Source organism: Pristiophorus japonicus, unplaced genomic scaffold (genome assembly GCF_044704955.1).
Source record: "Pristiophorus japonicus isolate sPriJap1 unplaced genomic scaffold, sPriJap1.hap1 HAP1_SCAFFOLD_310, whole genome shotgun sequence".
Lineage (NCBI taxonomy): Eukaryota > Metazoa > Chordata > Chondrichthyes > Pristiophoridae > Pristiophorus > Pristiophorus japonicus.
The window spans coordinates 675,380-807,917 of NW_027252889.1; the positions used below are offsets into that span (position 1 = coordinate 675,380).

Genomic DNA, 132,538 nt, shown 5'->3' on the forward strand with positions numbered 1-132,538 from the left:
ATTGAAAGTCTACGGGCCATGTTTGCCACGCCCGGCCTGCCTGACGTCCTTGTGTGTGACAATTTGCCATGCTTTACCAGTGCCGAATTCAAGGAGTTCATGACCCACAATGGGATCAAACATGTCACATCTGCCCCTTTAAACCAGCGTCCTACGGTCAGGCAGAACGAGCAGTTCAAACAATCAAGCAGAGCTTGAAAAGGGTAACTGAAGGCTCACTGCAGACCGAGTCCTGCTTAGTTACCGCACAAGACCCAATTTGCTCACTGGGGTTCCTCCCGCTGAACTGCTCATGAAAAGGGCACTTAAGACAAGACTCTCATTAGTCCACCCTGATCTGCAGAAACAGGTAGAGAGCAGGAGGCTTCAACAGAATACATACCATGATCGCGCAAATGTGTCACGCAAAATTGAAATAAATGATCCTGTATTTGAGTTGAACTATGGACAAGGTCGCAAGTGGCTTGCTGGCATTGTTTTGGCTAAAGAGGGGAGTAGGGTGTTTGTGGTCAAACTCGCAAATGCAATCACCTGCAGAAAACACTTGGACCAAACCAAACTCAGATTTACGGACTATTCGGAACAACACATAATAGACTCTACTTTTTTCGCCTCTCCAACACACAAGTGGCAACCAACCCAGCGGTTGACCACGAAGCAGAACCCATCACCCGCAGTAGCCCAGCAGGACTCACCATCCCCAGTGGCCCAGCAAGACCAGCTGTGCAACAGCCCAGCGATGGCCCAGCAAATGACCTACCAACACCAGCATTTGCACCGAAACAATCAACCAGGGAAAGGAGGGCCCCAGATCAACTCACATTGTAAATAGTTACACTATTGACTTTGGCGGGGGGTGGGGGGAGTGTTGCTATGTATGTAAACCTGTAAATACCATGTCTAACCACCAGAGGGCTTATCCCCTGGAGTCCCAAGGGAACCCACAATATAAGGAGACCTCCCAGGCTGGAGAGGCACTCTGAGATCTGTAGTAAAGGACTATGGTCACACCTTACTTTGAGTTTGCAGTATCTAGTCTGACTCTTAATTCAAGACATAACAGCAAACGCTTCTATAGATAGGTGAAGAGAAAAAGATTAGTGAAGACAAATGTAGATCCCTTGAAGTCAGAATCAGGTGAATTTATAATGGGGAACAAAGAAATGGCAGACCAATTGAACAAATACTTTGGTTCTGTCTTCACTAAGGAAGATACAAATAACCTTCCGGAAATACTGGGGGACCGAGGGTCTTGCGAGATGGAGGAACTGAAGGAAATCTTTATTAGTCAGGAAATTGTGTTACGGAAATTGATGGGATTGCAGGCCGATAAATCCCTAGGGCCTGATAGTCTGCATGCGAGAGTACTTAAGAAGTGGCCCTAGAAATAGTGGATGCATTGGTGGTCATTTTCCAACACTCTATAGACTCTGGATCAGTTCCTATGGATTGGAGGGTAGCTAATGTAACCCCACTTTTTAAAAAAGGAGGGAGAGAGAAAACAGGGAATTATAGACCGGTTAGCCTGACATCAGTAGTGGGGAAAATGTTGGAATTAATTATTAAAGATGGTTTAGGACCTGGACCAACCTGCCAAAGGTGAACTGCTAGACGGGATGTTGCAACCTATCCATTGCAAAGACGAAAGGCCCATCCCAATGTTGCAAAGTAAGGCAGGGAGGCTACACACAGTCGGTGGTATGGGGCCCCCATACTACGGCCCAGGATCCATGGGGACCATTAGGCCTCCCGCCACTACCGAAAGTCTCAAGGCCATTGCGGCCATCCTGGGCTTGCTAGACCTCGGGGTCAGCGACAATAGCCCGGAGCAGGCAGCCCAAGTCACTAAACCAAGCACCACGCGTGTCACGGTAGACTCCCAACAGACCCGGCTATCCTGGGTGCTATGCGGTCACCAGACAGAATCACTCAGAACCGAGCCTTCCGTATGCAATCGGCATAGGATACACCATGATTGCACGGCCCTCCACACGATATCAGAATAAGTGATGTAGACCATGTTCAGGGCCCCAGTTGGGCCACTAGCACTGCATTAGCCAAGGGTGGGGGTGGGAATGGAGTGTATGTGATAAAAACGGAGTGTCTGATTGTGAAACTATGTACCGGGCTAACGTGTAAAGCATTTGGACAAGACCAATCTGCAAACTACAGATAACCAGGAACCACGGTGAAAGGACCAGGCCCCCAGCGATCCACTAACACAATCGACCTCACCGTCAACCACGAGGATGAACCCACCATGTCAGGACTTCAACCCAGACGATCGGCCCGGGGACGCAGGTCACCAGATCGCCTCAACTTGTACATAACTTGTACATAAGACTTTGGGGGGGCGGGGGGGGGGGGGCCGAGTGTTATGTATGTATGTAAACCTCACCAAAATGTAAGACTTGCCACTAGGGGGCACACCTGTGGGAGACCCAAGGGTCACCTGTGCACCCTGGGCAAGCAGGTATAAAAGGTGATTTACCATGCTGCTTCCCCACTCTGGAGTCTGAATAAAGAGACCAAGGTCACAACAGTTTGAGCTTACAATACAGTCCTGTGGATTTATTCTGAACATAACAGTTTACATCATATACGCTACCCTCATCGACCTTCCTTATTACCTCCTCAAAAAAATTCAATCAATTAATCAGACATGACCTTTCCTTAACAAATCCATGCTGACAGTTCTTGATTGATCTGTGCCTTTCTAAATGGTGATTAGTATTGTCTCAATATTTTTTCCAACAATTTGCCCGTCACCAAGGTTAGGCTGACTGGTCTCTCCCTTCCTACCTTTTTAAACAATGGTACAACCACACTTGTAGCCAGAGAGGATTGGAAAATGAGGGTCAGTGCCTCCGCTATTTCCTTCCTTGCTTCTCTTAACAGCCTGGGATACATTTAATCCGGGCCTGGTGATTTATCTACTTTCAAAAATGCTAAAGCCCTGAATGTTTCCTCGCTTAATATGCTCAGCTCATCTAATATTTCATACTCCCGCTTCTTAACTACATTGCCTGCATCGTGCCCCTCTCTTTTGTGAAGATAGACACAAAGTATTCATAAAGAATCCTACCCATGTCTTTCGCCTCCCCACACAAGCTTCCTCTGATAGACCCTATTCTTTATTTAGTTATGCTCTTGCTCTTTATGTATTTATAAAACATTTTGGGGTTTTCTTTGATTTTACTTGCCAATATTTTTTCATTCCCTCTCTTTGCTTTCCGAATTTCCTTTTAAATTTCACCCCTGCACTTCCTGTACTCCTCTCGGCTTTCTGCAGTATTGAGCCCTCGGTATCTGACATAAGCTTCCTTTTTTGACCCTGTTTGCCCCTTGACATCCAGGCAGCTGTAGATTTGGGAGTCGCTTTGTGGGAACATACGTGCTGTAAAAAGGTGATGGGAGCTGATTTAAGGGAGTTGGACAGATACTTGAGGATGAGGAACTTGTAGGGTTATGGACAAAAAGTGGGAATTGGGAGAAAGCACGGTTGCTCTTTCAAAGAGCCAGCACAGGCACAATGGGCTGATTGACCTCCTCCTGTGCTGCAAGTTTCTATTATGCTAACTGGTATTTATAGCATCTTTAATCCAGTAAAATGTCCAAAGAATTTTAACACGAGCAGTCAGATAAAATTTGACCCGTGAGTGCCCCTAATAAAAGGAGTAACAGATGACTCTCATTTAACACACGTTAGGTACAATAACACACTGTATTGAAAGGAATTCAATCCCAAGTGAGCAATTCAATTTTAAGTTTATTTTTGATTATGATTTAAAGAGCCAACATTTATTCTCATTTCTATTCAGTGACCTGCAGTCACTCCTTAGATCAGGTTAGATATAACAGCACAGTTGGACAGAGAAGTTAGGGTTATTAGCCCCTATTTAAAAAAGGAGGCAGACAAAAAAAGCAGGAAACTATAGACCAATTAGCCTAACATCTGTGGTTGGGAAAATGTTGGAGTCCATTATTAAAGAAGCAGTAGCAGGACATTTGGAAAAGCAAAATTCGGTCAGGCAGAGTCAGCATGGATTTATGAAGGGGAAGTCATGTTTGACAAATTTACTGGAGTTCTTTGAGGATGTAACATTCAGGGTGCATAAAAGGGAACCAATGGATATGGTATGTTTGGATTTCCAGAAGGCATTTGACAAAGTGCCACATAAAAGGTTACTATACAAGATAAAAATTCACGGGGTTGGGGGTAATATATTAGCATGGATAGAGGATTGGCTAACAGAAAACAGATTTTGGATAAATGGTTCATTCTCCAGTTGGCAAGTGGGGTGCCGTAGGGATCAGTGCTGAGACCCCAATTATTTACAATCTATATTAACGACTTGGAAGAAGGGACTGAGTGTAACGTAGCCAAGTTTGCTGACGATATACAAAGATGGGAGGAAAAGCAATATGTGAGGAGGACACAAAAAATCTGCAAAAGGACATAGACAGGCTAAGTGAGTGGGCAAAAATTTGGCAGATGGAGTATAATGTTGGAAAGTGTGAGGTCATGCACTTTGGCAGAAAAAAATCAAAGAGCAAGTTATTATTTAAATAGAGAAAGATTGCAGGACCTGGGGGTATTTGTGCATGAAACACAAAACGATAGGTACAGCAAGTGATCAGGAAGGCCAATGGTATCTTGGCCTTTATTGCAAAGGGGATGGAGTATAAAAGCAGGGAAGTCTTGCTACAGGTATACAGGGTATTGGTGAGGCCACACCTGGAAGACTGCGTGCAGTTTTGGTTTCCATATTTACGAAAGGATATACTTGCTTTGGAGGCAGTTCAGAGAAGGTTCACTCGGTTGATTCCGGGGATGAGGGGGTTGACTTATGAGGAAAGGTTGAGTAGGTTGGGCCTCTACTCATTGGAATTAAGAATGAGAGGTGATCTTCTCGAAACGTATAGGATTATGAGGGGGCTTGACAAGGTGGATGCAGAGAGAATGTTTCCACTGATGGGGGGGACTGGAACTAGAGGGCATGATCTTAGAATAAGGTGCCACCCATTTAAAACAGAGATGAGGAGAAATTTCTTCTCTGAGGGTTGTTAATCTGTGGAATTCGCTGCCTGAGATCTGTGGAAGCTGCGACATTGAATAAATTTAAGACAGAAATAGACAGTTTCTTGAACGATAAGGGGATAAGGGGTTATGGGAAGCGGGCGGGAAATGGAGCTGAGTCCATGACCAGATCAGCCATGATCTTATTGAATGGCGGAGCAGGCTCGAGGGGCCGTATGGCCTACACCTGTTCCTATTTCTTAAGAACATAAGAACATATTATTAATGAATGTCGCGGTGGACAAGAATTCCTCCATCATCTTGTTTGAGAAAGTAGTTTACTTTCCCTGAGCTTCCCTGAGTCGTGTGTTCAGTAGCTGTTGGTTTCCTCCAATTTCTGACTCAGTGTTCGTTTTTCTTGTTCACTGAAAGCAAGAAGTTGCTTCAGAGCTGTACAAAATCAAATAAAAGTTATTGATGGCAGAGTATCCAATATAAAAATGAAGAAATTGGGTTGAATTCCCACGTGCATTGCATTGATTGACTGTGGTAATTTGTGCAAAGAGCCACAGAAATGTTTTCCGGGGATTCTGTGGCTCAGCCCAAGGAAATGGAGCAGATCTGGTGACGTCATTCATGATGCGTTTTCAGCTGGGATCTTTAAAAGGGACCATAGTCACATTATATTTGAAGTTTTATCTTGCATAATGCTGTCAGTGCACTACAGCATTGGAGTACTGCAACCACTGACAGTGACAGCACAGAAGCAGGTTCTCTGATGACTCCCTCCATATGCTTATGGAGGAAGACACAATTCCCAGGAAGGCCCTCTTCCCTCCAATGGGCGGAAGGGACTTCCCCAGGAGACCAAGACAGCCTGGTTGCAGATTGCAGAGGAGAACACAAGCAGTGATGTGGTCAGGAGGACCTGGGTACAGTGTTTCAATTATCTCATTAGATCAGAAAACGTTAGTACAAAGCCACACTCAACTTCATCCTGCTGTGCCTCTCATCACATCCCATCACACTCTGCCTTCCCTATCCTACTCCTGCACATCCTTACACCAACAGACCTTGCACCTCCACCCATCCCTCTCTTATCTACATCATCACATCCCCATCTCACTAACCACCCCTCACACTCACCCTCATCCTGGTGCAATCATACCAACTGACAACACACAAGAGTAGCCACTTGAGTGTTTTATCAAACTTTTATTTAAAGTTTCTGTTAATGTGGTGTCAAACATAAAACTCTTTATTTGCAACACTTGAACAGATTTGTGTGCACCTTTGGAAGTGGTGAGTTGCAGTGAATGGTGAGACATAACGGTAGCCCCTGCAATGGTGATGGGTGTGAAAAGAATGGCTTGGGCATTGTGGGGATGATTTACAGTGTTGGTGTGGGTTGTGCCAACCTGCCTCATCATGTGACAACCATATGGTGCACAGTGTAAAGTTAACTAAATCTGGCTATGATGAGGCCATCCCTGGCCTCCCAGTTGGCAATGTGCTCGGGTGCTGATGCCCTGTGTCCTGTGCAGCATCAGGTGATTGCGGAGAAGGTTGGTGGTGTGCCTGGTGCTGCTGGTGTTGGGGCTCTTTGTGGTCGGATTCTGAGGACCAAGGTGAGACAGTATAAATGCTACCCATATTGATGAAATAGATGGCAGGCGAAGTACAGATGACAGAAGCATTCTGTCAATGGTGAGAGAGTTCTTCCAATGAGGTGAGACTGGATGGAGACTTTGCTGGAAAGACTTGCGGCCTGTAGAAGCTGTGCTGGAAATGGACTGAGCAACAGCTTCTGCCTGAGGAAAGTGATCATCTGTCAGCTGGGAGCTTTTACTGTACCTCATGCTGTCAAGTAATCAGCTGGAGCAATGACCACAAAACTCCCACCTCAGTTTTATAGACGTGCGTCCCGAGCTGTGTGAATCCCATGGCCGTGCAGGGAAATTTACAAAGTAAGTGAAAAAAGGCTCTTAAGAGCCTGTAAACTTCACCCGATAATCACTTCAATTGGGTCTCCCACTGCAGCCAGTCGAGTTGGCTCCACAATAACAGAGGTGCCTGGGGGAAAGGCACATGGGAGTGAGATGACAGCGGGTTATTGACATGCTGTCAAAAATAATTTTCCCACTCGACCTGTCACCGATCACGCCCACTACCACCCTGGAAAATTCTCTGTGTGTCTGTTACTGTCTGTTCACCTCGAGTGTTTGACAAAACTAGTTCTGAGTTGTGATTGGCTTCCTATGACCAAATACCACGAGAAAGTCTGAAGGATTTCCTTGGTAGAAGCCTTCTTAATTCTGTTGTGAGATATAAGTGGGAGTGTTTAGTGTCTGGACCCCTGTTGAGTGTTGGTTTTAACCAGATAGTTACTGATCCTGGGCCCAAGGTGACTGCTTCAGTGTTGAGATCTGTGCTGGAGGGACAATGAAAAATCCTACAAGTCTTGGAGTGGCAACAATTATAGGCCTGTTGGTCATGCTGGACTAAAAAAAATAATAAAGAGAGGGAAGATAGATTATGAGAGTAAATTTGCAAGAAATATAAAAACGGACAGCAAGAGTTTCTACAGTAAAAAGGAAGAGAGTAGCTAAAGTAAATGTTAGTCCCTTGGAGGATGTGAGCCCTAGAAGCCGTAATGTGGCCCAAAATCCTGATCAGGCCCTGGATGGAACTGGGGCAGGACCTGGTTGTATTAGATTCCTGAATTTTCCTTGCAGCCATTTTCAGGTGGGAGCCCCGGATTGTATTTTCCACCCGTCACACTACATCAAAAGTGTAAAGTGGTAGAGACAGAAACACTCATCACGTTTAAAAAGTACTTGGATGTGCATTTGAAGAGCCGTAACCTACAGGGCTACGGACTTAGTGCTGGAAGGTGGGATTTGGCTGGGTAGCTCTTTTTCGACTGGCATGGACACGATGGGCCGAATGGCCTCCTTCTGTCATAATTTTTCTATGATTCTATGAGCACGTCTGGGGAGTTCCCAGGCTCCTCCTGAAATTCCACCCTTTGCAGCCTTAAAAGGCCTTGGTAGAACTCATGGCAGCTGGGAGCTGGTCTGCATCCCAATATAGCCCAGGAGAGGTCCCAAAACCTTTCCTGCCAAAAGTAAATAAAATGCCCTAAAATTCCCTGAAGATTTGAAATATCTTTCCATTCTGTTGGGCCCTTCCTGGACCTTCTCGGGGTTGGGGCAACATGGCACGACTCTTGTATTTGGGACTTCCATCAGGGTCCACGCAGCTGCAGTGTTCACCCGAAGCTTGCAAATAACTCCATCCCCGTCACTGGGCACTGGATCAGTCGCAGGCTTGTGCATCGTGCTGGAGGATCCTGAGTGAGGCTCAGAAGACCTGAACATCAACATTGCCCCAACTCAGCTAATGGGCACAAATATCTTTCAGTTGGTGTCTCTTTCAAGAACATTCCTGACAGCACTTGCAACTGAAACTTAATTCCTCGGGCCAGCTGAAGATGGAGATGTGCTTTATAGCAGTGCCATGTCTCCCTGTACGTACACATGTCAAGCTCGCACATCCTTCCAGACAGTGACCCTGAGCCTTCCAGTGAAGAAGACACTTGCCGTCCTCTTTTACTGAATTTGTACCAGGATTCAGGCTTCTAAAGGTCGAGCGGTGTCACCAGACCGTGTAAGTATATGTCATGAGTGTTGATCTGGATATAAACTTTGAAACTGACAACTGAGATTGACATATTAGGAACCAAGCAATTGGAAAAAACAACCAACTTACTGGGCCAATTGTCAGTTGACACAAGTATTACTTGGGGCAAAATGGTGTCAATGAATAAGCAAACCTAAACCATCATGACATGTAGAGAAGTGAAAACTACTACAGAACTCTTCCTGGACTATAGAAAACTAGACCACATTGAGACTGAAAAATATCAACACTAAATAAGAAAACCGAAGCTTTTGGGTTTACAGACCACCCAGGGCTTGCTGTTCAATGAGGGCATGATTCAGATTGAAACCTCATGTACAGCTGAATGGGGAAGATCAGCTGGCCAAGGTGGCAGTGTAGTGACATGAAGCATTTCAAGCTGCAATGTTCCCAGAGGAATTTCCTCGGTCAGAGGGTGAAAATTCCTATTTGTATGGCGAAATGAAATGAATTAAAGACACTCAAATGATAAAAATAATAATGCCACCAAGTTTAAACAAATTCTAATTTACTGAATAGGAGGTATAAGTATTCAGAAGCACTGTGGGGGTCATTTTCATTTTGAACAGGGGAGGAAACCAGGCGACTGTAGACGGTCTACCCATTATACATCTGCCTGAAACTCCTTGCCACTGACTTCAATGGCAATGAAGATCGGGCCGGGTGTACGACAGGTGGCCGGGTGTACACCCCGCCTAAGGAAAGTGCCCCCCACATATAAGTCTTATACTCTTTCAAACAAAAAACGTGACTAATTATTGCCAATGTTGCATGTCAGACAGCACCTTTCACCAAATTGCCAACAGAACCATAAACATAATCCTACAGAAGTGAGAACATTCACTGCTGTATGTTAGAAATAAGAGACACTCAGTAAATAGGAGGCAGTAAATCCGAATAGTATGCTTATAAGCTGCTTGAGCCTTTGACTCATGATGTACAAGTACATGAACCCTTTGCTCGTGAATTCATTCAGAGGCATCGGTTATTGTGTACCCATCAACAGTCAGTCAGTCACCATCGTTTCAATATTAGGGTGAAACACAATCAGCAAGAGAAAAATACAACTTGCCTGTTATCTCCCTCTCTTTATCTGCAATGAATTTATCCATCAGTTGAACCATTTCTGATTCAATCATTTTTTCTTTCAAATATTTTTCTAAAACTTCATTTGCCTGTTTTGAAAATAAAACATGTTAGTGAAAGATACCTAGATGTGCACTGTGAATACTATCATGGTGATTAGTATAGGCAGGGTAACACCTTCCTGAAATACAAGAGTTTTGTCATTCCTAACGGTCTTGCAAATGAAGAGACAGGAGCCAGTTTTCAAATGGTTGGTGAACTTCCAGATCCACTTGTACAAAGGAACAACTGAACATTAACATCATGATATTTGTTTCTCAGTACCTAGAGGGATTAATATTTCTACATACAACCAAAAAAATCATGATCATTAACTCTGCATCATCTGTGACAGATGTATTGATCCTGCCCATCACAGCAATTCCACTCTATCTGTACCCTACCTGCTCATTGAGGGTACCAGGTTAATTTGAAGGATGAATCGGCAAGTTGAGTCCCTCATCCAGCCTTTGAATTCAGTTCAGACAGACTCTTACAACTACTCAATCTGAGTTATTGCATTTTTCTATGTTAACTAAACTGGAAAGTGGTCAGTCCATCTGGCACCAGTACTAACCCCAACTGGAAGATTATATCGGAAGCTGAATGGATCAAAACCAGACGTAACAGATCGACAACACTGTGTTTATACCTGGTAATCAGGTGTAACCAATCTGAAAATCTGTCTCAGGACATGCCAGTTTTAAATGGTTCCCCTCTTGGATAAAATCTGGGTACGAAGGTTGATTTTGTAGTCAATCGAGACTCAGGGATTTCAAAGATTGACCTGGGAGACTACAGCTTTCCCACATCACTGTCCTGGGGCACAAAAGTAATGGAGGTGTCTCCATTGCTGATTATTAGTATACACATTGCTATATGTTTGGGAGCCTTATAATCATATCCTCAATTAGAAGTCCAGGGGGCTGAGATTCTGGACATCGATAATATTTCAAGATTAGATTGGACAGGGCGGTGAAGGAAAAGGGTTTGAAGGGATATAGGAAGAGGGTGGGTTAATGTGGTTCGGACTATTTACTTGCGTGGAGGGTAACATGGATTGATTGGGCTGATCGGCCTGTCTCCATGTTGTTATGTAACTCTGTTTAAAGGCATTTAATCTGCCACAATCTGCAATGCTGTGCATTGTGAAGCAGTTGCTCGGAGTGGATTGTAAATGGAGACGCAGTTTGCTGCCTCTGCATTTATTCTGCCAGCCACTGGGTTTGTCGGACATTTTGTTGCTCAAACAACCCTTGCATTATAAATACTAGCTGCTTTTGTAACCTCCCCCATATGCGATCACCTATCTTTAAATGCCTACCTCTCTTTAAAATGTACCCATCGCGCACACAATGTGTTGATGTGGCCCATGTGCTCACCTACACTTGAAATGAAAACGCTACAATTCAGTGGGGTCGGCAGCACACTCGTGGTTGGGTGGCCACTATCCATGTACCACTGGCTAACGCCCAATTCAGAAAACTACTGTTTCTCTGTGGCCAGTGTGAAGTACATACCCTGAAGGGACCAAGGCAGAGACACTGACTAGATCTTGGGGCTGAAATTGCCCCTTTTTATAGCTCCGTTAGTGCCTCCGGGGGGTGGTAGTGTGGGGGACACTAACGGGGCGTAATGCCATTTTAGCCCGGGGAAGGGTGGGGCGGTGGTGTCTCCGGGGAAATTGCCCCAGAGGTTTGCAAGTCATTGCCGTGCACGCCGACCCCTTACTGCCCCCCACACTGAACCCTTTGCGCCCGGCGGGGGAAATTGCTGCACGGGCTGCGATGCTGGCGGATATCTACCACCGGGGTGCCCCTGAAAGGGCAGGCCTTTAATGCCCCAGGCCGCTATTTTATTTTGTCGCCCGGCTCTTGCGAGGGCCACCATTGTCGGGCCGACTCATCGACTGGGCCGCCATCATTCTTTTTGACAGATTTCATGCATCCCCGGGAGAAGGACATCCATGGGGCAGAGATTGGGCTATTTGCCCAACTCTTGCTCAGCGAATGTCCTTCAAACTCTTAAGCCTGGTAAAAGCAGGTGTAGAGACTATTTTTTACCAACGTAAGAGTTTTAAAACATAGAAAAATTAAATTTAATCACTAATTTTTATATTAAAAACCTGTCTATTAAGGCAAGTTTATTTTTAATCCTATTACAACATATAAAAATAAAATCCCCAAAATATAATTTCTACATTGAATTAATTTTAAATGTGAGGTTTTTTTATTTATTGTGTTGTGTTTCAGTGTTTTGGGGGGTATTCTCATTGATAGTAATGGAGCTCATACAAATGGAGTTCCCATTATTATCCATGAGAATACTCGATGCTCATTGGTGGTCCAGGCCCACGTGATCTCAGGATACACATCCGTAAGTGAAGTACATGTTCCCGTACGTTGCACAGTGAATGGAGGCCTCCAACCACAATCGTACGTTCCTCCGCAACCACCAGGTACTTTCGTCCTGCTGCAACTGTACAGGGTATTGGTGAGGCCGCACCTGGAGTACTGCGTGCAGTTTTGGTCACCTTACTTAAGGAAGGATATACTGGCTTTGGAGTGGGTACAGAGACGATTCACTAGGCTGATTCCGGAGATGAGGGGGTTACCTTATGATGATAGATTGAGTAGACTGGGTCTTTACTCGTTGGAGTTCGGAAGGATGAGGGGTAATCTTATAGAAACATTTAAAATAATGAAAGGGACAACAAGATAGAGGCAGAGAGGTTGTTTCCACTGGTCGGGGAGACTAGAACTAGGGGACACAGCCTCAAAATACGGGGGGAGCCAATTTAAAACCGAGTTGAGAAGGAATTTCTTCTCCCAGAGGGTTGTGAATCTGTGGAATTCTCTGCCCAAGGAAGCAGTTGAGGCTAGCTCATTGAATGTATTCAAATCACAGATAGATAGATTTTTAACCAATAAGGGAATTAAGGGTTATGGGGAGCGGGCGGGTAAGTGGAGCTGAGACCACGGCCAGATCAGCCATGATCTTGTTGAATGGCGGAGCAGGCTCGAGGGGCTAGATGGCCTACTCCTGTTCCTAATTCTTATGTTCTTATGTACCACCCGGCTCGCAATATTGGTGTTACCTCCACCCTGAGAGCAAGTGGAGCACAAAATAACACACTCCACTTGCTCTGTGGGGCACAAGTGGGCGGAAGCGAAATGAGAGGGGAGCAGCGCTACACGCTGGGAGGCATAGCACTGCTGCGTGGAAAGGGCCCTCCCCTTCATTAAAGGGGAGGACCATGCTGCTGACTCTGCGGGCTCCTACCTGGGTCACCGGGGAGAGAGCAGCCATGGTATCGGCCCAGCACGCCAGCGGAGTGCCATGCTGCACGGACCCAGCGTTCCACCATTCAACGGGCCATGATGGGCAAGTCGGCCGATTGTTTTTAGTGCGAACGCCACGTCCCCTTTAAGTAGTGCCCTGCGAATGGCATCGCCCGGAGCAGCTTCAGGGGGCACACCTGAACTTTTGCTCCGTGGCGAAAACAGGTCATCACACACGGTGATGGTGTTGTCATCGTCGGCACAGCGGAACAGGGCTCTACCTGTTACTGCTGCTGTTAAACTCCCGTGGAATTTAGCGGGAGGCGTTAGTGGCACCGCGCCTGGCATAAAGTCACTTGTGCCCCATTACCCCCTCCGTGGGTGCCCACGGAAGGTGCAAGCCACTCGATTTCCCCCCCCCTCTGTTTTTCTATTCTTCCTACCAAAGTGAATAACCTCGCAGGTTATTCTCAGAAAGAAAGCAGAGCACACCCAGTGCTGGAGGGACCTGGACCATCTCTGTACCCCAGGCCTGACATAAAGAGCAATGGACAGTGTGAAAACTAGAGGCACACCTACCATCTTAAGGATACTTTACAGCTCCTGAGACTGGAGCACAGGTACAGACCGCCAAGGCCTGGTCACTTGGTACACTACCTTTGCCCAGAGTTAGCTGAGCACATTCACTGAAACGAAACCAAAGAGTAAGTTTGGTGGGGCTGTGTTGTTGGCTCAGAGCCTTGTTTCACCAAATGCCGGGGTAGGAAATCAAGCAGGGAAGTCAGCATTGCTGATTTGCCGGTGATATCTGGAACACCGTGAGTTGGAAACGCTGCTATCTGTGCCCAGATCTCTACCTGCACTCCCCTCGAGTGAGGCTCCACAATGGGAGCACAGCCTGGGGAAGTTTACCCTCAATTGAGAAAGGGTGCGCACAGGCATTAAATGCTGTACAGCCGTATGAAGTTATTTTGAATGTTTCAGAACTAATTCCAAGCTGTAAGGGGAGGAGGGAGGAGAAAGTCATTGTATTGGCCACCACGTTTCCTACATTACAGCAGTGACTTCAAATATAGTTCATTGGCTGTAAAGTGTTTTGGTATCCTGAGGTCGTGAAAGGTACTGTAGAAATGTGACTTTCTATTAATTCCTGGGCAAATCACTTCTAAAATCAGAAACATTCAGAACATTACTCCAACCAAAATCACCAGCTCACACTAAATATTCAATACTTAGTTATCTTTGTAAAACTTTATCAGTAAGTTCACTTCTGTTAAATATTAATAAATACCTGAATTTCATTGCCTGAGTCAGTGCGATATCTTCCCAGAATTTCATTTCGATCGTGCACATATCTCTGATACCCACCACTCACTGCGTAGTCACCTGCCTTCAATTTGTCGTCCACGGATTTAGACAGAGATTTTAAGAGATTTTTGCATCTGTCTGTCGATTCTTTATTTTGTTCAGAATGTTTAGGGTCACGACCCTGGAGACTGTCCTGAATCAGAATTGGAGACACAAGCTGGATGTGTAATTACTGACTAAATATGTTTACGGTACATTAGAACTCTACCAACAGTTCGCTTTTTTATATTATTCATTCTCAGGCAACACCACATTTATTGTGGGTTTTTAGGTCAATTCACTGTGCAGTTAATAGTCAACCACGTTGGTGTGGGACTGGAGTCACATAATGGCCCTCAGTTGGGTTTTTACAACAATCCGTAGCTTCGTGATAACTTTCACTGATACCAGCATTTTATTTCCAGGTTGTTGAAAATGGAATTAAAATTCTCAAGCGACCATGGTGGGATTTGAACTTACTTTCTCCAGGATCACTGATCCTGCAACATAACCACTACATGTACCCCTACATGTAGGCCCAGACCTACACGAGAACACCAGTGGCAGGTCAGGGCTATATAAGGAGCGGAGGTGCGGCGGCCCGCGAGCAGTGTGGAGGCCCCGACCTACGTGAGAACACCAGCGGCAGGTCAGGGCCATGGGAGGAGCGGAGGTGCGGCGGCCCGCGAGCAGTGTGGAGGCCCCGACCTATGTGAGAACACCAGCGGCAGGTCAGGGCCATGGGAGAGGCGGAGATACGGCGGCCCGCGAGCAGTGTGGAGGCCCCGACCTATGTGAGAACACCAGCGGCAGGTCAGGGCCATGGGAGAGGCGGAGATACGGCGGCCCGCGAGCAGTGTGGAGGCCCCGACCTATGTGAGAACACCAGCGGCAGGTCAGGGCCATGGGAGAGGCGGAGATACGGCGGCCCGCGAGCAGTGTGGAGGCCCCGACCTATGTGAGAACACCAGCGGCAGGTCAGGGCCATGGGAGGAGCGGAGGTGCGGCGGCCCGCGAGCAGTGTGGACGTTTGCCACTCGAGCTGGTGCAGGAGGTCGACGGCAGCAAAGAGTGACGTCATCAAGGTCCAGGTTGGTGGTTGGAACGTGGGCAGATACAGCAGGAGCGGTGAGAGACTGTGGAGGTATGTGATCGGGGCCCAGGAGAAGTGTGAGTTTGGGGTCAGGAGCCCAGGGGCAGCATGGGCCAGCCCACACTGCGATATGTGTGTGTACTAGGTCTGTGCAATCCCTGCCACTGGACCAAGACCTAGCTCTGTCAAGCCCGTATGGTGGCTGTGCAACGGCCACCACACGTTAAAAAACTCCACGCACAGGCATCTTCCACACATCAACATGTAGTTCAGGATCCACAATATTAGGCCCTTCATTGAAACACCTGTGAACTCATCCTTTTTTAGCGTGGAAGCAAGTCATCCTCGTTTTGAGGGACTGCCTATGATGATGATGATGTACCCCTACAGTGCATTGGACAATTCATTGAATGACAGTCATGCTTGTATTTCCCAAATATCTCCCACTCAGGTTTTGTTCAGCTGCACGTATCGGCAGTCATCAGACCCGACAGTGAGGCTGCACCCAGACCATAATATTCTTGGCCGACTCTCAAGACGTGTGCAGCCGGAGCTGGACCTCACCTGATTTTGGCCCTTGGTATCGTATGGCCGAGGATTGTTGACCTTGGCAGTGTAGGAGTTTCCAGTCCGTAGCTCTGAGTACTGGGGCTCCCTCAGGAACCGTTCCTTACTTTCTTCCCTCTAAAATTGGAAATGTTGAGTTCAGTGAAGCAGGAAAGGTGAAGGGAACTGTGGAGGAGCCACTGCAAACGTGCCTCCCCTTTGTCTTCCTACATTACAATAGTCACGACACTTCAAAACTATTTCATTGGCTTTAAAAATATTTCCTCCATCGTCGCTGGGTCAAAATCCTGGAACTTCCTCCCTAACAGCACTGTGGGAGAACATTCACCACACGGACTGTAGTGGTTTAAGAAGACCCATCACACCTTAGAATCGTACAGCACAGAAGGAGGCCATTTGGCCCATCGTGCTCGTGCCAGCTTTTTGAACGAGCGATCCATCTAATCCCACTCCCTTGCTCTTTCCCCATAGCCCTGCAAATTTTTCCTTTTCAAGTTTTTATCCAATTCCCTTTTGAAAGTTACTATTGATTCTGATACACCACCCTTTCATGCCCAGGGCAATTGGGATGGCCAATATACGCTGTCCTTGTCAGCGACACCCGCATCCGGAAGAATGCTTCAAACAAATAAAACACAAGGGAAGCTGTAACTTGGCATCTTATAAATCTGTGACATATGGCTTTTATTGCAAAGGGGATGGAATATAAAAGCAGGGAAGTCTTACTACAGCTATATAAAGGTATTGATGAGGCCACACCTGGAATACTGCGTGCAGTTTTGGTTTCCATATTTACAAAAGGATATACTTGCTTTGGTTGCAGTTCAGAGAATGTTCACTAGGTTGATTGTGAGGGGGCTTGATAAGGTGGATGCAGAGAGGATGTTTCCACTGATGGGGAGAGACTAGAACTAGAGGGCACGATCTTAGAATAAGGGGCTGCCATTTAAAACAGAGAAATTTCCTCTCAGGGTTGTAAATCTGTGGAATTTGCTGCCTCAGAGAAGCTGGGACATTGAATAAATTTAAGACAGAAATAGAGAGTTTCTTAAACGATAAGGGGATAAGGGGTTATGCGGAACGGGCGGGAAATGGAGCCGAGTCCATGATCAGATCAGCCATGATCTATTGAATGGCGGAGCAGGCTCAAGGAGCCGTATGGCCTACTCCTGTTCCTATTTCTTATGTTCTTATACTAGAAGTCCTGCCTAGTTTGTATCTAGGAGAGGAGAAAGGACAAAGATTGGTCCAATATTTTAATGCAATTAAACTGAATATTGGCAGTTCTGAGAGTACATTCTGTACACATCTACATTTATCTTGCATTCTAACATGGGAGCACATACCTCCATCCCTCTCTTGTACTCTTCTGTACTGTAGGTCTCATTACATGCAGACATGTCTGTCCGGGGTACTTTGTCATGTCTGTCCAGGGTGCTTTGATACTGCCCACCTGTTCCATGGTGAAGACCCTGCATTTTGTTGACGTTTCTGTCGGACTGGGAGTCACTTGATGTTGCTCTAGGCGGCTCAGCTGCTTTTAAATTCTTGTCTTGGTTCCATGGTGGAACACTTTTGTTGGGGGAGATCAATCCACGGTTCCACAGACGGACACAATATTCCACTAATGTACTGAGTGCTACAGGGAACAGAATGAGGGATGAATAGTAACTCTTACAACAGAAGCATTTTTAAGAGCAGACAAAGGCCAAAGAGGCACAATAAGCATGTCCTTTCTCAAGGATCGACCTCACTTGACCTCCTTGCCCACCAAGCCCCTCAATCCCTTCTCTCCAGAAGTGCAAGAAATCATTTCTCATTCCCACTGTTGCTGCCTCTTCCAATGGACACCATCTCCACATTATTCCTCATCTCTGTTAGCCTTTAGAGATAACATTAAGCCTGATTTTGTTATGTATGTAAATATTACCAATTTGTAAGACTTGCCACTAGGGAGCACACCAGTGGAAGACCCAAGGGTCACCTGCACACCCTGGGCAAGCAGGTCTAAAAGGCTGCCTCCTCACTCTGGAGTTACAATAAAGAGACCAAGGTCACAGCAGTTGAGCTGAAGATATACAGTCTTGGAGTTATTCTGAATGTAACAGATTTTCCTGCTTATTCCCTGCTATTTCAATTCTACTCCAGCACCATCAATTAAGAACACAAGAACATAAGAAATAGGAGCAGGAGTAGGCCATTTGGCCCCTCGATCCTGCTGCACCATTTAATAAGATCCTGGCTGATCTGATCTTGGATGCACCGCCATTTCAGAAGGCCACAGCCTTGCTGCACCATCTGAAAAAAGCAGGTTTTGGCTCCACCTGGCAGAAGGCAGATTTTCTCGGTGGAATTTTGCTGTCGGGACGGAACATCGGCGGTGCGACACAAAGATTAGTGGGAAAGCGGGTTGTGTAGAGGACACAGAGAGGCTGCAAAGAGATTTAGATAGGTTAAGCGAATGGGCTAAGGTTTGGCAGATGGAATACAATGTAGGAAAGTGTGAGGTCATCCACCTTGGGAAAAAAAAAAAGCAAAAGGGAATATTATTTGAATGGGGAGAAATTACAACATGCTGCAGTGCAGAGGGACCTGGGGGTCCTTGCGCATGAATCCCAAAAAGTTAGTTTGCAGGTGCAGCAGGTAATCAGGAAGGCGAATGGAATGTTGGCCTTCATTGCGAGAGGGATGGAGTACAAAAGCAGGGAGGTCCTGCTGCAACTGTACAGGGTATTGGTGAGGCCGCACCTGGAGTACTGCGTGCAGTTTTGGTCACCTTACTTAAGGAAGGATATACTAGCTTTGGAGGGGCTACAGAGACGATTCACTAGACTGATTCCGGAGATGAGGGGGTTACCTTATAATGATAGATTGAGTAGACGGGGTCTTTACTCGTTGGAGTTCAGAAGGATGAGGGGTGATGTTATAGAAACATTTAAAATAATGAAAGGGACAGACAAGAGAGAGGTTGTTTCCACTAGTCGGGGAGACTAGAATTAGGGGGCACAGCCTCAAAATACGGTGGAGCCAATTTAAAACCGAGTTGAGAAGGAATTTCTTCTCTCAGAGGGTTGTGAATCTGTGGAATTCTCTGCCCAAGGAAGCAGTTGAGGCTAGCTCATTGAATGTATTCAAATCACAGATAGATAGATTTTTAACCAATAAGGGAATTAAGGGTTACGGGGAGCGGGCGGGTAAGTGGAGCTGAGTCCACGGCCAGATCAGCCATGATCTTGTTGAATGGCGGAGCAGGCTCGAGGGGCTAGATGGCCTATCCTGTTCCTAATTCTTATGTTCTTATGTTCTAATGATGACACACTTAGGACGGGTGGGCAGCAGTGGAGCGGCAGTGGGGGGAGCGAGTCACCGCTGGGATAGCGCAGGAGCAGAATTTTGATAATGGCGGTCATTACACAAAAAGTCAGCAGCCATTGCACTCCGCCGCGTGGTCGCTGATTTCCGGTGTGAACAGGCCTTAAGGAAAGGGGATGTTTCCAGCACAACAAGGAAGGAGGCATTGCTGGATCTGGTTCTGGGGAATGAGATAGGTCAAGTGGAGCAAGTATCGTTAGGGGAACATTTAGAGAGCTGTGACCACAGTATCATTAGGTTAAGACCAGTTATGGAATAGGACAGGGAGCAATCTGGAATAAAATTTCTTAATTGGAGGAAGCCCAATTTCAGTGGGTTGAGAATGGAGCTGGCTTGGGTAAATTGGAATCAAAGATTGGTGGGCAAAATTGTCACCGAAAAATGGGCTGCCTTTAAAGAGGAGATGGTTCGGGTCCAGTCGAGGTACATTCCCACGAGGGGAAAGGGAGGGCAACCAAAGCCAGAGCTCTCTGGATGATGAAAGTGATAAAGAGGAAGTTGAATCAGAAAAAGGGACATATGACAGATGTCAGTGTGAGAATACAAGGGAGAACCAGGCTGAATACAGAAAGTTCAGAGGGGAAATGAAACATAAAATAAGAGGGGCAAAGAGAGAGTATGAGAATAGATTGGCAGCTAACATAAAAAGGACATTCAAAAGTCTTCTACAGGCATATAAATAGTAAACGGATAGCAAGAGGAGGGGTGGGGCCGATTAAGGACCTAAATGGAGACCTACACATGGAGGCAGAGGGCATGGCTGAGGTACTGAATGAGGACTTTACATCTCATTCACCAAGGAAGAAGATGCTGCCAAAGTCATAGTGAAAGAGGAGGTGGTTGAGATAGTGGATGGGATAAAAATTGATAAGGACGAGATACTAGAAAGGCTGGTTGTACTTGAAGTAGATAAGTCACCAGGACCGGATGGGATGCATCCTAGCATGCGGAGGGAAGTAAAAGTGGAAATTGTGGAGGTACTGACCATAATCCTCCTTGGATACAGCCTGGTGCCAGAGGACTGGAGAATTGCAAATGCCACTCCCTTGATCAAAAAGGGTGTAAGGATAAACCCTGCAACTATAGACCAGTCAGTTTAACCATGGCAGTGCAGAAGCTTTTAGAAGCGATAATCCAGAAAGAATGAGAAGAGGCAATATAAACTGAAGGGTACAATTCTAATTAACAGTCACTTGGACAAGTGTGGATTAATTAAGGAAAGTGAGCATGGATTTGTTAAAGGCAAATTGTGTTTCACCAACTTGATTGAGTTTTTTGATGAGGTAAGAGAGAGGGTTGATGAGGGCATTGCTGTTGATGTGGTGTACATGGCCTTCCAAAAAGTGTTTGATAAAGTGCCACATAATAGGCTTGCCAGCAAAGTTCAAGCCCATGGAATAAAAGGGACGGGGCAGCATGGTACGAAATTGGCTGAGTGACAGGAAACAGAGAGTAGTGGTGAACGGTTGTTGTTGTTTTTCGGACTGGAGGAAGGTTTACAGTGGTGCTCCCCAGGGGTCAGTACTGGGATTACTGCTTTTCTTGATATATTAATGAATTAAACTTGAGTGTACAGGGCACAATTTCAAAATTTGCAGATGACATAAAACTTGGGAGTATAGTGAACAGTGAGGAGGTTAGTGATAGACTTCAAGAGGACGTAGACAGGCTGGTGGAATTTGCGGGCATGTGGCAGATGAAATCTAATGCAGAAAAGTGCGAAGTGATATATTTTTGTAGGAAAAATGAGAAGAGGAAATATAAACTAAAGGGTACAATTCTAAAGGAGGTGCATGAACAGAGAGAGCTGGGGGTATATGTGCACAAATCATTGAAGGTGGCAGGGCAGGCTGAGAGAGCGGTTAAAAAAGCATATGGCATCCTGGGCTTCATAAATAGAGGTATAGAGTACAAAAGCAAAGAAGTTATGATGAACCTTTATAAATCACTGGTTTGGCTTCAACTGGAGTATTGTGTCCAATTCTGGGCACCACACTTTAAGAAGGATATGAAGGCCTTAAAGGGTGTTACAGAAAAGATTTACAAGAATGGTTCCAGCGATGAGGGATTTCAGTTGCGTGGACAAACTGGAGAAGCTGGGGTTGTTTTCCTTAGAGCAGAGAAGGTTGAAAAGATATTTAATAGTGGTGTTCAAAATTACAAGGGGTCTAGACAGAGTATATAGAGAGAAATGGTTCCCATTGGTGGAAAGGTTGCAAACCAGAGGACACAGAGGATTTAAGGTGATTGTCAGAAGAACCAAGGGTGACATTAGAGGAAAATCTTTTTTATACAGCAAGTGGTTAAGATCTGGAATGTGCTGTCTGAAAGGGTGGTGGATGCAGATTCTATCATGGCTTTCAGTAGGGAATTGGATAAGTAGCTGAAGGGAAAAAAATGGGGTAGGGCTACAGGGAAAGGGTGTGTTAGTGGGTCTAGCTGAAGCGCTCTCACCGAGCGACAGCATGGGCTCATTGGGCCAAATGGCCTCCTTCTGTGCAGTAACCATTCTATCATTCTGTCATTCTATAAACAAAGTAAAGGCAACTTTTATGTTCATCAGAAGGATATTCAGTCCAAGTGGCTTCTTGTAAATGCAGTTAGAGCAAAAAGAACCCCGATTTCCCGAAAGTCACTTTCAGTTTTAGCTCACGGATAAACAGCCCGAGTTTCACCACAATCGGGGAACTGGGCGGACCCAGATGTCACGTCTGTTATTGTTATCTCTCTTCCTGTCTACTTCACTGCCAATCTCAAAAGCAATTTGCTTTCTGCAGAAAAGGTGCAAAAGCAGCTTGCTTTCTCAGTTGCTGTTCCACCAGCGAGTGCAATTCATTTGCAGCTTTTCTCTGCTCTGCGCTCATGTTGTCCATTTTCATTTGCTGTGTATTCATTTGTAAATTGGCTGAATGTTACTTTACTGAATAAAAGGCATTTTTATTTTATTATAATAGTGGAGCCAATATTATTACAGATGCTTCGTGATTGCTTTTATGTCATTATTGAACTTAAGTTCCACAAACATGTTGGGAACAAAATAGCAATCGTTTTAACTGACCACTTTAAAATTTGGGGAATAATGTTTCTCTGTTAAAATGTTTTTAATAATTTCATCAGCTGGGTTTAAGCTGTCAGAAATTGGAAAAAGAGCGGTATTGCTAATCAGGGAGAGATTGAAATATAACAAAATTGCTGATTGAATTTTGGGGGAAATGAGATATCTGAGTCAGTTTGGGCAGAGATCTATGATATCGAATGTGGAAAATAATGGAGAATAGCTATAGATTACAAGGAAGGGAAATACTTGTGGGATTATCTGAGGAAAGGAAAGGTGCATCACGGGAGAGAATGTTAATACACTTGAGGATTATATTACCCGAATTACCATTGAATTGTACAATTCAGGTACAAAAAATAATTGAAAAGGCCAATATAATGCTGGCATTTATCTCAAGGACTGGAATATAAAGGGGTGGAAGTTATGTTACAGTTCTATAAAACTCTGGTGAAACCACATCCGAAGTATTGCATTCAGTTCATAAGAAAAAGATAAGAAATAGGAGCAGGAGTAGGTCATTTGGTCCCTCGAGGCTGCTCCGCCATTCAATAAAATCATGGCTGATCTGATCATGGACTCAGCTCCACTTCCCTGCCCGCTCCCCATAACCCTTTATTCCCTCAGCGCTAAAATTCTGTCTATCTCTGCCTTAAATATATTCAATGACCCAGCTTCCACATCTCTATGAGGCAGAGAATTGCACAGATTTACAACACTCTGAGAGAAGAAATTCCTCCTCATCTCAGTTTTAAATGGGTGACCCCTTATACTGAAACTATGCCCCCTAGTTCTATATTCGCCCGTGAGGGGAAACATCCTCTCTGCATCCAGCTTGTCGAGCCCCCCTCAGTATCTTATATGCTTCAATAAGGTCACCTCAATCTTCTAAACTCCAATGAGTATAGGCCCAACCTGTTCAACCTTTCTTCATAAGTCAAGCCCTTCATCTCTGGAATCAACCCAGTGAACGTTCTCTGAACTGCCTCCATTGCAAGTATATCCCTCCTTAAATATGGAGATCAAAACTGTGTGGCCCCACCATTACCCTTTTCTGTTGTAGCAGGACTTCCCTGCTTTTATACTCCTATCCCCCTTGCAATAAAGGCCAACATTCCATTTGCTACTTGCTGTACCTGCATACTAACTTTTTGTGTTTCATGCACAAGGACCCCTCGGTCTCTGTACTGCAGCATTTTGTAATCTCTCTCTATTTAAATAATAATTTGTTTTTTTTTAATTCTCCTGCCAAAGTAGATAATTTCACATTTTCCCACATTATATTTCATCTGCCATATGTTTGCCTATTCACTTAGCCTGTCTATATTACATGGCAGATTTTTTTGTGTCCTCCTAACGACTTGCTTTCCCATCCACCTTTGTATCATCAGCAAACGTGGCTACAATACACTTGGTCCCTTCATCCAAGTTATTAATATAGATTGTAAATAGTTGAGGCCCCAGCACCGATCCCTGTGGCACCCCACTAGTTACCGTTTGCCAACTGGAAAATGACCCATTTATCCTGACTCTCTCTTTCCTGTTAGTTAACCAATTCACTATCCAAGCTAATAGATTACCCCCAACCCCATGAGCTCTTATCTTGTGTTTAGGGAGCTGAATTTAGGGAGCTAGGAGTTAAGTTAAAAAGTAGGACCTCAAAAGGTAGTAATCTCAGGATTGCTACCAGTGCCACATGCTAGTCAGAGTAGAAATAGCAGGATAGTTAAGAAGAAGCTTGCAGAAGAAAGTCAGGTAGAGAGAGATGGCTGTCGGCATTCTAGTCGGGGGCGGGGGGGAGGCAGAGATGGTAATTGAGGGGGTAGAACGTGGTCAGGGGAGCAGGTGGCGGTGGTGGGAGGGTACGAAGGGAGAGCGAGATTGTGGTGGAGGGTATGAGGGGAGCGAGATTGTGGCGGGATTGTGGTGGGGAGGTGCGAGGGGAGCGAGATTGTGGTGGGGACGTTACGAGGGGAGCGAGATTGTGGTTTGGGGAGTACGAGGGGAGTGAGATTGTGGTTTGGGGAGTGAGGTGGTGGAGCGAGATCTAAAGAGAGTCTTAAACTAATTAGTTGGGGGCGGGGGTGGGGGGAGGTGAGCAGAAACCTAAAAGCTCAAAGAACAAGGTGAAGGCAATAGAGCAGGGTAGCATTGGGGAAACGAAAACCAGAGCGTGACAAGAAAGGACAGAATCTATAAAGATCAGAGTGTATCAGAAACTGGGGCCGTAGCAGGAGAAAATGGGAAGAACACACATTTAAATCTCTTTATCGGAATGCACACAGCATTTGGAACAAATTAGATGAGCTGTCAGCACAAATAGTTACAAATAGATATGATCTGGTATCCATAACAGAGGCATGGTTGCAAGGTGACCAAGACTGGGAACTAAACATTCAGGGGTACTTTACAATTCGGAAGGAAGAACAGAAAGGAAAAGGAGGTGGTGTAGCTCTGATGATAAAGGATGGAATCGCTGCAATAGTGAGAAACGATATTGCCTCAAATGATCAGGATGTTGAAACAGTTTGGGTGGAGATAAGGAATAATAAGGGGAAAAAGGTCACTGATGGGCGTAGTCTATAGGCCCCCTAACAGTAGGAACTCTGTTGGTTGGAGTATAAACCAAGAAATGGTGGGGGCTTGTAAAAAGGGAACAGCAATAATCATGAGTGATTTTAACCTACATATTGATTGGACAAATCAAATTGGTCAGGGAGCCTTGAGGAAGAATTCATAGAGTGCATAAGGGACGGGTTCCTTGAGCAGTCTGTAACGGAACCAACCAGGGGACAGGCTATCTTAGATCTGGTCCTGTGTAATGAGACAGGATTAATAAACAATCTCCTAGTAAAGGATCCCCTTGGAATGAGTGATCATAGCATGGTTAAATTTCAAATTCAGGTAGAGGGTGAGAAAGTTGGATCACAAACCAGTACTAAGTTTAAATAAAGGAGACTACAAAGGTATGAGCGCAGAGTTGGTTAAATTGGACTGGGAACATAGATTAAAGTGTAGGGGGGTTGATGAGTGAGTGGCGTACATTTAAGGAGTTATTTCATAATAAAGGATGGTATCCATTAAAAACAAGGGTATACAAAGTGGACAAAAATAGTGGGACGGCACTAGTTTAAGCTTTTAAAAGCTGGCAAAGAATGACTAAAAAAATGATTAAGAAAGGGAAGATAGACTATGACGGGGAGTCGGGAGGCGGAGCAGCAGTTCGTGCTGCCTACAAAAGGCCCAACCGGAGCGTCGGCAGATTGGAGAGGCCAGCGGATTGTCGGGAGGCGGAGAGGCAGTTCGTGAGGCCTACAAAAGGCACAACAGGAGCGTCGGCAGATCAGAGAGGCCAGCTGGTGTGGCTGCTGTGGCAAAAAAGAAGTAGAAAAAAATCTAAAGGTGACGTCACAGCCAAGGGGATTGGCGAGTAATTTATTATTTTTCTTTTCTTTTTAAGTAAGTAAGCTTTAGCATTGTTGTTGCCCAATTAAGTTAATCTAGGGGTTAAGTCATGGCAGGAGAGCTCGGACACATGTTCTGCTCATCCTGTGTTATGTGGGAATTCAGGGACGCTTCCATTGTCCCGGACGACTACATGTGCGGGAAGTGTATCCGCCTGCAGCTCCTGACAGACCGCATTATGGCACTGGAGCTGTGGGTGGATTCACCCTGGAGCATCCACGATGCTAAGAATGACGTGAATAGCATGTTTAGCGAGTTGGCCACACTGCAGGTAAAGGGTACACAGCCAGATAGGGGATGGGTGACCAACAGGAAAAGCAGTGGAAGGAAGGTAGTGCAGGGGTCCTCTGCGGTCATCCCCCTGCAAAACAGATACACCGCTTTGTGTATTGTTCAGGGGGATGACTCATCAGGGGAGAGCAGCAATAGCCAAGTTCATGGCAACGTGGATGGCTCTGCTGCACAGGAGGGCAGGAAAAAGAGTGGGAGAGCTATAGTGGTAGGGGATTCTATTGTAAGGGGAATAGATAGACGTTTCTGCGGCTGCAACCGAGATTTCAGGATGGTATGTTGCCTCCCTGGTGCAAGGGTCAAGGATGTCTCGGAGCGGGTGCAGGACATTTTGAAGGGGGTGGGTGAACAGCCAGTTGTCGTGGTGCATATAGGTAAAAAACATGATGAGGTCCTACAAGACGAATTTAGGGAGCTAGGAGCTAAATTTAAAAAGTAGGACATCTCAGGATTGCCACCAGTGCCATGTGCTAGTCAGAGTAGGAATCGCAGGATAGCTCAGATGAATATGTGGCTTGAGGAGTGGTGCAGAAGGGAGGGATTCAAATTCCTGGGACATTGGAACCGGTTCTGGGGGAGGTGGGACCAGTACAAACCGGACAGTCTGCACCTGGGCAGGACCGGAACCAATGTCCCAAGGGGAGTGTTTGCTAGTGCTGTTGGGGAGAATATGGCAGGGGGATGGAAACCAATGCAGGGAGACAGAGTGAAGTAGAATGGGGACAGAAGCAAAAGATAGAAAGAAGAAAAGTAAAAGTGGAGGGCAGAGAAACCAACCGCAAAAAGCAAAAAGGGCCAAATTATAGCAAAATTCTAAAAGGGGCAAAGTGTGTTAAAAAAAGACAAGCCTGAAGGCTCTGTGCCTCAATGCGAGGAGTATTCGGAATAAGGTGGATGAATTAACTACGCAGACAGCAGTTAACGGATACAATGTAATTGGCATCACAGAGACATGGCTCCAGGGTGACCAAGGCTGGGAACTCAACATCCAGGGGTATTCAACATTTAGGAAGGATAGACAGAAAGGAAAAGGAGGTGGGTGGCATTGCTGGTTAAAGAGGAAATTAATGCAATAGTAAGGAAGGACATTAGCTTGGATGATGTGGAATCTGTATGGGTGGAGCTGTGGAATACCAAAGGGCAGAAAACGCTAGTGGGAGTTGTGTACAGACCACCAAACAGTAGTAATGAGGTTGGGGACAGCATCAAACAAGAAATTAGGGATGCGTGCAATAAAGGTATAGCAGTTATCATGGGCAATTTTAATCTACATATTGATTGGGCTAACCAAACTGGTACCAATGCGGTGGAGGAGGATTTCCTGGAGTGTATTGGGGATGGTTTTCTCGACCAATATGTCGAGGAACCAACGAGAGGGCTGGCCATCCTAGACTGGGTGATGTGTAATGAGCAAGGACTAATTTGCAATCTTGTTATGCGAGGACCCTTGGGGAAGAGTGACCATAATATGGCAGAATTCTTTTATTTTATGATGAAGAGTGACACAGTTAATTCAGAGACTAGGGTCCTGAACTGAAGGAAAGGTAACTTTGATGGTATGTGACGTGAATTGGCTAGAATAGACTGGCGAGTGATACTTAAAGGGTTGACGGTGGATAGGCAATGGCAAACATTTAAAGATCACATGGATGAACTTCAACAATTGTACATCCCTGTCTGGAGTAAAAATAAAACAGGGAAGGTGGCTCAACCGTGGCAAACAAGGGAAATTAAGGATAGTGTTAAATCCAAGGAAGAGGCATATAAATTGGCCAGAAAAAGCAGCAAACCTGAGGACTGGGAGAATTTTGTAATACAGCAGAGGAGGACAAAGGGTTTAATTAGGAGGGAGAAAAGAAGAGTATGAGAGGAAGCTTGCTGGGAAAATAAAAACTGACTGCAAATGCTGCTGTAGATATGTGAAAAGAAAAAGATTAGTGAAAACAATCAGATTCAGGTGAATTTATAATGGGGAACAAAGAAATGGCGGACCAGTTAAACAAATACTTGAGTTCTGTCTTCACGAATGAAGACACAAATAACTTTCCAGAAATACTAGGGGACCGAAGGTCTAGTGAGAAGGAGGAACTGAAGGAAATCCTTATTAGGCGGGAAATTGTGTTAGGGAAATTGATGGGATTCAAGGCCGATAAATCCCCAGGGCCTGATAGTCTGCATCTCAGAGTACTTAAGAAAGTGGCCCGAGAAATAGTGGAAGCATTGGTGATCATTTTCTAACAGTCTATCGACTCTTATCGATTCCTATGGACTGGAGGGTAGTTAATGTAACGCCACTTTTTAAGAAAGGAGGGAGAGAGAAAACAGGTAATTAAAGGCCGGTTAGCCTGACATCAGCAGTGGGGAAAATGTTGGAATCAATTATTAAAGATGAAATAGCAGCACATTTGGAAAGCAGTGACTGGATCGGCCCAAGTCAGCATGAATTTATGAAAGGGAAATCATGCTTGACAAATCTTCTACAATTTTTTGAGGATGTAACTAGTAAAGTGGACCAGGGAGAACCAGTGGATGTGGTGTATTTGGACTTTCAAAAGGCTTTTGACAAGGTCCCACACAAGAGATTGGTGTGCAAAATTAAAGCACATGGTATTGGGGGTACTGTACTGACGTGGATAGAGAACTGGTTGGCAGACAGGAAACAGAGAGTCGGGATAAACGGGTCCTTTTCAAAATGGCAGGCAGTGACTAGTGCAGTACTGCAAGGCTCAGTGCTGGGACCCCAGCTATTTACAATATACATCAATGATTTGGATGAGGGAATTGAGTGTAATATCTCCAAGTTTGCAGATTACACTAAACTGGGTGGCAGTGTGAACTGTGAAGAGGACGCTAAAAGGCTGCAGGGTGACTTGGATAGGTGAGGTGAGTGGGCAAATGCATGACAGATGCAGTATAATGTGGATAAATGTAAGGTTATCGACTTTGGGGGCAAAAACACGAAGGCAGAATATTATCTGAATGGCGGCAGATTAGGAAAAGGGGAGGTGCAGCGAGACCTGGGTGTCATGGTTCATCAGTCATTGAAAGTTGGCATGCAGGTTCAGCAGGCGGTGAAGAAGGCAAATGGTATGTTGGCCTTCATAGCTAGGGGATTTGGGTATAGGAACAGGGAGGTCTTACTGCAGTTGTACAAGGCCTGAGTGAGGCCTCACCTGGAACTGTGTTCAGTTTTGGTCTCCTAATCTGAGGAAGGATGTTCTTGCTATTGAGGGAGTGCAGCAAAGGTTCACCAGACTGATTCCTGGGATGGCAGGACTGACATATGAGGAGAGACTGGATCGACTGGGCCTGTATTCACTGGAGTTTAGAAGGATGAGAGGGGATCTCACAGAAACATATAAAATTCTGACGGGACTGGACAGGTTAGATGCAGGAAGAATGTTCCCAATGGGAAACCAGAACCAGGGGACACAGTCTAAGGATAAGTGGTAAGCCATTTAGGACTGAGATGAGGAGAAACTTCTTCACTCAGAGTTGTTAACCTGTGGAATTCCCTACTGCAGAGAGTTGTTGATGCTAGTTCACTGGATATATTCAAGAGGGAGTTAGATACGGCCCTTACAGCTAAAGGAATGTTCCAGTGCTGGAGAGAGAGGATGTCCTGGAGGGGTCAAGGACAGAATCTATATGGCTAGAGTTAATAAGTAATAGAGCTAACATTACACTGCTAGGTGCATTCTATAGACCACCAAATAGTGAGTAAGATATGGAGGAGCAAATTTTCAGCGAAACTACAGAGAGGTGCAAGAAATATAGAATAGTAATAATGGGGGACTTCAACTATCCTAATATAGAGTGGGATCATAATAGGGTAAAGAGCAGCGAAGGGGAAGAATTTTTGAAGTGAGTTCAGGAGCACTTTCTTGAACAGTATGTTTCTGGCCCAATGAAGGAGGAGGCATTGCTGGATCTGGTTCTGGATCTGGAGCAAGTGTGAACATTTAGGGAACAGTGATAATAGTATCATAAGGTTTAGATTAGCTATGGAAAAGGACAGGGAGAAATCAAGAGTAAAAATGTTTAACTGGGGAAAGGCCAATTTCAGTGGGATGAGAACAAATCTGGCCTGGGTAAACTGGAATCAAAGATTGGCAGACAAAACTGTAGTGGAACAATGGGCTTTCTTTGAAGAGGAAATAGTTTGGGTACAGTCAAGGTACATTCACACAAGGGGGAAAGGCAGGGCAATTAAAGTCAGAGCTCCCTGAATGACAAAACAGATAGAGAATATGATGAAGCAGAAAAAAAGTGTGTATGACAGATGTCAGGTTGCAAATACATCAGAGATTCAGGCTACATATAGAAAGGTCAGAGGAGAAGTGAAAAAGAAAGTAAGAGGGACAAAAAGATGGTATGAGAATAGAATTGCAGCAACATAAGAGGTAATCCAAAAGTCTTCCATAGTCATATAAATAGTGAACGGGCAGTAAGAGGAGGGGTGGGGCCGATTAGGGAGCAAAAAGGAGACACTAAATGAGTACTTTGCATCTGGCTTCACTCAAGAGGAAGATGCTGCCTTAGACAGTGAAGGAGGAGGTACTGGAGACACTTGAAAGGGTAAAAATTGATAGAGGTATTAGAAAGGCTGGCTGTACTTAAATAGATAAATCATTAGGAGTGGATGGGATGCATCCTAGGATACTGAGGAAATTGAGGGCGGAAATCTCAGAGGTACTGGCCATAATATTCCAATCCTCCATAGATACAGGGGTGGTGCCAGAGGACTGGAGAATTGCAATTGTCACACCAAAAAAGGGAGTAAAGAAAAACCCAGCAACTACAGACCAGTCAGTTTAACCTTGAAAGTGGGGAAGCTTTTAGAAACAGTAATCAGACACATTAACAGTCACTTGGATAGGGGTAGAGTCATTAAGGAAAGCCAACACGGATTCGTTAAAGGCAAATAATGTTTAAGCAACTTAGAGACATAGAAACAGAGATTTACAGCACAGAAGGAGCCCATTTCAGCCCAGCGTGTCCGCACCGGCTGACAAAGAGCTGCACGGCCCTTGGTCAGCAGCCCTGAAGGTTACATATAAACCTATAAACAATGGCGGAAAGGTAAAGAGCACCCAGCCCAACCAGTCCGTCCCACACAACTGCCACACCCCTTACACTGAAACATTCTACACTCCGCCCCAACCAGAGCCATGTGATCTCCTGGGAGAGGTAAAAACCAGATACAAACCCAGGCCAATTTGAGGGAAAAAAATCTGGGAAAATTCCTCTCCGACCCATCCAGGCAATCGAAACTAGTCCAGGAGATCATCCTGGCCTTGATCGAGTTTTTTGATGAGATAAGAGAGGGTTGATGAGGGTAATACGGTTGCTGTAGTGTACATGGATTTTCAAAAGGCATTTGACAAAGTGCCACATAATAGGCTTGCCAGCAAAGTTGAAGCCCATGGAATAAAAGGGAGAGTGGCAGCCTGAATACGAAGTTGGCTGAGTGACAGGAAACAGAGTAGTGATGAATGGTTATTTTTCGGGCTGGAGGTAGGTTTACAGTGCTGTTCCCCCGAGATCAGTTCTAGGACCACTGCTTTTCATGATATATATTAATGACTTGGATGTTGGTGTACAGTGCACAATTTCAAAATTTGCAGATGACGCAAATCTTGATAGTGTAGTAAAAGGAGGAGGAAGAAAGTGATAGACCTCAGGAAGATAGAGACAGACTGGTGAAATGGACAGACACGTGGCAGTTGAAGTTTAACGCAGAAAAGTGTGAAGTGATGCTTTTTGGTAGAAAGAATGAGGAGAGGGCATATAAACTAAATGGTACAATCCTAAAGGGGGTGCACAAACAGAGAGACCTGTGGGTATATGTGCATAAATTGTTGAAGATGGCAGGGCAGGTTGAGAAAATAGCTAAAAAGGCTTATGGGTTCCTGGGCTTCATAAATAGAGGTATTGGGGCCAATTTTCGGCCTGAGTTGCTCCTGTTTTTTTGGAGCAACTGGTTTAGAATGAAGTATCTTAGAACTGTAAATTCTCGGCATTTAGTTTGCTCCAGTTCTAGTCAGTTAGAACAGTTTCACTTTGGAACAGAATTTTTTTTTCAAAAGGGGGCGTGTCCGGCCACTTACGCCTGTTTTCAAAGTTTAGGCAGTGAAAACTTACTCCAAACTAACTCAGAATGGAGTAAGTGAAGATTTTTGTACGCTCGAAAAAACCTTGTCTACACTTTAGAAAATCAGGCGTAGGTTACAAATCAGGCGTAGGGAATGGTGGAGGGGGGGGCGGTTTAAGAGGGAAGTTTACAAACATTAAACACTTCAGCTTTACAAATAAAGAGCCATCATCAATAATAAATGATAAATACATCAATAAATCAACCAATAAATCAATCCAAAAATTTTTTTCAAAATCAATAAAACATTTTCTACTTACCAACTGCAGCACCGGGAGTCCTCCAACAGCGTGCTGGGACGCCCCCCGCCCCCAGTCTGTCTGTGTGTCTCTATCTCTGTCTGTCGGGAGGGTGGGGGGGGGGTGGAGAAGGGGAGAAGGGTGGAGAAGGGGAGAAGGGTGAGAAGGGAGGGAGGGAAGGAGGGAGGGGAGGGAGAGAAGGAGGCTGAATGGCCGGGCCCAAGACTTCGGGCTGGATTTACAGGTAGGTGGCATCGGGTCTCGGAGGTCGCAGAAGTCCGGGGGGGGGGGGGGGGGCGGGGGTTTGGGTGGAGTCACGGAGGTCGGGTCGCCGGCGGGGGGGGGGGGGGGGAAGAGCGGGGGTCGGGTCGGGTGCGAGGTGAGCCTTATGCACGCAGCCCCAGTGAGGCCATTCGGCCAGGGCTCGGGACTGCGTGCTTCGGGCCCCTCCCACAGTTTTGGGCGCCTGGAGCTACTGCACATGCGCGCCCACTGTAGTGCGCATGTGCAGAGGTCCCGGCACTATTTTCAGCGCAGGGACCTGGCTCCACCCCCCACAGCTCATGCTGCGCCGCGCCCAGCTCCAGAGGACCTGCAGGGAGCCGGAGAATAGGTGAGTTTTTTTTTAGGCGCACTTTGTGGTGCGAAAAACGGGCGTCCGGGTCTGGGCTGCGCCGTTTTAGGCATGGCCCGAAACTTGGGCCCATCGATTTCAAAAGTGTGGAAATTATGATTAACATGTATAAAACACTGGTTCGGCTCCAATTCTGGGCACCACACTTTAGGAAGGATGTGAAGGCCTTGGATAAGATGCAGAAAAGATTTCCGAGAATGATTCCAGGAATGAGGGACTTCAGTTACATTGATACACTGGAGAAGCTGGAGCTCGTTGGTGCAGAGAAGATTGAGAGAATATTTGATAGAGATGCTCAAAATCATGAGCAGTCTGGACAAAGTGGACAGAGAGAAACTGTTCCCATTAACAGAAGGGTCGAGAACCAGAGGACACAGATTTAAGGTGATTGGCAAAAGAACCAAAGGCGATGTTAAAAACGTTTCTACGCAGCGAGTGGTTATGATCTGGAATGCACTGCCTGAAAGGATGGTGGAGGCAGTCTCAGTTTTACTTTCAAAAGGGAAGTGGATAAGTATCTGAAGGGAAAAAAATTGCAAGGCTATGGGGAGAGGGCAGGGAAGTGGGACCAGCTGAGAGTTGGCACGGGCTCGATGGGCCGAATGGCCTCCTTCCATGTTGGAACTATTCTATGATTCTATGTATCAACAGCTGCCGTCTGGAAAAAATAGGGGCAGAGGTTATGGTCTGAAATTGTTGAACTCGATGATGAGTCCAGAAGGCTGCAATGCGCCTAATCGAAAGATGAGGTGCTGTTCCTCAAGCTTACTTTGAGCTTCATCGGAACTGGACAGGTTAGATGCAGGAAGAATGTTCCCGATGTTGGGGAAGTCCAGGACCAGGGGTCACAGTCTTAGGATAAGGGGTAGGCCATTTAGGACCGAGATGAGTTGTTAACCTGTGGAATTCTCTACCGCATAAATGCCAGTTCATTGGATATATTCAAGAGGGAGTTAGATATGGCCCTTATGGCTAAAGGGATCAAGGGGTATGGAGAGAAAGCAGGAAAGGAGTACTGAGGGAATGATCTGCCATGATCTTCTTGAATGGCGGTGCAGGCTCGAAGGGCCGAATGGCCTACTCCTGCACCTATTTTCTATGTTTCTATAGGTATATGAAAAGAAAAAAAAAAAAAGTGTGGCTAAAGTCAATGTCGGTCCTTTGGAGGACGAGTCCAGGGAATTAGTGATGGGGAACATGGAGATGGCAGAGTACAAATATTTTATATCAGTTTTACTTTAGAGGACACTAAAAATATCCCAATAGTGGAGAGTCAAGAGGCTATGGGGTGGGGGTAGGAACTTAACACAATCACAATCACTAAGAACATCATACTCAGTCAGATAATGGGACTAAAGTTGGATAAATCCCCTGGACCTGATGCCTTACATCCTAGTGTCTTAAGAGAAGTGACTGCAGAGATAGTGGATGCATTGGTTGTAATCTACCAAAATTCCCTGGATTTTGGGGCAGTCCCAGTAGATTGGAAAACCGCAAATGTAACGCCCCTATTTAAAAAAGGAGGCAGACAAAGCAGGAAACTATACACCAGTTAGCCTAACATCTGTCATTGGGAAAATGCTGGAATTCATTATTAAGGAAGCAGTAGCAGGACATTTGGAAAAGCATAAGTCAATCAAGCAGAGGCAGCATGGTTTTATGAAAGGTTTTAACCACCTTATCCACTTGGCCTGCTGCTTTCAGGGATCTGTGGACCAATGGTGGAGCTTTGGAGGCATGGCCTATTTAGTTGGAGCTCGGCTGTAGTGAGAAGGAACTCCCTGCTTTTGCTCCTGTCTGGAAGGCCTGGAGTGAACCCTGAGACCAGCCCAGGAAGAGGAGGAAGGGGCTGGCTTACTACAATTCAACGTCCAGAGGGAGAGGAGGAGAGCAGAAAAATTAACTTATTACTACCAGAGAGTTGGAGAGAGGGGGAAAAGAACAACCTGAGAAAACACCATCCAGTGTGGAAGGAGGGAGAGCCATTTCTACAATCTTCGACAGGTGGGTGTGTTTTGGTGCATTCCCCGAAAGACTTTGTTGTATCGGTGGGGGGAGGAAAGAAGACCATCTCGAGGGCCGGAACATCGCGGGGGGTGTGTGTGTGTGGGGAAGTGTGTGTGGGGGTCTTACTTACAGCTAGGCCCCACACACCACTGAAGCACCCCTCCCCCATTGCCTAGCCTGGGATAGCTGGAGCTACCTGGCTGAAGTAGTACTAATCACCCTATTTTACATCGTTGGGAGTGTGTGCCTGGGTGGCTCCAGCTACCCCAGGTGAAGACATATTCTCCCCCCACCCGAAGACCATCTACAAAGACTGTGTTTTTTGCCATCTGGGGAGTGCACCCCAAGAAACACCCACCCATCGCTGTGAGGGGAGACCTGCCCTCGCAGCGTCCCTCTTTCCCACCCCCACTCTCTCTCTCTCTCTCTCTCTCTCTCTCTCACTTTCTCTGTCTCTCCCCTCTCTCTCGGAGAGCCCTTTCCTCCTAATTTAGAAATAAGACAATTAAGACAACTGAGCAGAGGGAGCAAGGCCCCTCCCCAATTGTCAACTAGGGAAGAGGTGTGCCTCTTTTAGAGCTGCCTCTGTTCAAACACCAACGAGGCCATTAAAGACCATTAAGGCCTGTGACTTTGGGGTGGGTGTGGCCCTTAAAGGGACCCCGTGATGGCGAACCCATCCACGCCGGTGGCAGGGCCAGCAAGGACGTATGCGCAGGTGGCAACCGCTTCCACAGCACCTCCTGCGCCACCCGCTGCCCTGCCACCATTTAGACTTATAACAAAAAAAGAGCTACACTCACCCCACAATGAGCATCGAGGAGTGCGTGCGGGCGATGGCTGGGGTAGTCGGCCCCTCGGCCATTGTCGCAGCCTCCAAGATGTCTGGGAAGGCCGTGTTCTTCCTGGGGTCGGAGCAGGCGGTGTCCCTGGCCCTCGAAAAGGGGCTCACGGTGGGCGGGACGTTCCTGCCGGTGGACCCTCTCGAGGCCACCACGCAGAGGGTCATTATTTCAAACGTCCCGCCCTTTGTTCCCGCTGAGCTCCTCCTCCCTCACCTACACCAACTGGGGGAGGTAAGGTCGGGGATCAACCCCATACCGCTCGGCCTCAGGGAATACAGCCTGCGCCACGTGTTCTCCTTCTGCCGCCAGCTCTTTGTCCGGCTGGCGCGGGAGGAGACGACGGAGGGGAACTTCAATGTGGTGCACGAGGGGACTGCCTACCGCGTCTTCTGGACGTCGGACGGCGTGCGGTGCCATGCCTGCAGGGAGGTGGGGCACGTTCGCAAGAACTGCCCCGCCTCCAAGGCCGCCAAACCACCGAAGGCGGCCAAGGCTGGCGCCGCCGCCACCCCTAGTAGCGTCCGCGTGCCGGGAGCCGTAGGTGCACGGGCATCGTCGGGGACCTTTGTTTTCACGGCCTCCGGCGGGGGGGAGGGAGAGCGTCCGAGCGGAAGGAAGGCGCGGAAGAAGGCAAAACATCTCGAGGCGGGTCCCCTCAGTGCGCCAGACAATTTGTTTACCGTGCTCAGCCTAACCCTGACATCGGCGAGCGCGGGGTGCCCTGAGCCCGTGCCCGAGCCCTTGACCAATACCGCAGAGGGGTTCGGGCGCGGGCAAGATAAGAAAAAGGGGGGAGTGGAACAGGAGGCCTCGGCAGACGTGGGGGTCTCCCTGCCTCCGCGCCCCCCTAGGAACAAAAGGAGGCACCGCTCCAATGAGGCGGAGGGGGAACAACATCCCTCCGCGGAGGAGTCGGTGCCCGCCGCGTGTCCCGCGTCCCCCACCTGCGCCGTAGGCGAGAGGAGTCTGTCCCCGGGGAGGGTGAGGCAGTCGAGGCTGCCCAGCCTCTGCCTCCTGGGGATGGCGTGGAAGATCTGCCTGTCGTGGGGGGCGTGGGGCCAGCGGAGGAATGCATTGCCGCCGGGTCGAGCGTCCCGGGGACTGAGGCGGGCGGGGCCGAACCTGAGCCCGCCCAGCTATTAACCAACTTCCCCCGGGTGTCGCTCGGCCCGGCAGAAACGGAAATTATGAATAATTTTAAAGATTCTGTACACGCTGGGCCGGGGGGTGGCGGCGGGGAGGGGGAAGAACAACAACCCTCGCCCCCGACTTTGGAACTGAAGTACTTGGAGGACCTGGAACATTACTTTGGCCAGGTCTCTCCGTGTTCCCCGGTTCCTGGGGCGGAGGGGGAACCCCTTCCGCTGTCGATTCCCGACCCAGCACCACTTTTAAAAGAGCCCAGTGGGGACTCCTCTGCCGACGATCCTGGGGGTGGGATCGGGGCAGAGCCAGGGCCGGATGGAGCGGCCGGGCCATTTGCCGTGCCTCGTGCGGTCGACGGGCCGGCTGCTGGCGGCGACCTCCCGGAGGGGGACGGGGACTCGGTGGGGGACGCGGGTGAAGATCTCGAGTCCATCGCCAGTGAGGCGGTGGATCTGCTCGCGGCCGCCACTGAGACCCTCCTCATTCCCGCAGAGGAACTCCGGGACTTTTTGGTCCAGTGCCGGGATCGCCGCGACCAAGCCCATCTGGCCCTGGAAAAATGGTCCGAGCCGGGGCTGCTCATCGCGTCCGTCCGCGCCGCCGCTAAAACCATGGCCGCGGACGGGCCCTTATCAAAGGCGCAAGGCCTTGAGCTGCGCGAGCTCGAGGGACTCCTCGCTGGGCTGCTGAAGGAGCGGAGGTCAACAAACGACTCCGCTCCCTCCCCCCACAATAGGTTAAGGTAGAGGTTGCACTATGCTTTTGCCATGAAGATAACCATAGCCAGCCTCAACATCAACGGCGGCAGAGAGCCACGCCGTAGATTTGACAATTTTTCGCTCCTGCGGGAGGGGAAATATGCGGTGTGCTTCCTGCAAGAAACCCACACCGTTCCGGGAGACGAAGCCACGTGGCTCCTGGAATGGCAAGGAGAGGTCCGCATGAGCCACCTCACCGCCATTTCTAGTGGGGTGGCCATCTTGCTGGGCCCGCATTTTCAGCCGGAGATCTTGGGGGTCGAGGAGCCCGTGCCAGGCCGCTTGCTGCACGTAACGGTTCGCCTGGGGGACGTGCCGCTCCATCTCGTGAACGTGTACGCCCCTCAGCCCGGCCCGCAGCAAACGCGCTTCTTCGAAGAGGTGTCCGCTCTTCTTGGCCCCGTCGACGTCGGCGACTGCATTGTCCTCGGGGGGGATTTTAACTGCACCCTCGAGGCGAGGGACCGCTCCGGTGCCCCGCAGTGCATGACGGCGATGGAGAAGTTGAGGGACCTGGTCGGGTCCTTCGACTTGGTGGACGTCTGCCGAAATCTCCACCCCGACTCCAGCGCCTTTACTTGGGTGAGGCCTGGAGTAGGATGGTCCAGAATCGATCGCCTTTACGTGTCTCGGGCGTACGTTTCCTGCGTCCCGGCGGCCTCCATGCGGCCGGTGCCGTGTTCGGACCACCACCTGGTGTGGGCGGAGCTCGCTTCGCTCCACGCGAGGACGGGGTCCGCGTACTGGCACTTTAACAACCGGCTGCTGGAGGACGTGCGGTTCCAGGACTCGTTCCGTCGATTCTGGGCCGACTGGAGAAGGAAGCAGGGGGGCTTCCCCTCCTTGAGGCTATGGTGGGACGTGGGCAAGGCTCATGTCTGCGTCTTCTGTCAAGAGTACGCGAGGGGGTCGACCAAGAGGCGGGCGGCCAGGGTCGGGCGCCTAGAAAAAGAGGTGCTCGACCTGTAAGCCCGTCTCGGTCAAGTCGTCCAGGACCCGGCCCTGCGGACGGTGTACGAAGCAAAGAAGGCCGCGCTGAAGGACCTGCAGCTCGTCGGGTCCCAAGGCGCGTTCGTGAGGTCGCGGATCTGGTTCCTGCGGGATCTGGACCGCGGCTCCCCCTTCTTCTACTCGCTGGAAAAAAGGCAGAGTGTCCGTAAGCAGCTCTTGACGCTGCTGGCCGACGACGGCTCTCTCGTCTCAGATCCGGAGGGTGTCAACAACAGGGCCCGTGAATATTACGGGGCTCTGTTCTCTCTGGAGCCGTCCAGCGAGGAAGCGCGTAGAGTTTTGTGGGAGGACATGCCGAAGGTCGGCCCGGAGGGCGCCGAAAATCTGGAAGCCCCACTAAGCCTGGCGGAGCTAACCGGCGCCCTCGCCCGGCTCTCGAGGGGAAAAGCCCCGGGGCTGGACGGGCTGACCGTGGAGTTCCACAGGGCATTCTGGGACATCCTGGGTGGCGACTACGCGCGGGTCCTGGGGGAAAGTCTGACGACCGGGGAGATGCCCCTCTCTTGGCGCAGGGCAGTCATCGTCCTGCTGCCTAAGAAGGGCGATCTCCGCCTCCTGAAGAACTGGCGCCCGGTCTCCCTCCTCAGCACGGACTACAAAATCTTCGCCAGGGCGATGTCTGCTCGCCTTGGTGCCGTGCTGGACCACATGATCCACCCCGACCAGTCCTACACGGTCCCGGGCTGGACAATCCACGACAACATCCATCTGGTCCGGGACCTCATCCATTATTCCCAGGAGGCTGGTCTGTCGGTCGCCTTCCTATCTCTCGACCAAGAAAAGGCGTTCGACAGGGTGGATCACGACTATCTGTTCAGGACTCTGCGCGCTTTCGGGTTCGAAACACATTTCATCGCCCGGATCCGACTTTTTTACGCTGCCGCGGAGTGTCTGATTAAGGTTAACGGGTCCTTGATGGCGCCCCTTCGCTTTGGGAGAGGGGTGAGCCAGGGATGCCCCATGTCTGGCCAGTTATATGCCATCTGCGTGGAGCCTTTCCTGCGCCTCCTGCGGACGAGATTGAAGGGACTGGCTCTGCAAGGGCCAGGCGTGGAGGTCGTCCTCTCGGCTTACGCCGATGACGTGCTCCTCGCGGTAGAGGATCCCGCTGACCTGCGGAGGATGCGTGAGTGCCAGGAGATTTACTCGGCCGCGTCCTCCGCCAGGATCAACTGGGAGAAATGTTCCGGACTCCTGGTGGGTCAGTGGCGGGTGGACTCCCTGCCGGAGGGGCTCAGGCCTTTTGCCTGGAGCACGGCCCATCTCCTCTATCTGGGAGTCTACCTTAGCCCCGACGAGGAAGCCTGGCCGGCGAACTGGCAGGAGCTGGAGGCCAAGGTCGCCGCTCGCCTAGGGCGCTGGACAGGACTGCTCCGAGTGCTGTCCTACAGGGGTCGAGCGCTAGTCATAAACCAGCTGGTGGCCGCCATGTTGTGGTACCAGCTGGTCACTTTGACCCCTCCCCCTGCGTTTGTCGCCAAGATACAGAAGAAGCTGGTGGACTTCTTCTGGAACAACAGAAAGCACTGGGTCTCTGCCGCGGTCTTGAGGCTCCCGCTTGGGGAGGGCGGTCAGTCGTTGGTGTTCATCAGCACCTAGCTCGCGACTTTCCGTCTTCAGACCCTGCAGAGATACCTTTACGTCGAGCCCCCTCCTAGGTGGTGTGCTCGGGCGACGTATTTCTTCCGCCAGCAGCACGGCCTCAACTACGACACGCAGCTCCTGTTTGTGAGTGTGGGGGGCGTCAGGACCGCCGTCCGGGAGCTGCCTGTCTTTTACAAGAAACTCACCAGGGTCTGGAACAAAGTCTCCACCAAGCGCAGCTCTCCGCCGGCTGGAGTGGCGGCTGTCCTGCAGGAGCCGCTGCTCGGGAATCCGTACCTCCACGACCGAGGTTTTATGTGGCGGTCGGACGAGAGGGCTGTGGCTGGTGAGGTGACCAGGGTCAGGGACCTGTTCGATGGCGGAGGAGCGGGCTGGATGGCGCCAGACACGCTGGCGCGGCGCCTAAATTCTGCCAACGTCCGCCGCGCGGCCGATGCCATCGAGTCGCTAAAAACAGCTCTGGACCCTGACTCCGTTAGGTGCATCGAGGAGGCTCAAGCACGTGGGGAGATCCCGTCCGAACTGACCCCTGTCCGGACGGAATTCCTCATCGGCGCCAAACCCCGGAACCTCCCTCGGGGGCCGGCGCCTCACAACTTGAGCCGCCTCGGGGAAATCCCCTCCGTGCCTTTCAGTTCCGCGCGGAGGGGTTTCCTGTACGGGCTGCTCCTGCACACTCTCAATTTTGCCATCATCGCCTGCCGTCCGGACACGCCATGGCGTACCATCTTGCCGTCCGGAGGAGGCGGGGGTCCCCGATGGAGGGCACTCTACGCGGGAGTCCTCCCACTATTCATCGGGGACTTGGCCTGGAGGGTGGTGCACGGAGCAGTGCCGTGCAATAAATTTTTAAGCCGGTTCACGGACTCCCAGGCCGCCTGCAATTTCTGCGGTCTGGAGGAGTCCGTGTTCCATGTTTTTACTGAGTGCACGAGGTTGCAGCCCCTGTTTTATTATTTAAAGGGGCTGCTCCTGAAATTCTGGCTGCACTTCAGTCCCACTCTCCTGATCTTTGGGCACCCTGTGCGGAGGGGAGCGGGTAGGTCCGAGGGCCTCCTCGTAGGACTGCTCCTGGGCACGGCCAAGGGTGCCATCAGCCGGTCCAGGCAGCGGGCGGTTGAGGGGGTCATTCAACCTGACTGCCTGCCTCTCTTCCGCGCGTACATCCGCGCCAGGGTGTCCCTGGAGATGGAGCACGCGGTGTCCACCGGTACGCTCGCGGCCTTGCGCGAGAGGTGGGCACCGGAGGGACTGGAGTGCATCGTCACGCCCGGCAACCAAATTTTAATTTGATTTTATGTTTTAAAGTTTAATTTGTTTTAATTGCCGGTGTTTTTAGTGTCCCCCTCCCCTTTTATAGGGGGCACTTGGCGAAAAAATATGATTTTAGTGCCCAAAAAAAAAACTTTAAAAACAAACACAAAAAAAATACAAAAAAAAACAAAACAAAAAAAAAGGGCCTTGTAAATGTTTGGTGCGTCTCTCAGATCGGGGGGCCACGATTTAATGTTTTCGTTTTCCCCAAAAGAGTTCTGTGGACAAGCACTCTCAGGTCCCTTTGCCCATCTACACTATTAAGTGGCCTACCGCTTAATGTGTATACCCTTTCCTTATTAGCCCCCCAAAGTGCATCACCTCACACTTCTCTGAATTAAATTCCATTTGCCACTGCTCTGCCCACCTGACCAATAGATTGCTGTCCTCCTGCAGCCCATGACTTTCCTCTTCATTAATAACCACACAGCCAATTTTAGTGTCATCTGCAAACATCTTAATCATACTCCCTATATTCAAATCTAAATCGTTAATATATACCACAAAAAGCAAAGGTACCAGTACTGAGCCCTGCAGAACCCCACTGGAAATATCCTTCCAGTCACAAAAACATCTATCAATCATTACCCTTTGCTTCCTATCTCCAAGCCAATTTTGGATCCAATTTGACACCTTGCCCTGTATCCCATGGGCTTTAACCTTCATGTGGGACCTTATCAAAAGCTTTGCTAAAGTTTATATATACACACAATACATAGTACTTGAGGAGGAGGCAACCAAGAGGGTCAATCAGTTTAGTCAGACACAATCTTCCCTTAACAAATTTGTGCTGACTGTCCCTAATTAATTCTTGCCTTTCCAAATGCAGATTTATCCTGTCTTTCAGGATTTTTTCCAATAATTTTCCCACCACTGAGGTTAGGCTGACAGGCCTGTAATTACTCAGCCTATCTCATTTTCCTTTCTTAAACAAGGGTACTAAATTAGCAGTCCTCCAATCCTCCGGCACCATGCCCAGATCCAAAGAGGACTGGAAAATGATGGTCAAGGCCTCTGTTATTTCCTCTTTTACTTCGCTCAGCAGCCTGGGATGCATTTCATCCGGGCCTGGGGACTTATCTACTTTCAAAGCTGCTAAACCTCTTAATACTTCCTCTCTCACTATATTTATTTCACCCAGAATATCACACTCCTCCTATAAAGATAGGTTGAGTAGGTTGGGTCAGAAGAATGAGAGGTGATCTTATTAAAACATAAAAGATAATGAGGGGGCTCGACAAGGTGGATGCAGAGAGGATATTTCCACTCATAGGGGAAACTAAAACTAGGGGACATAGCCTTGTAATAAGGGACCGCCCAATTAAAACTGAGATGAGGAGACATTTCTTCTCTGAGGGTTGCAAATCTGTGGAATTCTCTGCCCCAGAGCTGTGGAGGCTGGGTCATTGAATATATTTAAGGCGGAGATACAGATTTTTGATAAGGGAATAAAGAGTCATGGGAGTGGGCAGGGAAGTGGAGCTGAGTCCATGATCAGATCAGCCATGATCTTATTGAATGGCAGAGCAGGCTCGAGTGGCCAAATGGCCTACTCCTGCTCCTATTTCGTATGTCCTTATTAAGCCAGCGCACAATAGATCGTAAACCAGTGTACATTTGATCGTAAACCAGCGTACAATAGATCATAAACTATCGTACAATAGATCGTAAACCAACGTACAATAGATCGTAAACCAGCACACAATAGATCGTAAACCAACGTACAATAGATCGTAAACCAGCACACAATAGATCGTAAACCAACGTATAATGGATTGTAAACCAGTGCTACCTCTCACACTCCAGCTGTTTAATGTCAAACTGTGTCGCACACACAGCACTTACTTTCACCACTGGACTGGTTGCCACCTGAGAAAGCTTTTATTGGATTGACTCCGTAAACATAGTTGCAAAGTTTCTGACATTCAGCAATGAATTCTTCATCTAGACCTTGTTCTTGATGTCTCAGTTTCCGTTTTGTTGATGGATAAACAAGCATGAAACATTTCCTATTGAGAAAGGAATTCCGGAAAGTGTCTCGATGCACATTGTAAGCTGTCGTTTCTTTGGAACCTGAGGGTCGAAATGAACAAAAATCAGTTCTGAGTCTTTCTCACCTGCATTCCCAAAACGCAGCTCTTTCCCCAAATGTTGAGTTCTCATTAAATGTGATACCCCAAGGCTGCCAGATGATACGCTCTTGTGAATGAGTGTCACATCGACCCGGCTCTCATGAGTTGACCAATGTGCTGTCCCCATAGTTTCTATTCTGTGTTTCAAAAGGTTTTGTTCAAGTACTAAGTCTTAATTATCCAGAGATTTGACAGACTGGGAGCACAGCGTTTTATAAACCCCGGAGATTCCTGCTCTGCTGATGCCTACAACACAGGATGGAAGGATTGAGTGACTGCTCTCTGTTGGTACAAGCTCAAAGTTCCAAGTGCAGTTAGTACATTGGTTTGACTTCGAGCCCATATGTTAAATGTGAGTAGGCAGTGTTTGGGATGCGGTCTGCAGTCTGCATTGCCCAATGAAAATGAGTGTGGATTCATATTTGCCAAAGTTTCCTAATCCAGCAAGCTGGAGATCTTCTGAGCATGCCCTACAAGACTTAATGCGTCCTGCACTTGGTGGGTCAAATGATTGGTCTTTTGCAGTGGGAGAAAATCACAAGGATTCAATGGAACTCTGACTGCACCGGAAGGTATTGTGAGGTTGTGAAGTAAAGCATTCAAGCTGCTTACAAATGAAGCGTTAGAGGATATCATTTTGTTAGAGCTGACAGTGAACCTCCTGCTTTCTTCCTGTCCCCCACCTCAGCTTTGTTACATGTGGTGTTACTACCCACGCCCATGCCCCTAACTCTCGCCTGAGCTCCCCTCTCCAAGCCTCCTCCTGAAATCAGTGATTCCCCATCGGTGCAACAGACAGTGGCCAGTCCTGGACCCTCACTCTCAATCTGGCTGTTAAACACTTCCATCTCATCTCTAATCCTCCGCAGCACAACCTCGGAATCACCGAGGAAGCATCTGGTGAGGAACCAGCTGCAAAGTGCCCAGAGCTGCTCAGTGTCAGAGGGCTACCTTCAATAATGCTAATATACCATGAGAATAAACACTTCAGTGCAATGGAATTACTTTGTCTAGAAATGATCATGGTGGTGCGACTATTAATCAGTCATTATCTGCAGTCTAATGCATGAAGTGATAAAAACAATGAACAAAAAAAAAATCAGTTGTTCGCTGCACTGAATTAAGAACAATTCAGATGAAAGTTGGCCTCACAAGAGTTTGTGGCGCAGTCAGAGTCCAGTGAAATTCCCACTTGGCTCCCTTCCCCTCTCCCTCACGACCAGTCCCCTGTCTGGCCCAGGCCAGAATACCTGATCGATGATGACTCTTAGGGTGGCCTGGTGGGATCTTTAAATCAATGTCCATTTTCACCAGAAGCACCTCATGGGCATGGAACGAACTGTCTGCACAAAAGGTAACAGTCACTGTGCATGGCTTCAACTCCCAATCAAGGAAATAGATCCTATAAATATCTAAATAAATTTGACTTGAAATTTGAATCTAAAATGCTGGAAAATGCACCAACTAAATGATCATGGTGTTGAGGGTAATATATTAGCATGGATAAAGGATTGGTTGACTAACAGGAAACAGAGAGTCGGGATAAATGGTTAATTTTTCGGTTGGAAAACGGTAACTAGTGGAGTGCCACAGGGATCGGTGCTGGGGCCTCAACTATTTACAATCTATATTAATGACTTGGATGAAGGCACCAAGTGTAATGTTGCCAAGTTTGCTGATGATACAAAGATGGGTGGGAAAGCACGTTGTGAGGAGGACATAAAAAAATCTGCAAAGGGATATAGACAGGCTAAGTGCAAATATTGGCAAAACCTTTTTTGGGGGGTGGGGGGGGGGGGTTGCAGTCATGATCCCAGAATCACTAGGAAATAATTAGCAACATCGGAATTGCTAGATGACATAAGACTGAGCTCCATCTAGTTCACCTTCTACCTTCCTCGTATCCCCTTTCAGACGTTGGTATATTGATACTTCTCTCCCCACCCGTGCCTATTGGAGTACAGGCTGAAGGAGTGTTGTACCAATGAGACTACAAATAGCCACACCACAGATACAGTCTTGGAGCACAGAGGAAGGAGAACTTAGCTTCTCTTTAGGGACACCTTTATGCAGACTGTGCAGCGCAAGTCCAATCACAAGCAAAGGGACATAACCATATTGGTCTCCTACATTACTGAGTCTGTCATATCTAATTAGCTTAAAGCCTAAAGGCCATAGTGAAGAGAACATCAAGGACTCAGTTGATAGCACAGTGCAGCTGCATAATCCCATGGAGATCACCTTCATCCAGGTTTACTCTCAAAGCTAAGTCTGATTGGTAAACAAAGAGAATGTAAATAATTTGATAGAAATTAATCCTTTATAAGCTATCAGTTATCACTCAAAAATTGTTTGTTATACATATATACATTTAAATATTTATTAATTAATCAGTCCAGATAACTGATGTCTGTACATGAACAGAAATCTTGTGGAACCGATAAATGAACTGACACATTATTGGAAATAGGTCATGTCAATAATGAACTTATTCTGCTTTTAGTTCACCTACCTTCCTTTCCTCCAAGAGAATACTCTAAGTATTGATCCGACGTTACTGTATTTCCATTGATATTCAGATCCAAAGTAAAGTCCCGCACAACCCACACAAAGTGTGGAACGAACCTTGAATGATCTTCATATTTTCCACTGGCCCTGATCTGTTCTTTAATGACTGTTACCAGATTCATTGCATTGCTGGCTCGGGGTTAAGGAGGATAAGCCACGACAGTGATTGTTCATTAAAGGAACAACAAAGTGACAAGGAGCCAGCAGGGTGAGTTTAGACACAATAGGCTATACATCACAACTGCACTTCAATTATTAGATGAATGGGCGAAGCCATTCTGATGGATACAATGGGTGAAATTCACCTCAAACGCTCCAGTAAAATGGGTGATAGTGAATGGGCAGTCTGTTTTCCACACCACCCGATTTTCAGTCCCATTGTAAAAGGTTATCAGTTTTCACCCCAAAGACATGTGAAACATTTGCTAAAGGTCTCCATTTGAGGATTTTAAAAGATAAAAGATACAACAGTGTTGTAGGAATTAGGCACCTGCTGAATATATCTAAACTCATAAGTTTAATACGGCCACATATAAAATGGCTGCCCAAGCATGATGGGAACCCCGTTAGTCAAGTAATGAACTGGGACTGACCGAGCAATGACCCTGTGAGGCCCACTACCAGGAATGCCTTGCATACAAGATAAGAATAATGAACCAGTGATTTCCCGAGGAAGAGAGAGATAAGGAGAGAACCTATCTCCTATAACAAGGTCATTAATCAGCCCGAGCTGACAAAACTGAACATGCAGTTCCTGAGGTATCAGGGGAATTCTATTGGGTTAAAATAACCTATATGTAATCTATAATCGTTATGATTGGATTGTGTCCAGCTGTAATGGGCTGAGTAACTGTAGTAAACTGTTGTGAAACATATAAAAATCCATGAAACCCTTTGTTCGGTGGAGAGAAGCCTGGATCCAGTCCTGAGACTTACTCCCTGCTGAGCGTTAATAAAGGCCGCATTGGCGTTGGAACCGACTCAGTGTTGAGTGATTCTTCTGAGAACGCATTCACGCTAACAAACAGTTAATGGCAAAACATCTGATTGGATTGAAAATCGGCAGAGCAATAGAAAGGAGTTGTGACGATGAATGCATATTGGGACAGAGTGCATTCAGTGAGGGCAACGTGAGGAAGGGTGGGATAAAATGCATGAAAAGCATAAAACGTGAATTACTGTAACACCTTGTACAACATATACCACTGTTCCGAGATGGCACTGTACCAGCTGGCCTGGATTCAAAACAAAAGTACAAATATTTATAAACAGGAAAAGGCCTTTAGGTTGAGTGAGCTGAACACAGCCCAGCTTCATATCATATCACTCAATGCCTTGAATCGAGCCTTTGGATCAAAAAGGTTCTGTGGATGTTCTATTCAGAAAGAAATTTAAAGATACAGGTAGAATTTTCTTAAAGTACAATAGATTAGTATATGTCAAGGGAGACAAATTAAACTTCAGATTTTGATGCTAATAATTGGTGGAGGAACGGTTGTGTAGAGTGGCGGAATGGATTTGTACGATGCAACGGAATGATCACGATGTTGTAAATGTTTTTAATCATGAATAAATCTGAATTTAAAAAAATAGTAGCATTCCTGCCTCTGATTCAGAAGGTTCGGGATTCAAACCTCGCTCCAGACATTCCCGGTAAGCGGAGACTGGAGTTCCGGCTCAGAATTCTGAGCTCGCATTCAGTCGGATACTTGTGTCCAATGTTCCCTCTAATTTTTCATTTTCCCCACACAGCCCCTTTAACAGGCTGCATGGGCCATTCAAAACCGGGAGTGACAGGCTATTCTCTGCTCCACTCACACTTTGATCTCTCGGTCCTCAGCCTCCTACACTGTTAGAAACATAGGAACATAGAAAATAGGTGCCTGCACCGCCATTCAATAAGATCATGGCTGATCACTCCCTCAGTACCCCTTTACTGCTTTCTCTCCATACCCCTTGATACCTTTAGCCACAAGGGCCATATCTAACTCCCTCTTGAATATATCCAATGAACTAGCATCTATGCGGTAGAGAATTCCACAGGTTAACAACTCATCTCGGTCCTAAATGGCCTACCCCTTATCCTAAGACTGTGACCCCTGGTTTTGGACTTCCCCAAGATTGGGAACATTCTTCCTGCATCTAACCTGCCCCATTCCGATGAAGCTCAAAGCAAGCTTGAGGAACAGCACCTCATCTTTCGATTAGGTACATTGCAGCCTTCTGGACTCATCATCGAGTTCAACAATTTCAGACCATAACCTCTGCCCCTATTTTTTCCCAGACGGCAGCTGTTGATACATAGAATCATAGAATAGTTCCAACATGGAAGGAGGCCATTTGGCCCATCGAGCCCGTGCCAACTCTCAGCTAGTCCCACTTCCCTGCCCTCTCCCCATAGCCTTGCAATTTTTTCCCTTCAGATACTTATCCACTTCTCTTTTGAAAGTAAAACTGAGACTGCCTCCACCACCCTTTCAGGCAGTGCATTCTAGATCATAACCACTCGCTGCGTAAAAACGTTTTTAACATCGCCTTTGGTTCTTTTGCCAATCACCTTAAATCTGTGTCCTCTGGTTCTCGACCCTTCTGTTAATGGGAACAGTTTCTCTCTGTCCACTTTGTCCAGATTCCTCATGATTTTGAGCATCTCTATCAAATATTCTCTCAATCTTCTCTGCACCAACGAGCTCCAGCTTCTCCAGTGTATCAATGTAACTGAAGTCCCTCATTCCTGGAATCATTCTCGGAAATCTTTTCTGCATCTTATCCAAGGCCTTCACATCCTTCCTAAAGTGTGGTGCCCAGAATTGGAGCCGAACCAGTGTTTTATACATGTTAATCATAATTTCCACACTTTTGAACTCTACCCCTCTATTTATGAAGCCCAGGAACCCATAAGCCTTTTTAGCTACTTTCTCAACCTGCCCTGCCATCTTCAACAATTTATGCACATATTCCCGCAGGTCTCTCTGTTCGTGCACCTCCTTTAGGATTGTACCATTTAGTTTATATGCCCTCTCCTCATTCTTTCTACCAAAAAGCATCACTTCACACTTTTCTGCGTTAAACTTCATCTGCCACGTGTCTGCCCATTTCACCAGTCTGTCTCTGTCTTCCTGAAGTCTATCACTTTCCTCCTCTCCTTTTACTACACTATCAAGATTTGCGTCATCTGCAAATTTTGAAATTGTGCACTGTACACCAACATCCAAGTCATTAATATATATCATGAAAAGCAGTGGTCCTAGAACTGATCTCGGGGGAACAGCACTGTAAACCTACCTCCAGTCTGAAAAATAATCATTCATCACTACTCTGTTTCCTGTCACTCAGCCAACTTCGTATTCAGGCTGCCACTGTCCCTTTTATTCCATGGGTTTCAACTTTTATGTGGCACTTTGTCAAATGCCTTTTGGAAATCCATGTACACTACAGCAACCGTATTACCCTCATCAACCCTCTCTTATCTCATCAAAAAACTCGATCAAGGCCAGGATGATCTCCTGAACTAGTTTCGATTGCCTGGATGGGTCGGAGAGGAATTTTCCCAGATTTTTTTCCCTCAAATTGGCCTGGGTTTGTATCTGGTTTTTGCCTCTCCCAGGAGATCACATGGCTCTGGTTGGGGCGGAGTGTAGAATGTTTCAGTGTAAGGGGTGTGGCAGTTGTGTGGGGCGGACTGGTTGGGCTGGGTGCTCTTTACCTTTCCGCCATTGTTTATAGGTTTATATGTAATCTTCAGGGCTGCTGACCAAGGGCCGTGCAGCTCTTTGTCAACCGGTGCGGACACGCTGGGCTGAAATGGGCTCCTTCTGCGCTGTAAATCTCTATGTTTCTATGTTGCTTAAACATGATGTGCCTTTAACGAATCTGTGTTGGCTTTCCTTAATGAATCTACCCCTATCCAAGTGACTGTTAATGTCTCTGATTACTGTTTCTAAAAGCTTCCCCACTTCCAAGGTTAAACTGACTGGCCTGTAGTTGCTAGGTTTATCTTTACTCCCTTTTTTGGTGTAACATTTGCAATTCTCCAGTCCTCCGGCACCACCCCTGTATCTATGGAGGATATCCTAGGATGCATCCCATCCACTCCTAATGATTTATCTATTTAAGTACAGCCAGCCTTCCAAATACCTCAATCAATTTTTACCCTTTCAAGTGTCTCCACTACCTCCCCCTTCACTGTCTAAGGCAGCATCTTCCTCTTTAGCGAAGCCAGATGCAAAGTACTCATTTAGTGCCTTAGCCTAACCCTCTGCCTCCATGCGTAGGTCTCCTTTTTGCTCCCTAATCGGCCCCACCCCTCCTCTTACTGCCCGTTCACTATTTATATGCCGATAGAAGACTTTTGGATTACCTCTTATGTTGCTGCAATTCTATTCTCATACCATCTTTTTGTCCCTCTTTATTTCTTTTTCACTTCTCCTCTGACCTTTCTATATGTAGCCTGAATCTCCGATGTATTTGCAACCTGACATCTGTCATACACACTTTTTTTCTGCTTCATCATATTCTCTATCTGTTTTGTCATTCAGGGAGCTCTGACTTTAATTGCCCTGCCTTTCCCCCTTGTGTGAATGTACCTTGACTGTACCCAAACTATTTCCTCTTCAAAGGAAGCCCATTGTTCCACTACAGTTTTGTCTGCCAATCTTTGATTCCAGTTTACCCAGGCCAGATTTGTTCTCATCCCACTGAAATTGGCCTTTCTCCAGTTAAACATTTTTACTCTTGATTTCTCCCTGTCCTTTTCCATAGCTAATCTAAACCTTATGATACTATTATCACTGTTCCCTAAATGTTCACACTTGCTCCAGAGCCAGATCCAGATCCAGCAATGCCTCCTCCTTCATTGAGCCAGAAACATACTGTTCAAGAAAGTGCTCCTGAACTCACTTTAAAAATTCTTCCCCTTCGCTGCTCTTTACCCTATTATGATCCCACTCTATATTAGGATAGTTGAAGTCCCCCATTATTACTATTCTATATTTCTTGCACCTCTCTGTAGTTTCACTGAAAATTTGCTCCTTCCTATCTTTCTCACTATTTGGTGGTCTATAGAATGCACCTAGCAGTGTAATGTTAGCTCTATTACTTATTAACTCTAGCCATATAGATTCTGTCCTTGACCCCTCCAGGACATCCTCTCTCTCCAGCACTGGAACATTCTCCTTAACCAATATTGCCACACCACCTCCTATCTTTCCTGAACTCCTTATAAACCAAGAATATTTAATACCCAATTCTGCCCTTTGAGAGCCAGGTCTCAGTTAATGACACAACATCATATTCTCTGGGAATAAAATGGGATTCTGCTATTCCCATTTACAGTTCTTCTGGACTCATCTTTTGTTTCATTATTTGTCTCATCACCATCTCCTTTTGCCTTCTATAATCATACATTTTGTCATTTAATGACTTCTGCCTTCCACTCTATCACAGACCTTCCCTTTTGTTCTTTCCTCCCTTCCTGCCTCTCCACTTGCTTAAAACACCTGTTACATCTCTAACTTTTTCCAATTTTGACGAAAGGTCATTGACCTGAAACATTAACCCTGTTTCTCTCTCCACAGATGCTGCCTGACCTGCTAAGTATATTGAATATTTCCTGTTGCCCATTGAAGATAGTCTGGGAGACAACGGAGTGGAAAATGGAATATAATAAAATATGAAAATATGAAAATAGTGAAGGCTTTAAGGATACTGAAACTTCTGCAGAGTGGATTGGTCAATTACGTCCATACTGTTGAACACAAGTACGGTACTAAACAACACAGCAAGAGCACATATCCAGGTGTCAATCTCTGCTACGTCCTGCAGTAACAAGGGAAGCAATGAATCCTTTTCGTGAAATCTAAAACTAGAAATCATAATAGTTACAACATTTCTACATATATATTATGCTATTGGACTGCGGGGGTAGAAATTGCTTCTGCGATAGCATCTCCCAAACCCGCGACCTCCAGCACTTAGAAGGACATGGGCAGCAGGCGCATGGGAACAGCACTAGCTGCAAATTCCCCTCCAAGTCACACACCATCCTGACTTGGAAATATATCGCTGTTCCTTTATCATCACTGGGTCAAAATCCTGGAGCTCCCTCCCGAACAGCACTATGAGAACCTTCAACCGCGAATATTTCATTTTCTGTTTGCCCCGCACTATCAGCTCAGCTTCTTAATTCTGCTGAATCGATGCAGCTTCTTCCCTCCTCTTGTCTTGTTCCTTCTACCATTTGGAATTTCCTCTATTATTTATAATCTGTGTCTAATCTAATAATCTAATTCATAACAATGTCTCCGCAAGATCCTGCAAATCCCCTGGGAGGACAGACACACCAATGTTAGTGTCCTTGATCAGGTCAACATCCCCAGCATCAAAGAACTGACCACACTCGACCAGCTTCGTTGGGTGGGTCACATTGTTCGCATGCCCGACACAAAACTCCCAAAGCAAGCGCTCTACTCAGAGCTCCTACATGGCGGGTGAGCCCCAGGTGGGCAAAGTAAACGTTTCATGGACACCCTCAAAGCCTCCTTGATAAAATGCAACATCCCTACCGACACCTGCGAGTCCCTGGCCAAAGATGCCCTAAGTGGAGGAAGAGTATCCGGGAGGGCGCCGAGCACCTCGAGTCTCGTCACCGAGAGCGTGCAGAAACCAAGCTCAGGCAGCGGAAGGAGCGTTCGGCAAACCAGACGCATCCACCATTTCCCTCAACCACTGTCCCCACTGTGGCAGAGAATGTAATTCCCGTATTGGACCGTTCTGTCACCTAAGAACTCATTTTTAGAGTGGAAGCAAGTCTTCCTAAATTTCGAGGGACTGCGTATGATATGACGATGATAATCTGTGGTATTGATAAGAATTTAACAACAAAAAAAAGGAGCAGGAGTAGGCCATTTGGCCTCGAACCTTCTCTGTCTTCATGGCTGATCTGATCTTGTGCTCAGCTCCACTTCCCTGCCCACTCCGCATACCTCTTCATCCCTTACCATTCAAAGATCACTCTATCTCTACCTTAAATACATTCAATGACCCAGCATCCACAGCTTTCTGGGGCAGAGAATTCCACAGATTTGCAACCCTCTGAGAGAAGAAATTCCTCCTCACCTCAGTTTAAATGGACGACTCCTTATTCTGAAACTATGCCCCCTAGTTCTAGATTCGCCCATGACTGGAAATATCCTCTCTGCATCAATCTTATTGCGCCCCCTCAGGATCTTATATGTTTCAATAAGATCACCTCTCATTCTTCTAAACTCCAATGAGTACAGGCCCAACCTACTCAACCTTTCTTCATAAGTCAACCCCTTCATCGCAGAAATCAACTTAGTGGACCTTCTCTGAACTGCCTCCAATGTAAGTATATCCCTCCTTAAATAAGGAGACCAAACTGTACGCAGTACTCCAGGTGCGGCCTCACCAATACCCTGTACAGTTGTAGCAGGACTTCTCTGCTTTTATACTCTATCCCCTTTGCAATAAAGGCCAACATTCCATTTGCCTTCCTGATTACTTGCTGTTCCTGCGTTTTTGCACTTCACGCACAAGGACCCCCAGGTCCCTCTGTACTGCTGTAATTTCTCTCCATTTAAATAATAATTAGCTTTTTTATTTTTTCTGTCAAAGTAGATAACCTCACACTTGCCCACATTATACTCCATCTGCCAAATTTTTGCCCACTCACTTAGCCTGTCTATATCCCTTTGCAGATTTTGTGTCCTCCTCACAACTTGCTTTCTCACCCATCTTTGTATCATCAGCAAATTTGGCTACACTATACTTGATGCCTTCATCCAAAACATTAATATAGATTGCAAATAGTTGAGGCTCTAGTACCAATCACTGTGGCACCCCACTTGTTACCATTTGCCAACTGGAAAATGACCCATTTATCCCACCTCTGTTTTCTGTTAGTTAGCCAATCCTCTATCCATGCTAATATATTACCCCCAACCCCATGAGCTTTTATCTTGTGCAGTAACCTCTTATGTGGCACATTATCGAATACCTTCTGGAAATCCAAATACACCATATCTACTGGTACCCCCTTATCCACCCTGCTCATTACATCCTTAAAGAACTCCAGCAAATTTGTCAAACATGATTTCCACTTCATAAAACCATGCTGACACTACTTGACTATATTATGCTTTTGAAAATGTCCTGCTGCTGCTTCTTTAATAATGGACTCCAGCATTTTCCCAACCACAGATGCTAGGCTAACTGTCTATTGTTTCCTACTTTCTATCTGCCTCCTTTTTTAAATAGGGGCGTTACATTTGTGGTTTTCCAATCTGTTGGTACTTCTCCAGAATCCAGGGAATTTTGGTAGATTACAACCAATGCATCCACGACCTCTGCAGCCACTTTTTTAAAGACCCTAGGATGCAAGCCATCAATCAGTTCCAGGGGACTTGTCCACCTTTAGTCCCATTATTTTACCGAGTACTTTTTCTTTAGTGATAATGATTGTTTTTAATAGCCCTTTGATTATCCATTATTGGGATGTTTTTAGTGTCTTCTACCATGAAGACCGATACAAAATATTTGTTCAAAGTCTCTGCCATTTCCTTATTTTCCATTAGTAATTCCCCAGTCTCACCCTCTAAAAGGACCAATGTTTGCTTTAGCTACTCTCTTCCTTTTTATATATCTTAGAAACTATCTGTTTTTAGATTTCTTGCTAGTTTACTTTCATAATCTATCTTCCCTCTCTGTATTGTTTGTCTAGTCGTCCTTGGCTGGTTTTAAAAGTTTCCCAATCCTCTGACCTCCCACTAATCTTGGCCACTTTCTATGCCATTGCTTTCAATTTAATACCATCCTTCACCTCCTCAGTTAACCACGGATGGTTCTTGTTATATATCTGGACTTGTATTTTCTCTGTATAGCCACCAGAGGGCTCATCCCCTGGAGTCCCAAGGGATCCCATAATCCCTTGGAGCAGGTAGTTAAGGAGGCTTCACAGGTTGGAGAGGCACTCTGGAGACCTGCAATAAAAGACTACGGTCACACTTTACTTTGAGCTCACCGTGTTCAGTCTGACTTTTTCTCCATACACAACAACTGGCGACGAGGTATAGATAGCGAACCCAAAGATGCAAAGAACAGTGGGCACCGTGGAGAAATTTTCGGAGGGAAATTATTGGGAAACTTTAGTGGAGCGACTCGACCAATACCTCATGGCCAACGAGCTAGATGGGGAAGAGAGCACTGCCAAATGAAGGGCGATCCTCCTCACCATCAGTGGGGCACCAGCGTATGGCCTCATGAAGAATTTGCTCACTCCAGTGAAACCCACAGAGAAATCGTACGACAATTTGTGCACACTGGGCCAAGAGCATTTGAACCCGAAGGAAAGCGTTCTGATGGCGAGGTACCGGTTCTACGCCTACAAAAGGTCCGAAGGCCAGGAAGTGGCGAGTTATTTCGCAGAGTTAAGATGCCTTGCAGGACATTGAGAATTTGAAGGACATTTGGAGCACATGCTCAGAGACATTTTCGTCCTTGGCATTGGCCACGAAACCATACTTCGCAAACTTTTGACTACAGAGACCCCAACTTTGTGCAAGGCCATAGTGATAGCCCAGTGACAATACGAAGCAAATCTCTCAGCACACAAGTGCTGCTACAAGTATTGTGAACAAAGTGATGTTGTTTTCGAATCATAACATACAGGGCAGGTCACACATACCTGCAGCTGCAGTTCCGCAGATGACTCAGAGTCCACCATCGAGGGTGATGATTGCAAGGCCATTAACACCTTGTTGGTGCTGCAGGGGTGATCATCATTTCCATTCATGCCGATTCAAAGAGTACGTTTGCAAGGGCTGTGGAACAATGGGACACATCCAACGAGTGTGCAGGTGAGCTACAAATCCTGTTAAACCTGCAAACCACCATGTTGCAGAGGAGGACAGATCCACGGAGGATCACGACAAACCAGAGCCTCAGACCGAGGAGGCAGGTACACTGGGTGCACACATTCACCACAAATTGTCCCCCTATAATGCTGAATGTTGAACTAAATGGACTCCCAGTGGCAATGGAGCTGGACACGGGTGCGTGCCAGTCCATCATGGGCAAAAAGACTTTCAAAAGGTTGTGGTGCAACAAGGCCTCAAGGCCAGTCTTAACTCCAGTTCGCATGAAACTAAGAACTTACACAAAAGAACTGATTCCTGTAAGCGGCAGTGCTACCATAAAGGTCTCCTACGATGGAGCAGTGCACAAGCTACAACTCGGTGTTACCGGGTGCTGGTCCCATGCTGCTCGGCAGGAGCTGGCTGGGAAAGACACGCTGGAACTGGGACGACGTCCGAGTGCTATCGCCCGCTGACGACACTTCGTAATCTCAGGTCTTAAACAAATTTCCTTCGCTGTTCGAACCAAGCATCGTGGAATTCCAAGGAGCAAAAGTGTAGATCCAACTAATTCCGGGGACGTGACCCATCCATCACAAGGCGAGAGCAGTACCGTACATGATGAGAGAAAGGGTAGAGATCGAGCTAGACCGGCTGCAAAGAGAGAGCATCATTTCACCGATCGAGTTCAGTGAGTGGGCCAGTCCTATTGTCCCAGTCCTCAAGGGAGACGGCACCACCAGAATCTGTGGCGATTACAAAGTAACTATCAATCATTTCTCCCTGCAGGACCAATATCCACTACCAAAGGCCGACGACCTCTTTGCAACACTAGCGGGAGGAAAGATGTTCATGAAGCTGGATCTGACTTCAGCCTACATGACGCAGGAACTGGTGGAATCATCGACACGCATCAACACGCCCAAAGGTCTTTTTGTTTATAACATATGCCTGTTTGGAATCCGATCAGCGGTGGCGATATTCCAGAGAAACATGGAAAGTTTACTGAAGTCGGTCCTGCACACCGTGGTCTTCCAGGATGACATCTTGGTCGCAGGTCGGAACACAGTTGAGCTCCTGCAGAACCTGGAGGAGGTTCTTAGTCGACTGAACCGCGTGGGGCTCAGGTTAAAACGCTCGAAGTGCATTTTCCTGGCGCCTGAAGTGGAGTTCCTGGGAAGGAGGATTGCGGCGGATGACATCAGGCTCACCAACGCGAAGACGGAGTCAATCGAGAATGCACAGAGGCCACAGAACGTGACGGAGCTGCGGTCGTTTCTGGGACTCTTGAACTACTTTGGTAACTTTTTACCGGGTCTCAGCACTCTGCTAAAACCACTGCATGTCTTATTACAAAAAGGAGGCAAATAGGTTTGGGGCAAAAGCCAAGAAAATGCCTTTTTAAAAGCGAGAAAATTGTTATGCTCAAACAAATTGCTTGTGTTGTATGATCCATGTAAGCGTTTGGTACTAGCATGTCATGCGTCGTCATATGGCGTCCGGTTTGTATTGCAACAAGCTAATGATTTTGGGAAACTGCAACCGGTTGCTTATGCATCCAGGAGTCTGTCTAAGGCTGAGAGAGCCTACAGCATGATTGAAAAATAAGCATTAGCGTGTGTCTATGGGATAAAGAAAATGCATCAATACCTGTTTGGGCTAAAATTTGAATTGGAAACTGACCATAAGCCACTTATATCCGTATTTTCCGAGAGTAAAAGGGATAAATACCAACACATCGGCCCGCATCCAGAAATGGGCGCTCACGTTGTCCGCATACAACTACGCCATCCGCCACAGGCCAGGCTTAGAAAACTGCGCCGATGCTCTCAGTAGGCTGCCATTGCCCACCACGGGGGTGGAAATGGCACAGCCCGCAGATCTAGCCATGGTTATGCAAGCATTTGAGAGTGAGCAATCACCTGTCACTGCCCAGCAGATCAAAACCTGGACAAGCAAGGACCCCTTATTATCTTTAGTCAAAAGCTGTGTGCTTCAAGGGAGCTGGTCCAGTGTCCCAGTGGAAATGCAGGAAGAGATAAAACCATTCCAGCGGCGCAATGATGAAATGTCTATACAGGCAAACTGCCTTCTGTGAGGCAATCGAGTAGTGGTCCCCAAGAAGGGCAGAGACACCTTCATCAATGACCTCCACAGTACCCACCCAGGCATCGTAAAGATGAAAGCGATAGCCAGATCCCACGTGTGGTGGCCCGGTATCGATGCGGACTTAGAGTCCTGCATTCACAGATGTAATACATGCTCGCGGTTAAGCAATGTACCCAGGGAAGCGCCACTAAGTTTATGGTCTTGGCCCTCCAAACCGTGGTCTAGGGTATACGTCGACTATGCAGGCCCGTTCTTGGGTAAAATGTTCCTTGTGGTTGTAGACGCGTACTCCAAGTGGATAGAATGTGAGATAATGTCGGCTAGCACGTCCGCTGCCACTACTGAAAGCCTGCGGGCCATGTTTGCCACACACGGCTTACCCGATGTCCTGGTGAGCGACAATGGGCCATGTTTTACCCGTGCTGAGTTCAAAGAATTCATGACCCATAACGGGATCAAACATATCACATCTGCCCCGTTTAAACCAGTGTCCAATGGTCAGGCAGAGAGAGCAGTGCAAACCATCAAGCAAGGCTTGAAGAGGGTCACTGAAGCTCACTGCAGACTCGCCTATCCAGAGTCCTGTTTTGCTATCGCACGAGACCCCACTCACTCACTGGGATCTCACCTGCTGAACTGCTCATGAAAAGAGCACTTAAGACAAGGCTCTCGTTAGTTCACCCTGATCTACATGAACAGATAGAGAGCAGGCGGCTTCAACAAAGTGCATACCATGATGGAGCAATTGTGTCACATGAGATTGAAATCAATGATCCTGTATTTGTGTTAAATTATGGACAAGGTCCCAAGTGGCTTCCCGACACTGTCGTGGCCAAAGAGGGGAGCAGGGTGTTTCGGGTCAAACTTTCAAATGGACTCATTCACTGGAAACATTTGGACCAAATCAAACTCAGATTCACGGACTATCCTGAGCAACCCACCTTGGACCCTACCTTTTTTGATCCCCCAACATACACACCAGTGGCAACCGGCACCACGGTTGACCACGAAGCATAACCCATCATCCACAGCAGCCCTGCAAGGCCCAACACACCAACAGCCCAGCAAGGCCAGCTGCACAGCAGCCCAGCGAGGGCCCAACAAATGATTCAACAACACCAGCTTTCACACCGAGACGATCAACCAGGGCAAGAAGTCCCCAGATCGACTCATATTGTAAATAGTTACACTATTGACTTTGGCGGGAGTGTTGTTATATATGTGGACTTGTATTTACTCTGTACAGCCACCAGAGGGCTCATCCCCTGGAGTCCCAAGGATCCCATAATCCCTTGGGAGCACAGGTATTTAAGGAGGCTTCACAGGTTGGAGAGTAAAAGACTAAGGTCACACTTTACTTTGAGCTCAGTGTTCAGTTTGACTTTTTCTCCATACACAACAGTTCTCCCTTCTCTTAAAGTCTTTCCTGCTCACTGGAATATATTTTTGTTGAGAGTTACGAAATATCTCCTTATGTCTGCCACTATTTATCAACTGTCTTAGACTTTAATCTATTTTCCCAGTCCACTTTAGCTTACTCTGCCTTCATAACTTTGTAATCTCCTTTATTAAAGATCAGGACACTGGTTTGAGATCCAATTTTCTCACCCTTCTACAGAATTTGAAATTCAATCACGTTATGGTCACTCTTTCCAAAGGATCCTTTATTACGAGATCATTTATTAATCCTGTCTCATTACACAGTACCAGATCTAAGATAGCCTGTTCCCTGGTTGGTTCCGCAACGTACTGTTCAAGGAAACCATCCCGAATACACTCTATGAACTCTTCTTCAAGGCTACCTTGGCCAATTTGATTTGTCCAATCATTATGAAGATTAAAATCGCCCATGAATATTGCCATTTCTTTCTGAAAAGGCTCCATTATTTCATTATTTATACTCCGTGCAATAGTGTAGCTACTGTTAGGGGGCCTATACACTATGCCCACCAGTGACATTTTGCCCTTATTTTTTAATCTCCACCCAAACTGATTCTATATCTTGATCTTCTGAGCCAATATCATTCCTCATTACTACACTGATCTCATCCTTTATTAACAGAGCTACCCCACCTCCTTTTCCTTTCTGTTTATCCTTCCGAATTGTCAAATTCCCCGAATATTCAGTTCCCAGCCTTGGTCACCCTGCAACCATGTCTCTGTAATGACGATCAGATCGTACCCATTTATATCTATTTTTGATGTCATCTTATCTATGTTGTTACGAATGATGCGTGCATTCAGCTTTTAAATGAGTTTTTTTTACCATTTTTCCCTGCTCTGATCCCACTTTCTGATACACTCTTATTTTTATACATTCTGTCCCTTCCTGGCACGCTCTGGTTTTCATTTCCCCCATTGCTGCCCTGCTCTATTGCCTTCTCCTTATTCTTTGACTTTAAATTTCCGCTCACCTGAACCCTCCCTCCCACTATTTAGTTTGAAGTCCTTTCTGGTGATATATTACAGGACTGCACTAATGTTTGATAATATTGCATCCTATAGGGGTAATTTCTCATGTTCACCCTACCAGACAGGAGCCTTGCCCACTGGCTGAGCATAGTCAGAACCCTTGGCCAATCTGCCCGCAATTTCCTGAAGTCTGGTTGGCGGACTCGTCTCCCCACTGGTAGCAGAAGCTCAGACAAAATATGCCCTCAATTCAATGTGTTGTGGGAACGGTGGCATAGTGGTTATGTTACTGGACTAGTAATCCAGGGGCCTGGACTAATGATCCAGTGACAAGAGTTCAAATCCCACCATGCCAGCTGAGGAATTTAAATTCACTTAATTAAATAAATCTGGAATAAAAGGCTTCTAACAGTAATAGTGACCACGAAACTATCAGATTGTTTTAAAAACTCATCTGGTTCACTGATGTCCTTTAGGGGAGGAAATCTGCCGCCCTTACCCGGTCTGGCTTATATGTAATTCATTGCAATGTGGTTGACTCTTAACTGCATTCGGAAATGGCTTAGCAAGCCACTCGAGGGCAATTAGGCATGGGCAATAAATGACCGACTTACCAGTGACGCCCACGTCCCGTGAACGAATAACAAAAAGATTTGAAGTTAACATACGCTCTCGACATTTCCAAGACCCTCTGTGTCCAACAGCAGCAGTCGGTGATGTTGTTTGCGTGGGTGTGGGACACACCACATCCAGATACCCTTCGTGTGAGCTTCAGCAGTCGATCCAACTGCAAAACCTACTCAGAAAAAGAAATTCATTGGGTTATAGGGGCTCAACTTAAACTTTCCGTTAGAGACAAAATGTGACTGTTTAGATTGTGAAACACCCGCAGGATTTATAAGAATTTCCAATGGCAGTGACAGTGTTTGAACATCTCCAGAGTTACCTCACTTTTTATTCTGTAATTAGGTGGAATAAATAGGGACAAATACACTTCTCCCACCAAACTCAACCTGATGGTTATATGGAGGACACCAAAGTCTCGGGGTATTTATAATCTAACATGCTGGGAGAGGTCAATTCAGCTGTCCGTTTTACGCCCGCCTAATTTTACTCTCTACTGGGCAGGGTGTCAAAAGGGTTTATAACCTGATCCCATCTGGCGAGTTAGGTTACAATGGTCATCTAGATTTCCAGTGAGCAGGATAATGTTTTGGAGATAGACTCTTTATCACGTTTGCACACCTGGAATGTCAACCTGTCTTTTCAACTTCCAGATGTTTAATGGACTTGCTTAGTGTTTCTGGAGTTTCTGTTTTTAGTTCAGATTTCCAGCAGTTTATTTTCCTTTTATTTCCTTTTTGATTGAAGCGAAGAGGCCTGCGGACAGTTTCCTGGAAATAGTCACCAGAACCCCCAGATCTCTTTCTTTCCCCATCACCACGTTAGGCTGCCATTCCATTTGACACACGCTCTCTCATTTGCTTCCTTTTCTCTCCTAACCAATGACACTTGTCCATGGGGAACTGCCGGTGTCTATTCCTGGGTTCATCCCTCATGGGATGAATAGTGGGATAAGGATCCTCGGGTGAATAAGAACATAAGAAATAGGAGCAGGAGTAGGCCGTTCGGCCCCTCGAGCCTGCTCCGCCATTCAATAAGATCATGGCCGATCTGGTCTTGGCCTCAACTCCACTTCCCTGCCCTCTCCTCATAACACTTGACTCCCTTATCATTCAAAAATCTGTCTATCTCCACCTTAAATATATTCAATGACCCAGCCTCCATAGCTGTCTGGGGTCGAGAATTCCAAAGATTCACAATCCTCTGAGAGAAGAAATTCCTCCTCATTTCTGTTTTAAATGGGCAACCCCTTATTCTGAAACTATGCCCCCTAGTTCTAGATTCCCCCACGATTGGATCTACAGAATTGCTAAAATATGTTATAAAGAATAATCATTATTAAAAAAAGTTTATAAACTGGATTTAAAATAATCTAATTTGAATTGCATACTGGAGGCCCTTGATATGAATGTTGATGGGACAAGTTTATTACACAACTGGAGTGCTTACCGTTTCCATTGGCAATCCTATTCAGCAGGTAGGATTTTCCAGTGCCATATTTCCCAACCATGGACACAACCACCATAGGTTCGTTGAGAGAAGCCAGAATTTTCAGTGCATCAGGCCTTGTAACAAACTTCCCATCATTTGTATTCTCTACCAGACAAATGGGAGCCCCCATCTCACAGGGAAATGCCATCCTGTTTGGGAGTGAACATGACAGCAGACTGTACAAGATATATCATTCACTGAAACAGACTTTATAATGCTTAAAGTTGGCTCTTTGATCATTGCATGCTTTAAGAGCTCTTACACTAACCAGAACCCACTCATACGTCCTGCTGTTAGAGTTTCACTTCCAAGCACCCGCTTCAAAACGATTGGATCTGCCAGGCTTTACTTCTGCCGATTGACAAAGCCTCACCTTTCTCTTTAAGAAGGTTCAGTGTCCCATTAAAAGCACCTTGCTCGCACTGATCCTGAATTTAGCTGAATCTCATCAATATCATTAGCAACATATTTTTGGGGGGATTTGGGCAGCACAGTCACCAACACTGACAAGGAAACAGTTACTGCCCATCCCAAGTTGCCTCGAGGGCATAAAGTCAACCACATCATATGGAACTAGAGTCACTTGTAGGATAGAGCGGGTAGTGCAATCAGTTTACAACAACAACCCAGCCATTTACAACAACAAACTGTCACAGGACGGGAGAGTGGAGAGCACCAGTTCAAACTGTCACAGGACGGGAGAGTGGAGAGCACCAGTTCAAACTGTCTCAGGATGGGAGAGTGGAGAGCACCAGTTCCAACTGTCACAGGACAGAGAGTGGAGAGCACCAGTTCCCACTGTCACAGGACGGGAGAGTGGAGAGCACCAGTTCCCACTGTCACAGGACGGGAGAGTGGAGAGCACCAGTTCAAACTGTCTCAGGATGGGAGAGTGGAGAGCACCAGTTCCAACTGTCACAGGACAGAGAGTGGAGAGCACCAGTTCCCACTGTCACAGGATGGGAGAGTGGAGAGCACCAGTTCAAACTGTCACAGGACAGAGAGAGGAGAGCACCAGTTCCCACTGTCGCAGGACAGAGAGAGGAGAGCACCAGTTCCCACTGTCACAGGACAGAGAGAGGAGAGCACCAGTTCCCACTGTCACAGGATGGGAGAGTGGAGAGCACCAGTTCAAACTGTCACAGGAGCATCCAGTCGTACCCCAGTAACTGCCCTCAAAGGAAGTGGAGTGTGGGAAATTGCACTCCGCTTCCATTGAGGGGTGGTAAGGCCAATTCTGCGGCGGGAGCAGGACTTCCACGCTGGGGGCTAACATTCCCTGCCCCAGAAGGTTACCGCCCCCAAGATGGGAGCCTGTGCAGGGAGGCAGAGGGAAGTTGAGGGGAGACGGGGGCAGGGGAGAGTGGTGGAGGTGGGGGGCAGAGAAACCCAGGGCAGGAGACAGGAGGGGCCACATTGCATCAGAGGTCTGTGGTGGGGGGGGGGCGAAGTGTGTTGGAGGGGCGGGCCTGGGGGCTCTGTGCCTCGGTGCAGGGAGTGTTCAGTGTGGGGTGGACGGGTTGACTGTGCAGATGCCGGTTGGTGGACGTGGTGTGGTTGGCATCGCGGGGGCGTGGCTCCGGGGTGGCCGGGGCTGGGGGCTCGACATCGGGGGGTGTTCGGCATTTGGGATGGATTCTGACGGGACGGGACGGGGTGGGTTGGGTGCAGGAGGAGTTTTACCGGTGTTGGGTGGGTCCGGAGCCGGGGGGGGGGGGGGGGCGGGGGGTGGCGGGGAGCATGCTCTTGGGATGGGAGGGGGGTGGGCTGTTTGGGACTGGGATTGGGAGAGACTTCTTCACTCGGGGAGTTGTTGGCCTGTGGGGTTCCCTGCTGCGGAGGGTTGTTGATGCCAGTTCATTGGATGTGGTCCTTGCAGCTGGGGGGGGGAGGAGGAGGTGCTGGGGTGGGTGATCAGCCATGATCTTGTTGAATGGCGGTGCAGGCTCGAAGGGCCGAATGGCCTACTCCTGCACCTATTTTCTATGTTTCTTTGTTTCTATTTCTTGGTCATTTTTTATGGTGCTAGATCTGATTTATTGAATTCACTTCCACAAATTCTCATGCTGGTATTACAAACTCATGACCATTACAGTACAGATTGTCCAGTACCATAAACACTTGGCTATAGTGCTCAATAGTACAATATTAAGTCCAACACAATGATAAAGTGATGACTTTCCCCAGGGCTATTAACATAAAACAATGATAGAATATTGAGACAACAGGAAATTAAGACTGGATAGGAATTTCATGTCGTATGCAAGACATTTAATACTATATAGATAGGTCATTATTAGTTGATCTCAAATGGCCTTGATTCCAGTGAATCGGAGGACGTACTCACTGGCTCTTTTACCAATGTCAATCTTGGCTCAGTTTCAGCACTCACGTCTCTGAGTCAAAAGGTCATGGGATTAAACCCACTCTAGAGACTTGAAAGGTAATAAAATAAAACAGTTGTACAAACACAATGCATGTGTTCAATACAACTAGCCAGATTCATGGCAGAAATTCAAAGTGCCTCCCTCCTCCCTATGTCAGATGATCAAGAAAATCTCCCACACCCTCAAAAATAATCAGATACCAGGTCCCTTCCATTCTAGTCCATGAAGCCAAGATTGTGCTACAACAGAAAACTGAGCGATCGGAAGACTGAGAAGAAACCTGTAAACTCATTTCCCTGAGGGAGTTCAGTTTGGATTCTGACTGACATAGATCTTTATTAAAAAGGACCACTTCAGGGGGTTTCAGAAAGGCCCAGCCGTTCCCCCAGACTGAGCGAATTCTGCGATATTGGGGATGGAGTCTTCATTAACAGAAAGTCTTGCAATTCTATTGCGCTTTTCACAATCTCAGGATGTCTCAAAGCGCTTTACAGCCAATAAAGTACTTTTTGAAGTGTGGTCACTGTTGTAATGTAGGAAACAAGGCAGCCAATTTACACACAGCAAGCTCCCACAAACAGCAATGTGATAATGAGCAGATAATCTGTATTTTATGATGTTAAGAGAGAGATAAATATGGGCCAGGACACCAGGGAGTACGCTCCTACATTGCAACAGTGTCTACACTTCAAAAAGTACTTAATTGGCTGTCATCATCATAGGCGGTCCCTCAAAACGAGGATGACTTGCTTCCACGCCAAAAAGGGACGAGTTCACAGGTGTTTCAATGAAGACCCCGAACTACATCCTGAAGGATGGAAGATGCCTGATCATGCATTTTTGAAACGTGGGGTGACCGTTGCACACCAGCACCACACGGGCTTGACAGAGCTCGGTCTTGGTCCAATGGCAAGGATTAATCAAGAAGACTGGAGACCAGCTCTGCTGCATGGACCCAGTGCACACACATATCACAGTATGGGCTAGCCCGTGCTGCCCCTGGGGCCTGGCTCCGAACTCACATCTCCCCTGGGTCCTGATCACAGTAAAGCACTTTGGGACGTTTGGTGGTGGAGAAAGGCACTATGGAAATACAAGTCTTTCTTTCTGCTCTTCGAAATAGTGCCATGGGATCTTTTACATCCACCTGAAAGGGCAGACGCCTCGGTTTAACGTCTCATCCGAAAGACGACACCTCGACAGTGCGCCGCTCCCTCAGCATTGCACTGCAGTGTCAGCCTGCATTTTTGTGCTCAAGTCTCGAGTGGGAACCCACAATCTTCTGACTCAGAGGCCACGGCTTACCACTCGCTATGGCCAACTAACAGTCGCCGTGTCGGAAGCATGAACTGTGGAATTCAGTTATCACATGCTGATCTTTTTATCCCTTAAATTTTGTATAAAGTTGAAAGATTAACAGCAAATGCGACAAGTAACACGGTAACTTTATCAAACATATAATTGTGCATTCGCTGCCCGAAGTTTGACATGAACGCTGTCAATCTACTTTATCAGAAAATAATGTCCATTTTAATTGATATTAAAAGTGATGAATACCATAATACAAGTTCGAAACAGATTAAAACCTTAAACAGTCACCCACGTTCCTCTGCGATGTCAGTTAGCAGAGCTCCGTAACCATGTACATAATTACTTTGTGCTTTTACAAATGTAGTTAGCCCAGATAATGCACTGGTTTGCACAATTTTCTTTATAAAAAAGAAAAAAGTTGATATTGCAAGTAGAAACATATAAGCTAATTCTCGAGAGAGGGGGAATAGTAAAGAGAGCAAACGGGAGTGAGAGCACAGAGCGAAGATTGAGAGGAGATTAATCTCCCAGACACCGAGCGTGAGCGAGTCCTCACATTCAGAGTGCACACAGTGAGAATATTCAACAAGTGTAAAGCTGAAAAGACAGAGCTGGTGAGAGGAGAGATAGACCGAAAGTACGCACCTGACTTTCAAAATCGGCAGCACTTTTCAGTTGCGAGCTTTGCTGGCCTGCAGAGTCCCTGGTGACACTCCCAACCAAAGCCAGGCTTTATATATGAGTCACTCAGTGAAGAGGGTTGGACAACCGCTACGCAACTGAAGGGGGAGCTCCAGACCGACCAGTCAACTTGATTCACTGATCAGTCCCCGATTCAAATCCAAACCTCACATCAGCGAAGGCAGATCCCGTAGTTTGCGATGTATCAGCATTAAAACTAATATACATGCAATAAACTCTTAGAAATGGTCTTTGATAGGTCCTTACTATACAGTATAAATGCACACGAGACCTATGCTTGAGAGAAGGTCAGTCTGTGTGACCTGTCCTTTATTCCTTAGCACTCAAAGTGATGAAGGTGGGTGGAGTTTCCCCTTTTGTACCTGAAGGCCCAGGTTAGGAGTGTCTCCCACCTAGTGGTCATTGTTCTCACAGTGTTCAACTTAGATCAGATTATACATGGGTCACATTGCTGGTTGAATACATGACAGTCTTAAAGCTCAATGTGATAGCGGAAAGGAAACCAAAAGCATTGTAGTTCCTGAGATGGACATCTTTCATCAGAAACAATAAAACAGCCCCTTTCCTGTTCAAGCCCAAGAACAGTGCCAGTGTTTGTTCTGTGTGAAATATGCTTTCCATTTGAACCAGTAGATGATCAGGAAAATGGGCGCAGTGATGTAGTTGTTCTGTTACTGTACAAGTTCAAATCCCACCATTTTAAAAATTCATTTTCATACAATCATCATAGGCAGTCCCTTGAAATCAGGATGACTTGCTTCCACGCCAAAAATGGATGAGTTCATAGGTGTTTCAATCATATTCCAGATCCCGGACTACATCCTGAAGTGTGGACGATGCCTGTGTGTGGATTTTTTTAACATGTGGTGACCGTTGCACACCAGCCACCACACGGGCTTGACAGAGCTAGGTCTTGGTCCAGTGGCAAGGATTAACCTTGACGACTGGAGACCAGCTCTGCTGCACGGACCTAGTGCGCGCACATATCGCAGTGTGGGCTGGCCCCTGCTGCCCCCTGGGCCCTCGCCTCTGCTGGGCCCCGAACCTTCGCCTCTCCTGGGCCCCGATCACATCCCTCGACGAACTCTTGCTGCTCCTTCGTCCTGACTTCGCCGCTCCTGCTGCACCTGCCCGCACTGCACGCGCTGCTCCCTGCAGTGGCATGCCGCCACACGCTGCTCCCTCAAATGGCCGTGGCCTGCTGATGGTCTTGCCGGGACTGCGCCAATACAGTCACACCCCAGAGGAAAGCACAGGTTCAGGAAAGGGAGGGTATGACTGTTAGGGAGCCGGGTAGTGGGGATTTAGGAGAGGTTGAGAAGGAGGCCCCACAGACACTGCTCCTGTCCAACAGGTACGATGTACTCGCTACCTGTGAGACCAAGGAGAAAGATTGCAGGGAGGACAGCCACAATGTAGACCAAGGCACCGTGGCTCAGAAGGCTGTCCAAGGGGTGGGTGGTGGAGGGGAAGAGCAGAATAGAAATGTGGTAGTGATTGAGGACTCTATAATTAGGGGGATAGATAGCGTTCTCTGCAGCCAAGAACGAGAATCCCGAAGGCCGACCCGTTCACTGGCGAGGAACTTGGAAAGGGAGGGGCTAAATCCAATTGTCATGGTCCATGTTGTAAGAAACGACATAGGTCGGAACAGGGAGGCCATCCTGCAGAAAGAGTATCAGGTGTTTGACTCTAAATTAAAAAGCAGGCCCTCGAAGGTAATAATCTCTGGATTATTGCTCACAAATTAGCATAGAACCAGACAGTTCAGGCGAATTATCACATGGTAAAGGGTTGGTGCGTGCCTTTTCATGGGACACTGGTACCAGTTCTGGGACAGGAAGAAGCTGTACCGATGGAATGGGCCCCACCTGAACTGGGATGGGACCCGTTTCCTAGCGGAAAGTGTAAATAGGAAGGAGGCAAAGGCTTTAAACTAGTAAGATAGGGGGAGGGATCTACAAGAAACCTAACCAGCCTAAATATAAACAAAACAGGAAGGAGAGCATAGGAAAGAATAACGTAAGGGAGGACATTGATGGCAAGGGAATAAATAGAGTTATAGAACAGGAGTCCAAAAAGATGGTTGAACATAAAGTGAGAGGAAATCCTATTAAAAATGAGTTAAACTTCTGTACAATAATGCACAAAGTGTCTGTAATAACACAGGGGAGCTGGAGGCGATCATGCATTGCGTGGAACCAGACATAATAGGGATTACTGAGACATGGCTACAGAAAAATCAGGATTGGAAATTAAACATTGCAGGGTATAAAATATATAAAAAAGACAGACAGATGAAAAGAGGAGGTGGAGTAACTGTATTTATTAGGGATGACATAATGGCAGTAGAAAAAAGTGATGCAGCTATCAGCAAGACAAAATTAGAATCCATATGGATTGGGATGAAAGATAGCAAAGAATCAATCACACTAATAGAGGTAGTCCACAGACCACCTAATAGTGGAAGGGAGGTGGAGGAAGAAATAGGTTTACATAGGATTACATAGGATATACAGCACAGAAACAGGCTTTCAGCCCAACCAGTCCAAGCTGGCGTTTATGCTCCACTTGAGCCTCTTCTCATCGCTCCTCATCTAAATCTATCAATGTAACCTTCTATTCCCTTCTTCTTGCAAAAGCTACTATAGATATGTTAAGAGAAAAAGATTAGTGAAGACTAATGTAGGTCCCTTGCAGTCAGAATCGGTGAACTCATAATGGGGAAACAAAGAAATGGCAGATCAATTGAACAAATATTTTGGTTCTGTCTTCACGAAGGAACACATGAATAACGTCCCGAAAATGCTAGGGGACCGAGGATCTAGCGAGAATGAGGAACTTAAGGAACTGAGGTAAATCCTTATTAGGCGGGAAATGGTGTTAGGGTAATTGATGGGCTTGAAGGCTGATAAATCCCCAGGGCCTGGTAGTCTGCATCCCAGAGTACTTAAGGAAGTGGCCCTAGAAATAGTAGATGCATTGGTGGTCATTTTCCAACATTCCAAGGACTCTGGATCAGTTCCTATGGATTGGAGGGTAGCTAATGTAACCTCACTTTTTAAAAAAGGAGGGAGAGAGAAAACAGGGAATTATAGACTGGTTAGCCTGACATCAGTAGTGGAGAAAATGCTGGAATCAATTGTTAAAGATGTAATAGCAGCGCATTTGGAAAGCAGTGACAGGATCGATCCAAGTCAGCATGGATTTATGTGATAGAGTATTCAAACAGGTTCATTTAGAAAGATTGTGAAAATTCACAGACCCCCAAGTCAAGGCTGCTACATGCAGTTTCGCATGTTACATTAACTCATCAATCAACTTGACATTTTCAGACCTTGGGTAGTGAGCCAATAAGGTCAAAGAAGGCGAATTCCTTTCTGTAAATTGATCCAGGTATAAAATACAGCCATTTTGACCATGTGTCTCAGTAAGACAAAGAAACTGGCAATCAGCCAGCAGTTTGTTGCTCTCTGGAAAAATTAAAAAGTTAAAACTACCATCGGAGTTCGTATTTCATTGGAAATTAAGAGATCTAACAATTTTGGCGCTGTGAACAGGATCGCTGAGGAAAGAAACTGAATTTTGGACATCGGACCTACATATTGAGATAAGGACTCCTCTTTTTTTTAAAAAGTCCTCGGTCAAAAGTCTAAATTCGCCTCTCCTTCTACGCGATTCCGAAAGCCTCCGGTTTGCGAACCCTCCGGTTGGTAGTCGGCTCGAGGTCCCATAGACATCTAAACTTCAGCGGTGTGTTAGTTAATTAATCATCGACCTATTGATCGGCTAGCAGGCCTACGACTCGAGACCCCAGTAAAGAACCCTAGTAAAGAAATGGCAGCAGGAGATAAGAACAAAGAATTGCCTACAACAGTTAAAGGTGGGCAGGCACCACCTGAAGTTTCTTTAGATTTAATTCTCGAACAGTTGAAAGAATACATAAAGCAACAATTCAACTTATCTAAAACCTGTATTAAGATCGAACAAAAGTACGGAACCTCCAAAGGACAATGGTCCTTGGACGAGATTAAAAGGGTCTGGGGAAAAACGACCCGTATGAAAAATAAGGAGTGAACTAAATGGTCCCTAGCGGTTATGGGAAAGATCCGAAAGCGGAATGAAATTATAATGCGTTCCCAACATGATCGAGAACTGACCAGTACAAAGGATCAATTGCAAACAGTTTGTGCACAGCTGCGACAGATAAAGCTTGAACTTGAAAAGCTGGAAACGGAAGTTAAAGATCTTAAAGGTGAAATTAAAGAATTGAAAAAATCATTAGGTCAAGAGACAGTAATAGGAAAAGGAAAATGTATTGATCAATTCCCAGGGTACCCATGTTTGGATAAATTAAAAGCGCAAACCCGAAGACACGACCGAGGAATAGATACGGATTCTGAATCCTCCGACAATACAGTGTCGGAGGATGATGAAGAATTAGGGGTGCGCTTTGCCCCGTTTAAAAAAAGACGAGTTGTAGTTAAATCAGAAGAGACTGTGGATGAGGGCAGAACCAAAAAAACAAAGAGAAGGGTGTATGCAGAATACTTAGTTCATGATCCGGCAGACCCAGAGAAAATTGATAAATGGTCCAAGGAATTGCCCAATCCAAAGAAAGGGGGAGTAAAAATGTGGGACCAATTGGACCGCTTAAGAAATATATATCAACTTCATCCCTGGGATGGAGTGCAAATTTTGACCATAATGGTGCCAAAAAACACAGGGAAGAAAATTGCACGACAAGGTAGATGAAGCTTTGGGGCAGGATGAGCAAGAATTAGACGCAGGATGGGAGGCGATTAAACACTGGCTGCAAGCCTTCAGTCCAGCTAAGACAGACTGGGTAAAAATTACAGCCTGCCAACAGAAAGGAACAGAGGAGGTCCTGGAGTATGACGAGCGGTTTAGATGCACGTGGCTAGAACATTCGGGAATGAATCATACGGATGAGGAAATGGATGAACAAGTGTTTGGACCCCTGAAAGCAGCTTTCATGGCAGGTCTAAAGCCAGAACTGTCCAAAATGCTTAAGGTAGTGTTACCGGACTGGTAAGGTAGAGGAACTACCTTTGCAGCATTGGTGGATCGATGTAACCAATTAGATCGGGATATGGGAGCTAAAGTCCGAACTGTACAGGCTATGAGATGGAAATCCCAGGATTCCGATAAACAGTTATTAGGAAAATTACCCGGAAAATGTCATTATTGTGGGAAAGAAGGTCACTGGGCCAAGACGTGCAGGGCAAAACAGCAAGGTCGTGGCTGGGGAAGAGGACGCAGCCAGGGATACAATTCAGCCAACAAGCCAGGCTTGTCACAAGATAACGACCTCATAGAAGCATTTAAGCGACTGACAATACAACAACAGAAGGAGTTACTTGGGTTAGCAAAAAACGGTTAGAGCCCACCCTGGCCCCCCTCCTCGCACTAATACAACAAAGGGGAGATGGGCTATATATAACTGTGAGGGTGGGCGATAAGGATGTGGACTGTCTTTTAGACACGGGGCGGAATTAACATGCTTACCCCTACAATATGGAGACTTTTTGCCGTTGGATGGTAGGGCACGTACAGCCTATGGAGTTGGGGGCCATAAAATGGAAATTAAAAGGACAACACCGGTACTTATAGGACTGGGTCCACATGAACTAACCACGCCGGTCTGGATAGGTCCAGTAGATCAACCCCTTTTGGGAATGGACGTTCTAATCCAAGTAGATTCATCGTTGCATTTTGAGGATGGTCGGGTGACATGGTCAATTAAAACTTTGAAGAAAGAAGAATTGAAGGAACACCATGGCCCCAGGCACTACCAATAGTGCTATGTAGCATTAGGGCAACCCCGAACAGAACTAACGGTCTAAGCCCATTTGAAATTATAACAGGTAGACCCATGTCGCTGCCAGGAACTATCGATTTACGGAAAGCTGATGTTCACTTACTGAGTGACACTTTGTTATCATACTGTCAGAACTTAACCAATGCTATTAGTTCTGTTTCCCAACAGGTATCGGCAGCTTGGGGTAATACACCCGAAGGAGGACACAACATCATCCCGGGAGTCTGGGTGTATGTGAAAAAGTTGCATAAAGAACCTTTGGGTGCCAAGTGGGAGGGACCTTATCAAGTGTTATTGACCACCCAGGCAGCAGTTAAAGTCCAAGGAAAGAAAGCCTGGATCCACGCTTCACACGTTAAACGAGCACCCGTAACTGAAGCTGAAATCTAATAAGGACAATTACATTTTGCGAAATTGTATAAATTTACTGTATTATTGATTGTAGTATTCTAGGCATAGGCCTACTTCTTACTAGCCGACCTTCTGCACCAAAGAAGAATAATAGGGTAGCAAGGGAATTACATGTAAATACCTTTTTATTTATGCCAAACAAGGTAACATTTCTAGTTGTTGGGTGTGTGCGCATATTCCTATTCACTCAAAGGGAGGGATTCCCTTGAGGCCAGTTCCCTTGAATATCTCGGAAATGGCTGAGTGGATAATTAATCAAAATAAAACAGGCAATGCGTTTCAGGATACGGAAAACTGGGCACGTAAATGGAAGTCAGCAGTTTATAATCTGACTACCTTTGAAGGGGGATGCCAACCGTGCTACAATAATTCCAAACGGCCCCCATTTTTTGTTATCACTAATACAACGGGAATAGGAAGACTGGGGGAATCGGTCTGTCTGATTAGAAACATCAAAGGAGGCCAAAATATGGGGTATAGTAACTGCTCCCGGAATTATAACATAATCAAGCTACGGAACCGTCCAAACTGGGCCGATGTGGGAATTTTTAATGTAACGGGGATTCTGAATAAAACAGATGGAAAAGCCTGGACAGCCCCGGAGTGTTGCTGACAAAGAAACAGCTAACCTTCATTGCCTATAATGGCACCTATTGGGTGTGTGCCAACAAGGCCTACCCTTGGCTGCCCCAGAATTGGACGGAATCCTGCTATTTAGCCTACATTGTGCCTTATATGTATCATATAAAGTCACTGTCGGGACATTTACACCGTCCTAAGAGAGTTATCACAGAAACAGAGAGGTTCTTTGCCATTCTGATCCCCAGGTATGGGACCGCCAGACTGGCAAGGGAATCCATTAACATGGCATCCGTTGTGGAACGAGTAGCCAATGATACCTCAGAGGCCCTAGTTAAAATCAATGCAGAAATGGTAGCAATCCGCACAGTAGCCCTACAGAATAGACTGGCCCTTGATTACATCCTGGCTGAAAAGGGAGGTACTTGCGCCCTACTCGGAACTGAGTGTTGCCCGTATATCCCAGATAGCTCTGAAGAAATGACCCACTTAGCGGAGCATATCCAAAAGGAGGTAGAAAAACTTAAGCAACCCCCATCGTTCACTTTGTGGAGCGGAGCCACTGAATGGCTAGGTTCAATAGGAACTTCATTGGTGGAAGGTTTAATTCTATTTGTTGTAATTGTTTTACTTTTATATTGTTTGTTTATGTTGATTAAATGTTGTTGCGACCAGGCGGCTGTAGCTGCTGTCACACATGTGAGACACCTTGCAGGTCCCAGCAGACCGTCTGTACGTGGCACAGGGGTATGTTATGCTTAAGGAAAGGTTGTTTACTAGTTGAATTAAGATATTGATTTGGATTAAATTGGAATAAGGTTAATTAACCTACTAAAACTAGACTTCCATTGTGGCCACGATGGAACTCGGGTTGGTGTAAATTTGTGTGGAAGCTACTAGTCCGGACATGTGGCGAAACACATCAACAAATTTTTGAAGGAAACTCTATTAACATGTATGAAATTATTTTGTAGAATGTTTAACCAGTGATACCTGATGTTTTGTGATTCAGTTTGTGAAAGAATCAAAGGGGGGATTGATAGAGTATTCAAACAGGCTCATTTAGACAGACTGAAAATTCACAGACCCCCAAGTCAAGGCTGCTACATGCAGTTTGGCATGTTGCATTAACTCATCAATCAACTTGACATTTTCGGACCTTGGGTAGTGAGCCAATAAGGTCAAAGAAGGCAAGTTCTTTTCTGTAAATTGATCCAGGTATAAAATACAGCCATTTTGACCATGTGTCTCAGTAAGACAAAGAAACTGGCAATCAGCCAGCAGTTTGTTGCTCTCTGGAAAGATTAAAAAGTAAAACTACCATCGGAGTTCGTATTTCATTGGAAATTAAGAGATCTAACATATGAAAGGGAAATCATGCTTGACAAATCTTCTAAAAATTTTTGAGGAGAGTGGATAAGGGAGAACCAGTGGATGTAGTGTATTTGGACTTTCAAAAGGCTTTTGACAAGGTCCCATACAAGAGATTAGTGTGCAAAATTAAGGCATATGGAATTGGGGGTAATGTATTGACGTGGATAGAGAACTGGTTGGCAGACAGGAAACAAAGAGTGGGAATAAACGGGTCCTTTTCAGAATGGCAGGCAGTGACTAGTGGGGTACCGCAAGGTTCAGTGCTGGGGCACCAGCTATTTACAATATATATTAATGATTTAGACGAATGAATTGAATGTAATATTTCCAAGTTTGCAGATGACACTAAGCTGGGTGGCAGTGTGAGCTGTGAGGAGGATGCTAAGAGGCTGCAGGGTGACTTGGACAGGTTAGGTGAGTGGGCAAATGAATGGCAGATGCAGTATAATGTAGATAAATATGGCGGCAAAAACAGGAAGACAGATTATTATCTGAATGGTGACAGATTAGTAAAAGGGGAGGTGCAACGAGACCTGGGTGTCATGATACATCAGTCATTGAAAGTAGGCATGCAGGTACAGCAGGCATTAAAGAAAGCAAATGGCATGTTGGCCTTCATAGTGAGAGGATTTGACGAGAGGAGCAGGGAGGTCATAATGCAGTTGTACAGGGCCTTGGTGAGACCATACCTTGAGTATTGTGTGCAGTTTTGTTCTCCTAATCTGAGGAAGGACATTCTTGCTATTGAGGGAGTGCAGCGAAGGTTCACCGGACTGATTCCTGGGATGGCAGGATTGACATATGAAGAAAGATAGGATCGACTTGGCTTATATTCACTGGAATTTAGAAGAATGAGAGGGGATCTCATAGAAACATATAAGATTCTGACTGGATTGACAGGTTAGATGCAGGACGAATGTTCCTGATGTTGGGGAAGTCCAGAACCAGGCGTCACAGTCTAAGGATAAGGGGTAAGCCATTTAAGACTGAGTCGAGGAGAAACTTTTTCACCCAGAGAATTGTGAACGTGTGGAATTCTCTACCACAGAAAGTTGTTGAGTCCAGTTCGTTGGATACATTCAAAAGGGTAGTTACATAGAAACATAGAAACATAGAAAATAGGTGTAGGAGTTGGCCATTCGGCCCTTCGAGCCTGCACCACCATCCAATAAGATCATGGCTGATCATTCCCTCAGTACCCCTTTCCTGCTTTCTCTCCATACCCCTTGATCCCCTTAGCCATAAGGGCCATATCTAACTCCCTCTTGAATATATCCAATGAACTGGCATCAACAACTCTCTGCGGCAGGGAATTCCACAGGTTTACAACTCTCTGAGTGAAGAAGTTTCTCCTCATCTCAGTCCTAAATGGTCTACCCCTTATCCTAAGACTGTGTCCCCTGGTTCTAGACTTCCCCAACATCGGGAACATTCTTCCCGCATCTAACTTGTCCAGTCCCATCAGAATCTTATATGTTTCTATGAGATCCCCTCTCATCCTTCTAAACTCCAGTGTATAAATGCCCAGTTGATCCAGTCTCTCCTCATATGTCATTTCAGCCATCCTGGGAATCAGTCTGGTGAACCTTAGCTGCACTCCCTCAATAGCAAGAATGTCCTTCCTCAGATTAGGAGACCAAAACTGAACACAATATTCCAGGTGTGGCCTCACCAAGGCCCTGTACAACTGCAGTAAGACCTCCCTGCTCCTATACTCCAATCCCCGAGCTATGAAGGCCAACATACCATTTGCCTTCTTCACCGCCTACTGTAGCTGCATGCCAGCTTTCAATGTCTGATGAACAATGACACCCAGGTCTCATTGCACCTCCCCTTTTCCTAATCTACCACCATTCAGAAAATATTCTGCCTTTGTGTTTTTGCCACCAAAGTGGATAACCTCACATTTATCCACATTACACTGCATCTGCCATGTATTTGACCACTCACCTAACCTGTCCGAGTCACCCTGCAGCTTCTTAGCATCCTCCTCACAGCTCACACTGCCACCTAGTTTAGTGTCATCTGCTAACTTGGAGATATTAAACTCAATTCCTTCATCTAAATCATTAAAATATATTGTAAAGAGCTGGGGTCCCAGCATTGAGCCCTGTGGCACTCCACTAGTCACTGCCTGCCATTCTGAAAAGGATACCTTTATCCCAACTCTCTGCTTCCTGCCTGCCAACCAGTTCTCTATCCACGTCAGTACATTACCATGTACTTTGATTTTGCACACCAATCTCTTGTGTGGGACCTTGTCAAAAGCCTTTTGAAAGTCCAAATACACCACATCCACTGGTTTTCCCTTGTCCACTCTGCTTGTTATATCCTCAAAAAATTCCAGAAGATTTGTCAAGCTTGATTTCCCTTTCATAAATCCATGCTGACTTGGACCGATCCCGTCACTGCTTTCCAAATGCACTGCTATTTCATCCTTAATAATTGATTCCAACATTTTCCCCACTACTGATGTCAGGCTAACTGGTCTATAATTACCAGTTTTCTCTCTCCCTCCTTTTTTAAAAAGTTAGCTACCCTCCAGTCCATAGGAACTGATCCAGAATCGATAGACTGTTGGAAAATATTCACCAATGCCTCCACTATTTCTAGGGCCACTTCCTTAAGTACTCTGGGATGCAGACTATCAGGCCCCAGGGATTTATCGGCCTTCAATCCCATCAATTTCCCTAACACAATTTCCCGCCTAATAAGGATTTCCTTCAGTTCCTCCTTCTCACTAGACCCTTGGTCCCCTAGTACTTCCGGAAGCTTATTTGTGTCTTCCTTCGTGAAGACAGAACCAAAGTATTTGTTCAATTGGTCTGTCATTTCTTTGTTCCCTATTATACATTCACCTGAATCCGACTGCAAGGGACCTACGTTTGTCTTCACTAATCTTTTTCTCTTCACATATCTATAGAAGCTTTTTCAGTCAGTTTTTATGTTCCCGGCAAGCGCCCGGGCGGGAAAGTTGTTGAGGCCAATTCACTAAATATATTCAAAAAGGAGTTAGATGAGGTCCTTACTGCTAGGGGGATCAAGGGGTATGGCGAGAAAGCAGGAATGGGGTACTGAAGTTGAATGTTCAGCCATGAACTCATTGAATGGCGGTGCAGGCTAGAAGGGCCGAATGGCCTACTCCTGCACCTATTTTCTATGTTTCTATGTTTCTAAGCCTCTTCTTGTACTCTATTTTCCCCTCTTAGATGTGGCCCTTACGGTTAAAGGGATCAGTGGGTATTGAGAGTAGGCAGGAGTGGGGTACTGAGGTGAATGATCAGCCATGATCTTATTGAATGGTGGTGCAGGCTCGAAGGGCCGAATGGCCTACTCCTGCACCTATTTTCTATGTTTCTATGTTTCCTCACATGCTTGCCTAGCCTCCCCTTAAATGCATCTATACTATTCACTTCAAACACTCCCTGTGGTAGCGCGTTCTACATTCTCACCACTCTATGGGTAAAGAATTTTCTTCTGAATTCCCTGTTGGATTACTTGGTAACTATCTTATATTGATTGCCTCCAGTTATGCTTTTTCCCACAAGTGGAAACATTGGGGCCGAAATTGAGGGTCTCTGAAAGACCCGTTACTGGCCATTTGCAGCGGCCATGCGTTGAAATCCCATTGCCGCCACTTTGGGGTCAACTGGCCTGGACCCCATACCACCGTAAGCGAGTTATCAGAATGTCAACCGCCGCTTTCACTCACCTTAAAAATGCACCGACCTAAAAGTCATTCCCCCGCCACGCGGTGTCCCTGACAGCTTTTTCTGTCGGTGCACCTTCTCTGAACTGAGTGTGGCCCGGCAGCAAGGCGACCCTTCAAGGGAAGGGCTCACTGCTGCGGCTGCCATGTAATCATTTTTGCCGGCCCACTTCCTGATCAGCTGGCAAGATGGTGCCCTTGGGTTCGGCCAGGTCGCCAATGGGCAGCCTGGCACCTCCTCTTGGGTGCCAGGCCGCTGGCCCGGCTGAAACACTCGCTGGTGGCCCAGTGGCCAAAGATAAAAAAGTGACAGAATCCCTGCCCGTTAATATAGGGGAGAGAGTGTGGTGATGCACACACGCTGTGACATCACCGGCAGAGTCCCGGTCCCGACCGAAATTCAGCCCCTTCCTATCTAAGTCCCACACCCACGATGACCGATTTCCTTTATCCTGAAAATCGAGCATCGGACCACATCATGGATCTCAGCTATAAGAATAAAAAACATTCATACATGCTCCAGCTTTCTTGCGCTAGTGAATTTTGGCCCCATTCTCTCTGTCTCTACTCTATCAAAACCTTTCATAACGTTAAAGATCTCTATTAGGTCACCCCTCAGCCTTTTTTCATAAAGAAAGATACCCAGCCTGTTCATCCTTTCTTGTTTTATATATATACTCTCACATTTAAACCCGAGTGCTTTTTTATGGCCTTGCTAACCTCATCATCATAGACAGTCCCTCGGAATCGTGGAAGACTTGCTTACACTCTAAAAATGAGTCTTTAGGTGGCTGAACAGTCCAATACGACAGCCACAGTCCCTGTCACAGGTGGGACAGATAGTCATGTGGGAAAGGGTGGGTGGGACTGGTTTGCCGCGAGCTCTTTCCGCTGCCTGCGCTTGGTTTCTGCACGCTCTCGGCGATGAGACTTGAGGTGCACAGTGCCCTCCCGGATGCACTTGCTCCACTTTGGGCGGTGTTTGGCCAGGGACTCCCAGGTGTCAGTGGGGATGTTTCTCTTTGTCAGGCAGGCTTTGAGGGTGTCCTTGTAACGTTTACTCTGCCCACCTTTGGCTCGTTTGCCGTGAAGGAGTTCCGAGTAGAGTGCTTGCTTTGGGAGTCTTGGGTCTGGCATGCGAACAATGTGGCCTGCCCAGCGAAGCTGATCAAGTGTGGTCACTGCTTCGATGCTGGGGATGTTGGCCTGGTTGAGGATGTTAATGTTGGTGCGTCTATCCTCCCAGGGGATGTGCAGGATCTTGCGAAAACATCGTTGGTGGTATTTCTCCAGAGACTTGAGGTGTCTACTGTACATTGTCCATGTCTCTGAGCCATACAGGAGGGTGGGTATTACTACAGCCCTGTAGACCATGAGCTTGGTGGTAGATTTGAGGGCCTGATCTTCAAACACTCTTTTCCTCAGGCAGCCGAAGGCTGCACTGGCACACTGGAGGCAGTGTTGAATCTCGTCGTCAATGACTGCTTTTGTTGATAAGAGGCTCCCGAGGTAAGGGAAATGGTTCACGTTGTCCAGGGCCACGCCGTGGATCCTGATGACTGGGGGGCAGTGCTGTGCAGTGGGGACAGGTTGGTGGAGGACCTTTGTCTTACGAATATTTAGCGTAAGGACCACGCATGCTTTCATACGCCTCAGTAAATATGTTGACTATGTTCTGGAGTTCAGCCTCTGGATGTGCACAGACGCAGGCGTCGTCCACGTACTGTAGCTCGACGACAGAGGTTGGGGTGGTCTTGGACCTGGCCTGGAGATGACAAAGGTTGAACAGGTTCCCACTGGTTCTGTAGTTTAGTTCCACTCTAGCGGGGAGCTTGTTGACTGTGAGCTGGAGCATGGTAGCGCGGGTAGGGAAAACCAACTCCAGCGGTGACCTACTCCTGACAAAATGTCTTGCTAACCTATGTCGCAAATGTTAGCGATTTATGTATTTGTACTCGGAGATCCTTTTTTTCCTATATCCCACCTAGACTCGCATCCTCCAAGTAAGAAGTGACCTCGCTATTCTTCCTACCTAAATGTAATACCTCACATTTATCTGTGTTCAACTTAATTTGCCAATTATATGCCCATTCTGCAAGTTTATTAATGTCCCCCTGTAATTTGTTGCAGTCCTGCTCAGTATTCACTATCGCCCCCAATTTGGTGTCACCTTCGTCATCTCCAGGCCAGGTCCAAGACCACCCCAACCTCTGCCATCGAGCTACAGTACGCGTGTCTGTGCACGTAGAGAGGCTGAACTCCAAGTCATAGTCAACGTATTTACTGAGGCGTATGAAAGCATGGGCCTTACGCTAAACATCTGTAAGGCAAAATTGTGTTTTTGATTCCAAAGTCTAAATCGTTAATATAAATTGTGAACAACAGTGATCCCAATACTGATCCTTGTGGCTCCCCTGCACCAGTCCGCATTTGCTCCCGCCGGTTGTGTGCGAGCTTCAACTGTAACATTAAAGAGAAAGTCGGAGTTGGAGACCGTCTATCAGTGTGTCCCAAGTGCCTTACATGCTATGCTATGACAGTCTTCACAGCTTGATGTAACTATTATTTGTGGCCTGGACTTGCTGAGGCAATGCTTGAATTCGGGGGCCAGGACCTAACAGTAATGGGGAGACTACCATTTTCGACACATGAAGACTGAGGAGTCAACAACATGAGGGTTGGGTCTGCAGAACCAAGTAGCAAGGTTAACAGCGCATGCAGGCCCTTGTAGTGGGTAAGGCTTCAAATGGGAATCAGTATCATGGCCTCAGCCCCTGAGAGCATGGATTCCGAGACACTAAATTGAGCAGAGAGTGCACATTGAGTTCAGAGCATATAATATTAAAGTTTGAAATCAATGATACTCACCTCACTAGCCGCGTCAGTACATTCCACGTTGTCCGTGGCACCGTGCCACTCGCAGACACTCACTCTACTATTTTCCTTTTAGCATTCAGTACATTTGTGGTTGTGGTCTCCTCCCAGCCTCTGTGCTGAGTAACTGCCAGCACCTGAAGGAGTGCATCTACTGCGGCGTCCGAGAACCGATGGTCACGCTGACGAGTTACTGCTGCTAGGTCTGCCATGCTCAGCTTCTGAGTGAGTGCGTAGGAAGTGAATATACCCAGGAGGCGTTGAGGCACCCAATCAATGACTCAGTGGAATCCAGGTTGGCACCGCTGTGTCTGTGGCGCAGCTCCAAATACTGCCCAATGCCCGAATGTTGTGCCCAAGCTTAACGGCCCAATTAGTGCTGCTTAGCGCCTCCAGGTAAGTGTACAACACCATGATTTTATGCTGCTATCCACTCTTTAGGCAGCAGAACTGAATTTCACGTTGGGGTTCGCGCCTAACGCCTACTGTTAAAAGTTTCTCTCATTCGGTGACACTGCCTCAAAAATGGTGGTATCAAATTTCGACTCCTAAATGTTTCCCTTTGCTGCTCCACATCGTCTCTTTGCCAATATATTTACCCATTTTATTTCCCCAGTTCTATTCTCAGCCCTTCAAAATCAACTTTTCTCCAATCTATTACACTGGATTTCATCATAATTATGTCCTTCTCAATTATCAACTTATAGCGCATTACATTATGGCCGCTATTGTCGAGATGTTCCCCTACTTTTACATCTCTTATCTGCTCTCGTTCATTCCCCATTACTAGATCCTCCTTTATTGGGCTTTTTAGCGAAACCTCCTTTATTGGTTTATATATTGGTTTAGAAAGGAGTCCTGCACACATTGTAGCAGCTCCATTCTCTTATCCCATTTACCTATCTCTTCTGTCTAACTAATATCAGGGTAGTTGGAATCCCCCATGATTATTATTCTATGTTTTTTACTAATTTCCTTAATTAGTCTGCATATTTCTTCCTCCACCTCCCTTCCACTATTGGGTAGCCTGTAGACAACCCCTATTAGTGTGATTGATCCTTTATTATCTTTTATCTCTATCTATATGGATTCTATTTTTGTATTGCTGATAGCTGCATCACGTTTTTCTGCTGCCATTATGTTATCCCTGATAAGTACACCTACTCCACCTCCCCTTTTTCCCTCTCTATCTTTTCTAAATATGTTATACCCTGTAATGTTTAATTCCCAGTCCTGATTTTTCTTCAGCCATGTCTCAGTAATCCTTATGATGTCCGCTTCCTCGCAACTCATGATTGCCTCCAGCTCCCCTGTTTTATTATGGACACTATGTGCATTCCTGTACAGACAGTTTAATAGGATTTCCTCTCATTTTATGCTTAGCCATCTTTTGAGATTCCTGTTCTATAACTCTATTTATACCCTTACTTTATTCTTTCCTATGTTCTCTTTTACTGTTTTATATCTATTTAGGCTGGTTATATTTCTTGTAGATCTCTTTTACCATTTTACTAGTTTAAAGCCTTTGCCATCTTCCTATTTACTCTTTCTGCTAAGACACGTGTCCCATCCCGGTGTAGATGGAGCCCATCCAATCGGTACATCTGCTTCCTGTCCCAGAATTGGTGCCAGTGTCCCGTGAAAAGGAACCCTTCTTTCACACACCAACCATTTAGCCATGTGATAATTCTCCTGATCTGTCTGCTTCTATGTCAGTTTGTACATGGCTTGGGCAATAATCCAGAGATTATTACTCGCGAGCCCCTGCTTTTTAATTTAATGCCTAACTCCTGATACTCTTTCAACAGGACCTCCTCTCTGTTCCTACCTGTGTTGTTTGTTCCAGCATGGACCACGACAACTGGATTTACCCCCTCCCAATCCAAGTTCCTCTGCAACCATTGTGAGCTATCCCTTACCCTGGCACTGGGTAGGCAACACACTCTTTGGGATTCCCATTCTTGGTTGCAGAGGATGCTATCTATCCCCCTAGAGTCCTCTATCACTACCACATGTCTATTCTGCTCTTTCCCCCCTTTGGACAGCATTTTGAACCATGGTGCCTTGGTCTACATTGTGGCTGTCCTCCCTGGAGTCTTCCTCCTTGGCCTCACAGGTAGCGAGTACATCGTATCTGTTGGACAGGACCAGTGTCTGCGGGGCCTCCTTCTCAACCTCTCCTAAATCCCCACTACCCGGCTCCCTAATAGTCACACCCTCCCTTTCCTGAGCCTGTGTTTTCCTCTGGGGTGTGACTGTGTTCTGGATAAAATATGCAGACAAATTAGGGAAATTAATAAAAAACGTGAAATAATAATCATGGGGGATTTCAACTACCCTGATATTAACTGGATGTAAGAGGTAGGTAAAGCAAATAAGGGAATGGAGTTCCTACAATGTGTACAGGACTCTTTTCCAACTCAGTATGTAAAAAGCTCAACAAGGGAGGATTTGCTATTGGATCTGGTAATGGAGAATGAAGCAGAGCTGATAAGAGAAGTAAAAGTAAGGGAACATCTAGGAAATAGTGACCATAATATAATACGCTTTACGTTGGTAATTGAAAAGGACATAAGTCTGATGAAATCCAAGGTAATAGATTGGAGACAAGCTGATTTTGAGGGGCAGAGACTAGAACTTGGGAAAGTAAAATGGGCAACAATATTGGAAAACAATGATGTAAAATAGCAATGGCAAACATTTCATACGGTGTTCAACAGAATCAGAGAAAATTACAACACAGAAGGATGTCATTCAGCCCATCATGTCCGTGCTGATCCAAAAAGAGCTACCCAACCTAATCCCACCTTCCAGCACTAGGTCCGTAGCCCTGTAGGTTACGACTCTTTAAGTGTACATCCAAGTACTTTTTAAATGTGATGAGGATTTCTGCCTCTACCACCCTTTCAGGTAGTGATTTCCAGACTCCCATCACTATCTGGGTGAAGAAATGTTTCCTCGTCTCCCTCTAATCTTTCTACCAACCACTTTAAAACTATGCCGCCTGGTAATTGACCCTTCTGTTAAGGGAAATAGGCCCTTCCTATCTACACTAGCTAGGCCCGTTATAATTTTATACACCTCAATTACATCTCCCCTCAACCTCCTCTGTTCCAAGGAAGACAACTCCAGCCTATCCAATCTTTCCTCATAGCTAAAGTTTTCCAGTCCTGGCAACATCCTCGGAAATCTCCTCTGCACCCTCTCTAGTTCAATCACATCCTTCCTGTAATGTGGTGACCAGAACTGCACGCAGTACTCAAGCTGTGGCCTAACTAATGTTGTATGCAGTTCTAGCATAACTTCCCTGCTCTTGTATTCAATGCCTCAACGAATAAAGGAAAGCATTCCGTATGTCTTTTTAACTACCTTATCGACCTGTCCTGCTATTTTTAAGGATCTGTGGACATATGCTCCAAGGTCCCTCAGTTCCTCCACACCTCTCATTATCCTCCCATTTATGGTGCATTCCTTTGCCTTGTTGCCCTTCCCCAAATTCATTCCCTCACACTTTTCCAGATTGAATTCCATTTGACACTTTTCTGCCCGACTGACCAGTTCATCGATATCTTCCCGCAGTCTCGAACTTTCCTCCTCACTGTCAACCACACGGCCAATTTCTGTATCATCTGCAAATTTCTTGATCATGTCCTCTACATTTAAGTCTAATTCATTAATATATACTACAAAAAGTAAGGGACCAAGAACTGAGCCCTGTAGAACCCCATTGGAAACAGCCTCCAGTCACAAAAACTCCCCTCAACCATAACCCTTTGGTTCCTGCTACTGAGCCAATTTTGGATCAAATTTGCCTATCTCCCTTGGAACCCATGGGCTTTTACTTTTATGATCAGCCTGCCATGTGAGGCCTTATCTAAAGCTTTGTTAAAATTCATGTAAACTACATCAAGCACACTGCCCTCATCGACTCACCTTGTTACCTCCTCAAAGAAGCTGAGTCCATGATCAGGTCAGCCATGATCTTATTGAATGGTGAAGCAGGCTCGAGGGGCCGTATGGCCTACTCCTGTTCCTATTTCTTATGCTCTTATGTAAAGAACTCAAGCAAGTTAGTCAGACACAACCTTCCCTTAAAAAATCCATGTTGACTGTCCTTGATTAATTTGTGTTTTTCTAAATGAAGGAAGGTTTATACTGTCCCTCACAATTGATTCCAGTAATTTTCCCATCACCGAGGCCTGCAGGAACAATATATTCCCCGAAAAGGAAAGAACAAACTTAACACTAATGAGACTCCATGGATGAATAAAACCATAAAGGGAAAAATTGAGGGTAAGGAAAGAGGCATACCTTAAGTACATAAACAGGAGAGGACTGCATGATAAGGGAAAATCTGAAAAGATTAGGAGAGAAGTAAAAAAGAACAATTAGCAAGGCAAAGATGAAGCAGGGGGATGGGAACCAGTGCAGGGAGACAGAGGGAAACAAAATGGAGACAGAAGCAAAAGACAGAAAGGAGATGAGTAAAAGTGGAGGGCAGAGAAACCCAAGGCAAAAAACAAAAAGGGCCACTGTACAGCAAAATTCTAAAGGGTCAAAGTGTAATAAAAAGGCAAGCCTGAAAACTCGGTGCCTCAATGCAAGGAGTATTCGGAACCCAGGAGTGGGCTCTGAGCTAGTTAGAGTGGGTGAGAGCGCAGATGAGCAGGACCCCAAGAAAGAATGCAAAAGGCAGGAGGCAACAGAGCAGAGTAGCACTGGGGTAAGTGTAAACCACAAGGTGATAGGAAGGGACAATATGTATGAATATAAAGGGGCTGCAGGAGGGGTCAAAACTAAAAATCATGGTTTAAAAACTAGTATTAAAACACTCTACCTAAACGCACGCAGCATTCGAAATAAATTAAATGAGTTGACGGCACAAATCATTACAAATGGGTATGATTTAGTGGCCATTACAGAAATGTGATTGCAGGGTGGCCAAGACTGGGAATTAAACATACAGGGGTATCTTACAATTCGGAAAGATAGACAAGAAGGGAAAGGAGGTTGGGTAGCTCTGTTAATAAAGGATGATATCAGGGCAGTTGTGAGAGATGATATTGGCTCTAATGAACAAAATGTTGAATCATTATGGGTGGAGATTAGAGATAGTAAGGGGAAAAAGTCACTGGTGGGCGTAGTTTATAGGCCCCCAAATAATAACTTCACGGTGGGGCGGGCAATAATCAAGGGAATAATGGAGGCATGTGAAAAAGGAACAGCAGTAATCATGGGGGATCTTAACCTACATATCGATTGGTTAAATCAAATCGCACGGGGTAGCCTTGAGGAGGAATTCATAGAATGCAGACGGGATTGTTTCTTAGAACAGTATGTTACAGAACCTACAAGGGAGCAAGCTATCTTGGATCTGATCCTGTGTAATGAGACAGGAATAATAAACGATCTCCTAGTAAAAGATCCTCTCGGAATGAGTGATCACAGTATGGTTGAATTTGTAATACAGATTGAGGATGAGGAAGTAGTGTCTCAAACGAGCATACTATGCTTAAATAAAGGGGACTACAGTGGGATGAGGGCAGAGTTGGCTAAAGTAGACTGGAAACACAGACTAAACGGTGGCACAATTGAGGAACAGTGGAGGATTTTTAAGGAACTCTTTCATAGTGCTCAACAAAAATATATTCCAGTGAAAAAGAAGGACGGTAAGAGAAGGGATAACTAGCCGTGGATAACCAAGGAAATGAAGGAGAGTATCAAATTAAAAACCAATGTGTATAAGGTGGCCAGGGTTAGTGGGAAACTAGAAGATTGGGAAAATTTTAAACGACAGCAAAGAATGACTAAGAAACAATAAAGAAAGGAAAGATAGATTACGAAAGTAAACTTGCGCAAAACATAAAAACAGATAGTAAAAGCTTTTACCGATATATAAAACGAAAAAGAGTGACTAAAGTAAATGTTGGTCCCTTAGAAGATGAGAAGGGGGATTTAATAATGGGAAATGTGGAAATGGCTGAGACCTTAAACAATTATTTTGCTTCGGTCTTCACAGTGGAAGACACAAAAACCATGCCAAAAATTGCTGGTCACGGGAATGTGGGAAGGGAGGACCTTGAGAGAATCACTATCACGAGGGGGGTAGTGCTGGACAGGCTAATGGGACTCAAGGTAGACAAGTCCCCTGGTCCTGATGAAATGCATCCCAGGGTATTAAAAGAGATGGCGGAAGTTATAGCAGATGCATTCGTTATAATCTACCAAAATTCTCTGGACTCTGGGGAGGTACCAGCGGATTGGAAAACAGCTAATGTAACGCCTCTGTTTAAAAAAGGGGGCAGACAAAAGGCAGGTAACTATAGGCCGATTGGTTTAACATCTGTAGTGGGGAAAATGCTTGAAGCTATCATTAAGGATGAAATAGCGGGACATCTAGATAGGAATAGTGCAATCAAGCAGACGCAGCATGGATTCATGAAGGGGAAATCATGTTTAACTAATTTACTGGAATTCTTTGAGGATATAACGAGCATGGTGAATTGAGGTGTACCGATGGATGCGGTGTATTTAAATTTCCAAAAGGCAGTCAATAAGGTGCCACACAAAAGGTTACTGCAGAAGATAAAGGTTCGCAGAGTCAGAGGAAATGTATTAGCATGGATAGAGATTTGGCTGGCTAACAGAAAGCAGAGAGTCGGGATAAATGGGTCCTTTTCGGGTTGGAAATCGGTGGTTAGTGGTGTGCCACAGGGATCGGTGCTGGGACCACAACTGTTTACAATATACATAGATGACCTGGAAGAGGGGACAGAGTGTAGTGTACCAAAATTTGCAGATGACACAAAGGTTAGTGGGAAAGCAGATTGTGTAGAGGACACAGAGAGGCTGCAAAGAGATTTAGATAGGTTAAGCGAATGGGCTAAGGTTTGTCAGATGGAATACAATGTCGGAAAATGTGAGGTCATCCACCTTGGAAAAAAAAACAGGAAAAGGGAATATGATTTGAATGGGGAGAAATTACAACATGCTGCGGTGCAGAGGGACCTGGGGGTCCTTGTGCATGAAACTCTTTTTGGAGTTCACCTGCAAAACATAAAACATTAAACGGTGCCACCCGATCTGGGTGACACTCCAGACATTTACAAGGCCCTTTTTTTTTTTTTTTCCCCCTTTTTTTGTTTTTTTTTTGTGTTTTTCTTTTTTTGTTTTTTTTTTGGGCACTAAAATCACAATTTTCCCCAGTGCCCCCTATAAAAGGGAAGGGGGACACTAAAAGCACCGGCAATTAAAACAAATTAAACTTAAAAACGTAAAATCAAATTAAAATTTGGTTGCCGGGCGTGATGATGCACTCCAGTCCCTCCGGTGCCCACCTCTCGCGGAAGGCCGCGAGCGTACTGGTGGACACCGCGTGCTCCATCTCCAAGGACACCCTGGACCGGATGTAAGAGCGGAAGAGAGGCAGGCAGTCAGGTTGAACGACCCCCTCGACCGCCCGCTGCCTGGACCGGCTGATGGCACCCTTGGCCGTGCCCAGGAGCAGTCCTACGAGGAGGCCTTCGGACCTACCCGCTCCCCTCCGCACAGGGTGCCCAAAGATCAGGAGAGTGGGACTGAAATGCAGCCAGAATTTCAGGAGCAGCCCCTTCAAATAATGGAACAGGGGCTGCAACCTCGTGCACTCAATAAAAACATGGAACACGGACTCCTCCAGACCGCAGAAATTGCAGGCGGCCTGGGAGTCCGTGAACCGGCTTAAAAATTTGTTGCACGGCACTGCTCCGTGCACCACCCTCCAGGCCAAGTCCCCGATGAATAGTGGGAGGACCCCTGCGTAGAGTGCCCTCCATCGGGGACCCCCGCCTCCTCCGGACGGCAAGATGGTACGCCATGGCGTGTCCGGACGGCCGGCGAGGATGGCAAAGTTGAGGGTGTGCAGGAGCAGCCCGTACAGGAAACCCCTCCGCGCGGAACTGAAAGGCACGGAGGGGATTTCCCCGAGGTGGCTCAAGTTGTGAGGCGCCGGCCCCCGAGGGAGGTTCCGGGGTTTGGCGCCGATGAGGAATTCCGTCCGGACGGGGGTCAGTTCGGACGGGATCTCCCCACGTGCTTGAGCCTCCTCGATGCACCTAACGGAGTCAGGGCCCAGAGCTGTTTTTAGCGACTCGATGGCATCGGCCGCGTGGCGGACGTTGGCAGAGTTTAGGCGCCGCGCCAGCGTGTCTGGCGCCATCAAGCCCACTCCTCCGCCATCGAGCACGTCCCTGACCCTGGTCACCTCACCAGCCGCAGCCCTCTCTTCCGACCGCCACATGAAACCTCGGCCGTGGAGGTACGGATTCCCGAGCAGCGGCTCCTGCAGGACGGCCGCCACTCCAGCCGGCGGAGAGCTGCGCTTGGTGGAGACTTTGTTCCAGACCCTGATGAGTTCCCTGTAAAAGACAGGCAGCTCCCGGAGGGCGGTCCTGGCACCCCCCAAGTTCACAAACAGGAGCTGCGTGTCATAATTGAGGTCGCGCTGCTGGCAGAAGAAATACCTCGCCAGAGCACACCACCTAGGAGGGGGCTCGACGTAAAGGTATCTCTGCAGGGTCTGAAGACGGAAAGTCGCGAGCTGGGCGCTGACGCACACCAACGACTGACCGCCCTCCTCAAGCGGGAGACTCAAGACCGCGGCAGAGACCCAGTGCTTCCTGTTGTTCCAGAAGAAGTCCACCAGCTTCTTCTGTATCTTGGCGACAAACGCAGGGGGAGGGGTCAAAGTGACCAGCCGGTACCACAACATTGCGGCCACCAGCTGGTTTATGACTAGCGCTCGACCCCTGTAGGACAGCACTCGGAGCAGTCCTGTCCAGCGCCCTAGGCGAGCGGCGACCTTGGCCTCCAGCTCCTGCCAGTTCGCCGGCCAGGCTCCCTCGTCGGGGCTAAGGTAGACTCCCAGATAGAGGAGATGGGTCGTGCTCCAGGCAAAAGGCCTGAGCTCCTCCGGCAGGGAGTCCACCCGCCACTGACCCACCAGGAGTCCGGAACATTTCTCCCAGTTGATCCTGGCGGAGGACGCGGCCGAGTAAATCTCCTGGCACTCACGCATCCTCCGCAGGTCAGCGGGATCCTCTACCGCGAGGAGCACGTCATCGGCGTAAGCCGAGAGGACGACCTCCACGCCCGGCCCTTGCAGAGCCAGTCCCGTCAACCTCGTCCGCAAGAGGCGCAGGAAAGGCTCCACGCAAACGGCGTATAACTGGCCGGACATGGGGCATCCCTGGCGCACCCCTCTCCTAAAGCGAAGGGGCGCCGTCAAGGACCCGTTAACCTTAATCAGACCGGGGATTGAATCTTAGACCGTGTTGGGCCCTGTGGCTGAATATCAGAACAAGCTGCATTTTCCCACTGTGAGCAGTCCCTACACTGAATATTATACATTCCCTCTCTCTCAGTCACTCACCAACTCACTGCCCAGCCCTGTGTAATGTTAGCATGTTGCGGCACAAAACTAACATTGCAGAATGTTTTTGACAAGCAGCTGCCTGATTTACCAGAAATGCAATTTGCAATCGTCACCTTATCACTAGGTGCTGGCCACAGACAAAGGTCCTCTGTGTGGGAGTGAGAAATAGAAAGTGATACTACAGGGGAAAGTTCTCCTTTATCTCAGAGCAGTAACTGAACTTTAAAATGGATACTTCGAGAAAGGGTGAAATAAAATGAGGTTTAATAATATGGCTGGTCCTTTCCAGACAGGTTAAGAGATGCTCCAATGTACGGAGAGTAAGGAACAGGGTCATTGCCATTCGAATACGTGATCCTGAATTGTCCAACAGGCAGTTGTAAGCTGGGACCAAGGTCCTCGCCGGAAAGAGAACACGTGCCGTGAAAAGGACTTTAAACCAATAAATGCGGGAGGGCTCAGGCAGGAACAATAATAACAGGGAAAATCGTCTCAAGATAAGAAAAAGAGATCAGAGCAAATTCCAGACCATAATTAGTGTTAAAGGTAATAAAACACTTCAGGTTCGGTGAAGATACAGCAAATAATAATAAAATTACTGTTAAAATACAGGAGGAGTGCTGGGAAACAAGAATCGTGATGTTAAACAGTGAGAGAAACAACATCAGCCCAACAGGGCAGGGTAGGCTCTGTTACCCAAGAACAGTTTTAGACACTAATGCACAAAGCATACTGAATAAAAGCAGTGAATTAGAAAAGCAGATTGGGGAAGTCCAGAACCAGGGGACATAGTCTTAGGATAAGGGCTAAGCCATTTAGGACTGAGATGAGGAGGAACTTCTTCACTCAGAGAGTTGTTAACCTGTGGAATTCCCTACCGCAGAGAGTTGTTGATGCCAGTTCATTGGATATATTCAAGAGGGAGTTAGATATGGCCCTTATGGCTAAAGGGTTCAAGGGGTACGGAGAGAAAACAGGAATGGGGTACTGAAGGAATGATCAGCCATGATCTTATTGAATGGTGGTGCAGGCTCGAAGGGCCGGATGGCCTACTTTCTAATCTTAGTAGCGAACTTAGACTCATTCTAGGCTGAGCCTGAGGAGAGTTTTTCTCCAAGGGTAATCTTGATCTACATTTCAACTCTCTACAACTTCAGACTGTTTGTCTGCCTGACTCAGATTCAGACTTAAATTCTGACTTTCTCTTTGACATGTTTCTAGTACATCTGATGTAGGATTTGCTACTGGTACTCTACTTGTAATAAGGCTATCTGATGAGTCAGAAATCATCGCATCGTCCCAATTTCAACTCCTTCCACATCTGTAGGTAAAATATGATCAATGTGAACAAACCTAACCTGTCCATGATCAAACATCTTGACCAAATATGTGCGAGGACCACATATCCACATATCTTGATTAATCTTCCTGGTAACCACTTGAACCATTTATGGTGATGGTTCTTCACTCTAACCTTCTGATTCAATCTCACACTTCTCTCTCTTACTCTACCTCCATCATGATTGGCTTTCTGTCTTAATTGTTTCTCTTCTACTGACTGTGCCAAGTTTGGTTTTAACAATGACAACCTGGTTTGTGGCTGTCGTTTGAGAAACAACTCTACTGCTGTTCTACCAGTAGTTGTATGAGGAGTATTACGATAAGTATTCAGAAAATTTGCTAATTTGTGGTCCAACAACAACTGCTGTTTCTTTGGATTTTCATCCAACCTTTGCTTGATGAGGGCACATTTTACAATTTGTACTGTGTACTCTGCTGCAACATTTGAAGCAGGGTGGTATGGTGGAACTTTGGTATGTTTCACAGTGTTTCTGCTCATGAACTGTGCATATTCTTCTGAACAAAATTGCGGCCTATTGTCAAGCACAATTTCTTCTGGGAGGCCATATGAAGAAAACAATCTTCGCAAATTATCTGGTGTTTTACTTGTTATTTTCCACATCGGAAACACCTCTGCCCACTGCGAATGACTATCTATCACTATGAGCAATTGCTGTCATTCTAGCTCAGCAAAATCTACATGTAACCTTTGCCACACCCTGGGAGGCCATTTCTATGGCTGTAATGATACTGATGGTGGTTTCTTGCTTACTGATTGACATGCTGTACATGGACTAACGATGTACTCTATGGGCTGGATTTTTGGCTAATTTGCTCCCCAGTTCATGCCTTGGCTGGGCACAAAAATGTGTTTTTCTGCATCCAAGATTTAGCACCCACCCGGGATTTTTGCCAATGGTTTTGCGGTGGTACACAAATTTACCGTCCCGCCCTGCGTTTTGACCGTCAGGATGACGTCAATCATCGCGCAAGGCCACGCCAGTGCCCCGATTGGAACTTTGGAGCATTATGCCTGATTTGGCGTCCGCCCCAGGATGTAACCAAAATAGCCAGACGGTCCCAGGGTGCAGCAGGCACAATTGATGCCATATTCAAAGGGAGGCTGGAGAATCTTATATCACAGTTGACAGTGACTGTCACGCTTGCGCGCAGAATGCTGCGCGAGTGCACACTTTGAAGTTGTGCTTTTATGTGAGTTGACCCTTTGTTTTCAAGGTCAGTTAGATAGTTCAATAGGGGCAATGCTAGTTTGGCAACAAATCATGTTCGTTGCAGGCAACTGCAAGCTGGAAGGAGGCTTATTGTCCATGGTTTGCAATGGAATCGAAGAGGTGGCAGGTGTTTGGGGAGGAGGCCTTACTCCCCATGTGTTTACAGGGAACATCAGTCATACCGACACATTTCTGATGTGCAGTGCGTTCGAAGGCTGTGCTTCAGAAAAGAAGTGCTGACAGAAATATGCCAGCTCTTAAAAGCAGACCTACAGCTTACCAGTGGCAACAGAACTGCACTGTGCGTCGAGATGAAGATGACTGCGGAGCTGGCCTTCTATGCCTCCGGCTCCTTCCAGGCAGCAGCAGGGGACATCTGCTCCATCTCGCAGCACGCTGCACATTGCTGCATTCGTCAGGTGACAAGGGCACTGTACGCATGCAAAATGGACTTCATAAAGTTCCCAATGAGCAGGGACAGCCAGAATGAGAGGGCTATAGGTTTTGCATGATGTGCAGGCTTCCCCAAGGTTCAGGGTGCAATTGACTGTACATACGTCACCCTGCGAGCACAAACACAGAATGGTGAGGTCTTCTGAAACTGAAAAGGCTGCCACTCCCTAAACGTTGAGCTGGTCTGTGGCCACACTCACCGCATCCTCGCAGTCAATGCCCACTATCCAGGGAGCGCACATGATGCAGCCAGTGGGAGCAGGAGGCTCAAGGCCTATAAAAGGCCAGTTGCAGTCGGAGGAGCGGCAGTCAGGAGCAGCCAGCTGGAGTGGGAGGCTCAAGGCCTATAAAAGGCCTGTGGCAGTCAGAGGAGCGGCAGTCGGGAGCAGCCAGCTGGAGTGGGAGGCTCAAGGCCTATAAAAGGCCTGTGGCAGTCGGAGGAGCGGCAGTCGGGAGCAGCCAGCTGGAGTGGGAGGCTCAAGGCCTATAAAAGGCCTGTGGCAGTCAGAGGAGCAACAGTCGGGAGCAGCCAGCTGGAGTGGGAGGCTCAAGGCCTATAAAAGGCCTGTGGCAGTCGGAGGAGCGTCAGTCGGGAGCAGCCAGCTGGAGTGGGAGGCTCAAGGCCTATAAAAGGCCTGTGGCAGTCAGAGGAGCAACAGTCGGGAGCAGCCAGCTGGTGCAGGGACAAAACGCAAAATAGAAGTAAAAACAAATCAGAGTGTGACGTCACAGCCAAGTGGGTAAGTGATTGGCTGGTTGATTGGTGAGTACTTTTTCATTTACTTTTTCTTTTTCTTTTCTTATCAGTAGGAAACCTTTGGCATTGTTGCCAAATTAATTTAATCTAAGGGTTAAGTCATGGCAGGAGAGCCCAGACCCATGTCATGCTCTTCCTGTGCTATGTGGGAAGTTAGAGACACTTCAAGTGTCCCTGACTACTATGTGTGCAGGAAGTGTATCCAGCTGCAGCTCCTGTCAGACCGTATTGTGGCATTGGAGCTGCTCATGGATTCACTCTGGAGCATCCGCGATGCTGAGGACATCGTGGACAGCGCATTTAATGAACTGGTCACACCGCAGGTAAAGGTTACACCGGCAGATAGGGATTGGGTGACCATCAGGAAGAGCAAGGGAAGGGCAGGTGTCCCCTGTGGTCACCTCCCTCCAAGTGAAGACAGCACTGGGACACTCTGCTCTCCTCCGGTTCCCGGGATCTTTGCTCAGGGTAACGAATCTCCCCGGCTTTGTGAAACCAGGATAATAGGGAAAATCCCGGGACATACAACATCAGGAAATGTTGATCAAAGTTCAACACTGGACGCCCCTTTTGTGGAAATGGATTTTATTTTTGTGTCAGAGATTGAACCAGACTGAATCAGAGTGATTGTAACTTTAACATGACTGAGAGAAGGGGAATAGTGTACAGTGGGGCAGCAGCAGAGGGAGATGGAGACAGGGACAGGGGAGCTGGAGGGGCCCACTGCTGCTGGTGTACAGGTTTATAGAATGAGTGGGGGTGTCTAATCGACAGGCAGCATCATTGGTTCATATCCGAATACTTCGGACCCGATTGTAACCGAAAGGACCCGGCGGGGAAGGGGCGGGGCTGAGGGCAATGCTGAGCAAGATTGGGCGGGGCCTAAAAGGGGCGTCTGCTCTGAAGCCGGCAGGTGGTTCTAGTTAATAGTGAGCCATTAAGGCCGGAGAATAGCGCTCCCCACACATTCCCAATACACAGGCACTTTACACTGCCTGCACCTCTCCCTCCACACTAGCATGGATGTGGTTTGTGAGAAAGAGCCTGTTCACCAGGTGTGAGGTGCTCTGGGTGTTGCTGTACCTGGCACAGGTCTGGCCCATATCCCGCCCCTGCACTGCAGCAGTCACCCGAGCCGTCTCCCACTTTGTCTGGAGATCGCAAACGTACCGTGTCCGCAGCGATACGATGTTCAAATCTCCAGACAAAGGGGGAAAGGACGTACCCAACGTGGCCCTCGGCCTGATGGCCACTTGTGTGTGCGGCTGCACCAAGCTGTGTATAGACCCTCGGTACACAAACACCGAGAGTCACTACATGCTGACGTTCTCTCTGTCCCCGGGGTTGTGACAGAGGGTGGTTCCCCGAACAGACTGGCAAAGTCGTTTGGCAGAATGTCTCATCACCAGAGCTTTCACACAAGCTGCAAGACGTAGCTTGGCCGGCGGTGAGAGGGGCCCTACCCGTCAGATCCTTCATGCACAGCCGGTGTCACAGCACCACGGCACTCTGCCCTTGTGTCGGCTGTGGGGCGGACCAGACCATCGTCCATCTGCTTCTGGGAGGTGCCTTTGCAAAGAGGGTCTGGAAAGAGATGCAGTGGTTGCTGTCGAGGTTCATCCCGAGCAGCTCCGTGACACAGGACTCTGTGCTCTATGGACCGTTCCCAGGGACGTACACCGAGACAGACATCGACTGCTGCTGGAGGGCCATCAACTCAGTGAAAGATGCCCTTTGGTCTGCCTGAAACTTGCTGGCCTTCCAGAGCAAGGAGCTGTCCACGTGCGAGGGTTGCAGACTGGCGTATTCCAAGGTGGAGGAGTACGTGCTGAGGGACACACTGAAGTTTGGTGCAGCCGTCACAAAGGCACGATGGGGAAGGGTCATTGTCTAAGGCCCTCCCACCACTGTACACCCGGGGGTTAGAACCCGTATAAAGCACCCCTCGGGCTGTCTGAACATAGTGAACATGTTATCAGTTTGTGTAAGTAGAACTCGGCGTGCTGATTTCACGTGTATCACCCTGTATGTAATGTGATTGCTCTATTGTACTGCAATGTACCTTGAAATGTAATGTAAATGTGTTCTTATCAGTTCCATGTTCTGCTTTCATCTGCATAGTGCTAAATGTATCGTGATGTGTGGATTGTATTGCAATGTACCTTGAAAAGCTATGTATTGTATTTTGCCAGAATTCTATCAATAAAGTATACTTTTAGATTCAAACAATAAATGAGCATGGATGTGCGATCCCCCCGCCCTGTACATTGCAGGGGGCTGACAGTCCTTCCAGCTGTCCCTCACATCAAAGAATCTATCTCTCAGATCGACAGTCTGCCCCTTGCTGGTTAATCCCTTTTTTATAGATTTCTGAAACTGTATTGCAAGGATAGTGTCTGATATTCCAATAGACATCTCCCCATCCGCCCCACCATTGTGTCCCCTCAGCATGGCTATAGGTAACCCAATCCACTTCACAGGAACAGGAGGAGGTCACAGAGCGACGAGGGGACGCCCTCGTCCCAAAATAAAATGTAAAAGTAAACTCAGTTCTGCTCCGGGCTCCGACCAGCAGACGGAGCCAGAGATCAGGTGAAAGTGAAAGCAGTGACAATCTAACGTGATTTCCCGGAATACAGAGAGATTCCCGGACCCTCACTGCGGTGAGAAACACACACAGGAAAAGGGGGGCCCAGACAGCGGGGGGGCTGAGGGGGGGGTGGGGGAGAGCCGGGAGGGAGGTGTACTGGGGGGCCCAGGCCTGTGAGAGGGGTGTACGGGGGGTTGGGGAGTAACCCCGCCCCGGGTGACGGGTGTACAGGGCGGGTAGAGCTGGGTGTCATCAGCGTAAATGTGGAAACTGACGCTGGGTTTTTGGATGATATTGTCAAGGGGCAACATGTAGATGAGAAATAGGGGGCCGAGGATAGATCCTTGGGGGACACCAGAGGTAACAATGCGGGGGCAGGAAGAGAAGCCATTGTAGGTGATTCTCGGGCTACGATTGGATAGATAAGAGTGGAACCAGGCGAGTGCAGTCCCACCCAGCTGGACGAGGCGTTGGAGAAGAATAGAGTGGTCAACCGTGTCAAAGGCTGCAGACAGGTCCAGAAGGACGAGGAGGGATAGTTTGCCTTTACCACAGTCACAAAGGATGTCATTTGTGACTTTGATGAGTGATGTTTCGGTACTGTGGCAGGTGAGGAAACTGGATTGGAGGGATTCAAACATGGAATTGTGGGAAAGATGGGCACGGATTTGGGAGGAGACAACACGTTCAAGGACATTGGAGAGGAAAGGGAGGTTGGAGATGGGGCGGTAGCTTGCAATGACGGAGGGGTGGAGGGTTGTTTTTTTGAGGAGAGGGTGATGATGGCAGATTTGGAGGAGAGGGGGACAGTACCTGAGGGGAGAGAACCGGTAACAATGTCAGCTAACATGGGAGTGAGAAAAGGAAGTTGGGTGGTCAGCAGTTTGGTGGGAATAGGGTCAAGGGAGCATGAAGTGGGTCACATGGATAAGATGAGCTCAGAGAGGTCATGACGGGAGATCGGAGAGAAACTGGAGAAAGATGTGAGGTCAGGGCTAGGGCAAGGGGCTTCCTTAGAGGAAGTTTGGGCCCGGTGGGCTCGGGGAAGGAAGGGAAGGGGCAGAGGCAGCTGAACGGATGGTCTCAATCTTAGAGACAAAGAAGTCCATGAGCTCCTATTGTCGGAGGTGAGGGTGGAGACTGGGGAGAGGGGTTTAACAAGATGGTTAGTAGTAGAGAATAGAAGCCGGGGTTTATCTTTACATTCAAGTAGAATTCTGGAATGGTGAGTGATTTTGGCAGACGAGAGCAGGACCCGATAGTCCTTTATGTGGTCCAGCCAGATCTGGCGGTGAATGGTAAACCAGTTGTCCGCCACATCTGTTCAAGTCTGTGTCCCTTGCACTTAAAGAAGTGAAGATGAGAGCCGTACCAGGGGAAGGGCCAGGGTGAGAGAGAGTACTGGTTTTAACAGGGACTGGGGCATCAAAGGTGGTGGTGAGGGTGTGATTGAGCAGATCGGTAGCTACAGAAATGTCCTGGTGAATGGAAGGCCAAAGGTTGGACAATTGGGAGTTCATAAGTGCAGTTGTAAGAGAGATGGGAGAGAGTTTCATCCAGGGGTGGACACAGAAGGAGGGAGAGTTGGCGGGAGGGGGGTGGAATGGGGTTGTGGGTGGAGAGCGATACGAGGAAGTGGTCAGAGATGGCCTTATCTGTGATTGACACGATGGGAGTAGCGAGGCCACGAGAGTGACAAGGTTGAGGGGGTGGCTGTGAATTTGGATTGGGGAGTTTACATGGAGGGAGGGATTAAGGGAGGACAGGAGGCGAGTGAACTCAGAGGAGAGAGAGTATGACGAATTGAGATGGAGGTTGAAATCACTGAGGATGAGAAGTCACTCGGTGCAGAGGCTGAGTGAGGAAAGCAGTGACGATATATCGGTAATAAACTGTTTATGGTACTTGGGCGGGGGGGGGTAGAGAATGATAATTTTAAATGAGAGGTGAGAGGGGTAGAATAAGGTGAGACACTCAAAGGAGGAGAAAGTGCCGAGGAGTAAAGGGATAGACCAAGATATGATTTGATGCTGAGAGTCACACCGTCACCACGGCAGCCTGGACAGGGCAAGAGGTGGATGGTACAGCCGGGTGGGGAGGCTTCATTGAAGGGTAAGGTGACATCGCCCCTCAGCCAGGCTTCCGTCAGGGCCATGATTTAAACATTTTTTAAACCAGCAAAGTACGACTAAAACAATGATGGCCCAGAAATCCCGGCCTCCCCGGGTCTGTACGGAGTGTGTATGGAGTGTGTCCGGAGTGTGTACAGAGTGTGTACAGAATGTGTCCGGAGTGTGTACAGAGTGTGTACGGAGTGTGTACAGAGTGTGTACGGAGTGTGTACGGAGTGTGTACAGAGTGTGTCCGGAGTGTGTACAGAGTGTGTACAGAGTGTGTATGGAGTGTGTCCGGAGTGTGTACGGAGTGTGTACAGAGTGTGTACAGAGTGTGTATGGAGTGTGTCCGGAGTGTGTCCGGAGTGTGTACAGAGTGTGTACAGAGTGTGTACGGAGTGTGTACAGAGTGTGTACAGAGTGTGTCCGGAGTGTGTACAGAGTGTGTACAGAGTGTGTAAAGCCGGTTTCCAGCGCACAATGCGCATGTGCTGAAATTTGGCTTTTCCGATCTGTAAAGCTCCAGTTTGACAGATCCTCCGCAGCTCAGGAGCGAGGACATTTGCACGGGCAAGATTGTGGTATTTACCCATATCTTTCCCGGCAAATGTCCTCAAAACTCTTGCACGTGATAAAAGCAGGTGCATAGCCTACTGTTGCAGGCATAAGAATCTTAAAACACACAAAAACATTGTAAAATAAAATTAAAAAAACACATTTTATTGTTAGAAACCCTGCCCCCTAAGGTAAGTTTATTTTAAACCACGCAAAAAAACCTTTGAAAAGATTGGAAAAAACTACTTTTTTTTAAAGACACAAATAACTTTAATTTAAATTAATGTTAAATATGTGGTATATTTTTTATATTTTTTATGTGTTTTGGGTGTTTGGGGGCTGTTTCTCAATCATAATTTAAAAACGGATGCAGACAAAAAGCAGGAACTACAGACCAGTTAGCCCTAATCTGTCTTTGTTAAAATGCTGAAGTCCATAATTAAGGAAGCAGTAGTGGGACATTTGCAAAAGCATAATTCAATCAAGCAGAGTCAGCATGGTTTTATGAAAGGGAAATCATGTTTGACAAATTTGCTGCAATTTTTTGAGGCTGTGACGAGCAGGGTGGATAAGGGGGGACCAGTGGATTTCCAGAAGGCATTCGATAAGGTGCCACATAAGAGGTTACTGCACAAGATAAAAGCTCATGGGGTTGGGGTAATATATTAGCATGGATAGAGGATTGGTTAACTAACAGAAAACAGAGAGTCGTTTTCCGCTTGGGAAAGAGTGACTACTGGGGTGCCGCAGGGATCAGTGCTGGGTCCTCAACTATTTACAATCTATATTAATGACTTGGATGAAGGGACCGAGTGTAATGTAACCAAGTTTGCTGATGATACAAAGATGGATGGGAAAGCAAATTGTGAAGTGAACACAAAAAATCTGCAGAGGGATATGGAGTGGGTGGGCAAACCTTTGGCAGTGGAGCATAATGTGAGGTTAGCCACTTTGACAGGAAAAATAAAAAAGTAAATTATAATTTAAATGCAAAAAATTGCAAAGTGCTGCAGTACAGAGAACATAAGAACATAAGAACATAGGAATTTGGAACAGGAGTAGGCCATCTAGCCCCTCGAGCCTGCTCCGCCATTCAACAAGATCATGGCTGATCTGGCCGTGGACTCAGCTCCACTTACCCGCCCGCTCCCCGTAACCCTTAATTCCCTTATTAGTTAAAAATCTATCTATCTGTGATTTGAATACATTCAATGAGCTAGCCTCAACTGCTTTCTTGGGCAGAGAATTCCACAGATTCACAACCCTCTGGGAGAAGAAATTCCTTCTCAACTCGGTTTTAAATTGGCTCCCCCGTATTTTGAGGCTGTGCCCCCTAGTTGTAGTCTCCCCAACCAGTGGAAACAACCTCTCTGCCTCTATCTTATCTATCCCTTTCATTATTTTAAATGTTTCTGTAAGATCACCCCTCATCCTTCTGAACTCCAACGAGTAAAGACCCAGTCTACTCAATCTATCATCATAAGGTAACCCTCTCATCTCCGGAATCAGCCTAGTGAATCGTCTCTGTACCCCCTCCAAAGCCAGTATATACTTCCTTAAGTAAGGTGACCAAAACTGCACGCAGTACTCCAGGTGCGGCCTCACCAATACCCACATACTTCAATAACAAAAGAAAATCTATATCCTGCAGTGACATTGTTATAAAATGAATACTGCAGCCTGCAGTATACAATGTGGATCATTGATTCAAGAGCCATCCTGCAGTGGGCTCCATTCTTGGGTTGCCCTACTGCTGATGGCTACTGCCTTTTGCCCTCCTTCCCTTCAACCCCTCCAATGCGTGCTGCTCCCCCTCAATGTGACATCAGGGCATGCAGAAAGGCTGCTAGAGGGCTGCTGTCTTGGGGGCTGAGACAATGGTGAGAGCGTCTGAGGACACACTGGACCAGCTCATGGCCAGGAAGGTCCGGCTCCCCATTGGCTCACCTCTTCCTTGGTGTTGTCAGTCATAGGTGGTTTGGGTGTCAACCATCGTTGGTGCTTGGTTGGCGAGTGAGTGGAGGGAGATGGAATGTCATCATCCTGAGGAATGCCAGCACCTCCCATCTCCCTGGAGCCACTCTGTCGCCGACGGGGTTGGGCCTTAGCAACCGGAACACGATGTAAAGGAGCACCTTCCCGGCCTGCTTCGGCACCGTCACTTTTCCGTGGGACAGTGGGGAACACAGAGGGTGTGGAGGCAGGCATGGACTGCATCCCCTGCCCAAGCTGAAGCAGAGCTTGTGCCTGTAATGCGCCCGAGTCTGCAACGTGCTCAAGGTCACGTGCCACACTCTCTGGAACTCCACTGTCACTGCTCGAGGACACCAGCCTCTGAGCGTGGGCAATGATGGCCTCGCTGGAGACAATCGCAGTGAGCTTGTCAACGCTCACGGGCATCCGTCCCCAGGTATCAAGGAGCTGATGGCTGATCACGGTGTTAGCCCTGGACATTTCCACCAGATCTAGTTCTAATTCTGCCTGTCTGTTAGCAGCCCAATGTTGCTGACTCACCCTCTGGAGAGCTGGCCTGCAGGATTCCACTCCAGCACCGTGTTGCTGCACTCCACTGTGCCCAGGGGCTTCCGAGTCCTCAAACCCCGGGAACGCAGCCTCGTTCCCAGATGAGCTCAGTCGAGATGGCACATCAGGTGGGTTGGGATGCTCTGCCGGAGCTGTGTCATCCATCTCCTCCTCCTCCTCCTCCTCCTCCACACCATGGCCTGATATGGAGGGCTCCCTCGAGGGATGTGGTGCCTCTGGTTGGTCATCTGGAAGTAGAAAGGAGAGGCGGCCGGGCAACATGAGGAAGGTGGCATTGCACAGGCTCATTTGAAGGACTACCGCTACTCCATTGTATGTCTCAAGGCAGTGTTTTGAGTCGCACGATCCATTTAATTACCCTCAGTACCCGAAGGGGGCTCAGTAACCCAACCAGCAGCTGCCCGACCTGTGACTCCGATAAGGGCTGATACTCTCTCCTCCACATCAGTCAGTGGAAGTTTCTGAGGCGGATTCCTGCCTGTCCTTATTTGCTCCCTCCAGTTGTGGGGGTGCTTCAACTGAAAAGATAAACATGTGAATGGTTACATAAGGTCAATTTGCTGTTGTGGCACAGATGGCCACCAAAGTAGTTTAGGTTATGCTGTGTGAATGTTCTCGGGGCCTCTGTTTAATGTGCTTGGATCTTTCATGTGCTTCGCCAGTATGTTATCGATGTTTACAGGCATCTAACATGAGGTGCGTAAGAGATCTTTCAGAAAGCGATAGGAACAGTTGTATTGCGATGAACGGTGTTAATTATGCCCACAGATCATTCAACACATATCGGGTGCTGAAGTAAGCCGTCCTTTCTGTTATGCATCGTGGGAGGCAACACACAGAATGTTGCAACATTAGAACAATCAGATACTGTGGCAGATTTATCTTTGAAGTCATGGAGGATTGCACAGATGAAATCATTAAACTTTTTTCGGCACAGTGTGCTAGTCCTGGGCACAATGTCTGTAGCAAACACCTAACGTTATCCCAGCGCTATTTCCTTCCAAATCTGCTTGAAGACAGCAGGCTGTGGTCTGGATCCCCTGGAAGATGCAGTGCAGCCCACCCCCTCTCCATCGCATCCACCAACGCTTCTTTGGACTCATGGGTGAAGCGCCTAGCACGCCAACTGCCCTGCCCCTCCTCCATCTCAGCAGAAGTGGCTGAGGTGGTCCGGTTTAAGTGCACATACGCACAGTAAGTTGCCACGCTCTGCATTAGTGTTTGCGACAGGAACGTAAACTAGGAGGTGGAGAAAAAAAACGGGAAAAAAAGCACATGCGCAAAATGATCGCCTCTTTCAATGCCGGAAGTTTCAGGAGCAAGCAATTTTTCAGTGTTTCTTACACCAAGGGGCCTGCTTCAGTCCTGTAAATAACCCGTTTTCTTCCTGAAACAATGCGGTTACTGTTCACATCATCGGGCACTTCGACAATAGTATTTTCGGTAACAAACATTTCTAGCCCTCCACATCAGAACATAAGAAATATGAGCAGGATTAGGCCATTCGGCCACTTGAGCCTGCTCCGCCATTCAATAAGATCATGGCTGATCTGATCGTGGGCTCACCGCCACTTCCCTGCCTGCTGCCTTGACTCACATACCATTAAACATCTGTCTATCTCAGCTTTGAACATATTCAATGACCCAGCCTTCACAGCTCTCTGGGATAAAGAATTCCAAAGTTTAATGACTCTCTGAACAAAAACATTGCTCCTCATCTCCATTTCAAATGGGCGACCACTTGTTCTGATACTATGCCCCCTAGTTCTAGAGTCCCCCATGAGGGGAAACATCATCTCTGTAAAGTTTTAAGTTGGTGCCCGTTTCGGGCGATACTAAATTTTTTGTATTTTTATTTCTTCACACAAGAAAGCATCCTATTGAATTATACTGCACACCTATCTACTGTCTCAACATCCTGTCGAGGGTGTGGAACCTAAAACATTTTTATATTCTTTATGCTCCGAAAGTCTCTGGGTCACGATGGAACTCACCCAAGTGCCCTATTATTCCCATAGGTGCAGCCATCTGAACTCTGGCAATGTCGACAGTTCAGCCAAGTGTGCTTGTAATTTACCTTGGATTTTTAGCTGTTCTGTAAAACTACGAACCTCTGAAAGTCTCTCTGTTGCTTGGCTGTATCATCCGACAACAAAAATTTCAGCTAGGGAATACAGAAATCCTATCCTCATCACCAATGTGATACATTCTTATGACATCACATCAAACACACTCAACAAGATGGCTGCAATACAGAAACCCTCATCATGTGACTTTGCCACATGATCCTTTGTTATTTGTTACAGCAGTTGCAGTACATCAGTAGTCCACTAGGTGGCTCAGTAGTCCACTAGGGGAGCACTATTACACTGATACTCAATGTTCAGTGTCGGGTGGTACTGTGAGTGAGGGTCCTGATACTGAATGTTCAGTGTGGGGGGGTGGGAGTAATGTGAGTGAGGGTCCTGATACTGAATGTTCAGTGTGGGGGGGGGGGGTACTGTGAGTGAGGGTCCTGATACTGAATGTTCAGTGTGTGGGGGGGGTACTGTGAGTGAGGGTCCTGATACTGAATGTTCAGTGTGGGGAGGGGTACTGTGAGTGAGGATCCTGATACTGAATGTTCAGTGTGTGGGGGAGTACTGTGAGTGAGGGTCCTGATACAGAATGTTCAGTGTGGCGGGGGGGGGGGGGTACTGTGAGTGAGGGTCCTGATACTGAATGTTCAGTGTGTGGGGGAGTACTGTGAGTGAGGGTCCTGATACTGAATGTTCAGTGGGGGGGGGGGGGGGGTGGGGGGAGGGGGGGGGAGTACTGTGAGTGAGGGTCCTGATACTGAATGTTCAGTGTGTGGGGGAGTACTGTGAGTGAGGGTCCTGATACTGAATGTTCAGTGTGGGGTGGAGTATTGTGAGTGAGGGTCCTGATACTGAATGTTCAGTGTGTGGGGAGTACTGTGAGTGAGGGTCCTGATACTGAATGTTCAGTGTGTGGGGGAGTACTGTGAGTGAGGGTCCTGATACTGAATGTTCAGTGTGTGGGGAGTACTGTGAATGAGGGTCCTGATACTGAATGTTCAGTGTATGGGGAGTACTGTGAGTGAGGGTCCTGATACTGAATGTTCAGTGTGTGGGGAGTACTGTGAGTGAGGGTCCTGATACTGAATGTTCAGTGTGAGGTGCTTACAGGTGATGGAGCTGAATGTTGGATTGTTTGCTGTTGATCCTCGTGTATGAGAATTGGAGAGTGTAGGGTGCCTCAAACAGTTGGCCATTTTCAGACATGAGCTGGACATTGATGTTTGGTGCCCTGTCTGACCATTGACAGGGTTGGCATCTCCTCTGAGGACAATCTTGTTCAATGTTAACCACCACGATTGCCTTCATTCCAGCGACAATCACTGGATGATGATCTCGAGCGGAGGTGTTTGTCAATTTTTCCCCATGCTACTGAGAAACAACAATTTCTCTCACTGAGTTTGGCCAACCACAGACCGGGGATTGAATCTTAGACCGTGTTGGGCCCTGTGGCTGAATATCAGAACAAGGTGTATTTCCCCACTGTGAGCAGTCCCTACACTGAATATTATACATTCCCTCTCTCTCAATCACTCACCATCTCACTGCCCAGCCCTGTGTATTGTTATCATGTCGCGGCACAAAACTAACATTGCAGAATGTTTTTGACAAGCAGCTGCCTGATTTACCAGAAATGCAATTTGCAATCGTCACCTTATCACAAGGTGCTGGCCACAGATAAAGGTCCTCTGTGTGGGAGTGAGAAACAGAAAGTGATACTACAGGGGAAAGTTCTCCTTTATCTCAGTGCAGAAACTGAACTTTAAAATGGATACTTCGAGAAAGGGTGAAATAAAATGAGGTTTAATAATATGGCTGGTCCTTTCCAGACATGTTAAGAGATGCTCCAATGTACGGAGAGTAAGGAACAGGGTCATTGCCATTCTAATACGTGACCCTGAATTGTCCAACAGGCAGTTGTAAGCTGGGACCAAGGTCCTCGCCGGAAAGAGAACACGTGCCGTGAAAAGGACTTTAAACCAATAAATGCGGGAGGGCTCAGGCAGGAACAATAATAACAATGAAAATCGTCTCAAGATAAGAAAAAGAGATCAGAGCAAATTCCAGACCATAATTAGTGTTAAAGGTAATAAAACACTTCAGGTTCGGTAAAGATACAGCAAATAATAATAAAATTACTGTTAAAATACAAGAGGAGTGCTGGGAAACAAGAAACGTGATGTTAAACAGTGAGAGAAACAACATCAGCCCAACAGGGCAGGGTCGGCTCTGTTGCCCAAGAACAGTTTTAGACACTAATGCACAGAGCATACTGAATAAAAGCAGTGAATTAGAAAAGCAGATTGGGGAAGTCCAGAACCAGGGGACATAGTCTTAGGATAAGGGCTAAGCCATTTAGGACTGAGATGAGGAGGAACTTCTTCACTCAGAGAGTTGATAACCTGTGGAATTCCTGACCGCAGAGAGTTGTTGATGCCAGTTCATTGGATATATTCAAGAGGGAGTTAGATATGGCCCTTATGGCTAAAGGGATCAAGGGGTATGGAGAGAAAGCAGGAAAGGGGTACTGAAGGAATGATCAGCCATGATCTTATTGAATGGTGGTGCAGGCTCGAAGAGCCGGATGGCCTACTCCTGCACCTATTTTCTATGTTTCTATGTTTCTATGTAACAGGAAGGTCATGCCTGACGGACCTGATGGAATTTTTTGAGGAGGTGACTGAAGTATTGGACAGGGATGTCTATGGATGTTATTTTTACCGACTTCCAGAAGGCATTTAATAAAGTTCCTCATAAGAGACGGTTAGAACATAAGAAGAAAAGAAGATAAGAAATAGGAGCAGGAGTCGGCCACCTGGCCCCTCGAGCCTGCTCCGCCATTCAATAAGATCATGGCTGATCTGATCATGGACTCAGCTCCACTTCCCCGCCCGCTCTCCATAAATCTTTACTCCCTTATCGATCAAAAATCTATCTATATCCGCCTTAAATATATTCAATGACAGAGCCTCCACACCTCTCTGGGGCAAAGAATTCCACAGATTTACAGACTAACTCAAGTTGCTGCTCATGGAATTGAAGGCAAATGATGGACCTAGTTAGGAAATTGGCAGAGCAGTAGGAGACAGAGAGTAGGGACAATGGGAAGGTACTCTAATGGAGAGGATGTGACTAGTGATGTTAAAGTTCATGCTACAGATATGAAAAGCATTGGTTAGATCACACCTGGAGTACTGTGAGCATTTCTGAGCACCACACCATAGGAAGGATATATTAGCCTTGGAGAGAGTGTAGCATAGGTTTACCAGAATGACTCCTGGACTACAAGCTCACTGACAATCCCACACAGTTCAGCTCCATTCAAAAGTCCTCCAACAAAACAGCAGCACATGGCAGGAAACAGCAGAATTGTAGAACCTCCAGCCCAGCATGGTCAAGTGTAGATAACACTTGGTGCCACGTCACGACCAGGTAAGGACCATCACCAAGCAGAGAAATCTCAGCGCAAACCACAACTTTCAATTCCAACACTGTGAGTGGCCGACCCTTAATATCTTAGCAGTTACCGATGGTTACAATGGGAAAAGATCCAGTTATATCAATACTGAGGCTTCAAGTGCAGGAAGGTACTGCCCCCACTCTGCTTTCAAGCATCCATTTCACATTACAGCTGAAATCTTAGTGTGGGTTTGTGGTAATGAGTGAGGGTCCTGATACTGAATGTTCAGTGTGGAGGGGGGGAGTACTGTGAGTGAGGGTCCTGATACTGAATGTTCAGTGTGTGGGGGAGTACTGTGAGTGAGGGTCCTGATACTGAATGTTCAGTGTGGGGGGAGTACTGTGAGTGAGGGTCCTGATACTGAATGTTCAGTGTGGGGAGGAGTACTGTGAGTGAGGGTCCTGAAACTGAATGTTCAGTGTGGGGTGGGGGGGGAGTATTGTGAGTGAGGGTCCTGATACTGAATGTTCAGTGTGGGGCGGGGGGGAGTATTGTGAGTGAGGATCCTGATACTGAATGTTCAGTGTGGGGGGAGTATTGTGAGTGAGGTTCCTGATACTGAATGTTCAGTGTGGGGGGGAGTACTGTGAGTGAGGGTCCTGATACTGAATGTTCAGTGTGTGGGGGAGTACTGTGAGTGAGGTTCCTGATACTGAATGTTCAGTGTGTGGGGGAGTACTGTGAGTGAGGGTCCTGATACTGAATGTTCAGTGGGGGTGGGGGGGAGTGCTGTGAGTGAGGGTCCTGATACCGAATGTTCAGTGTGTGGGGGAGTACTGTGAGTGAGGGTCCTGATACTGAATGTTCAGTGTGTGGGGGAGTACTGTGAGTGAGGGTCCTGATACTGAATGTTCAGTGTGGGAGGGGGTATGGTGAGTGAGGGTCCTGATACTGAATGTTCAGTGTGTGGGGGGAGTACTGTGAGTGAGGGTCCTGATACTGAATGTTCAGTGTGTGGGGGAGTACTGTGAGTGAGGGTCCTGATACTGAATGTTCAGTGTGGGGGGGAGTACTGTGAGTGAGGGTCCTGATACTGAATGTTCAGTGGGGGTGGGGGGGAGTACTGTGAGTGAGGGTCCTGATACCGAATGTTCAGTGTGTGGGGGAGTACTGTGAGTGAGGGTCCTGATACTGAATGTTCAGTGTGGAGTGGAGTACTGTGAGTGAGGGTCCTGAAACTGAATGTTCGGTGTGAGGGGGGGGGGGGAGTATTGTGAGTGAGGGTCCTGATACTGAATGTTCAGTGTGGGGGGAGTACTGTGAGTGAGGGTCCTGATACTGAATGTTCAGTGTGTGGGGAGTACTGTGAGTGAGGATCCTGATACTGAATGTTCAGTGTGGGGGGAGTATTGTGAGTGAGGGTCCTGATCCTGAATGTTCTGTGTGGGGGGGGGGGGGAGGCTACTGTGAGTGAGGGTCCTGATACTGAATGTTCAGTGTGGGGGGGGAGGAGTACTGTGAGTGAGTGTCCTGATACTGAATGTTCAGTGTGTGGGGGAGTACTGTGAGTGAGGGTCCTGATACTGAATGTTCAGTGTGTGGGGGAGTACTGTGAGTGAGGGTCCTGATACTGAATGTTCAGTGTGGGGGGAGTACTGTGAGTGAGGGTCCTGATACTGAATGTTCAGTGGGGGTGGGGGGGAGTACTGTGAGTGAGGGTTCTGATACCGAATGTTCAGTGTGTGGGGGAGTACTGTGAGTGAGGGTCCTGATACTGAATGTTCAGTGTGTGGGGGAGTACTGTGAGTGAGGGTCCTGATACTGAATGTTCAGTGTGTGGGGAGTACTGTGAGTGAGGGTCCTGATACTGAATGTTCAGTGTGTCGGGAGTACTGTGAATGAGGGTCCTGATACTGAATGTTCAGTGTGTGGGGAGTACTGTGAGTGAGGGTCCTGATACTGAATGTTCAGTGTGTCGGGAGTACTGTGAATGAGGGTCCTGATACTGAATGTTCAGTGTGTGGTGGGGTACTGTGAGTGAGGGTCCTGATACTGAATGTTCAGTGTGTCGGGAGTACTGTGAGTGAGGGTCCTGATACTGAATGTTCAGTGTGTGGGGAGTACTGTGAGTGAGGGTCCTGATACTGAATGTTCAGTGTGTGGGGAGTACTGTGAGTGAGGGTCCTGATACTGAATGTTCAGTGTGTGGGGAGTACTGTGAATGAGGGTCCTGATACTGAATGTTCAGTGTGTGGGGGAGTACTGTGAGTGAGGGTCCTGATACTGAATGTTCAGTGTGGGGGGGGAGGGGGAGTACTGTGAGTGAGGGTCCTGATACTGAATGTTCAGTGTGTCGGGAGTACTGTGAGTGAGGGTCCTGATACTGAATGTTCAGTGTGTGGGGAGTACTGTGAGTGAGGGTCCTGATACCGAATGTTCAGTGTATGGGTAGTACTGTGAGTGAGGGTCCTGATACCGAATGTTCAGTGTGTGGGGAGTACTGTGAGTGAGGGTCCTGATACTGAATGTTCAGTGTATGGGGAGTACTGTGAGTGAGGGTCCTGATACTGAATGTTCAGTGTGTCGGGAGTACTGTGAATGAGGGTCCTGATACTGAATGTTCAGTGTGTCGGGAGTACTGTGAGTGAGGGTCCTGATACTGAATGTTCAGTGTGGCGGGGAGTACTGTGAGTGAGGGTACTGATACTGAATGTTCAGTGTGAGATGCTTACAGGTGATGGAGCTGAATGTTGGATTGTTTGCTGTTGATCCTCGTGTATGAGAATTGGAGAGTGTAGGGTGCCTCAAACAGTTGGCCATTTTCAGACATGAGCTGGACATTGATGTTTGGTGCCCTGTCTGACCATTGACAGGGTTGGCATCTCCTCTGAGGACAATCTTGTTCAATGTTAACCACCACGATTGCCTTCATTCCAGCGACAATCACTGGATGATGATCTCGAGCGGAGGTGTTTGTCAATTTTTCCCCATGCTGCTGAGAAACAACAATTTCTCTCACTGAGTTTGGCCAACCACAGACCGGGGATTGAATCTTAGACCGTGTTGGGCCCTGTGGCTGAATATCAGAACAAGCTGCATTTCCCCACTGTGAGCAGTCCCTACACTGAATATTATACATTCCCTCTCTCTCAATCACTCACCATCTCACTGCCCAGCCCTGTGTATTGTTATCATGTTGCGGCACAAAACTAACATTGCAGAATGTTTTTGACAAGCAGCTGCCTGATTTACCAGAAATGCAATTTGCAATCGTCACCTTATCACTAGGTGCTGGCCACAGATAAAGGTCCTCTGTGTGGGAGTGAGAAATAGAAAGTGATACTACAGGGGAAAGCTCTCCTTTATCTCAGAGCAGGAACTGAACTTTAAAATGGATACTTCGAGAAAGGGTGAAATAAAATGAGGTTTAATAATATGGCTGGTCCTTTCCAGACATGTTAAGAGATGCTCCAATGTACGGAGAGTAAGGAACAGGGTCATTGCCATTCTAATACGTGATCCTGAATCGTACAACAGGCTGGGATCAAGGTCCTCGCCGGAAAGATAACACGTGCCGTGAAAAGGACTTTAAACCAATAAATGCGGGAGGGCTCAGGCAGCAACAATAATAACAGTGAAAATCGTCTCAAGATAAGAAAAAGAGATCAGAGCAAATTCCAGACCATAATTAGTGTTAAAGGTAATAAAACACTTCAGGTTCGGTGAAGATACAGCAAATAATAATAAAATTACTGTTAAAATACAGGAGGAGTGCTGGGAAACAAGAAACGTGATGTTAAACAGTGAGAGAAACAACATCAGCCCAACAGGGCAGGGTAGGCTCTGTTACCCAAGAACAGTTTTAGACACTAATGCACAGAGCATACTGAATAAAAGCAGTGAATTAGAAAAGCAGATTGGGGAAGTCCAGAACCAGGGGACATAGTCTTAGGATAAGGGCTAAGCCATTTAGGACTGAGATGAGGAGGAACTTCTTCACTCAGAGAGTTGTTAACCTGTGGAATTCCCGACCGCAGAGAGTTGTTGATGCCAGTTCATTGGATATATTCAAGAGGGACTTAGATATGGCCCTTATGGTTAAAGGGATCAAAGGGTATGGAGAGAAAACAGGAACGGGGTACTGAAGGAATGATCAGCCATGATCTTATTGAATGGTGGTGCAGGCTCGAAGGGCCGGATGGCCTACTCTTGCACCTATTTTCTATGTTTCTATGTAACAGGAAGGTCATGCCTGACGGACCTGATGGAATTTTTTGAGGAGGTGACTGAAGTATTGGACAGGGATGTCTATGGATGTTATTTTTACCGACTTCCAGAAGGCATTTAATAAAGTTCCTCATAAGAGACGGTTAGAACATAAGAAGATAAGAAGGTAAGAAATAGGAGCAGGAGTCGGCCACCTGGCCCCTCGAGCCTGCTCCGCCATTCAATAAGATCATGGCTGATCTGATCATGAACTCGGCTCCACTTCCCCGCCCGCTCTCCATAAATCTTTACTCCCTTATCGATCAAAAATCTATCTATATCCGCCTTAAATATATTCAATGACACAGCCTCCACACCTCTCTGGGGCAAAGAATTCCACAGATTTACAGCCTAACTCAAGTTGCTGCTCACGGAATTGAAGGTAAATGATGGACCTAGTTAGGAAATTGGCAGAGCAGTAGGAGACAGAGAGTAGGGACAATGGGAAGGTACTCTAATGGAGAGGATGTGACTAGTGATGTTAAAGTTCATGCTACAGCCACATTGGTTAGATCACACCTGGAGTACTGTGAGCATTTCTGAGCACCACACCATAGGAAGGATATATTAGCCTTGGAGGGAGTGTAGCATAGGTTTACCAGAATGACTCCTGGACTACAAGCTCACTGACAATCCCACACAGTTCAGCTCCATTCAAAAGTCCTCCAACAAAACAGCAGCACATGGCAGGAAACAGCAGAATTGTAGAACCTCCAGCCCAGCATGGTCAAGTGTAGATAACACTTGGTGCCACGTCACGACCAGGTAAGGACCATCACCAAGCAGAGAAATCTCAGCGCAAACCCCAACTTTCAATTCCAACACTGTGAGTGGCCGACCCTTAATATCTTAGCAGTTACCGATGGTTACAATGGGAAAAGATCCAGTTATATCAATATTGAGGCTTCAAGTGCAGGAAGGTACTGCCCCCACTCTGCTTTCAAGCATCCATTTCACATTACAGCTGAAATCTTAGTGTGGGTTTGTGGTAATGAGTGAGGGTCCTGATACTGAATGTTCAGTGTGGAGGGGGGGAGTACTGTGAGTGAGGGTCCTGATACTGAATGTTCAGTGTGTGGGGGAGTACTGTGAGTGAGGGTCCTGATACTGAATGTTCAGTGTGGGGGGGGAGGTACTGTGAGTGAGGGTACTGATACTGAATGTTCAGTGTGGGGAGGAGTACTGTGAGTGAGGGTCCTGATACTGAATGTTCAGTGTGGGGCGGGGGGGAGTATTGTGAGTGAGGGTCTTGATACTGAATGTTCAGTGTGGGGCGGGGGGGAGTATTGTGAGTGAGGGTCCTGATACTGAATGTTCAGTGTGGGGGGAGTATTGTGAGTGAGGGTCCTGATACTGAATGTTCAGTGGGGGTGGGGGGGAGTACTGTGAGTGAGGGTCCTGATACCGAATGTTCAGTGTGTGGGGGAGTACTGTGAGTGAGGGTCCTGATACTGAATGTTCAGTGTGGGGTGGAGTACTGTGAGTGAGGGTCCTGATACTGAATGTTCAGTGTGGGAGGGGGTATGGTGAGTGAGGGTCCTGATACTGAATGTTCAGTGTGTGGGGAGTACTGTGAGTGAGGGTCCTGAAACTGAATGTTCGGTGGGGGGGGTGGGGGAGTATTGTGAGTGAGGGTCCTGATACTGAATGTTCAGTGTGGGGGGAGTACTGTGAGTGAGGGTCCTGATACTGAATGTTCAGTGTGTGGGGGAGTACTGTGAGTGAGGGTCCTGATCCTGAATGTTCAGTGTGGGGCGGGGGGGAGTATTGTGAGTGAGGGTCCTGATACTGAATGTTCAGTGTGGAGGGGGAGTACTGTGAGTGAGGGTCCTGATACTGAATGTTCAGTGTGGGGAGGAGTACTGTGAGTGAGGGTCCTGAAACTGAATGTTCAGTGTTGGGGAGGGGGGGGGGGAGTATTGTGAGTGAGGGTCCTGATACTGAATGTTCAGTGTGGGGGGAGTACTGTGAGTGAGGGTCCTGATACTGAATGTTCAGTGGGGGTGGGGGGGAGTACTGTGAGTGAGGGTTCTGATACCGAATGTTCAGTGTGTGGGGGAGTACTGTGAGTGAGGGTCCTGATACTGAATGTTCAGTGTGTGGGGGAGTACTGTGAGTGAGGGTCCTGATACTGAATGTTCAGTGTGTGGGGAGTACTGTGAGTGAGGGTCCTGATACTGAATGTTCAGTGTGTCGGGAGTACTGTGAATGAGGGTCCTGATACTGAATGTTCAGTGTGTGGGGAGTACTGTGAGTGAGGGTCCTGATACTGAATGTTCAGTGTGTCGGGAGTACTGTGAATGAGGGTCCTGATACTGAATGTTCAGTGTGTGGTGGGGTACTGTGAGTGAGGGTCCTGATACTGAATGTTCAGTGTGTCGGGAGTACTGTGAGTGAGGGTCCTGATACTGAATGTTCAGTGTGTGGGGAGTACTGTGAGTGAGGGTCCTGATACTGAATGTTCAGTGTGTGGGGAGTACTGTGAGTGAGGGTCCTGATACTGAATGTTCAGTGTGTGGGGAGTACTGTGAATGAGGGTCCTGATACTGAATGTTCAGTGTGTGGGGGAGTACTGTGAGTGAGGGTCCTGATACTGAATGTTCAGTGTGGGGGGGGAGGGGGAGTACTGTGAGTGAGGGTCCTGATACTGAATGTTCAGTGTGTCGGGAGTACTGTGAGTGAGGGTCCTGATACTGAATGTTCAGTGTGTGGGGAGTACTGTGAGTGAGGGTCCTGATACCGAATGTTCAGTGTATGGGGAGTACTGTGAGTGAGGGTCCTGATACCGAATGTTCAGTGTGTGGGGAGTACTGTGAGTGAGGGTCCTGATACTGAATGTTCAGTGTATGGGGAGTACTGTGAGTGAGGGTCCTGATACTGAATGTTCAGTGTGTCGGGAGTACTGTGAATGAGGGTCCTGATACTGAATGTTCAGTGTGTCGGGAGTACTGTGAGTGAGGGTCCTGATACTGAATGTTCAGTGTGGCGGGGAGTACTGTGAGTGAGGGTACTGATACTGAATGTTCAGTGTGAGGTGCTTACAGGTGATGGAGCTGAATGTTGGATTGTTTGCTGTTGATCCTCGTGTATGAGAATTGGAGAGTGTAGGGTGCCTCAAACAGTTGGCCATTTTCAGACATGAGCTGGACATTGATGTTTGGTGCCCTGTCTGACCATTGACAGGGTTGGCATCTCCTCTGAGGACAATCTTGTTCAATGTTAACCACCACGATTGCCTTCATTCCAGCGACAATCACTGGATGATGATCTCGAGCGGAGGTGTTTGTCAATTTTTCCCCATGCTGCTGAGAAACAACAATTTCTCTCACTGAGTTTGGCCAACCACAGACCGGGGATTGAATCTTAGACCGTGTTGGGCCCTGTGGCTGAATATCAGAACAAGCTGCATTTCCCCACTGTGAGCAGTCCCTACACTGAATATTATACATTCCCTCTCTCTCAATCACTCACCATCTCACTGCCCAGCCCTGTGTATTGTTATCATGTTGCGGCACAAAACTAACATTGCAGAATGTTTTTGACAAGCAGCTGCCTGATTTACCAGAAATGCAATTTGCAATCGTCACCTTATCACTAGGTGCTGGCCACAGATAAAGGTCCTCTGTGTGGGAGTGAGAAATAGAAAGTGATACTACAGGGGAAAGCTCTCCTTTATCTCAGAGCAGGAACTGAACTTTAAAATGGATACTTCGAGAAAGGGTGAAATAAAATGAGGTTTAATAATATGGCTGGTCCTTTCCAGACATGTTAAGAGATGCTCCAATGTACGGAGAGTAAGGAACAGGGTCATTGCCATTCTAATACGTGATCCTGAATCGTACAACAGGCTGGGATCAAGGTCCTCGCCGGAAAGATAACACGTGCCGTGAAAAGGACTTTAAACCAATAAATGCGGGAGGGCTCAGGCAGCAACAATAATAACAGTGAAAATCGTCTCAAGATAAGAAAAAGAGATCAGAGCAAATTCCAGACCATAATTAGTGTTAAAGGTAATAAAACACTTCAGGTTCGGTGAAGATACAGCTAATAATAATAAAATTACTGTTAAAATACAGGAGGAGTGCTGGGAAACAAGAAACGTGATGTTAAACAGTGAGAGAAACAACATCAGCCCAACAGGGCAGGGTCGGCTCTGTTACCCAAGAACAGTTTTAGACACTAATGCACAGAGCATACTGAATAAAAGCAGTGAATTAGAAAAGCAGATTGGGGAAGTCCAGAACCAGGGGACATAGTCTTAGGATAAGGGCTAAGCCATTTAGGACTGAGATGAGGAGGAACTTCTTCACTCAGAGAGTTGTTAACCTGTGGAATTCCCGACCGCAGAGAGTTGTTGATGCCAGTTCATTGGATATATTCAAGAGGGACTTAGATATGGCCCTTATGGTTAAAGGGATCAAAGGGTATGGAGAGAAAACAGGAACGGGGTACTGAAGGAATGATCAGCCATGATCTTATTGAATGGTGGTGCAGGCTCGAAGGGCCGGATGGCCTACTCTTGCACCTATTTTCTATGTTTCTATGTAACAGGAAGGTCATGCCTGACGGACCTGATGGAATTTTTTGAGGAGGTGACTGAAGTATTGGACAGGGATGTCTATGGATGTTATTTTTACCGACTTCCAGAAGGCATTTAATAAAGTTCCTCATAAGAGACGGTTAGAACATAAGAAGATAAGAAGGTAAGAAATAGGAGCAGGAGTCGGCCACCTGGCCCCTCGAGCCTGCTCCGCCATTCAATAAGATCATGGCTGATCTGATCATGAACTCGGCTCCACTTCCCCGCCCGCTCTCCATAAATCTTTACTCCCTTATCGATCAAAAATCTATCTATCTCCGCCTTAAATATATTCAATGACACAGCCTCCACACCTCTCTGGGGCAAAGAATTCCACAGATTTACAGCCTAACTCAAGTTGCTGCTCACGGAATTGAAGGTAAATGATGGACCTAGTTAGGAAATTGGCAGAGCAGTAGGAGACAGAGAGTAGGGACAATGGGAAGGTACTCTAATGGAGAGGATGTGACTAGTGATGTTAAAGTTCATGCTACAGCCACATTGGTTAGATCACACCTGGAGTACTGTGAGCATTTCTGAGCACCACACCATAGGAAGGATATATTAGCCTTGGAGGGAGTGTAGCATAGGTTTACCAGAATGACTCCTGGACTACAAGCTCACTGACAATCCCACACAGTTCAGCTCCATTCAAAAGTCCTCCAACAAAACAGCAGCACATGGCAGGAAACAGCAGAATTGTAGAACCTCCAGCCCAGCATGGTCAAGTGTAGATAACACTTGGTGCCACGTCACGACCAGGTAAGGACCATCACCAAGCAGAGAAATCTCAGCGCAAACCCCAACTTTCAATTCCAACACTGTGAGTGGCCGACCCTTAATATCTTAGCAGTTACCGATGGTTACAATGGGAAAAGATCCAGTTATATCAATATTGAGGCTTCAAGTGCAGGAAGGTACTGCCCCCACTCTGCTTTCAAGCATCCATTTCACATTACAGCTGAAATCTTAGTGTGGGTTTGTGGTAATGAGTGAGGGTCCTGATACTGAATGTTCAGTGTGGAGGGGGGGAGTACTGTGAGTGAGGGTCCTGATACTGAATGTTCAGTGTGTGGGGGAGTACTGTGAGTGAGGGTCCTGATACTGAATGTTCAGTGTGGGGGGGAGGTACTGTGAGTGAGGGTACTGATACTGAATGTTCAGTGTGGGGAGGAGTACTGTGAGTGAGGGTCCTGATACTGAATGTTCAGTGTGGGGCGGGGGGGAGTATTGTGAGTGAGGGTCTTGATACTGAATGTTCAGTGTGGGGCGGGGGGGAGTATTGTGAGTGAGGGTCCTGATACTGAATGTTCAGTGTGGGGGGAGTATTGTGAGTGAGGGTCCTGATACTGAATGTTCAGTGGGGGTGGGGGGGAGTACTGTGAGTGAGGGTCCTGATACCGAATGTTCAGTGTGTGGGGGAGTACTGTGAGTGAGGGTCCTGATACTGAATGTTCAGTGTGGGGTGGAGTACTGTGAGTGAGGGTCCTGATACTGAATGTTCAGTGTGGGAGGGGGTATGGTGAGTGAGGGTCCTGATACTGAATGTTCAGTGTGTGGGGAGTACTGTGAGTGAGGGTCCTGAAACTGAATGTTCGGTGGGGGTGGTGGGGGAGTATTGTGAGTGAGGGTCCTGATACTGAATGTTCAGTGTGGGGGGAGTACTGTGAGTGAGGGTCCTGATACTGAATGTTCAGTGTGTGGGGGAGTACTGTGAGTGAGGGTCCTGATCCTGAATGTTCAGTGTGGGGCGGGGGGGAGTATTGTGAGTGAGGGTCCTGATACTGAATGTTCAGTGTGGAGGGGGAGTACTGTGAGTGAGGGTCCTGATACTGAATGTTCAGTGTGGGGAGGAGTACTGTGAGTGAGGGTCCTGAAACTGAATGTTCAGTGTTGGGGAGGGGGGGGGGGAGTATTGTGAGTGAGGGTCCTGATACTGAATGTTCAGTGTGGGGGGAGTACTGTGAGTGAGGGTCCTGATACTGAATGTTCAGTGGGGGTGGGGGGGAGTACTGTGAGTGAGGGTTCTGATACCGAATGTTCAGTGTGTGGGGGAGTACTGTGAGTGAGGGTCCTGATACTGAATGTTCAGTGTGTGGGGGAGTACTGTGAGTGAGGGTCCTGATACTGAATGTTCAGTGTGTGGGGAGTACTGTGAGTGAGGGTCCTGATACTGAATGTTCAGTGTGTCGGGAGTACTGTGAATGAGGGTCCTGATACTGAATGTTCAGTGTGTGGGGAGTACTGTGAGTGAGGGTCCTGATACTGAATGTTCAGTGTGTCGGGAGTACTGTGAATGAGGGTCCTGATACTGAATGTTCAGTGTGTAGTGGGGTACTGTGAGTGAGGGTCCTGATACTGAATGTTCAGTGTGTCGGGAGTACTGTGAGTGAGGGTCCTGATACTGAATGTTCAGTGTGTGGGGAGTACTGTGAGTGAGGGTCCTGATACTGAATGTTCAGTGTGTGGGGAGTACTGTGAGTGAGGGTCCTGATACTGAATGTTCAGTGTGTGGGGAGTACTGTGAATGAGGGTCCTGATACTGAATGTTCAGTGTGTGGGGGAGTACTGTGAGTGAGGGTCCTGATACTGAATGTTCAGTGTGGGGGGGGAGGGGGAGTACTGTGAGTGAGGGTCCTGATACTGAATGTTCAGTGTGTCGGGAGTACTGTGAGTGAGGGTCCTGATACTGAATGTTCAGTGTGTGGGGAGTACTGTGAGTGAGGGTCCTGATACCGAATGTTCAGTGTATGGGGAGTACTGTGAGTGAGGGTCCTGATACCGAATGTTCAGTGTGTGGGGAGTACTGTGAGTGAGGGTCCTGATACTGAATGTTCAGTGTATGGGGAGTACTGTGAGTGAGGGTCCTGATACTGAATGTTCAGTGTGTCGGGAGTACTGTGAATGAGGGTCCTGATACTGAATGTTCAGTGTGTCGGGAGTACTGTGAGTGAGGGTCCTGATACTGAATGTTCAGTGTGGCGGGGAGTACTGTGAGTGAGGGTACTGATACTGAATGTTCAGTGTGAGGTGCTTACAGGTGATGGAGCTGAATGTTGGATTGTTTGCTGTTGATCCTCGTGTATGAGAATTGGAGAGTGTAGGGTGCCTCAAACAGTTGGCCATTTTCAGACATGAGCTGGACATTGATGTTTGGTGCCCTGTCTGACCATTGACAGGGTTGGCATCTCCTCTGAGGACAATCTTGTTCAATGTTAACCACCACGATTGCCTTCATTCCAGCGACAATCACTGGATGATGATCTCGAGCGGAGGTGTTTGTCAATTTTTCCCCATGCTGCTGAGAAACAACAATTTCTCTCACTGAGTTTGGCCAACCACAGACCGGGGATTGAATCTTAGACCGTGTTGGGCCCTGTGGCTGAATATCAGAACAAGCTGCATTTCCCCACTGTGAGCAGTCCCTACACTGAATATTATACATTCCCTCTCTCTCAATCACTCACCATCTCACTGCCCAGCCCTGTGTATTGTTATCATGTTGCGGCACAAAACTAACATTGCAGAATGTTTTTGACAAGCAGCTGCCTGATTTACCAGAAATGCAATTTGCAATCGTCACCTTATCACTAGGTGCTGGCCACAGATAAAGGTCCTCTGTGTGGGAGTGAGAAATAGAAAGTGATACTACAGGGGAAAGCTCTCCTTTATCTCAAAGCAGGAACTGAACTTTAAAATGGATACTTCGAGAAAGGGTGAAATAAAATGAGGTTTAATAATATGGCTGGTCCTTTCCAGACATGTTAAGAGATGCTCCAATGTACGGAGAGTAAGGAACAGGGTCATTGCCATTCTAATACGTGATCCTGAATCGTACAACAGGCTGGGATCAAGGTCCTCGCCGGAAAGATAACACGTGCCGTGAAAAGGACTTTAAACCAATAAATGCGGGAGGGCTCAGGCAGCAACAATAATAACAGTGAAAATCGTCTCAAGATAAGAAAAAGAGATCAGAGCAAATTCCAGACCATAATTAGTGTTAAAGGTAATAAAACACTTCAGGTTCGGTGAAGATACAGCTAATAATAATAAAATTACTGTTAAAATACAGGAGGAGTGCTGGGAAACAAGAAACGTGATGTTAAACAGTGAGAGAAACAACATCAGCCCAACAGGGCAGGGTCGGCTCTGTTACCCAAGAACAGTTTTAGACACTAATGCACAGAGCATACTGAATAAAAGCAGTGAATTAGAAAAGCAGATTGGGGAAGTCCAGAACCAGGGGACATAGTCTTAGGATAAGGGCTAAGCCATTTAGGACTGAGATGAGGAGGAACTTCTTCACTCAGAGAGTTGTTAACCTGTGGAATTCCCGACCGCAGAGAGTTGTTGATGCCAGTTCATTGGATATATTCAAGAGGGACTTAGATATGGCCCTTATGGTTAAAGGGATCAAAGGGTATGGAGAGAAAACAGGAACGGGGTACTGAAGGAATGATCAGCCATGATCTTATTGAATGGTGGTGCAGGCTCGAAGGGCCGGATGGCCTACTCTTGCACCTATTTTCTATGTTTCTATGTAACAGGAAGGTCATGCCTGACGGACCTGATGGAATTTTTTGAGGAGGTGACTGAAGTATTGGACAGGGATGTCTATGGATGTTATTTTTACCGACTTCCAGAAGGCATTTAATAAAGTTCCTCATAAGAGACGGTTAGAACATAAGAAGATAAGAAGGTAAGAAATAGGAGCAGGAGTCGGCCACCTGGCCCCTCGAGCCTGCTCCGCCATTCAATAAGATCATGGCTGATCTGATCATGAACTCGGCTCCACTTCCCCGCCCGCTCTCCATAAATCTTTACTCCCTTATCGATCAAAAATCTATCTATATCCGCCTTAAATATATTCAATGACACAGCCTCCACACCTCTCTGGGGCAAAGAATTCCACAGATTTACAGCCTAACTCAAGTTGCTGCTCACGGAATTGTAGGTAAATGATGGACCTAGTTAGGAAATTGGCAGAGCAGTAGGAGACAGAGAGTAGGGACAATGGGAAGGTACTCTAATGGAGAGGATGTGACTAGTGATGTTAAAGTTCATGCTACAGCCACATTGGTTAGATCACACCTGGAGTACTGTGAGCATTTCTGAGCACCACACCATAGGAAGGATATATTAGCCTTGGAGGGAGTGTAGCATAGGTTTACCAGAATGACTCCTGGACTACAAGCTCACTGACAATCCCACACAGTTCAGCTCCATTCAAAAGTCCTCCAACAAAACAGCAGCACATGGCAGGAAACAGCAGAATTGTAGAACCTCCAGCCCAGCATGGTCAAGTGTAGATAACACTTGGTGCCACGTCACGACCAGGTAAGGACCATCACCAAGCAGAGAAATCTCAGCGCAAACCACAACTTTCAATTCCAACACTGTGAGTGGCCGACCCTTAATATCTTAGCAGTTACCGATGGTTACAATGGGAAAAGATCCAGTTATATCAATATTGAGGCTTCAAGTGCAGGAAGGTACTGCCCCCACTCTGCTTTCAAGCATCCATTTCACATTACAGCTGAAATCTTAGTGTGGGTTTGTGGTAATGAGTGAGGGTCCTGATACTGAATGTTCAGTGTGGAGGGGGGGAGTACTGTGAGTGAGGGTCCTGATACTGAATGTTCAGTGTGTGGGGGAGTACTGTGAGTGAGGGTCCTGATACTGAATGTTCAGTGTGGGGGGGAGGTACTGTGAGTGAGGGTACTGATACTGAATGTTCAGTGTGGGGAGGAGTACTGTGAGTGAGGGTCCTGATACTGAATGTTCAGTGTGGGGCGGGGGGGAGTATTGTGAGTGAGGGTCTTGATACTGAATGTTCAGTGTGGGGCGGGGGGGAGTATTGTGAGTGAGGGTCCTGATACTGAATGTTCAGTGTGGGGGGAGTATTGTGAGTGAGGGTCCTGATACTGAATGTTCAGTGGGGGTGGGGGGGAGTACTGTGAGTGAGGGTCCTGATACCGAATGTTCAGTGTGTGGGGGAGTACTGTGAGTGAGGGTCCTGATACTGAATGTTCAGTGTGGGGTGGAGTACTGTGAGTGAGGGTCCTGATACTGAATGTTCAGTGTGGGAGGGGGTATGGTGAGTGAGGGTCCTGATACTGAATGTTCAGTGTGTGGGGAGTACTGTGAGTGAGGGTCCTGAAACTGAATGTTCGGTGGGGGGGGGGGGGGAGTATTGTGAGTGAGGGTCCTGATACTGAATGTTCAGTGTGGGGGGAGTACTGTGAGTGAGGGTCCTGATACTGAATGTTCAGTGTGTGGGGGAGTACTGTGAGTGAGGGTCCTGATCCTGAATGTTCAGTGTGGGGCGGGGGGGAGTATGTGAGTGAGGGTCCTGATACTGAATGTTCAGTGTGGAGGGGGAGTACTGTGAGTGAGGGTCCTGATACTGAATGTTCAGTGTGGGGAGGAGTACTGTGAGTGAGGGTCCTGAAACTGAATGTTCAGTGTGGGGGGGGGGGGGGGGGAGTATTGTGAGTGAGGGTCCTGATACTGAATGTTCAGTGTGGGGGGAGTACTGTGAGTGAGGGTCCTGATACTGAATGTTCAGTGTGTGGGGGAGTACTGTGAGTGAGGGTCCTGATACTGAATGTTCAGTGTGGGGCGGGGGGGAGTATTGTGAGTGAGGGTCCTGATACTGAATGTTCAGTGTGTGGGGAGTACTGTGAGTGAGGGCCCTGATACTGAATGTTCAGTGTGGGGGGAGTACTGTGAGTGAGGGTCCTGATACTGAATGTTCAGTGTGGGGTGCGGGGGGGGGTGGCTACTGTGAGTGAGGATCCTGATACTGAATGTTCAGTGTGTCGGGAGTACTGTGAGTGAGGGTCCTGATACTGAATGTTCAGTGTGGGGGGAGTACTGTGAGTGAGGGTCCTGATACTGAATGTTTAGTGTGTGGGGAGTACTGTGAGTGAGGGTCCTGATACCGAATGTTCAGTGTGTCGGGAGTACTGTGAGTGAGGGTCCTGATACTGAATGTTCAGTGTGGGGCGGGGGGGAGTATTGTGAGTGAGGGTCCTGATACAGAATGTTCAGTGTGTGGGGAGTACTGTGAGTGAGGGTCCTGATACTGAATGTTCAGTGTGGGGCGGGGGGGAGTATTGTGAGTGAGGGTCCTGATACTGAATGTTCAGTGTGTGGGGAGTACTGTGAGTGAGGGTCCTGATACTGAATGTTCAGTGTGTGGGGAGTACTGTGAGTGAGGGTCCTGATACTGAATATTCAGTGTGTGGGGAGTACTGTGAGTGAGGGTCCTGATACTGAATGTTCGGTGTGGGGGGCGGGGGGGGGGGGCTACTGTGAGTGAGGATCCTGATACTGAATGTTCAGTGTGTCGGGAGTACTGTGAGTGAGGGTCCTGATACTGAATGTTCAGTGTGGGGCGGGGGGGAGTATTGTGAGTGAGGGTCCTGATACGGAATGTTCAGTGTGTCGGGAGTACTGTGAGTGAGGGTCCTGATACTGAATGTTCAGTGTGGGGCGGGGGGGAGTACTGTGAGTGAGGGTCCTGATACCGAATGTTCAGTGTGTCGGGAGTACTGTGAGTGAGGGTCCTGATACTGAATGTTCAGTGTGGGGCGGGGGGGGAGTATTGTGAGTGAGGGTCCTGATACTGAATGTTCAGTGTGTCGGGAGTACTGTGAGTGAGTGTCCTGATACTGAATGTTCAGTGTGTGGGGAGTACTGTGAGTGAGGGTCCTGATACTGAATGTTCAGTGTGGGGCGGGGGGGAGTATTGTGAGTGAGGGTCCTGATACTGAATGTTCAGTGTGTGGGGAGTACTGTGAGTGAGGGTCCTGATACTGAATGTTCAGTGTGTGGGGAGTACTGTGAGTGAGGGTCCTGATACTGAATATTCAGTGTGTGGGGAGTACTGTGAGTGAGTGTCCTGATACTGAATGTTCGGTGTGAGTGGGTGGGAGTACTGTGAGTGAGGGTCCTGATACTGAATGTTCAGTGTGTGGGGAGTACTGTGAGTGAAGGTCCTGATACTGAATGTTCAGTGTGTGGGGAGTACTGTGAGTGAGGGTCCTGATACTGAATGTTCAGTGTGTGGGGAGTACTGTGAGTGAGGGTCCTGATACTGAATGTTCAGTGTATGGGGAGTACTGTGAGTGAGGGTCCTGATACCGAATGTTCAGTGTGTGGGGGAGTACTGTGAGTGAGGGTCCTGATACTGAATGTTCAGTGTGTGGGGTGGTACTGTGAGTGAGGGTCCTGATACTGAATGTTCAGTGTGTAGGGTGGTACTGTGAGTGAAGGTCCTGATACTGAATGTTCAGTGTGTCGGGAGTACTGTGAGTGAGGGTCCTGATACTGAATGTTCAGTGTATGGGGAGTACTGTGAGTGAGGGTCCTGATACTGAATGTTCAGTGTGAGGTGCTTACAGGTGATGGAGCTGAATGTTGGATTGTTTGCTGTTGATCCTCGTGTATGAGAATTGGAGAGTGTAGGGTGCCTCAAACAGTTGGCCATTTTCAGACATGAGCTGGACATTGATGTTTGGTGCCCTGTCTGACCATTGACAGGGTTGGCATCTCCTCTGAGGACAATCTTGTTCAATGTTAACCACCACGATTGCCTTCATTCCAGCGACTATCACTGGATGATGATCTCGAGCGGAGGTGTTTGTCAATTTTTCCCCATGCTGCTGAGAAACAACAATTTCTCTCACTGAGTTTGGCCAACCACAGACCGGGGATTGAATCTTAGACCGTGTTGGGCCCTGTGGCTGAATATCAGAACAAGCTGCATTTCCCCACTGTGAGCAGTCCCTACACTGAATATTATACATTCCCTCTCTCTCAATCACTCACCATCTCACTGCCCAGCCCTGTGTATTGTTATCATGTTGCGGCACAAAACTAACATTGCAGAATGTTTTTGACAAGCAGCTGCCTGATTTACCAGAAATGCAATTTGCAATCGTCACCTTATCACTAGGTGCTGGCCACAGATAAAGGTCCTCTGTGTGGGAGTGAGAAATAGAAAGTGATACTACAGGGGAAAGCTCTCCTTTATCTCAGAGCAGGAACTGAACTTTAAAATGGATACTTCGAGAAAGGGTGAAATAAAATGAGGTTTAATAATATGGCTGGTCCTTTCCAGACATGTTAAGAGATGCTCCAATGTACGGAGAGTAAGGAACAGGGTCATTGCCATTCTAATACGTGATCCTGAATCGTACAACAGGCTGGGATCAAGGTCCTCGCCGGAAAGATAACACGTGCCGTGAAAAGGACTTTAAACCAATAAATGCGGGAGGGCTCAGGCAGCAACAATAATAACAGTGAAAATCGTCTCAAGATAAGAAAAAGAGATCAGAGCAAATTCCAGACCATAATTAGTGTTAAAGGTAATAAAACACTTCAGGTTCGGTGAAGATACAGCTAATAATAATAAAATTACTGTTAAAATACAGGAGGAGTGCTGGGAAACAAGAAACGTGATGTTAAACAGTGAGAGAAACAACATCAGCCCAACAGGGCAGGGTCGGCTCTGTTACCCAAGAACAGTTTTAGACACTAATGCACAGAGCATACTGAATAAAAGCAGTGAATTAGAAAAGCAGATTGGGGAAGTCCAGAACCAGGGGACATAGTCTTAGGATAAGGGCTAAGCCATTTAGGACTGAGATGAGGAGGAACTTCTTCACTCAGAGAGTTGTTAACCTGTGGAATTCCCGACCGCAGAGAGTTGTTGATGCCAGTTCATTGGATATATTCAAGAGGGACTTAGATATGGCCCTTATGGTTAAAGGGATCAAAGGGTATGGAGAGAAAACAGGAACGGGGTACTGAAGGAATGATCAGCCATGATCTTATTGAATGGTGGTGCAGGCTCGAAGGGCCGGATGGCCTACTCTTGCACCTATTTTCTATGTTTCTATGTAACAGGAAGGTCATGCCTGACGGACCTGATGGAATTTTTTGAGGAGGTGACTGAAGTATTGGACAGGGATGTCTATGGATGTTATTTTTACCGACTTCCAGAAGGCATTTAATAAAGTTCCTCATAAGAGACGGTTAGAACATAAGAAGATAAGAAGGTAAGAAATAGGAGCAGGAGTCGGCCACCTGGCCCCTCGAGCCTGCTCCGCCATTCAATAAGATCATGGCTGATCTGATCATGAACTCGGCTCCACTTCCCCGCCCGCTCTCCATAAATCTTTACTCCCTTATCGATCAAAAATCTATCTATATCCGCCTTAAATATATTCAATGACACAGCCTCCACACCTCTCTGGGGCAAAGAATTCCACAGATTTACAGCCTAACTCAAGTTGCTGCTCACGGAATTGTAGGTAAATGATGGACCTAGTTAGGAAATTGGCAGAGCAGTAGGAGACAGAGAGTAGGGACAATGGGAAGGTACTCTAATGGAGAGGATGTGACTAGTGATGTTAAAGTTCATGCTACAGCCACATTGGTTAGATCACACCTGGAGTACTGTGAGCATTTCTGAGCACCACACCATAGGAAGGATATATTAGCCTTGGAGGGAGTGTAGCATAGGTTTACCAGAATGACTCCTGGACTACAAGCTCACTGACAATCCCACACAGTTCAGCTCCATTCAAAAGTCCTCCAACAAAACAGCAGCACATGGCAGGAAACAGCAGAATTGTAGAACCTCCAGCCCAGCATGGTCAAGTGTAGATAACACTTGGTGCCACGTCACGACCAGGTAAGGACCATCACCAAGCAGAGAAATCTCAGCGCAAACCACAACTTTCAATTCCAACACTGTGAGTGGCCGACCCTTAATATCTTAGCAGTTACCGATGGTTACAATGGGAAAAGATCCAGTTATATCAATATTGAGGCTTCAAGTGCAGGAAGGTACTGCCCCCACTCTGCTTTCAAGCATCCATTTCACATTACAGCTGAAATCTTAGTGTGGGTTTGTGGTAATGAGTGAGGGTCCTGATACTGAATGTTCAGTGTGGAGGGGGGGAGTACTGTGAGTGAGGGTCCTGATACTGAATGTTCAGTGTGTGGGGGAGTACTGTGAGTGAGGGTCCTGATACTGAATGTTCAGTGTGGGGGGGGAGGTACTGTGAGTGAGGGTACTGATACTGAATGTTCAGTGTGGGGAGGAGTACTGTGAGTGAGGGTCCTGATACTGAATGTTCAGTGTGGGGCGGGGGGGAGTATTGTGAGTGAGGGTCTTGATACTGAATGTTCAGTGTGGGGCGGGGGGGAGTATTGTGAGTGAGGGTCCTGATACTGAATGTTCAGTGTGGGGGGAGTATTGTGAGTGAGGGTCCTGATACTGAATGTTCAGTGGGGGTGGGGGGGAGTACTGTGAGTGAGGGTCCTGATACCGAATGTTCAGTGTGTGGGGGAGTACTGTGAGTGAGGGTCCTGATACTGAATGTTCAGTGTGGGGTGGAGTACTGTGAGTGAGGGTCCTGATACTGAATGTTCAGTGTGGGAGGGGGTATGGTGAGTGAGGGTCCTGATACTGAATGTTCAGTGTGTGGGGAGTACTGTGAGTGAGGGTCCTGAAACTGAATGTTCGGTGGGGGGGGGGGGGGGAGTATTGTGAGTGAGGGTCCTGATACTGAATGTTCAGTGTGGGGGGAGTACTGTGAGTGAGGGTCCTGATACTGAATGTTCAGTGTGTGGGGGAGTACTGTGAGTGAGGGTCCTGATCCTGAATGTTCAGTGTGGGGCGGGGGGGAGTATGTGAGTGAGGGTCCTGATACTGAATGTTCAGTGTGGAGGGGGAGTACTGTGAGTAAGGGTCCTGATACTGAATGTTCAGTGTGGGGAGGAGTACTGTGAGTGAGGGTCCTGAAACTGAATGTTCAGTGTGGGGGGGGGGGGGGGAGTATTGTGAGTGAGGGTCCTGATACTGAATGTTCAGTGTGGGGGGAGTACTGTGAGTGAGGGTCCTGATACTGAATGTTCAGTGTGTGGGGGAGTACTGTGAGTGAGGGTCCTGATACTGAATGTTCAGTGTGGGGCGGGGGGGAGTATTGTGAGTGAGGGTCCTGATACTGAATGTTCAGTGTGTGGGGAGTACTGTGAGTGAGGGCCCTGATACTGAATGTTCAGTGTGGGGGGAGTACTGTGAGTGAGGGTCCTGATACTGAATGTTCAGTGTGGGGGGCGGGGGGGGGTGGCTACTGTGAGTGAGGGTCCTGATACTGAATGTTCAGTGTGTCGGGAGTACTGTGAGTGAGGGTCCTGATACTGAATGTTCAGTGTGGGGGGAGTACTGTGAGTGAGGGTCCTGATACTGAATGTTCAGTGTGTGGGGAGTACTGTGAGTGAGGGTCCTGATACCGAATGTTCAGTGTGTCGGGAGTACTGTGAGTGAGGGTCCTGATACTGAATGTTCAGTGTGGGGCGGGGGGGAGTATTGTGAGTGAGGGTCCTGATACAGAATGTTCAGTGTGTGGGGAGTACTGTGAGTGAGGGTCCTGATACTGAATGTTCAGTGTGGGGCGGGGGGGAGTATTGTGAGTGAGGGTCCTGATACTGAATGTTCAGTGTGTCGGGAGTACTGTGAGTGAGGGTCCTGATACTGAATGTTCAGTGTGGGGCGGGGGGGAGTATTGTGAGTGAGGGTCCTGATACTGAATGTTCAGTGTGTGGGGAGTACTGTGAGTGAGGGTCCTGATACTGAATATTCAGTGTGTGGGGAGTACTGTGAGTGAGGGTCCTGATACTGAATGTTCGGTGTGGGGGGCGGGGGGGGGGGGGCTACTGTGAGTGAGGATCCTGATACTGAATGTTCAGTGTGTCGGGGGTACTGTGAGTGAGGGTCCTGATACTGAATGTTCAGTGTGGGGCGGGGGGGAGTATTGTGAGTGAGGGTCCTGATACTGAATGTTCAGTGTGTCGGGAGTACTGTGAGTGAGGGTCCTGATACCGAATGTTCAGTGTGTCGGGAGTACTGTGAGTGAGGGTCCTGATACTGAATGTTCAGTGTGGGGCGGCGGGGAGTATTGTGAGTGAGGGTCCTGATACTGAATGTTCAGTGTGTCGGGAGTACTGTGAGTGAGTGTCCTGATACTGAATGTTCAGTGTGTGGGGAGTACTGTGAGTGAGGGTCCTGATACTGAATGTTCAGTGTGGGGCGGGGGGGAGTATTGTGAGTGAGGGTCCTGATACTGAATGTTCAGTGTGTGGGGAGTACTGTGAGTGAGGGTCCTGATACTGAATGTTCAGTGTGTGGGGAGTACTGTGAGTGAGGGTCCTGATACTGAATATTCAGTGTGTGGGGAGTACTGTGAGTGAGTGTCCTGATACTGAATGTTCGGTGTGAGTGGGTGGGAGTACTGTGAGTGAGGGTCCTGATACTGAATGTTCAGTGTGTGGGGAGTACTGTGAGTGAAGGTCCTGATACTGAATGTTCAGTGTGTGGGGAGTACTGTGAGTGAGGGTCCTGATACTGAATGTTCAGTGTGTGGGGAGTACTGTGAGTGAGGGTCCTGATACTGAATGTTCAGTGTATGGGGAGTACTGTGAGTGAGGGTCCTGATACCGAATGTTCAGTGTGTGGGGGAGTACTGTGAGTGAGGGTCCTGATACTGAATGTTCAGTGTGTGGGGTGGTACTGTGAGTGAGGGTCCTGATACTGAATGTTCAGTGTGTAGGGTGGTACTGTGAGTGAAGGTCCTGATACTGAATGTTCAGTGTGTCGGGAGTACTGTGAGTGAGGGTCCTGATACTGAATGTTCAGTGTGAGGTGCTTACAGGTGATGGAGCTGAATGTTGGATTGTTTGCTGTTGATCCTCGTGTATGAGAATTGGAGAGTGTAGGGTGCCTCAAACAGTTGGCCATTTTCAGACATGAGCTGGACATTGATGTTTGGTGCCCTGTCTGACCATTGACAGGGTTGGCATCTCCTCTGAGGACAATCTTGTTCAATGTTAACCACCACGATTGCCTTCATTCCAGCGACAATCACTGGATGATGATCTCGAGCGGAGGAGTTTGTCAATTTTTCCCCATGCTGCTGAGAAACAACAATTTCTCTCACTGAGTTTGGCCAACCACAGACCGGGGATTGAATCTTCGACCGTGTTGGGCCCTGTGGCTGAATATCAGAACAAGGTGTATTTCCCCACTGTGAGCAGTCCCTACACTGAATATTATACATTTCCTCTCTCTCAATCACTCACCAACTCACTGCCCAGCCCTGTGTATTGTTATCATGTTGCGGCACAAAACTAACATTGCAGAATGTTTTTGACAAGCAGCTGCCTGATTTACCAGAAATGCAATTTGCAATCGTCACCTTATCACTAGGTGCTGGCCACAGATAAAGGTAATCTGTGTGGGAGTGAGAAACAGAAAGTGATACTACAGGGGAAAGCTCTCCTTTATCTCAGAGCAGGAACTGAACTTTAAAATGGATACTTCGAGAAAGGGTGAAATAAAATGAGGTTTAATAATATGGCTGGTCCTTTCCAGACATGTTAAGAGATGCTCCAATGTACGGAGAGTAAGGAACAGGGTCATTGCCATTCTAATACGTGATCCTGAATCGTACAACAGGCTGGGATCAAGGTCCTCGCCGGAAAGAGAACACGTGCCGTGAAAAGGACTTTAAACCAATAAATGCGGGAGAGCTCTGGCAGCAACAATAATAACAGTGAAAATCGTCTCAAGATAAGAAAAAGAGATCAGAGCAAATTCCAGACCATAATTAGTGTTAAAGGTAATAAAACACTTCAGGTTCGGTGAAAATACAGCAAATAATAATAAAATTACTGTTAAAATACAGGAGGAGTGCTGGGAAACAAGAAACGTG

The 132,538-nt window shown here is 47.2% G+C and overlaps 1 protein-coding gene across 2 annotated transcripts; it reads right to left on the reverse strand.

Annotated features, from left to right (window-relative positions):
- Positions 1 to 3,751: 3,751 nt before the first annotated feature.
- LOC139249385 (guanylate-binding protein 1-like) lies at positions 3,752 to 67,675 on the reverse strand. 2 transcript variants are annotated; one of them, XM_070872380.1, is made up of 11 exons: positions 67,583 to 67,675; positions 63,198 to 63,388; positions 61,793 to 61,920; positions 52,439 to 52,548; positions 46,676 to 46,860; positions 43,877 to 44,104; positions 17,482 to 17,774; positions 16,133 to 16,252; positions 14,420 to 14,629; positions 9,795 to 9,897; positions 3,752 to 5,470 (listed from the first exon to the last, which is right to left on the reverse strand). In XM_070872380.1, exons 2-11 carry the CDS (start codon positions 63,385 to 63,387, stop codon positions 5,391 to 5,393), a joined length of 1,647 nt encoding a protein of 548 aa, XP_070728481.1. In that variant the 5' UTR covers position 63,388; positions 67,583 to 67,675; the 3' UTR covers positions 3,752 to 5,390. The 2 variants fall into 2 exon arrangements, with proteins under 2 accessions (XP_070728481.1, XP_070728482.1); XM_070872381.1 differs by lacking the exons at positions 63,198 to 63,388; positions 67,583 to 67,675 and having other exon boundaries at positions 56,435 to 61,885.
- Positions 67,676 to 132,538: the final 64,863 nt, after the last annotated feature.

Excerpts from the sequence above, each read along its gene's own strand:
- LOC139249385 (XM_070872380.1), bottom strand. The coding sequence starts at position 63,387 with ATGGCATTTCCCTGTGAGATGGGGGCTCCCATTTGTCTGGTAGAGAAT. Across the intron at positions 52,549-61,792 it reads GTCTTGGAAATGTCGAGAGC|GACGTAGCAGAGATTGACAC; the intron begins GTATGTTAACTT and ends TTGTTACTGCAG. Across the intron at positions 5,471-9,794 it reads TAAAGAGAGGGAGATAACAG|CTCTGAAGCAACTTCTTGCT; the intron begins GCAAGTTGTATT and ends GATTTTGTACAG.